We start from the raw sequence: 116,275 nt of genomic DNA on the forward strand, positions 1-116,275 counted from the left end.
ATGTGAGGCAAAGTTTTAAACAAACAGAAATTTTGTCCTACTCATGATTAATATTTTGGCATTGTGTAAAATTTTATCTGATGGTGTAAGATTTTATGGGGCTTGGTCAATATTTGCAATTTCCCAGTGCCAGTGGTGCTTCTTTTGAAAGATCTGTCTAGCTGACGATTGTAACAAGGTTCTAGGAGGCACAACAGACAGCGGAAAACTGGAGCAACACACAAAACACTGGAGGAACTCGGCAGGTCAGACCGTATCTGTGGATGAAAATGGACATTTGATGTTTCAGTGCAAGATGTCTCAACCTGAAACATCAACTGTCTATTTTCCTCTACAGATGCCACATGACCCACTGAGTTTCACCAGCATTTCACGTAAGAACTCTAGGAAGCTGACTGAAGGTTTCTACTTCCTTTGCAATGTCTACATTTTGTGAACAAACACTGTTTCAGCCAGAATACAAACTTCCAAAAAATAACAAACAGCTATATTTCATTGTTTTCACCCTAATGATAATTGTGGTCTAGACAGATATTAATAATGAGTGATAAAGATTGACATTAATTTAGTACTGAAGAATAAATTTGCGAAGTAACTTCAATAAATATGCAGAACAAATTTATTGTAGTGAAAGACAGGAATGTTGCCGTGTGAAGCATTTAAGCAGCTATCAGCAAACGACCACTGATAAATAGGCTTAAGAGAATGTGCAGAAAAGCTTTACCAGGATACTGTCTGGTTTAGAGGGGATGTGCTATCATGAGAGGTTGGATAAACTTGGGTTATTTTCTCTGGAGTGACAGAGGCTGAGGAGAGATCTGATGGAGGTTTATAAGATTATGAGAGGCACAGATAGAGTAGACGAGGCTTATCTGCTTCCCAGTGTTGAAATGTCTAATACCAGAGGGCATGCATTGGAGGTGCTGGGGGTTTGTTCAAGGGGGATGTGAGGGCTAAGTTTTCTTACTCAGGGAGTGCTGGATGCCTGGATTGAGCTGCCGGGAATGGTGGTAGAGGCAAATATATTAGAGGCCTTTAAGAGATGTTTGGGTAGGTACATGGATGTAAGGGAGATGGAGGGATATGGACATTGTGTAGGCAGGAGGGATCAGTGTTTGGGTGTTTCTGATTTGCTTTTTAGCTGGTTCAGCACAACACTGTGGGCCAAATAGCCTGTTTCTGTGCTGTATTGTTCTATGTTCTAAATAAGTGTGGCGTAAGCATGAAATGCTAAGTGACCATTAAGTCCAGAGACTTGGACATATTACTCAGCGTGCACTATTAAGGAAGTGCTACACTACTGGCAAAAAAGTCTTTGGAAGAGCTATTAAATTAAGACCTTCTTTGCCAGATAATTAAAAAAATGGAGATCAACAGTGAGTTATCTTTGTTAATATATTCTTGCATTTCTGTTATATCCCAAAATCTTGAACATATATTTGTACTCAGCGTGCTTCTATGGAAAAGAAGAAACAGTCATGTTTCTGGCTCAGACCCTTCATCGGAACCGAAGAAAAAAGATGAGGAGTCAGAGGAAGAACTTGGGGGGAGGGGAGGAAGAAATACAAGGTGATAGGTGAAACTGGGAGGGGGAAGGGTGAAGCAAAGAGCTGCGAAGTCAATTGGTGAAGGAGATAAAGAGCTGGAGAAGGGGGAAATCTGACAGGAAAGGACAGAGGGCCATGGAAGAAAGGGAGCACCAGAGGGAGGTGATGGACAGTTAGGGAGATAATGTCAGAAAGAGAAATGGGACTGTGGAATAGTGGGGGGGGGGGAGGGGGGAGGGAGCATTAGCGGAGCTTTGAGAAATTGATCTTCATGCCAACAGGTTGGAGGCTACCTAGATGGAATATAAGGTGTTGCTCCTCCAATCTGAGTGTGGCCTCATCGCAACAGTAGTGGAGGCCACGGACTGGCGTGTTGGAATGGGAAGTGGAATTAAAATGGGTGGCTACTGGGAGATCCTGCTTTTTCTGGCAGACAGAGCTTAGGTGCTAGGCAAAGTGGTCTCCCAATCTACCAACACACATAAAAGTTGCTGGTGAACGCAGCAGGCCAGGCAGCATCTCTAGGAAGCGGTGCAGTCGACGTTTCAGGCCGAGACCCTTCGTCAGGACTCAATCCCAATCTACGTTGTGTCTCACCGATATACAGGAGGCCACACAGGGAACAGCGGATACAGTAGATGATCCCAACAGACTCACAGGTGAAGTGTCGCCTCATCTGGAAGAACTGTTTGGGGCCCTGAATGGTAGTGAGACAGGAGGTCAGGAGCAGGTGTAGCACTTATCCATATCCCTCCATCTCCCTTACATCCATGTACCTATCCAAACGTCTCTTAAAGGCCTCTAATATATTTGCCTCTACCACAATTCCTGGCAGCTCAATCCAGGCATTCAGCACTCCCTGAGTAAGAAAACTTAGCTCTCACATCCCCCTTGAACAAATCCCCATCACCTCCAATGCATGCCCTCTTGTATTAGACATTTCAACACTGGAAAACAGATATTCCTTGTCTACTCTATCTATGCCTCTCATAATCTTATAAACCTCTATCAGATCTCTCCTCAGCCTCTGCCAGTCCAGAGGAAACAACCCAAGTTTATCCAACCTCTCATGATAGCACATCCACTCTAAACCATGCAGTATCCTGGTAAAACTTTTCTGCACCTTCTCCTAAGCCTGTTTATCAGTGGTTGTTTGCTGACAGCTGCTTATATACTTCACATGGTAACATTCCTGTCTTTCACTACAATAAATATGTTTTGCATTGTTTATTGAAGTTATTGATTATTGCATGCCATTTACATTAAGAACAGAAGAATGGCTCCTGTTTACAACAAGAAGCTAAACAAAGAATATTAGTAGGAAGCTTAATTCATTTAGAAACAGCACTTTGATCTTAAAAGTGTCAGCTGCTGTGTTTAGAAAGCTGAGCTTGGCAAAATAGAAAAGATCCCTGGCCGGGGCAGTGAATATCCATCACAACTTCAAATGCTGTAGACTTAGCTGGCTCCATAATGGATACAACCTTCCCCAGCATCTAGGACATCTTCAGAAGGCACTAAGACACTAAGACAGTGGCATCCATCATTAAAGACTATCTGGGACATGCCCTCTTATCATTACTACCATCATGGCGGAAGTACAGGAGCTGAAAACACACATTCAATGATATAGGAACAGGTTCTTCCCTTCTGCCATTAGACTTCTGAGGGGCCCATGAACCCATGAACATTATTACTGTATGATTTATTATTGCACTATGATTTATATTTTGTATTTATTCTTGCACTGTAGAGCTGCCACAAAACAACAAATTTCATGACTTATGTCAATGATAATAAACTGGATTCTGATTATGATGAACAAAAGGAGCATCAGGTAGAAAGAGATCTTGAGGTTGAGGATTTGTTGTAATGGAAGAACCATATCCTTAACACAAGTGCTTTAAGAACATTGAAGCTAATCCTATAGTCATTATGTGGTTGAGAACCATATAAAGTAGGGAGCAGCGAAGAAATATGGCCCTTGCCTTACACAACTGATTTAATGGATTACAGGCTTGTTAAGGTGTTTGATTTCTATGGATGCATCAACATATGCCTCAGCACTGTGGTGATTGGGGAATGGAACTGCATTTACTTTGTAATAGCACTGTTTGTGTACTCCTTATCTAAAATGCTTGGGGCCAGAAATGTTCTGGATTTTGGATTTTGGAATATATTATGCTTGGGATTGCCATTATTTCAGAGTTGGACTTCAACCAATCACTGAGTGGGATTACGAGAAGACAGCTACCTTTTCAGTCAGGTGCACACTCCGGATTAAAAAGGCAGAACTTTGTGGCACTTCTTCGGAGTTGGACTGCGACAAATCACTGAGCGTTTGGAGTGGCTTTGGCCCATCGGGCTTGGGTGAGGTAGGTATCTGGTAAGTTCCTCTTTTCTTCTTCGTTATTTGTCATTCTTATCTGCAGGGCATATTAGTGCATTGAGAATGGCTCCAGAGGCAGTGTTTTGTTCTGTGTGTGAGATGTGGAAACGCTGGGAGGCTTGGAACCTCTCAGATAATCACATCTTCACCAGGTGCACTGACCTGCAGCTCTTCAGAAAATGTGTTAAGGAAATGGAACTGAAGCTCGATGACTTTCAGTTCATATGGGAGACTGAGGAAATGAAAGATGGCAGCTACAGTGAGGTTGTCACCCCTATGCTGCAGGAGGCAGGTAACTGGGTACTGTCAGGAGAAAGAAGGGAAATGGGCAGTCAGTGTACAGTACCCCTGTGGCCATTCCCTTCAATAATAAGTATAACTGTTCTGGATACTGTTGAGGGGAACAACCTATTGGGGGAGCCACAGTGACTGGTTCTTCAGCACTGAGTCTGGTGCTATGGCTCAGAAGAAAAGAGAAGAGGATGGTTGTTGTAGTGTGGATGAAATCACCAGAGAGACAGAGTCACTGGTAGATACAAAGCAGCTTCTTTATTCGACACAACAAGGTACAGTAGGCATCATACGGATGGAGATGCTATCCGCAGAAAGGTCTGCTAGCTCAGTGTGGGTTCGATTTATATGCTAAACACAAAGGCAATCGCTACTTGAAAAGTTATAGACAATGCATAGATAATGCTTCCTTTTGAAGCTACATACAAAATATCACACCATCCTTTCCTTCTGACGCCAACATGTCTGGGTTGGTATCCACAGCCTTTAGGATTTACTTGGCATTTTACGTGATAACATAGAAGACAATTAATATTTATAATGTATAGATAATACTGTTTTCGAAACTACAGCATTAGGTCAAACTACGGTGCCAGAGTATCTGGTATTCACATCTTTTTAGGAAGCCCATTGTGGTGGACTCAATCCACAGTACTTTGTCAAATAGAAGTCTGGTGGCCAAAGTCATTTAAGTGCAAACAAATCATCTACCCAAAAAAACTCACTCTGACAATGGTATTGGTGATAGGAGATTCCATAGTCAGAGGAACAGAGACTAGATTCTGTTGGTGCGATAGAGACTCCTGGATGGTATGTTGCCTCCTAGGTGCTTCCTGGACTTCCTGGACTGGGTTCACGGCATTCTCAAAGGGGAGGGTGAGCAGCCAGAAGTCTTCGTACATATTGGCACCAATGACATAGATTGGAAAGGTGAGAAGGCCCTTAAGAGAAATTTTAGGGAGCCCGGCAGAAAACTGAAAAACAGGACCTCCAGGGTAGTAATTTTTGGATTGCTGCCCATGCCATGTGCAAGTGAAGGTAAGAATAGGATGATGTGGGCAGATGAATATGTGACTGAGGACCTGGTGCAGGGGGCAGGGGTTCAGATTCCTGGATCATTGGAATCTCTTCTGGGGTAGGTATGGCCTGTACAAAAGGGATGAGTTGCCCGTGAACCCAAGGAGGACCAAAGTCCTTGTGGGCAAGTTTCCTAGAGCAGTTCAGGTGGGTTTAAACTAATTTTGGCAGAGGGATGGAAACCAGAGTGATAGTGTTAGGGATGAGGTAGTTGGTTTACAAACAGAGGCAATGTGTAGTGAGTCTGCTAACAAGAGAGGCTGATGATAGGGCAAGATTGCTGTCAACAGGATGACTTACAATGTAAAAGATGGACAAAATCAAAAAAGGCAAATACAGGCCCAAAGGTGTTATATTTGAATATGTGCGGTATACAGAATAAGTTAGGTGAACTTGTAACACAGTTACAAATTGGCATGTATGATGTGGGCATCATTGAATCATAGCTGAAAGAAGATTATAGCTGGGAAGTTTATACTTTGTCAAAGCATACACATTGTATTGAAAGCACAGGCAGGAATGCAGAGGGGATGGCATGGATCTGTTGGTAAAAATGAAATCAAATCATTTAGAAAGAGGTGACCTAGGGTCGGAAGGTATTGAATCATTGTGGGTAGAGCTAAGGAACTGCAAGAGAAAAAATACCCTGATGGGAATTACATGCAGACTCCCCAAATATTAGTAAAATATGGTTTTACAAATTACAATGGGAGATGCAAAATGCATGTCAAAGGGCAATGTTATGATAGTCATGCAGGATTTCAATATGCAGGTACACTGGAAGACCTAGATTGGTGCTGGATCCCAAGAGAGGAAATTTCTAGAGTGTCTATGAGATGGCTTAACAGAGCAGCTCATGGTTGAGCCCACTAGGGGATCAGCTATTCTGGATTGGGTGTTGTGCAATGAAAGGTTTCAATAGACCGTAAGATAAAGGAGCAGAATTAGGCCATGGGGCCCATCGAGTCTGCTCCGCCATTCAATCATGGCTGATCCTTTTTTCTATCTCCTCCTCAACCCCAGTTCTCAGCCTTCTCCCTGTAACCTTTGATGCCATGTCCAATCAAGAACCTATCAGTCTCTGCCTTGAAAACACCCAATAACCTGGCCTCCACAGCTGCATGAGGCAACAAATTCCACATATTCACCACCCTTTGGCTAAAGAAATTTCTCTGCCTCTCTGTTTTGAAAGGGCGCCCCTCTATCCTGAGGCTGTGCCCCCTTGTCCTAGACTATCCCACCACGGGAAACATCCTTCCCACATCTACTCTGTCTAGGCCTCTCAACATTCAAAAGATTTCAGTGAGATCCCCCACCCCCTTCTGAATTCCAGTGAATTCAGACCCAGAGCCATCAAACATTCCTTGTATGATAACCCTTTCATTCCTGGAATCATCCCCGTGAACCTTCTCTATATCCTGTCCAATGCCAGCACATCATTTCGAAGATGAGGGGCCCAAAACTGTTCACAAAACTTAAGGTGACGCCCGATCAGTGCCTTATAAAGTCTCAGCATCACATCCTCGCTCTTGTATTCTAGATCTCTTGAAATGAATGCTAACATGGCTTTTGCCTTCCTCACCACTGACTCAACCTGCAAGCTAACCTTTAGGTTGTACTTCACAAGGACTCCCAAGTTCCTTTGCATCTCAGATTTTTGGATTTTCTCCCTGTTTAGAAAATAGTCTGCACATTTATTTCTGCTACCCAAGTGCATGACCATGCATTTTCTTACATTGCATTTCATTTGCTACTTTCTTGTCCATTCTCCTAATCTATCTAAGTCCTTCTGCATCCTACCTGTTTCCTCAACACTACCTGCCCCTCCACCAATCTTCGTATCATCTGCAAACTTGGCAACAGAGCCATCTATTCCAAATTCTAAATCATTTATATACAGCATAAAAAGAAGTGGTCCCAACACCAACCCCTGCGGAACACCACTAGTCACTGGCAGCCAACCAGAAAAGGATCCTTTCACGCGATGCCTCCTACCAATGCTCTAAACATGTTAATAACTTTCCTGTAATCCTGACTTGGTAAGCAGCCTCATGTGTGGCATCTTGTCAAAGGCCTTCTGAAAGTCAAAATACACTGCATCTCCTTCATCTACCTACTTGTAATCTCTTCAAAGAATTCCAACAGGTTCATGAGGCAGGTCTTTCCCTGAAGGAAACCATGCTGACTTTGTACTATCTTGTGCTGTGTTGCCAAGTACTCCATTACCTCATGCTTAACAACCGACTCTAACATCTTTCCAACCACTGAGGTCAGCCTAACGGGTCTATAATTTCCTTTCTGCTGCCTTCCTCCTTTCTTAAAGAGTGGGGTAAATTTGCAACTTTCCAGTCCTCTGGTACCATGCCGAGTCCAATGATTTTTGAAAGATCATTTCTAATGCCACCACAATCTCTAACGCTACCTCTTTTAGTTCCTCTGGTCCAGGTGACTTACGTACCTTTAGGTCTTTCAGCTTTTTAACAGTAACTGCACCCACTTCTATTCCTTCACACACTACAAACTCAGGCATACTGCTAGTAAAAGTGAAGACTGACAGAAAATACTCATTTAGTTCAGCAGCCATCTCCATGTCCGCTGTTATTATTTCTCCTGCCTTATTTTCTAGCGGTCCTATATCCACCCTCATTTCTCATTTATTTTTAACATACTTGAAAAAACTTTTACTACCCACTTTGATATTATTTGCTAGCTTGCTTTAATATTTCATCTTTTCCCTTCTAATGATATTTTGGTTGCTCTTTGTAGGTTTTTAAAGTCTTCCCAATCCTCTATCTTCCCACTAATTTTTGCTTTACTGTATCCCCTTCCTTTTGCTTTTACAATAGCTTTGACTTCTCTTGTCAGCCATGGTTGTACTATTTTACCATTTGAGCATTACTTCATTTTTTGGAATACATATGTCTTGCAACTTCCTCATTTTTCCCAGAAACTCACACCATTGCTGCCCTGTTGACATCCCTGCCAGCAGCTCCTTCCAATTTACTTTGGCCATCTCCTCTCTCATATCATTGTGATTTTCCTTACTCCACTGAAATACTGCTATGTCAGACTTTACTTTCTCCTGATCAAATTTCAAGTTGAACATAATCATATTGTGATCACTGGTTCCTAAGGGTTCTTTTACTTTAAGCTCCCAAATCACCTCCGGTGCATGACATAATTACAATCCAGTATAGTTGATCCTCTAGTAGGCTCAACGACAAACTGCTCTAAAAAGCTATCTCTTATATATTCAACAAACTCACTCTCTTGAGATCCATTACCAACCTTATTTTCCCAAATGATCAGCATGTTAAAATCTCTCATGACTACCATAACATTGCCCTTTTGACTCCCCTTTTTCTATTTCCTTTTGTAACCTGTGGTCCACCTTCCAGCCTCTGTTGGGAGGCCTGTATATAACTGCCAACAACATCCTTTTACCCTTTCAGTTTCTTAACTCAACCCGTAAGGATTCAACATCTTCTGATCATATGTCACATCTTTCTACTGATTTGATGCCATTCTTTACCAGTAGAACCACACCATCCCCTCTGCCTACCTTCCTATCCCTCCAACATAACGTGTAACCTGGGACATTCAGCTCCCAACTACGTTTGTACAACCATCCTTCAGCCACGATTCAGTGATGGCCACAACATCATACTTGGCAATCTGTAATATTGTAACAAGATCATCCATCTTATTTCTTATACTACGCACATTTAGATACAACACCTTCAGTACTGTATTTGCTATCCTTTCTAATTCTGCATCCCTAATGATTTGATACTCAACCTGTTGGCTGCAACTAAGTCCCATTACCTGCCTGCCCTCCTGACAATCTGACTGCATGCTATCTTAACTTTTTTACTATCTGTCCTATCCTGAGCCTTCACTCCGGTTTGCACCCTGCTGCCAAGTTAGTTTAAGCCCTTCCCAACAGGTCTAACAAACCTGCCTGCTAGAATATTGGTCCCCCTTGGGATCGGGTGCGACCCGTCACTACTGAACCAGTCATACCTCCCCCAGAAAAGATCCCAAGAACTTGAAGCCCTGTCCTTGCACTAGCTTCTCAGCCACGCATTTATCTGCCAAATCATCCTGTTTCTACCCTCACTGGCACTGGCTATGGGTAACAATCCAGAAACTACTATCCAGGAGCTCCTGCTTCTCAGCTTTCTACCTAGCTCTCTAAATTCTCTTTTCAGGACATCATTGCTTTTCCTTCCTATGTCATTGTTACCAATATGTACCAAGACATCTGGCTGCTCCCCCCTCCCTCTCCAAAATGTTGTAGATGCGATCTGAGACATGCCTGACCCTGGCATCTGGGAGGCAACATACCTTCAGGGTGTCCCGTTCACATCCACAGAATCTCCTGTCTGTTCCCCTCACTATCAAGTCCCCTTATCACTACCTTTCCTTTCTTCTCTCTCTTTCCCTTCTGCACCATAGACCCATGCTCAGTGCCTGTAATCCCGTTGTCGTGGCATTCTCCCAGAAGGCCATCCCCCACAAAAGTATCCAATGCGATACTTGTTTTTGAGGGGAATGACCACAGGGGTGCTCTAACTGCCTACTTCCATTTCTCCTGACGGCCACCCAGCTACTTGCCTCCTGCAGCTTTGGGGTGACTACCTCCCTGTAACTTTGATCAATTATATCCTCACTCTCCCGTACAAGTGGAAGGTGTGACGAGAATACACATAAAATTAAGATGTTTGCTGGCCTGGGCTAGCATCAGTGGCATCAGCAGTTGGTCTGCCACCTGCCCTCAGGGGAAGGAGAGATAAGGAACAATGGAGCAGCGTCTGGAGATGTGTAATGAAGGGACGTGGGAGAGAGAGAGCTGTCTGGAGCGGCTCCCCCTTTGAACCCTGAACTGTTTGAAGTGATGGACAGGCGATACTCCAGCAGGGGGATAAAAAGGGACAGGTTCGCTAAGACAGACACACACGCCACCCGAGGTAACGAGACCCTGGAAGCGGTGCGCCTCTCACGAGTGGGTGAGAAGTATCAGACAACGACCAGGGTGGAAAGGTACGATCAGCAGGAACCCGGTGTGTGTCCGCCCTTGCCTGGGTGCCGGGTTCACTGCAGAGGATCGACCGCACCTGGAGGAGGGGTCACAGTCGGTGACCTCAGGTGATATCACCAAGGACCCGGCCAAAAGCTGCTTGTGAGCCATCTCGCCGGTCTGTGAGTGAAGCCGTTCTGAATGATCAGTTGTTCCCGTTCTATCTCTCTCTTCCCCCCCCACATTGTCCATCGCCAGGGCAACGATTACTGCGAACTGAACTACTAAACTGGACTGAACTTTGAGTCACTTTTAAATTTGGTCATTTACCCCTAGACAACAATAGAGCTTGATTGATGCTGTTATCTTAATTCTGTGCACATGTGTGTTTATCATCGCTGAACTGTTGCATTTATTATCCTTTCGATTACTGTGTTGCTTGTTTCTTTAATAAAACTTTCTTAGTTCTAGTACTCCAGACTCCAACTGAGTGATCCATTTCTGCTGGTTTGGCAACCCAGTTACGGGGTACGTAACATAAGTGGGGGCTCGTCCGGGATTTTGAACGCTAAATTTGGGACGGAGTAAATTGATTGGGTTAAAATTCCCGAAAGAAAGAAAAGACAAACAGCAGAAATTGAGGCTGAGGAATTTATAAAGGCGCCAACCTTGGAGGCATTAGAGGATGCCAGGAAATCGGAATTGATAGCTGTGGCCAAACGGTTGAATCTTGCTAAGGTGAAGTCGACAATGAGGAGAGAGGAGATACACAGAGCTATTGTAGAGCACTATGTATCTAAAGGTGTGTTTCCCCAAGGTGAGCTGGGGGTGGTGTCTATTGAAAAACCTGCTGGAGACGCGGTACAGGTACAGCTTGAAAAACTGAGACTCGAGCACGAGTTCCGGGTACGGCAGCTAGAACACGAAGAGAGAGAGTTAGAAAGGCAAGAGAGAGAAAGACAGTTGGAGAGAGAAGAGAAAGAGAGGGACAGACAGTTGGAGAGAGAGGAGAAACAGAGGGAAAGGGAATTTGAGCTGGAGAAGTTAAAGATAAGGGCCGAGCAGGGGCTCGTGCCGAACCAAGGTGGAGGGTTCCGGGCGACCCAGGAGGTTAGGCTGGTTCCCCCATTTGACGATACCGACGTGGATCGGTACTTCCTCCACTTCGAAAAAGTGGCTATAAGTCAGGACTGGCCGAGGGATAAGTGGGTTGTTTTACTTCAGAGTGTACTGAAAGGGAAGGCCCAAGAAGCTTACTCAGCTTTGTCCGCGGAAGATGCCCAGAGGTATGAGGTGGTGAAAGAGGCCATCCTCAGGATTTATGAGTTGGTCCCGGAGGCATACCGGCAGAGGTTCTGGAATGCGAGGAAGCAGTGGGACCGCACGTATTTGGAGTCTGCCGTGAGATGCAGACATATTGTGAGCGTTGGTGCGCCTCGAAGGGGGTAGAGGGGGATTATGACAGACTGCTGCAACTGATCCTGATTGAGCAGTTTAAAGGTTGTGTCCCTGAGGGTATGAGACCCTACCTCGATGAGAAAGAGGCAGCCACGTTAGCCGCAACTGCTGAGTTAGCGGATGAGTATGCGTTGACGCATAAAATGAAGTTTGCCCCGAGTAAAGGCTACCAGAAGGGTAGTCAGGACGGCGGGGAGAGTCCGCCGGAAAAGTCAGAAAGTAAGCCGGGGACTAGTGAAAAGGATAAGGTAGACCGGGAGCAGTCTGGTAGGAAGTCTCCTGGGGTCGTCTGTTATAATTGTGGGAAAGTCGGACACTTTGCGTCCAGGTGCTTTGCCCCAAGGAAGGAGACGGGGAAAGGAAAAGCGGAAATTTGGAATGGCTGTATCGAGCTGTTAAGCGAACCGCTAGGGAAGGACAGGTCTGAAAAAGTCCAGGAAGGGCGCGAGAGGTTTATCTCGGCCGGACTGGTGTCAGTGAAGGAGGGGTTAAAACCAGTTCCAGTGCGGATCTGGAGAGACACGGGAGCGTGTCAGTCACTAATACTGAAGAGTGTATTAGAGTTTAGCTCAGAGACCCAGACTGGGGAGGTAGAGGTCAAAGATGTTGGGGAAGGGACAGAGTCAGTCCCTGTGCACCAGATACACTTACAGAGCAACCTGGTCTCTGGACTAGTCACGATCGGGGTGAGGTCCGAATTACCGATGAAAGACGTGGAAGTCTTGCTCGGTAATGACATCGCCGGAGGAATTGTGTTCCCATTCGTGAGATTGACGGGTCAGCCTGCCAGCATTGAGGCCCGGCCCATGGACTCACAAGTTCATCGCGGGCCCCCGATGGTGAATTTGGCTGAAACATTTCTGCCAACCTTGTATGAGACAGGGTGTAGTGAGATAAGAGGTAGTGAGGGAGCTGGGACAGACGTAGCAGTAGCCAGGAAAGAATTTGTGCAGACGCAGGAGCGAGACGAGGGGCTGATGGTTTTGGCAGAGACCGCTCTCTCTGACACAGCCTTGACAAGCTATTGTGCGGAGGAGGAAGTGCTAAGGAAGAAAGGGAAATCAAGTACAGTACCCGCAGATGAGGAGTGGGGGGGTGGTGCAAAAGAGTTATGGGGATGAGGTTTTTAACATGGCCCACGAGGTACCCCCCGGTGGACATTTTGCGGTGCTGGAGGAAACAGTTGGTGGAATCATGAAAGAGATTTACCGGCTGCCCAGGGGGAAAAATGTTATTGATCATGACCGACGCGAACTGAGACGGTCACCGGCTTTTGATATGCTAACAAACCTAGTCGGTGTTAGCGTGGAAATCAATGAAGCTAGGGGCCCCCTGATAAGAGGAAAAAAGCCATTTTGAAAAGATTAGGATGGGATCGGTCAGATGGGAGAAGGCTATTGTTTTGGCCAGGTCTACTGATAAGGTCTCTCCCTTAATCCCCGAACAAAGCGAATCTTTAGCAGAAGTAATTAAACGACTCGCGCCCGTGGGTTTGATTGTCCCGAGGAAATGCAAAGAACTGGGACGTTGGGTGATGTCTGTTACAATAGGGCGGCCTAGTAAACAACACCCATATTTTTTGAGTAATTCAGTGACTAAAGGGTTGATGAACACAGAGGTGTGTATTGGCAATTTAATACGGCTGTCTGAAGCCAGTTTGATAGTGAACCTTGAAAAAAATGAATTCGGCCACACGAGGGTCACTTACCTGGGAATTGTGGTGACACAGGGGCAGCTGGCAGCGATGCAAGCTACAGTGCAGGCTATCGCTGACCTCCCAACCCCGACAGACAAGAGGGCCCTCAGAAGGCTCTTGGAGATGGTAGGGTACTGCAGGAAGTTTTGCAATAACTCTGCGGTCAATACCCCGTCCCCCTCCTACTAAGCCCTTGCGAGAGAAAATTGAGTCGGAATGGGACGACCCTTGTTATTGTGGTCCGGGACAAAACCAAATGAGAGGTTACATTGGTCGCAATTCATCAGTGTTTTTGGCCATTATGAAGTTTGCTGAGTTGGAGCCTGGTCTAAGGGATTATTAATAACACGTGTAAAAGGAACAGAAAATGTGATGACTGTCTGTCAAGGTGTTGACAGCTTCAAACTCGCTGTGTTAGCCAAATAGCTGATAAAGATGTATATTTGTGTATGTATCAAATAATGTATTCATGTTTGTAATTTTTACCTCCCGGTAAAAATCCTAAAAAGGGGGGAAGTGTGACGAGAATACACATAAAATTAAGATGTTTGCTGGCCTGGGCTAGCATCAGTGGCATCAGCAGTTGGTCTGCCACCTGCCCTCAGGGGAAGGAGAGATAAGGAACAATGGAGCAGCGTCTGGAGATGTGTAATGAAGGGACGTGGGAGAGAGAGAGCTGTCTGGAGCGGCTCCCCCTTTGAACCCTGAACTGTTTGAAGTGATGGACAGGCGATACCCCAGCAGGGGGATAAAAAGGGACAGGTTCGCTAAGACAGACACACACGCCACGCGAGGTAACGAGACCCTGGAAGCGGTGCGCCTCTCACGAGTGGGTGAGAAGTATCAGACAACGACCAGGGTGGAAAGGTACGATCAGCGGGAACCTGGTGTGTGTCCGCCCTTGCCTGGGTGCCGGGTTCACTGCAGAGGATCGACTGCATCTGGAGGAGGGGTCACAGTCGGTGACCTCAGGTGATATCACCAAGGACCCGCCCAAAAGCTGCTTGTGAGCCATCTCGCCGGTCTGTGAGTGAAGCCGTTCTGAATGATCAGTTGTTCCCGTTCTATCTCTCTCTTCCCCCCCCCCCCAACGTTGTCCATCGCCAGGGCAACGATTACTGCGAACTGAACTACTAACTGGACTGAACTTTGAGTCACTTTAAATTTGGTCATTTACCCCTAGACAACGATAGAGCTTGATTGATGGTGTTATCTTAATTCTGTGCACATGTGTGTTTATCATTGCTGAACTGTTGCATTTATTATCCTTTCGACTACTGTGTTGCTTGTTTCTTTAATAAAACTTTCTTAGTTCTAGTAATCCAGACTCCAACTGAGTGATCCATTTCTGCTGGTTTGGCAACCCAGTTACGGGGTACGTAACAAAGGTCATCCAGTTATTGCTCCAGATCCCTAACACGGTCTTCAAGGAGCTGCAGCCGGATGCACTTCACGCAGATGTAGTTCCCCGGGAGACTCTGGGTCTCCCAGTTCTCTAACATCAGGCACGAAGAACACACCACAGCATTTAATTGGTACAGTAAGAAATGGGAACAAAAACAAAAAGAAAACCTTAACAGAAGCTTTACACAGAACCAACGCTTCTTCCGAGCCAAAGCCTGTTGATTCTACTCTTGCCACTGGCCTACTCCCAATAATGGCCTCTCTGCTTATCCCTTCTGTACTTTTATTTATTTGGTAGAGCTCTGTTGATGCAGCTGATAGGCCACGTACAATGGACAAATGCTCTCGAAGCTCCCTTTTTAAATAACCAAAAGGTACATTTAATGTCAGAGAAATGTATAGAATATACATTATGAAATTCTTTTTCACAAAATACTCTGCAGATGCTGGGGTCAAAGTGACACTCACAACATGCTGGAGGAACTCAGCAGGTCGGGCAGCATCCGTGGAAACGATCAGTCAATGTTTCGGGACGGAACCCTTCGTCAGGACACTTCAACAAAAAATTCTTTTTCTTTGCAAACTTCCACGAAAACAGACGAGTGCCCCAAAGGATAAATGACAGTTAAATTTTAGAACCCCAAAGCCCCCCCAGCTCCTCCCTCCCACGCACAAGCAGCAGCAAAGCACTGACCCCCTCCCCCAACTCTACCAGCAAAAAAGCATCAGCGTCCTCCACCAAACACTTAAGCATCCAGCAAAACGTCAATGAAGACACAGACTTGCATAACCCAAAAACTACACGTTCACCCGGTAATTTGATTTACCACAGGCTCTCCATCTCCCTAATAAGGTAAAAAAGGTGTCCCCGGTTCACAGTGAGAAGGGAAACATAACAAACAACTTGCTGATTTGTGATGTTAAAAGTCTATTGTGTCGCTTTTTCCAAGCTCTGTGCCCAGAGAGTCGGCCCCAGAAAGGTGCAGCTCTCTGGACACACAACCCCTGGAAACTAATCCACTGCTCCCAGCATTCTGTGTTCTTCTACGATGCCTCAGTCAGGGGCATTGCCCTAGAATCAGCGTGTCTCCAGAGCCACGAAAATCCAGGTCCTTGAATGAATGTTGGCCCTGAGAGTGAGTCGTATTCCCGCAAAGAACCAAAGTCAGAGCGTAGCTCCAGGTCAGGGTCTTCAAAAGAACATTGAAAGGGGAAAAAAGAGATATCAAAGATAGAAATAGAGTTGCTTCCAAAGATGCAAGCAAAAGAGTCATCGTTTAGCGCCATCTTGACTTTCCCCCACCCCTCCAAATTGAATAACGAGCTTAAGAGCTAACTTTCTCTTAGGGAAAAGTGAATGTAATATTATAGAATTCACCTTGAAATTTGAGAAGGAGAAGCTAAAGTCAGAAGTATCAGTATTATATTGGAGTAAAGGGAATTACAGAGACATGAGAGAGGAGTTGGCCAGAATTGATTGTAAAAGAACAGAGCAGCAATGGCTGGAATTTCTGGGAGCAATTCGGAAGACACAGGATATATTCATCCCAAAAAGGAAAATGTATTCCAAGAGGGAAGAAGCTGATGAAATAACCAGCATGTAAAAGAGCAAAACTTAGTGGGATGTTAGAAAAATGGCAAGTTTTTAAAAACCAATAGAAGGCAGCAAGCAGCATGGCAGCATAATGGTTAGCTCAGCATTTTACAGTACAGTCAACGTAGTTTCAATTCCTGAGCTACCTGTAAGGAATTCGTATGTTCTCCACAGGACTGCATAAGTTTCCACCCACAGTCCAAAAACATACTTGTAGGTAGGTTAATTAGTCATTGTAAATCGTCCCATGATCAGGCTAGGATTAAATTAGGGGATTGCTAGGCTCGAACGGTCAACAAGGCTTATTAAACTCTGTACCTCAATAAAATCAAGAATAAAATGCACTAAAAAAGCCATAAGGAGCAAAAAGATTGAAGATGAAGGTAAGCTAGCCATTAATATTAAAGAAGATACTAAAAGTTTCTTCAGATATATGAAGTGTAAAAGAGATGCAAGAGTAGATATCAGACTCCTGGAAAATTATGCTGGAGAGGTAGTAATGGCGGGCAAGGAAATGGTGGATGAACTGAATAATTATTTTGCATCAGTCTTCACTGTGGAAGAATACTAGCAGTGCCGGATGTGTGAGAGTGTCAGGGGCAGATGTGTGTGAAGTTGCCTTTACCAGGGAGAAGTTCATGGGAAACTGTAAGGTCTGAAGGTAGATAAGTCACCTGGATCAGATGGTGTACGCTGCAGGGTTCTGAAAGATGAAGGTGAAGAGTTTGTGGTGGGATTAGTAATGAGCTTTCAAGAATCTATTGATCCTGGCATGGATCTGGAAGAATGTAAAATTGAAAATGTCACTCCAATCTTCAAGAAGGAAGAGAGGTAGAAGAAAGGAAATTATAAGCCAGTTAGTCTGATCTTAGTGTTTGGGAAATGTTAGAGTCAATTGGTAAGGATGTGGTTTTGGGGTACTTAGGGGCACATGATAAAATAGGTTGTAGTCAGCATGGTTTCCTCAAGGGAAAATCTTGCCTGACAAATCTGTCGGAATGCATTGAGGAAATAACAAGCAGGATAGATAAAGGAGAATCAGTGGATGTTGTGTATTTGGATTTTCAGAAGGCCTTTGACAAGGTGCCACACAAGTTACGGGCCCATGCTAGTTTGGAAAATATACTAGTATGGATAATGCTTTGGCTGAATGGGAGGGGGCAAAGAGTGGGTATAAAGGGAGTTGGCTGCTGGTGACTAGTGCTGTTCCACAGGGATTTGTGTTGAGACTGCTTCTTTTTACGTTATGTCAATGACTTTTGGATGATGGAGTAGATGGCTTTGTGGCCAAGTTTGTGAACGATGCAAAGATATGTGGAGGGGCAGGTAGTTTTGAGGAGGTAGAGAGTCTACAGAAGGAGTTAGACAGATTAGGAGAATGGTCAAAGAATTGGCCAGAGGAATACAGTTTCAGTAAGTGTATTTTCAGTAAATGCATTTTGATAGAAGTAAAAGGGTAGACTAAATTCTAAATAGTGAGAAAATTCAAAAATCTGAGGTACAAATACACTTAGAAGTCCTTGTGCAGTATTCCTTAAAGGTTTATTTGCAGGTTATGTCTGTGGTGAAGAAGGCAAATGCAAATACAAAAGCAATGATGTAATGTTGATGCTTTATAAAGCACTGGTGAGGCCTCACTTGGAATACTGTAAGCTGTTTTGGGCTCTCTTATCTAAGGAGGGATGTGCAGACAATGGAGAGGATTCAATGGAAAGGATTCCAGGATTGAATGGCTTGTGATATGAAGAGCATCTGATGGCACTGGGACTGTATTCAATATAATTCAGAAGAATGAGGGGTGACCTAATTGAAACCTATTAAATGTTGAAATGCCTCGATAGAATTGATGTGGGGCGGGGGGTGTATCCTATGGTGGGGAGTCTAAAACCAGAGGACCCAGCCTCAAAAGGGCATTCATCTAGAATGGAGATCAGGTAGAATTTGTTTAGCCAGACAGAGGTGAATCTGTGGAATTCATTGCCATGGGCAGCTGTGGAGGCCAAGTCACTAAGGCAGAGATTAATATATTCTTAATTAGTCTGGGCATGAAAGAATATGGGGAGAAGGCAAGAGTTTGGGGTTGAGAGGGAAAAAGGATCAGCCATGACAAAATAGCGGTGCAGACTTGATGGGCCAAATGGCCTAATTCTGCTCCTATATCATATGGTCTTACTAGTCTTATTTCCAACTCTGAATTTATGATCTACCAGTTAGGAGTCTTTGTCTTAGCACTGTTTATCACACATATATGTACTTAACATTAAAATTATTACAAACCATTAATATAATGAAAATATAATGTGTACAAAGCCAGCAGAGCAGCATCTGATTAATAACTGAATCGACTGTTGGACAACAACAAACAACAGCAGGCTTTCATTCTCCAACAACAATGCTGTGTTTTTACTAAAAGGTTACAGTACAGTACACTACATTTGTATTTTACTTTTTTTAAGGTTTTGTGTAAGGTAGAAAAGCAATCAGTATTGTAGACTTCCTGTGTTACGTTTTCATCAGTAATGATCTTTGCAAACTTACTAATGAATTTCCCTGCTTCTTTCTGATCAGCAGATGCTTAATCTTTAAAATTTTTAAACCTTTAAAAATTTAATGCCGACTTTTCTTAAATTTTTGCAACTAGCCTGCTGAATGTCCATAATTTTGTTCAATTTTCAGTTCCTAATTGATAAATCTTTACTTGTTTCATGATCAGCATACTGTTAAGTGGCATATGTTCACTCCACTGTTGACGAATGCATTCTTTCAATGCACAATCTAGATCTTCAGTTTTTTGCATTATACAGTGTTTTATTATTTTTCATTGACATCTGTTCATTACGTATGTGGGGGCACTTCTCAGAATGCTCAGTGATGCCTAGAGAACCTTTCTGGCATCTTGTGGAACTTTTTTTCATCTGTAACCGTCACATCAGCGTAAAAAAAAATTCAACTTTTGGAGGTTTTTGGGTTTTGGAATTTTGGATAAGAGGGTTTGAGGTTTGTTGACCGTGAAGTTCTAATCTCAACTGAAAATCTTAAGTCCTAAATAACCATAAGTACTCTCACTAAAGGGAGATTATACATAAACTAAAGGCAGTATATATTAGACTAAATGTATGACTTTGTCGAGCACTCCACTCCGTCCGCCAAACCAGACAGGGTTTCCCAGCAGCCACCCACTTCAACTCTGCTTCCCACTCCCATTCAGATATGTCCATACATGGCCTCCTCTACTGCCATGATGAGGCTAAACTCAGGTTGAAGGAGCAACACTTCATATACCGTCTAGGTAGTCTCCAGCCCCTTGGTATGAACATAGAATTCTCCAACTTCCGGTAATTCCCTCCCCCTCCCTTCCCCTATCTCTATGTCACTCTGCCCCCTCCCCCAGCTGCCTATCACCTCCCTCTTGGTTCTGCCTCCTTCTACTACCCAATGTGTTTTCCCCTATTCTTTCTTCACCTTTCCTGCCTATCACCTCCCTGCCTCCCTTCCCCCACCTCTTTATCTTTCCCCTTACTGGTTCTTTACCAGGAACCTACCAGCCTTCTCCTTCCCACCCTCCCCCCATCTTCTTTATAGGGCCTCTGCCCCTTCCCCCTACAGTCCTGACGAAGGGTTCTGGCCCAAAACGTCGACCGATCTTTTCCACAGATGCTGCCCGACCTGCTGAGTTCCTCCAGCGTGTTGTGAGTGTTGCTTTGACCCCAGCATCTGCAGAGTATTTTGTGTTTATGACTTCTAAAACTTTGACAATCTTATACAGATGGATGGTGGAGAGTATATTGACTGGCTGCATCATGGCCTGGTATGAAAACACCAGTGTCCTAGAATGGAAAATCGTACAGAAGTTCTCGGATACTTCCCCATGCATCACAGATAAAACCCTCCCCACCATTGAGCACATCGACACGAATGTGTTGTCACAGGAAAACAGCATCCATAATCAGGGATTCCCAGCACCCTGGTCACCCTTCTCATTGCTGCCATCAGGAAAAGGTTACAGGAACCTCAGGACACACCACAAGGTTCATGATCCTCAACCTATTAGGCTCTTGAACCAAAGGGGATAACCTCACTCAACTTCACTTGCCCCATCACTGAAACCTCACTCAACTTCACTTGCCCCATCACTGAAACCTCACTCAACTTCACTTGCCCCATCATGAAATGTTCCCACAACCTATGGACTCACTTACAAGGACTCTTCATCTCATGGTCTCGCTATTTATTGCTTATTTACTTATTATTTTTATTATTTCTTTTTTTTAATTTGCAGTTTGTTCTCTCTCGCACATTGGTTGAATGCCCAAATTGGTCTTTCACTGATTCTACTTTGATTATTATTCTATAATGGATTTATTGAGTACTCCCACAAGAATATGAATGTCAGGGTTGTATATGGTGACATATATGTATTTGATAATAGATTTATTTGAACATAGAATGTTATACTGTAACTACCCTATTTTCAAAGACTACTATGATTCTCTGTATATTCTCCATGGCGAGGTTAGCTGGCAAAATCCACTGTTCGAGCAGGGCCCCCTCTCCCTATCAAGGAGAAGGTATTTCCAGCTAAAAAAGTAGTTTAAAACATGGTTCATTTATTTTCAGTGAAACACTTTTAAATCTAAACCACTGTCTTAAAAACATTTAAAACTAACAGTAGATTAACTTACACAGTTCCAAATTACAAACCAGTTCCAAAACAAAAAGCATTTCTAAAACACAAAGCATTTCTAAAAAAAAAGGACACAGGATTTCCAAAACACCGGTTGAATTCCTATAAACCAAGGCATAACAGTGATGTGGACAAACAAACCATGCATCACAGCAATGGAAGACAGGGGAATAGTCTCTAGTTCACCTTGTGTTTCTTCCATGTTTCTTGACGTTCCTAACCCCATTCCTAATAAACCTGAATTGTCTCTACATTTATACCCTTTCTCTCCATTTAAGTGGCTTCACACATATGATATTTCCTCAGATACCCTGTTTGCAAAATCTAAAAGCATTTTGGAACATATTTCTCAGCTATCCATAATAAATGCAATGAAGCTAATTTCCTTAAGTTCACAACAATAATAGATCAGTTATTTAATATGCTAAATAGTATTATCCATCTGGTCTGCAAGTTTTCTTGAACTAAGCAACTTAGTCAGCTTGCATATTTTGAAGCAAGCTGAAGTAAATAACCCATTGTCTTATAATGCATCTCTTGAGCCTTGTGGTATGAGCAAGTAAGTCTGAGCTATAAATGGAGCTTGTTTTGCAAAGCTGTTTAAAAACTTCATACTGATTACTGCTTGCCATTTACATTTTACAAACTGAAGATTAACTCCCATTTACGACCAGAGTGAAATAGGGCATCGTGGTAGCGAAACAGTCAGTGCAATGCTATTACAGCACAGGTCATCAGAGCTTGGAGTTCAAGTTTGGTGTCCTCTCTAAGAAAGTTGTACGTTCTTCCAGTGTGTCCGGGTTGCCTTTCATTGAGTGTGTTGGTTTCCTCTCAAAGTCCAAAGATGTAGGTTAATTGGTCATTGTAAGTTGTCCTGTGATTAGATTAGGAGTTACATTGGAGAGTTGCTAGCTGGCATGGGTTGCTGGACCAGGAGGTCTTGTTCTGTGTTGTGTCTCTAAATAAAAATAAAAATAAAATAAAAGCAACATTAGTTGGAAGTTCACTTACAAATGTTTGATCTTACAAGTGGCAGCTGCTATATTTAGAAAGCGAGCTTAGCAAACATGAGCACAAAGCCCACTGTACAAGGATGTGAGCATCCATTACACAATATTTTAACAATTGGAAGAAATGGGTTTAAATTTTACTTAAGATTGGAAGAAATTCTTTATCATTTTCTAAGTGCACAATACAGTAGACTAAAAAAAATATGAGCTAAGTATTTTCATGGAACATATCACTGCACAACTTTGAAATTCCTTACAGATGTTTTTTTTGGAAAGAACATTAAATATACATCTAGAATAATATACTTGTATCAATTTCATCCTTGGAATATGAAGATTTAATCCTTTGAAAATTTATTATATGAATGAGTTCAGATACGATGTATTTGGCACTGAAAGATTGGAGGATGGCTAAAGATACCAGAAGACAGGAGGATGGCTAATCCTATCCCTTTATTTAAGAAGGACAGGAGGTATAAGACAGGTGATGAACAGCCAGAAGTCTTGGTTCATATTGGCACCAATGAAAGGGGAGGAGATCCTGAAGGGAGAATCTAGGGAGCTAGGTAGAAAGTTGAAGAGCACAGCTTCCAGGGTAGTAATCTTTGGATTGCTCCCTTGCCACGTGAGAGAGGGCAAGAATAGGTTGATTTGGCAGATGAATGTGTGGCTGATGTGTGTGCAGGGGGCAAGGTTTCAGAGTTCTGGATTATTGCGAGCTCTTCTGGGAAAGGAACAACCAGTAGAAAAGGGCTAGGTTAGATCTGAACCTGAAGGGGGCCAATATCCTTGTGGGAAGGTTTGCTAGAATTGTTTGGCAGGGGAATAGGAAACTGAATGATAGGGTTGAGGATGGGACAGTTGGTATACAAACAGAGGCAGTATGTAGTGAGACTAGCAGGAAGGGCATGCAGATGATAAGGCAAAATTGCAATCAGCGGAATGAGTGGTAGGTAAGCAGAGTGATGGCATAGCTCTGTTGGGAAAAAGTGAAATTAAATCCTCAGAAAGAGGCGACATAAGATTGGAAGATGTAGAATTGTTGTGGGTAGAGTTAAGGAACTGCAAGGGTAAAAAGACCTGAAGGGAGTTATACACAGACCTCTGTACACCACCCAGGATGTAGGCTACAAATTACAATGGGAGCTAGAAAATGCATGTCATAAGAGCAATGTTACAATAGTCATGGGGAATTTCAATATGCTGGTAGATTGGGAAAATCAGGTTCGTGCTGATTTTGGATTCCAAGAGAGAGAATTTGGAGAATGCCTATGAGACAGTTTTTATAGGTTGAGGTTGAGCCTACCAGGGGATCAGCTATTCTGGATTGGGTGTTGTGTAATGAACTAGATTTGACCAGTGAGCTTAAGGTAAAGAACCCTTACGAGTTACTGAAGTAATTCACCCTGTAATTTGAGAGGGAGAAGCTAAAATCAGATGTATCAGTATTACAGTGGAGCAAAAGGAATTATGGATACATGAGAGAGGAGCTAGCCAAAATTGATTGGAAGGGCACACTGGGAGGGATGATGGCAGAGCAACAATGGCTGGAGTTTCTCTGAGCAATTCATAAGGCACAGGATAGATACATCCCAAAGAAGAAGTACTCTAAATGCAGGATGATACAACTGGGTCTCACAAAGGAATTCAAAGCCAACAAAAAGCAAAAGAAAGGTTATACAACAGGGCAAAAATTAATGGGAGATTAGGGAACTGGGAAGCTTTTAAAAACCAACAGAAGGCAACAAGTGGTATGGAAGTGTAGTGGTTAGCAGAACGCTTTATTGTATAGGCAACCTGGGTTCAATTCCTGCCATTGCCAGCAAGGAGTTTAGACGTTCTCCCCATGACCATGCGAGTTTCCTCCAGGTGCTCCAGTTTCCTTCCACAGTCCAAAAACAAACCAGTTGGTAGGTTAATTGGTCATTGTAAAATATCTGTTGATTAAGCTATGATTAAATCAGGGGATTTCTGGGTGGCATGTCTTGAAGTGCCAGCAGGAGCTATTCTGTGCTGTATCTCAATAAAGTAAAAAATAAATAAAATAAAAAAGCCATAGGGTACAAAAAGGTGATATATGAAGGTAAGCCAGCCAATCATATCAAAGAGGATATCAAATGTTTCTTCAGATATATAAAGAGTGAAAGAGAGGTGCGAGTAGATATCAGACCATTGGAAGATGACACTGGAGAGATAGTAATGGGCATCAAGGAAATGGCAGATTCACCTGAATAAGTATTTTACATCAGCAAGACAACAGCAGTTTTCCTGAAGTTTGGAAGTGTCAGGTTAACGAAATGGATATAGTTGCTATTACTGTAGAGAAGGTCCTTGGGAAACTGAAAAGTCTAAAGTTAGATTCGTCATCTGGACTAGAAGGACTACAACCCAGGGTCCTAAAAGAGGTAGGTGAAGAGATTGTAGAGGCATTAGTAATGATCGTTCAAGAATCACTAGATTCTGGCATGGTTTCAGAGGACTGGAAAACTGCAAATTTCTCTCCACTCTTCAAAATTGGTTTGGTGATAAAAGGCAGAAGAGAAAGGATGATTTTCTGATTGGAAGTCTGGAACCAATAGTGTACCACTGAAATCTGCACTGGGACCTTTGTTATTTTTGATACATAGTATATTAATGACTTGAATGCAAATTCAGGAATTATCATTAGTAAGTTTGCAAATAACGTGACAATTAGTAGAAACCTGGAGAATACGAAAGGTTGTCTAAGGATACAAAGGATGTTGATCAGATAGAACGTGGAGCAGAACACTGCAGTTGGAATTTAATCCTGAATGGCAATAAGTGATGTATTTTGGGAAATAAAATAGGGGTAGGATATATAGAGTAAATGGTAGGGCACTAAGGAATCTTATGAACATTTGGAGAGACATAATCTGAGTAGGGATAGTCAGCATGGCTTTGTCTAGGGCACGTCATGCCTTATGAGCCTGATTGAATTCTTTGAGGATGTAACAAAACACAGTGATGAAGGTAGTGTATATAGATTTCAGTAAGGCATTTGATAAGGTTCTCCGTGCAAGGCTTATTCAGAAAGTAAGGAGACACGGGATCCAAGGATACGGCATCCAAAACTGGCTTGCCCACAAAAGGTGGTTGTAGATGGTTAGAATTCTGCCTAGAGCTTGGTGGCCAGTGGTGTTCTGCTGGGATCCTTTCTCTTTGTGATTTTTATAAATGACCTGGATGAAGAAATAGAAGGGTGGCTTAGTAAGTTTGCTGATGACACAAAAGATGGGGGTATTGTGGATAGTCTGGAGGGCTGTCAGAGATTACTGTGGGACATTGATAGGATGCAGAACTGGGCTGAGAAGTGGCATACTGAGTTCAACTCAGCTAAGTGTGAAGTTGTTCATTTTGGAAGGTCCAAATTTGAAGGCAGAATATAATATTCATGGTAAGACTCTTGGAAGTGTGGAGGATCAGAGAGGTCTTGGGGTCCATGTTGATAGGATACTCAAATCTGCTGAACAGATTGATAGTGCTATTAAGAAGGCATATGGTGTGTAAGCATTCATCAACCATGGGGTTGGCTTCAAGAGCTGTGAGGTAATGTTTCAGTTATATAAGACGTTGGTTAGACTCACTTGAAGTACTCTGTTCAGTTCTGGTCACCTCACTGTAGGAAGGATGTTGATACTATAGAAAGAGTGCAGAGGAAATTTATAAGGATGTTGCCTGGATTGGAGAGTCTGCCTTATAAAAATAGGCTGGGTGAACTTGGCCCTTTCTCCTTGGAGCGACAGAGGATGAGAGATATAGATATAGAATAGTACAGCACAGTACAGGCCCTTCGGCCCACAATGTTGTGTCGACCCTCAAACCCTGCCTCCCATATAAGCCCCCACCTTAAATTCCTCCATATACCTGAATAGAAGTCTCTTACTTCACTAGTGTATTTGCCTCCACCACTGACTCAGGCAGAGCATTCAAGGCACCAACTACTCTCTGAGTAAAAAACCTTCCTCTAATATCCCCCTTGAACTTCCCACCCCTTACCTTAAAGCCATGTCCTCTTGTATTGAGCAGTGGTGCCCTGGGGAAGAGGCGCTGGCTATCCACTCTATCTATTCCTCTTATTACCTTGTACACCTCTATCATATCTCCTCTCATCCTCCTTCTCTCCGAAGAGTAAAGTCCTAGCTCCCTTAATCTCTGATCATAATGCATACTCTCTAAACCAGGCAGCATCCTGGTAAATCTCCTCTGTACCCTTTCCAGTGCTTCCACATCCTTCCTATAGTGAGGCGACCAGAACTGGACACAGTACTCTAAGTGTGGCCTAACCAGAGTTTTATAGAGCTGCATCATTACATCACGACTCTTAATCTCTATCCCTCAACTTATGAAAGATAACACCCCATAAACTTTCTTAACTAGCCTATCCACCTGTGAGGCAACTTTCAGGGATCTGTGTTCATGTACCCCCAGATCCGTCTGCTCCTCCACACTACCAAGTATCCTGTCATTTACTTCGTACTCTGCCTTGGAGTTTGTCCTTCCAAAGTGTACCACCTCACACTATCAAGTCAAGACGTGACTTGATGCAGGTGTATAAGATGATGAGAGGCATTGATCGTGTGAATAGTCAGAGGCTTTTTCCCAGGGCTGAAATGGCTAACACAGGGGGCATAGTTTTAAGGTGCTTGGAAGTAGTTACAAAGGAGATGTCAGGGGTAATTTTTTCACACAGAGAGTGGTGGGTGCGTGGAATGCACTGCCGGCAACGGTGGTTAAGGCGGATACAATAGGGTCTTTTAAGAAACTTTTAGATAGGTACATATAGCTTAGAAAAATAGAGGGTAGGGAAACTCTAGGCAGTTTCCAGAGTAGGTTACATGGTCGGCACAATATTGTGGGCCGAAGGACCTGTTATGTGCTGTAGGTTTCTATGTTCTAAGTGCTATGTAAATTAGAGAACAATGTTATACTAAAATGAAAATTAAATATTTGGCGTTTCCGTGTCATTTGGCAGTTTACATCCTGGTGTCAGCTCCAAACCAATATGCTGCGAAGGAATCAGCATTGAAGTGATATTTCGATCATATTTTTCTGCAAAATAGCTGAAAACATTTTTACTGAGATAAGCTGTACTAAACATACTGAGTGGACCCCGGATGCACCGACGCTTTAATGCCCCCTTTAGATAGCTCTTTGGAAACAAGAAATCCCCAATAAAACACAGAAATACAGATTAGAAATCACTGGAAAGATATTTTGAGTCATTTTCAGTCCACTTTCATCATTAAGGTCCATTATTTTGAGTACGCGCAGAGCGGAAAATCGTTTGATCCATACACGTGAAGTATTGCTAAATTTTGGAAATTAGTTCACACAGAGGAAAACAACTTACTTTACATTTTCTTTGGATTTCCAGCATTCCTTAACGATCAGATAGTAATACGTATATATTACGTATATATATATATACGTATATACGGACATTCCAACATCCCAACTTGAGGGGTGTTGTCTTATTCGATTTGTTTTCTTTCTTGTCTGGTGCAGTAGTTACAGTCAGCTCTTCGTGGAATAATCCATTACTCCCGTGCACCCAATGAGGAAGACTGACTGTGGTGGACAGCACCTTATTGGCTGGGGGCTGCCCAGCTTGAGGTGGGCGGTAGCTGTCCGGTGAGACACAATGGTCTCTCCCACCGTCAGAAGCAACCCCTGGTTGATTGTCGATTGTCTACCAGTCATGGATGAACTCAACTCTGAACCAACCACTGAGGACCTCAGCAAGGCAATTGACAGTCTGGCCCCAAGGAAAGCTCCTGGCAATGATGGGATTCCTCCTGACCTGATCAAACACCGCAAGAGTTCACTCCTCCAACCTTTACACGAGGTCCTCCATCAGTGCTGGAAGGAAGGAGCTGTACCACAGGATATGTGCGAATCCAAAATCGTCACTTTGTACAAGAACAAGGGTGATAGCAGCGACTGCAACAACTACAGGGGGATCTCCTGAATATTGTCGGCAAAGTCTTTGCTCATGTAACTCCGGCACATCTACAAACTCTAGCAGAACGGGTCTACCCTGAGTCCCAATGTGGTTTTCGCGCAAGGAGGTCAACTGTCAACATGATTTTCTCACTTTGTCAACTCCAGGAGAAGTGCAGGGAACAACAGAAACCCCTCTATGTCGCTTTCATCGACTTGCCCAAGGCATTCGACCTTGTCAGCAGGAATGGGCTCTTTCAGATTCTCCTCAAGATCGGCTGTCCCCCGAAACTCCAAAGTATCATCAAGTCATTCCATGATATGAGGGCTACTGTTCAGTACGATGGCACCTCATCAGAACCCTTCACTATTTGTAGTGGAGTCACACAAGGATGCGTGTTGGCCCCAACATTATTCGGCATCTTCTTCTGGCTGCTATTGAAACACGCGTTTGGGACGAGGACAGAAGGCATCTACGTGCACACCAGGTCTGATGGGTGGCTGTTCAACCCTGAGCACCTGAGACCAAGAAAAATGTTGCAAAAGATGTCAATACATGACATGCTCTTTGCTGAAGACGCTGCTGTAACCTCACACACCAAACAGCAACTACAAACTCTCATGGACCGCTTCACTAAGGCATGCAAGGACTTCAGGCTTACCATCAGCCTAAAGAAAACAAATGCCCTTGCCCAGAACGTAGTGGAGACACCAGTCATTACCATCGAAAATTACGATCTGGAAGTGGTCCACGAGTTCACATACTTTGGGTCAACCGTTAGCGACACTCTCTCCCTCGACGCTGAAATCAATAGGCGTATCAGCAAAGCAGCACTGATCCTCACTCGACTATCCTCGCGGGTCTGGGAGAATCTGAAACTCGCTAAAAAGACCAAGACTGCTGTGTATAATGCATGCGTTATCAGCACCCTCCTGTATGGTAGCGAGACTTGGACCATCTACTCCAAGCAGGAGAAGAAACTCAATAGTTTTCACCTGCACGGCCTTCGCCGCATCCTCGGCATCACCTGGAGAGACAAAGTCCCAAACTCTGAGGTACTCTCCTGCACTGGTGTCATGGTCCGGTCCGTAAAGTCTGCATTCCAGTTCACGGTTTGGTCCATCAATCCTTGTTCCTGGTTTTCCTGTTTTCTCCCTTGTTCTGTTGGGTGCTTTAAAGGCACCTGATTCTCATTTTGAGCTGGCACATAAATATCTCTGCAAACCAGGGATTGCTGGACTGTTCCCTTCCCTTCCTTCTGAAAACTCGTCAAGTTCAACCGCCGGAGTGAGACCGGAGCCTTGCCACACCAAGATAAGGAACAATCTATCATTGAGTTTGGCACTATCCCTTTGTGTCCCCGTGTTTATTGTCCGTGTCAAAGAAGAGTCCCGGCCCTAGGTCCTGTTCCCAAGGAGGGGTCCCTGCTCTGTGTTCTGTGTTCCTGTGTTCCTAGTTCCAGGCACCGTGTTCCAGTCTTGTCCAAGTCAAGGCTTCATGTTCTCGTCCAGTCCGGGAGTCCCTCGGCAGTTTACCTCGGCAGTCATCCTGGCCCTGCGTCCTAGTAAGGGTCCCAGCCCTGCGTCCTAGAAGGGGTCCCGGTCCAGCCTAACCAAGCTGAGTCCAAGAGCCAAGCCAAATCTAGTTCAAGAGCCACGTCCTGTGCTGGAGGTTCCTCATCCAGCCCAGGAGCACCTCGCCCAGCCCAGTGCTGGAGTTCCCACATCCTGTCCAAGCCATGTCCAAGAACCTCGTCCTGTCCAAGCCATGGCTTTGTGTTCTCGTCCTTTCCATGTGCCTCGTCCAGTGCAGGAGTTCCACATCTCAGTCCTGTAGCCACGTCCAGTCCTTGCCAAGATCCAAGTTCCGAGTCCTGGCCTAGACCCGGGTTCCGGTTCCAAGTCAAGACCTGGGTTCTGAGGCCCAACCAAGACCGAGGTTCCGGGTCCTTGTCCAGGCTCCTTGTTCCTTGTTCCCCGTCTGGGTCCTATGTTTCTAGTCCAAGTCCTAGCCCAGGCCCTGCAACCTAGTCTCGTCCTGGGCCTGGGGCAATGTCCAGCATCGTTTCTTCCTGACTCCCCTTGCTTTCTTGATAAACCTTGTCCTGTTCCTAGTACTTCAATGTCTGTGCCTCGCATTTGGTTCCGCTCCCCTCCATCAACACCCACTTATGACAGCTGGACTTCCCACAATGTTCATGCTTTTAAGACAATGCAGACTGCACTGGCTGGGCCACGACCGTCGTATGAAGGATGGAAGACTGCCAAAGGACATCCTCTACAGAGAACTAGCAGCAGGCAAGAGGAACGTTGGTAGACCCCAGCTTCGCTTCATGGACCTCTGCAAGTGCAACATGAAACCCTTAAAAATCACAGAGTGCTGGGAGGATACAGCAGATGACCACAACAAATGGCGAGGTACTCCTCAGCAACACCTAGAGCAAGGGGAAAGAGTGATCCTGAGTCAGTTTGAGGAGCGGAGAGCTAAACGGAGAGCACAGCGGACAACAATTCCACCACGCCCTACACATGCAGCAACTGTGGCAGAGCCTGCCATCCCAGGATCGGCCTCAATAGCCACAGTCGATGCTGCTCGACAAACCAGTGACTCCCAGAGGCGCAGTACCCATGGTCGACCATGACCGACGGAGGCCACACATAACATATAAAGCTAATTCAATTTTTTTTTGTAGAACTGGCTTTGTCATAAGGGGGGTGCTGGAAGCCAACCCAAATGCAAGGCACAGACACTGAAGTACTAGGAACAGGGCAGGGTTTATCAAGAAATCAAGGGGAGTCAGGAAGAAACAATGCTGGACATGGACACAGGCCCTGAATGAGACAAAGACACCGGGCCTGGGCTAGGACTAAAACAAGGAAAGTGGGACCAGGAAAAGGAACTTGGAACTAGGAGCCTGGGCTAGGACTCCGAGCCAGAGACTGGACAGGGACCCGGAACCTGGGCCTTGACTTGGGCTCGGACCCTGGATCTAGGCGAGGACAAGACGTGGCTACAGGACTGGACGTGGCTAGGCTATGACTACAGGACTGGATGTGGAACTCCTACACAGGACGAGGCAGATGGACAGGACGAGAACACAAAGCCTTGACTTGGACAGGATGACGTTCTTGGACATGGCTTGGACTAGACGAGGGAACTCCAGCACCAGGCTGGGCAAGGGAACTCCAGGGCAGGACATGGCTCTTGAACAAGATTTGGCTGAGCTAGGCTCTAGGGTACAGAGCCGGGACTCCTACTTGGGCTTAGAGCCACTGGGACCCTTCTAGGATGCAGGACCGGGACCCTTTTTAGGACGCAGGGCCGGGATGACTGCCAAGGATACTGAACAAGGTCATTACCGAGGATTCTGATGAAGTGGTAGGCGCGGTGGCAGGTGAGGTTGCAGGCGGGGTAACCATCGGGGATTCAGAAGGGAGGGGAAGGGAACAGTCCAGCCGGGAATCCTCGGTTTGCAGAAGTATTTATGTGCCAGCCCAAAAACGAGAATCAGGTGCCTCAATTAAGTCACCCAATGGAACAAGGCAAAACAGGAAAACCCGGAATAAGGATCGATGAACTGGACCATGAACCGGAATGCGGATTTCACGGACCGGACCATGACAGGCTTATGTAGTCCAGCGGGGAATTATTTATGGATATAGTGTATAGATGGCAATAAAGACATGCAAGTTGCAAGGATCCAATATCATGCACCCATCACTCACTGTGTAATGAAAAGCCTGCTCTGCACTTCTGCTTTGAACTTCTTTCCAGTATTAGACAATGGGAATAAAAATACTCCTTTAATTCCCCATTACAGTTTCTTCTGTTTTTGTTTTGACTCGCCTTTATTTATTGAATTCTCTTTTTACAAAGCAGTAGAAGATATTTCAATCCATTTTATATTTCTAGAGTGTTTTCTCTCATTTCATCATTTTTGATCATCTGTTATTATTTTCTAAAGCTGTCAAATTTCATACATCGTTTCCATAAATGTTGTGATTCTTTTATCCTAATAATTAACCTTAATCTCCTTATTTCACTGCAAATATGCCACATTTCCTGTAGACTTTTTATTTTCTAGTGTTTAGAACTATAAATTGAAATGTACAATTTATCTTGACCAAGTTGCTGCTCTTATCTGCATAACTTACTTTAATTAATTTACGGGGTGTACTTCTAACTAAACTGCACCCCTCTCAAGCTGAGAATTCTTTTCTGTGCTTTGTTTAGAGAAGACATCCCTTGCTATTAATCAAACCACAGAATATGCCGTACTACTAGTATACTCATCTTAATGTAGTAGATTGTGAGGTTTGTACCTCCAACTCCATTGCTGTATAAATATGACAATCTCTGGGCCAAAAGACAGTGACAGAATAGCCCAGATAGGATGCGATGATTACTAACAATGATTCTGGAATCCTTGAGCAACACACATAAATGCTAGAGGATCTCAGCAAGTCAGAAAGCTTCTACAGAGGGGGAAAAAGACAATCAATGTTCTGGACTGAGATCCTTCGTCAGGACTGGAAAGGAAGGGGACAGAAACCAGAATGAGAAGTTGGGTGGAGGGGCGGCCGAGTTGGAAGGAGTACAAGATGGTTGATTATAGATATGACCAGATGAGGAGGAAAGGTGGTTGGGTGGCAAGGAAAGATGAAATAGGAAGCTAGTAGGGGACAGGTGAAAGAGGTAAAAGACTGAAGAAGAAGGAATCTGATGGGAAACCACTGAGGACCAAGGGAGGAAGGCAAGGAAGAAGGAAACCAAAGGGAGATGATGGGCAGGTGAGTCAAGAGAAGGGGTAACAAGGTAGCTAGATTGGGAAATGGAACAAAGATGCAGGAAGTTGGAGAAATTGAAACCTGGGTTCAAGCCTGATCTAGGATACTCTCTGAGTGGAGTCTCCTCTTTCTCCCTGTGACCTTGAGGGTTTACCCAGATGTGCTCTAGTTTACTGGCAGGTACCAAAGACATGCTGGTACAATGTTCATCATCTCCTAGTGGAGATGTTTGGTAATAAGAATTAAAAGGTGTGTGTGTGTGTGTGCGTGTGTGGGTGCGCGCGCACGCACGCTCTTGCTCTGTTAGGACTGGTATATGCCATTCCTTACTGATTTTATTTTAATGTGCCTAGCAACGAAACAGAAATTGGCATCTTATGAATATAAAAGTCTCCTACCTACCTCCCATAAAACATTATAAAAAATCACTCCCCTGCTGTGAACCATACTGAGTATGGCAAAAAGAGTTAGTGTGAGATAAAGTCAGAGAGGAAATCACTAAAACTACTTAACACACATCAAAGTTGCTGGTGAATGCAGCAGGCCAGGCAGCATCTCCAGGAAGAGGTACAGTCGACGTTTCAGGCCGAGACCCTTCGTCAGGACTAACTGAGAGAAGAGTTAGTAAGAGATTTGAAAGTGGGAGGGGGAGGGGGAGGGGGAGATCCAAAATGATAGGAGAAGACAGGAGGGGGAGGGATGGAGCCAAGAGCTGGACAGGTGATTGGCAAAAGGGATATGAGAGGATCATGGGACAGGAGGCCCAGGGAGAAGGAAAAGGGGAAGGGGGGAACCCAGAGGATGAGCAAGGAGTATAGTCAGAGGGACAGAGGGAGAAAAAGGAGAGTGAGAAAAAGAATGTGTGTATATAAATAACGGATGGGGTACGAGCGGGAGGTGGGGCATTAGCGGAAGTTAGAGAAGTCAATGTTCATGCCATCAGGTTGGAGGCTACCCAGACGGAATATAAGGTGTTGTTCCTCCAACCTGAGTGTGGCTTCATCTTTACAGTAGAGGAGGCCATGGATAGAAATATCAGAATGGGAATGGGATGTGGAATTAAAATGTGTGGCCACTGGGAGATCCTGCTTTCTCTGGCGGAGCGAGCGTAGGTGTTCAGCAAAGCGGTCTCCCAGTCTGCGTCGGGTCTCACCAATATAAAGAAGGCCACATCGGGAGCACTGGATGCAGTATATCACTCCAGCCGACTTACAGGTGAAGTGTCGCCTCACCTGGAGGGACTGTCTGGGGCCCTGAATGGTGGTAAGGGAGGAAGTGTAAGGGCATGCGTAGCACTTGTTCCGCTCACAAGGATTAGTGCCAGGAGGGAGATCAGTGGGGAGGGATGGGGGGAACGAATAGACAAGGGAGTCACGTAGGGAGCGATCCCTGCGGAAAGCAGAGAGAGGGGGGAGGAAAAGATGTGCTTGGTGGTGGGATCCTGTTGGAGGTGGCAGAAGTTATGGAGAATAATATGTTGGACTCGGAGGCTGATGGGGTGGTAGGTGAGGACTAGGGGAACCCTATTCCTAGTGGGGTGGCGGGAGGATGGAGTGAGAGCAGACGTGCGTGAAATGGGGGAGATGCGTTTGAGAGCAGAGTTGATGGTGGAGGAAGGGAAGCCCCTTTCTTTAAAAAACGAGGACATCTCCTTCGTCCTGGAATGAAAAGCCTCATCCTGAGAGCAGATGTGGCGGAGACGGAGGAATTGCGAGAAGGGGATGGCATTTTTGCAAGAGACAGGGTGAGAAGAGGAATAGCCCAGATAGCTGTGAGAGTCAGTAGGCTTATAGTAGACATCAGTGGATAAGCTGTCTCCAGAGATAGAGACAGAAAGATCTAGAAAGGGGAGGGAGGTGTCAGAGATGGACCAACTTGAGGGCAGGGTGAAAGTTGGAGGCAAAGTTAATAAAGTCAACGAGCTCAGCATGCGTGCAGGAAGCAGGGCCAATGCAGTCGTCGATGTAGCGAAGGAAAAGTGGGGGACAGATACCAGAATGGACACGGAACATAAGATTGTTCCACAAAGCCAACAAAAAGGCAGGCATAGCTAGGACCCATACGAGTGCCCATAGCTACACCTTTAGTTTGGAGGAAGTGGGAGGAGCCAAAGGAGAAATTATTAAGAGTAAGGACTAATTCCGCTAGACGGAGCAGAGTGGTGGTAGAGGGGAACTGATTAGGTCTGGAATCCAAAAAGAAGGGGAGAACTTTGAGACCTTCCTGATGGGGGATGGAAGTATATAGGGACTGGACATCCATGGTGAAAATAAAGCGGTGGGGGCTAGGGAACTTAAAATCATCGAAAAGTTTAAGAGCGTGAGAAGTGTCACGAACATAGGTAGGAAGGGATTGAACAAGGGGGGATAAAACCGTGTCGAGGTATGCAGAAACGAGTTCGGTGGGCAGGAGCAAGCTGAGACAATAGGGCTGTCAGGACAGGCAGGTTTGTGGATCTTGGGTAGGAGGTAGAAATGGGAAGTGCAGGGTGTGGGAACTAAAAGGTTGGTAGCAGTGGATGGGAGATCCCCTGAGCGGATAAAGTCGGTGATGGTGTCGGAGACAATGGCCTGGTGCTCCTTAGTGGGGTCACGATCGAGGGGTAAATAAGAGGAGGTATCTGCGAGTTGTCGCTGTGCCTCGGCAAGGTAGAGGTCAGTACGCCAGACTACAACAGCACCCCCCTTATCAGCAGGTTTAATAATAAGGTTAGGATTAGTGCGGAGGGAGTGGAGGGCATTGCGTTCCGAAGGAGTGAGGTTGGAATGGGGACAAGGTGCGGTGAAGTCGAGACGGTTGATGTCCCATCGGCCACGTGATTGCAGCCTCGGGAAATCGAGACCCCGCCCGCGTTGCTGCTTTACATACAACTGGTTGTGGAAGGAAAAGTAAAGAACAACGTTTAATCCATTACTAAGACGGGTTCCGTTTGTCCAGCTGTTCACCGAACAACTTGTGTAGTATGAACCACACAACGGATCTTGAATTCCTGAAAATTATACAGATCCCAGAATTCATTTTGTGACTGGTCGTCAATTCAGCTGCCCTTGGGATGATCTGCTTCAGATTGAAGAAATGGACAGAGTCCGTGATCTACATCATAAATTTGGTGTTTTCTGACATTCTTTTGCTTTTCTCTCTGCCGTTCAACTTGCACTCTTCCCTGAACGGAGGAGCCTGGCATCTCGGTTCACACTTCTATCAGTTTCTGGAGTCCCTCTTCTTTGTTAACACCTGCGGGACTATGCTGTTAATCATGCTGATATCTCTGGATCGTTACATTGCTATCAATCACCCCTTTAAGGCGAGAGCCCTCAGATCGCCAAAGAAAGCAACAATTGCCTGCACTGTTCTGTGGCTCGGTGTCTGGTCGTGCAAGTATTCCGAATTATTTGCAAAAAGAAAATAGTAGCCACTGCTTTACAAGTTTTGCTAATTCTCGGTGCCCTGATATAATTCCTCTCTGTATGCTTGCTATATTTTTTATTGCTGCATCTGTTGTGATTTTCTGCAGCGTTCAAATTATAAGAACATTGCAAAGAGCAGATGAAGTGAGCGACAACGTTGACACCAAGACGTCAAAGAAAATAATCTCTTTCAATCTGGTCATTTTCCTTGTCTGCTTCATTCCGTATCATGTCGCCCTGTTACTGAATTTGTTGGTTAAAAATGGTCACATGCAAAGTACCTGGTACCAATGCAGTTTTTTTTCCCAGATCAGTCAATGTTTGACGGAATGTCCGCACAATGATGACTGGACTTGACCAAAACGTCAAGGATATTGAAGATGCACGATAAACAGTGGTCATTAAGAATGAGCTACCAAGGCTCAAGGTAGATATAGCTACCCTACAAGATTCAGGTACACTGAAGGAAAGAGACTACACATTTTTCTGGCAGGGAAAGAACCAAGATGAGCCCCGTAAGCATGGAGTGGGTTTTGCTGTTAGGAACTCAATAGACAATAGGTGCAGAAGTAGGCCATTCTGCCCTTCGAGCCAGCACCGCCATTCACTGTGATCATGGCTGATCATCGACAATCAGTATCCAGTTCCTGCCTTATCCCTATAACCTTTGATTCCGCTATCTTTAAGAGCTCTATCCATCTCTTTCTTGAAAACATCCAGAGACTTGGCCTCCAGAGCCTTCTGGGGCAGAGCATTCCATATATCCACCACTCTCTGGGTGAAAAAGTTTTTCCTCAACTCTGTTCTAAATGGCCTACCCCTTATTCTTAAACTGTGGCCTCTGATTCTGGACTCACCCATCAGCAGGAACATGCTTCCTGCCTCCAGCGTGTCCAATCCCTTAATAATCTTACATGTTTCAATAAAATCCCCTCTCAGCCTTCTAAATTCCAGAGTATACAAGCCCAGTCGCTCCAATCTTTCGACATATGACAGTCCCGCCATCCCAGGAATTAACCTTGTGAACTTATGCTGCACTCCCTCAATAGCAAGAATGTCCTTCCTCAAATTTGGAGACCAAAACTGCACACAGTACTCCAGGTGTGGTCTCACCAGGGCCCTGTACAGCTGCAGAAGGACCTCTTTGCTCTTATACTCAATTCCCCTTGTTATGAAGGCCAGCATGCCATTAGCTTTCTTCAATGCCTGCTGTATTTGCATGCTTGTTTTCAATGACTGATGTACAAGAACACCTAGATCTCACTGTGCTTCCCCTTTTCCTAACTTGACTCCATTTAGATAATAATCTGACTTCCCGTTCTTACCACCAAAATGGATAACCTCACATTTATCCACATTAAACTGCATCTGCCCACTCACCCAGCCTGTCCAAGTCACCCTGCATTCTCATAACATCCTCCTCACATTTCACACTGCCACCCAGCTTTGTGTCATCGGCAAATTTGCTGATGTTACTTTTAATTCCCTCATCTAAATCATTGATATATATTGTAAACAGCTGTGGTCCCAGCACTGAACCCTGCGGTAGCCCACTGGTCACCGCCTGCCATTCCGAAAGGGACCCGTTAATCGCTACTCTTTGTTTTCTGTCAGCCAGCCAATTTTCAATCCATGTCAGTACTCTGCTCCCAATACCATGTGCCCTAATTTTGCCCACTAATCTCCTATGTGGGACTTTATCAAAGGCTTTCTGAAAGTCCAGGTACACTACATCCACTGGCTCTCCCTTGTCCATTTTCATAGTTACATCCTCAAAAAATTCCAGAAGATTAGTCAAGCATGATTTCCCCTTCGTAAATCCATGCTGACTCGGACCAATCCTGTTACTGCTATCCAGATGTGTCGTAATTTCATCTTTTATAATTAACTCCAGCATCTTTCCCACCACCGACGTCAGGCTAACCGGTCTATAATTCCCTGTTTTCTCTCTTCCTCCCTTCTTGAAGAGAGGGACAACATTAGCCACCCTCCAATCCACAGGAACTGATCCTGAATCTATAGAACATTGGAAAATGATTACCAATGCATCCACGATTTCTAAAGCCATCTCCTTAAGTACCCTGGGATGCAGACCATCGGGTCCCGGGGACTTATCAGCCTTCAGACCCAACAGCCTATCCAACACCATTTCCTGCCTAACATAAATTTCCTTCAGTTCATCCATTACCCTAGGTCCTTTGGCCCTATTACATCTGGTAGATTGTTTGTGTCTTCCCTAGTGAAGACAGATCCGAAGTACCTGTCCAACTCGTCTGCCATTTCCTTGTTCCCCATAATAAATTCACCCGCTTCTGTCTTCAAGGGCCTAATTTTGGTCTTAACTATTTTTTTCCTTTTCACATACTTAAAGAAGCTTTTACTATCCTCCTTTATATTCTTGGCTAGTTTACCTTTGTACCTCATTTTTCCTCCTTGTTGCAAATGGTGGAGCCACCAGAAAATGGATCAGAATGACTTGTGACTCTCCGCCTACACACCAGTCATGGCCCAGTATCTCTCGTCAGTGGTTCTGCCCCTACCTTGAACTCCACCTCTGAGGGAGAAGACATATTCTACGACAAATTAGAAGCTGTTGTCAGGAATATTCCCAGTGATGAGCACCTCGTTCTCCTTGGTGACTTCAACGCCAGAGTGGGAGCTGATAACGATTCCTGGCTGTCTTGTCTTGGCCACTTTGGGATTGGCAAAATAAATGACAATGGCCAACGTCTCCTGGAGTTCTGCTCCTATCATGGCCTGTGTGTAACTAACTCTTACTTTGAGATGAAGTCGCAGTACAAGGTCTCATGATGACATCTATGGCCTAAACACTGGCACCAACTAGACATGATCATCACCAGGCGCTTTTTCATCAACTCTGTACTAATCACCCGCTCATACCACAGTGTAGATACGGATCATGCTTTAGTATGCTGCAAGATCAAATTACGTCCGAAGAAAATCCGCCACTCCAAACAAACTGGAAAACCTCGCATCAACACAACAGAGGTGAAACAGTCAGAAAAGGCTGACCAGTTTGCCAAGTCAGTATAGGGTGCTATGATTACCTCCTCACAAGGAGATACTGCAACAGAGCAATGGTCATACCATCGCAACACCATCCACGAATCAGCACTCTCTATCTTTGGAAAAAAGACCACAAAGAGCAGTGACTGGTTTGAAGCAAAGTCCAACATCATGACTCCTGTCATCAAAGCCAAGCGTGCAGCTCTCACAGAGTACAAGTGCTCACCATCCCACCAAACACTCCAACCACTTCGAGCTACTAGAAGCAAAGTGCCACAGACTGCAATGCAGTGCGCAAATGAGTACTGGCTCCAGCTCAGTGAGGACATTCAGACAGTAGCTGTGACAGGCAACATCAGATCGGTGTATGATGGTATCAAGAAGGCCCTTGGCCCATCGCAGAGCAAGACAGCACCCCTGAAATCATCAAGCGGTGAAATAATCACCGATAAAAGCAAGCAGGTAGAACACTGGGTAGCACACTACTCTGAGCTCTACTCGAAGGAAAATGTTGTTGTTAGCTCAGCCATTGATGCCATTGATTGTCTACCAGTCATGGATGAGCTCGATTATATGATATGACTTGCTCTTAATATTCATAATATCCATATTAGTTCATTCAAAGCACCTTTAATTTCTCATGTGCCTATTACTCTTGCCTAAATCAGGAATTCAAATACGTCACCTCCTACAGATGACCAGATAACAGTTCTTTAATTTTTATGGCATTTCTCACTCAATTGATCACTTACTTCATGCATTCACACTTTTCGAACAGACAAAAATCCCTGATGACAATTCACCTTCTAAGATAGTTAATCTCTATATTCTTCAGTTCTTGCTATCATCTTTTATTTCCATTGTTGTGAAGATTATACTCCCAGATTTAGTGGAAATTTCTTTTAGCTAAATGATTTCTCTCACTTTTGTTGATTATGGTCCATAGATGTATACTGTATTCCATTCCTACATACAGTTAAATTGTTCTTTGAACACCTTCTGTAATTCAACTAAATTTTATGAGGTAATAAATTTGACTAGGTTGCTGTTGTCAGTTTCTGTTTTGTTGAAGTTACATCACTAATACCTGGAATCTTAGCAACTGTAATGTATCTCTTTTCTTCAAGGCTAAAATTGAGCTCAATCAGTTGAAGATCGAAGGCAGGCGAGGCAGTTTCAGGTAAGGGAGGTGCAGAGGGTGGGTTGGTGTGGGCATGGTCTGTCTGGGCAGTCTGGGGGCTGGGGGCTTGGTGGCAAGGTCGATGGTTGTCTTATTGTAGGGAGGGAAATACCAGTTCCTGAAGCACCCACCCCATCGGGGATCCAGGGAAGAGACGTTGTGTAGTGGGGAGGAGAGGGGTGGGGGACTGCCAGCAGGGCCCCCCCCCAAACAGATATACCAAAACCAGCAGGAGCAAACGGTGTAAACAGTTGATCTCGATGTCATCCAGCGGGGTCAGCATGAGTGGCAGCGCGTCATCGGCGTGTGCTGGGGTTCGCGTGCAGATCCAGCAGTCCGATCAGATAGCGTTGCTGGCAAACTTGTAAGCGACCCTGAGGAAGGTGTTGGCAGCTGCCATGACGCCGATCAACGCAGCGACCAGGAGGGATGACTGAAGTAGCACCATTGTCCTGCAGAGGGTATAGGAGGAAACTCATTCCCGTCCGGTTAAATGCCGGGTATAAATACAGGACAGATCAGAGTTACCCAGAATGCCGAGCCAGCAGGTGTCCCCCGGACCGCGCCCGACTATTTCTCTCTTCTTGGGGGGACCCTTTGGCTGGCTTATCCATTACCCGAGTCCTCGGTTTCGGGAGGTTCGGTGGTTTCCCAGTCGGGAGATGGGGAGTGGGCCAGATGGCGGGACAGTGGGGACCCCCCCCTTGGCCAGTGGGCCGTGTGTTTAATTGGTCAGCGGCCTGTTGAAGGACACTTACTACCTTCTCGCTACTTGGTAGTGTGGAGGAATGGAGGGATCTCGGGGTACATGTCCACAGATCCCTGAAAGTTGCCTCACAGGTGGATAGGGTAGTTAAGAAAGCTTATGGGGTGTTAGCTTTCATAAGTCGAGGGATAGAGTTTAAGAGTCGCGATGTAATGATGCAGCTCTATAAAACTCTGGTTAGGCCACACTTGGAGTATTGTGTCCAGTTCTGGTCGCCTCACTATAGGAAGGATGTGGAGGCATTGGAAAGGGTACAGAGGAGATTTACCAGGATGCTGCCTGGTTTAGAAAGAATGAATTATGATCAGAGATTAAGGGAGCTAGGGCTTTACTCTTTGGAGAGAAGGAGGATGAGAGGAGACATGATAGAGGTGTACAAGATAATAAGAGGAATAGATAGAGTGGATAGCCAGCACCTCTTCCCCAGGGCACCACTGCTCAATAAAGAGGACATGGCTTTAAGGTAAGGGGTGGGAAGTTCAAGGGGGATATTAGAGGAAGGTTTTTTACTCAGAGAGTGGTTGGTGCGTGGAATGCACTGCCTGAGTCAGTGGTGGAGGCAGATACACTAGTGAAGTTTAAGAGACTACTAGTCAGATATATGGAGGAATTTAAGGTGGGGGCTTATATGGAAGGCAGGGTTTGAGGGTCGGCACAACGTTGTGGGCCAAAGGGCCTGTACTGTGCTGTACTATTCTATGTTCTATGATGGTGGAATGTGTGCAGTGATTGGTAAGGAATGCTGTACCTTTATCCCCGATGAGTCTAGCAACATCACCCACTTGGCTGCTCACATTCAGGACTCAGTGGCTAAAATTAAAAAATCGAGGGACCAGCTCCTCCAGCACAACACCTCATGGGGCAATTGGTGGCCGTTTGGGTCCCTGGGGGGGTGGTGGACAACTGTCATTCACTGGTCCATTGCACTCATTCTTGTCATCATCGCTATTTTTATACTATGTTGTGCATGCCAAATTAATAAAAGTGTATCTGCCTTTATTTAGCTGCTTAGAAATGGTTACTTCCAGTATATGTCGATATTGTTTTCACTCTCCCTTGTGTGTCCTGGCTGTGTGGTGCTTCTTCCGAGGGGTGGAGTGTATCCAGAGAGCCGTGCCTGTCATGGCTCAGCACTGCCCTCTACCTGCTCGGAAGGCACACCACATGCCAGTCAACAGTTCACCCCTCCCAACTAATCAATGCACACCTAAACTGGCCACCTTAATTGGATTAACCCATCTAGCACCAAGCCGTTGGACCCCCAGTGAATCACCTGGGCTGGACCCTCCAGCCACCTGACCTATAAAGGGTGCTACATGTGCTTGGCTCGCTCCCTTTTTTACTGTCTCTGAGGGACCACCCTGCTGTTGGTGAGTTGTACATTGAGTGGGGTTTTGGGAGCGTTTATTGTTGTCCCTGTAGCAGAGAGCCATGCCTGGTGGCAGGTATCGTAGTTACTTTCCCCTTGCTTGTATATGTACCTGTACTCTGTCCTCACACCGTTTTCCCGTGTATTGTACTGCCGACCCGACTTTTCCCACACTCGTCTACTCCAAGTGCATTTGTGTGAATATTGTAGCCGCTTGTGTTGGCCCCAATCTCTTCTCCCCTTGTAAATAAGCTCCTTATTGTTAAAACTGTGTGTCCAGAATCCTTGCCTTGAGACCCAAAAAATCTGTCTTATTTCCATCACAACAACCTCTACTCCCTTTCTTGAATACTGAAACAACATCTGCAGCCCTCCAATCCTCCGGAACCTCTCCCGTCCTCATCGATGATGCAACGATCATTGCCAGAGGCTCAGCAGCTCCTTCCTCGCCTCCCACAGTAGGCTGGAGTACATCTCATCTGATCCCGGTGACTTATCCAACTTGATGCTTTCCAAAAGCTCCAGCACATCCTCTTTCTTAATATCCACATGCTCAAGCTTTTCAGTCCGCTGTAAGTCATCCTTACAATCACCAAGATCCTTTTCTGTAGTGAATACTGAAGCAAAGTATTCATTAAGTACCTCTGCTATCTCATCTAGTTCCATACACACTTTTCCACTGTCACATTTGATTGGTCCTATACTCTCACGTCTTATCCTCTTGTTCTTCACCTACTTGTAGAATGCCTTGGGGTTTTCCTTCATCCTGTCTGTCAAGGCCTTCCCTTCACCCCTTCTGGCTCTCGTAATTTCTTTCTTAAGCTCCTTCCTGCTGGCCTTATAATCTTCTAGATCTCTATCATTAGGTGACATATATGAACTTTGATCATAAATTTCAAAGGTTCATTTATTATCAAAGTATGTAGCAATATACAACTCTGAGATTCTTCTTCTCCAGGTAGCCATGAAACAAAGAAAAACTATGGAAGTCTATTCTGGGAGAAACAGCAACGCCCCCCCCCACCCAAAAAAAAAGAATGGCAACATGATCATCAATCCCTAACCCCTCTCCCCCCACACAGAACACAAGAACATTTGCTCCAAAGCCCCTCTCCCCACACAAAAAAAACTAACTAAAAAGCAACAAGAACATTGTCCACCAAATCCCCCTCCCCGCATGAAACACAACAAAACCATTGGCCTCCAAATCCCCTTCTCTTGCACAAAAAAACTAACAAAGGGCAAAACAATGAGAGAAAATGGTGAAAGCACAGAATATAAAAAGCATAAGTCTAACAAAAAGGCTGAAAATTTAGCTTGGCTTTTAAAAACTAGAAAACCTGGAAGAGAAAGAGTGATGTTGTACTTGATTGAAGGTAATATTTCATTGGGGAAATTGATAGTAGTTAGCAGCAACCTAATGATAAAAATGGAGATTTAAGGAAAACTGTAAGGTAGTCTGAACAAGCCATCTGATAGGAGAAATGAAGTGAATCTATGAATTACTTTAGGTATGGAAGAACATAGTAGCAAAATAAGTTGTTTTAATAAAACTCTTTAATTGTTTAATTTAATAAACAATTTAATAATTATCTAGCAGTGATCAAGGCAGAACTCAGAGAGTTCCTGAGACGGGAAGTGTCCCACCACCACCACCAAGGTGCCTCACCACAGGGCTGGCAGACCTTTTACCCCCTCCCACAGGATGAAGACCAGGGGCCCCGGCACATTTGCTCTCTCGCCTCTCCCGCCCGGGGGACCTGAGGCCACATATACCTGTCGTAGTATGTTGGGGAAAGGGAAACAGCAGAAGTGGATGGCACTTGTCAATACAGGTGCTCAGCACACCATCGTCCCAGGCAATCCCGCTGCATGGAGAGGCACTGATATGCAAATAGAGGGGTTGGGCGGGGGGCTCCTTTTTGCCCGCCAGGGAGGTCACACCTCGTCTAGCTATAGGCAACGATCCCCCCCCCATCCCCATGACCTCTACGAGTCCTTATTGCCCCCTCCGTGGAATGTATCCTCAGTATCAATGTTTTAAAGGGGCAGTCCCTTCAAACAAACAGGGGCAAGTTCACCATCGGCATCATGCGAGCCACTATTGTCATTGGGGCAGCTAAGTGGGAGCCCATTGTTGTCTACCCTCCCTCCAAGGTCATCTGTAACCGTCAGTACAGAGTACCGGGGGGACACCAAGAAATCACGGACTCCATTCAAGCCCTACTACGGGAGGGAGTTATTAGACCCACAGCATCCCCTTTCAACAGCCCCGTTTGGCCCGTCCGCAAAAAGAATGGCTCCTGGCGGATGACCGTTGATTACAGGCACTTAAACAAGGCTGTACCCTCCCTCGGCACCGCTGTACCCGACATTGTCAACCTCATTGAGGACATCTCAGGACATCCACATAAACTCTGGTGTGCGGTCGTTGACCTTGTTAATGCAGTTTTCTCTCATCCACCTGCATCAAGATAGCCAGGATCAATTTGCATTTACTTGGGATGGCAGGCAATACCCCTTTTGTTGCCTACCCCAAGGCTATGTCCACAACCCCACTATCTGCCATGGCCTTATCTCCCATGATTTACACCACATCCAACTACCCCCCTCCCCCCCGAGGTGTCAATCACCCATTACATTGACGATATCCTCCTCCAAGGTCCATCTGAGACCATTGTCTCAGAAGCTCTTCACATGCTAATTGAATCCCTCAGGGGATGTGGCTGGGCAATTAGATTAGATTATGAGGACACTCAGTCCTCATTTATTGTCATTTAGAAATGCATGCATGCATTAAGAAATGATACAATGTTCCTCCAGAGTGATATCACAAAAAAACAGGACAAACCAAAGGCTAACACTGACAAGACCACATAATTATAACATATAGTTACAGCAGTGCAAAGCAATACCATAATTTGATAAAGAGCAGACCATGGGAATGATAAAAAAAAGTCTCAAAGTTCCGATCGACTCCCGATAGTCCCCGATAGCAGGCGGCAGAAGGGAGAAACTCTCTCTGCCATAAACCTCCAGGCACCGACATCTGTCGATGCATTGGAAGCACCCAACCACAGTCGACTCTGAGTCCGTCCGAAAACTTCGAGCCTCCGACCAGCCCAACGACACCGAGCACCGAGCACCATCCCTGCCAAGTGCTTTCGACCCCGCCCCGGCCGCTGAGCAACAAGCAAAGCCGAGGACTCGGGGCCTTCCCCTCCGGAGATTCTGGATCACACAGTAGCAGCGGCAGCAAAAAAGGCATTTCAGAAGTTTCTCCAGATGTTCCTCCATTCTCTCACATCTGCCTCCATCAAATCAGGATTGTGCTCGGCACCCTACTTAACAGATTACAGATATCATTCACCGGAGTGGCTGCTGCACGCTGCGTTGCACTGCCATCTTCTCCTCCTCCTGGAAAAGGTGCCATACAGGGCCCCAGCCAAAATGTGCTCTTTCTGGGAATACAATGGAACTACTGGACTATTGACGACAGCATATACCCCACTTGACCGTGCTTCTTCAGCCACTCTATAGGATCTCCAGGAAAAAAATCCACGTTTCTATGGAGACCAGAGCAAGAAGCTGCTTTTGGTACAGATAAGCAAGCTGTGGACCAAGCACTGCCGCTTTCTCCCCGCCAGGCAGGTCTGCCTTTTCAGTTACAGGTTTCAGCGAGCGAGACTGTTGCCGTGTGGAGCCCCTGGCAGAAGACCCACGGATGCAGATTCCCCCTCGGCTTCTGGACCAAGTCCCTACCTGAAGCGGCAGTGTGCTACAGCCCCTTCGAGCGCCAGCTACTAGCCTGATACCTGGCACTCCTCGCCACATAACACCAAACAGGCACCGATCCTGTCGTCCTTCTTCCCCATCTCCCCATAATGCGATGGGTCAAGTCTCCTGCTTCCACCCACAAAGAACGCAATGCCTAGAGGTCCTCCATTGTCAAGTGGAAGTGGTACATTGCAGACCGGGCTGAACCCGGTCCTGAAGGGGTCAGCCGCCTCCATGAACAAGTCATAGCTTTCCCCCGGTGCCAGGACCCTGGCCCGGACATCCCCAAGCTACAACCCTCCCCTGCATGTTGGGGTCAACCCTTCGATTCCCTCGACCCTGACAACAAACTGCATGTCTGGTTGACAGACAGCTCCAGCTGCTGGAAAGGGGGAAAACCATTTTGGAAAGCAGCAGCACCTCATCCCGCCACAGACAAAAATTTGACCACAGAGGGGGAGGGGTGGGGGTTCCAGTCAACTTGCTGAGCTGGCAGCAGTAGCCCTCACCCTCCGAAACACTACCAAACCAATCCACATCCATATTGGCTCCCGGGCAGTAGCACTGCGATGTGGATGGCCCGGTGGCAAGATATGGGGTGGGAAATACACGGGCGTCCCCTCTGGGGACAGCACCACTGGCGTTTCATTTGGGACCAGGCTGCTCACTGAAAAATTTCTGTCCACTATGTGGATGCCCATACATGAAAAGATAATGAAGAGGCAACATTTAACGGCGCTGTGGACCAGGCTGCCTGAATATCATCTGCTACCACTGCCACCCCTGACACAGACCCCAGGGCACTAGCTGCGTGGGCACACCGCAATGGTACGCGGCGCTGGGCTGAATAATTCGGTGTCGCCTTGACACTTGACCAATGCAAAACCTCTGTCGCTAACTGCCCCATCTGCCAGCAAGTCAAGCCATGGATTTATTTACAAGGGGAGAAGAGCTTGGGGACAACACAAGCGGCTACAATATTCGCACAAATGCGCTTAGAATAGACGAGTGTGGGAAAAGTCGGGTTGGCAGTACAATACACGGGAAAGCGGTGTGAGGACAGAGTACAGGTACATATACAAGCAAGGGAAAAGTAACTACGATACCTGCCACCAGGCACGGCTCTCTGCTACAGGGACAACAATAAACGCTCCCAAAACCCCATTCAATGCACAACTCACCAACAGCAGGGTGGTCCCTCGGAGATAGCAAAAAAGAGAGCGAGCCAAGCACATGTAGCACCCTTCACACAAACACAAGGGATTCTGCAGATGCTGGAAATTCAAGCAACACACATCAAGGTTGCTGGTGAACGCAGCAGGCCAGGCAGCATCTCTAGGAAGAGGTACAGTCAACGTTTCAGGCCGAGACCCTTAGTCCTGATGAAGGTCAGGGGGCTGGAGGGTCCAGCCTAGTTGACTCACCGGGGGGCCAATGGCTTGGTGCTAGATGGGTTAATCCAATTAAGGTGGCCAATAGTTAAGTGTGCATTGATTAGTTGGGAGGGGTGAAATGTTGACTGACATGTGGTGTACCTTCCGAGCAGGCAGAGGGCAGTGCTGAGCCGTGACAGGCACGACCCTCTGGATACAGAGATAGCTCGGGAAATTATAGAGCAGTGAGTCATACTTGAGTGGTTGCTAAGTTGATGGAAAAGATCCTGAAAGGCAGGATTTATGAACATTTGGAGAGGCATAACATGATTAGGAAGAGTCAGCGTGGCCTTGTCAAAGGAAGAGCATGCCCTATGAGCCTGATTGAATTTTTGAGGATGTGACTAAACACATTGATGAAGGTACAGCAGTAGAATTAGTGTACATGGATTTCAGCAAGGCATTTGATAAGGTACCCCATGCAAAAGTAGTGGGTAATCTTGGTTCTATCGTGCCTCCAGGCTCAGACACACATCAAAATTGAAGAGGGAGTAGAGTTCCACTCTAGAATACTGCATTTGGCTTTCACAATGTAGGTTCCTCTTCAATGGGGAAAACAAGTGTAGATTGGGTGATGCTTTGCCCTTGGCTTCAGCCCACGGGCCTCACCCAAACACTCAGCTGCCTGCCAACTGTTTTCACCTGCTTCCGCTTTGACTTATCTGTAGCCTCCCACACTGTTAAATTGAACCCAGAATAAACTTGAGAAACAACACCTCATCTTCAGTCTTGGACTTACTATAGCCTTCTGCACTCATTATCAAGATCAAACTTTTCAAACTAACTTCCTTTGTATCACAATTTTTGAGTTAGTATACTGAGGACAATCTGTCTGTAATATTAGCTGTTTTTTGTCTCTCCACTAGCATGATCCACTAGTCAATCCCCTCAGCTCTGCAATTATTCCCTTTATTTTTGTTTTCTCTCTCTAACTGCCCCCATTAACCTACAACCAGATAACATCTTCAACGACTGTTTGGTAACCTTGCCCTCAATCTATCAGGGACATTCCTTTGGTCCTCTGCCACCTTCTTTTTCCTCTGACATTTTATGGTAATTAGCAGTCCAAATTAAAGGTGCATTACTGCTACCAACTGAACTGGAGTGTGGTGTCAAGAACTGGGGGAAAAACCCTGCCTACTTCTCTTTCAGATGAAAGCTAAGTTATCCCAATAAGACCTATAGATTGTTAGTAAAGAAAGATAAGATAGTGAATTAAATTAAAGTCACTCCCATAACTTAATGAAGCTTTTAAATGAAAACTATCAATGCCCAAAGATTGTAATGAAGTCTGCATTTGATTTCTTTCCACCTGAAATGCTTCACACTGTTATAGTGTATGTTCAACTGTTTCACAATGATAACAAAACCTATACAACCCAGAATGATGTTTTCCAACAGGATATAAGGAATAATTAGATACAGTACACTCAATTCTAAGTCGAGTCAAAGTAATTCCTTCCCGTCTTGTTTTACTCCGTTCTCCCATAAACCCAACAGCTTTATGTATGCTGTGAAGATGTATCCTGTTATGACTATCTCTGCCATCTTCTCTGCAACTTCTTTCATTCTTTCCCAGCTCTGAGTTGTTTTCTTTCATCCTATTTTTTGCTCCATAGATGTTATCTAACTTGCTGAGTAGCTCCAGCAATTCAAATCTCCATCTTATGCAATTTTTGATTTTTATTCACTGGCTGATTCAGAACTCTAGTGCTACAAGCAAGAATGGTTTTCTTTAAGGTGTAGCAAGGAGGTGATGCTGAGGCTTTAAAAAGCATTGGTAAGGCTGCACTGAGGATTATGAGCAATTTTGGGCCCCTTTTCTAAGAATGCTGACATTGGAGAGGGCTCAGAGAACGTTCACAAGAATGTAAGGGTTAACATATGAGGAGCGTTTGATGGCTCTGGGCCTGTACTTACTGGAGCTCTCCTCTAGGGCCATGGGAGTCATTCTCCTTGGGGCAGCCTCATCCTTGGGTGAGGGAATGGACTGAGAAGGGAGGTGGTGGATGGGTGCTGGAAACCGCCTGTCAACAGTCTGCCCACAGATCACAGGGGATAGCGGATCAGGGCTGGGGCATGCACTTCAGCCATGAGGTTCATGAGAATGATCCCAGTGATTCTGCAGCTTTATAAGGCATTGGTCAAACGGCACTTGGAGTACTCCGAGCAGTTTTGGGCCCCTTATCTATGAAAAGATATGCTGGCATTGGAGAAGGTCCAGAGGAGGTTCAGAAGAATGATTCAGAGAATGAAAGGGTTCACGTATGAAGAGTGTTTGATGGCTCTCTAGTGTTTAGAAGAATGAGAGGGGGATCTCATTGAAACCTATTGAATATTGAAAGGCCTAGATTGAGTGGATGTGCAGAGGATGTTTCCTATAGTGGGGGCTGTCTAAGACCAGAGGGAACAGCCTCAGAATAGATGGATGTTCTAAAGAGATGAGAAGGAAGTTCTTTAGCCAGAAGCTGGCGAATCTGGGATGCATTGCCATAGATAGCTGTGGAAGTTCTTTCATTGGGTATATTTAAAAGGGAGGTTGATATGTTTTGATTAGTAAGGTCATCAACGGATATGTGAGGAAGACAAACAAATGGGGTTGAAAGGAATAATAAATCAGTCATGACTAGACTTGATGGGCCAAATGGCCTACTTCTGCTTTTATGTCTTAAGGTCTTATGGTTTTAATTTGCAAACTAATCTTACAGTGTTTTGTTTACTGTTAGTATCATTAGTTTTCAGCTTGTGTCAAGATAATGAAAGATCTGCAAATTTCACTTTTGCAGATAAGGGAGTGCACATCCTTGATGACACTATCGTTTAGATGAAATATCAAACCCAGGCCCCATCTCATTGGAGGAGAATATAAATGATACAGTCACACAGCAATACTCAGATGAGAGTAGAGGAATTGAGGCTAGTTTTACTGATCCTGTAGATTATGTTTAAACCCATGATTATCAGTGTTAACATTACCAGGCATCATTTGAGGTTAACTTGAGGTAAAAGTGGGAGGAACTATCATGGACATGCTACACTGGTGTTGGAAGCATGGCAACACTTACAGGCTGCTCCCAGTTCATCCTTACTGGGTTTCTTGTTGACACAAATGATGCACTTCCCTGTATGTTTTTATGTTTTGATGTATGTATGACAAATAAAGTTAGTCCTTAATCTTAAATCTTACATTGACCAGAGTTCAATTGTGATCTCTGGTACTGTTTATCTGGAGTTTGCCTGTACTTGGTGACTGTGTGGGTTTCACAAAGACGTGCAGGTTCTTTGAGTGATGAATACAAGACCAAGGGTGTAATATTTGAATGGATGCAGTATAAGGAATAATGTGGATGAACTTTTAGCACAGTTACAGAATGGCATGTATGATGTTGTGGGCATCACTGAATCGTGGCTGAAAGAAGATTATAGCAGGAAGCTTAACATCCAAAGATACACATTCTATCAAAAGGACAGGCAGGTGGACAGAGGGGGTGGGTGGCTCTGTTGGTAAATAATGAAAACGAATCCTTAGAAAGAGGTGACACAGGCTCAGAACGTGTAGTATTGTTGTGAGTGGAGCTAAGAAACTGCAAGTGTAAAAAGACCCTGATGGGAGTTATATACAGACCTCTGAAAGATGTGGGCTACAAATTACAATGGGAAGTAGAAAATGCATGCCTAAAGGGTGTTCTTACAATACTGATGGGGGATTTTTATATGCAGGTCGATTGGGAAAATTAGTTTGGTGCTAGATCTCAAGAGGGGTAATTGTAGAATGCCTACAAGATGGCTTTATAGAGCAGTTCATGGTTGAGCCCACTAGGGGATCAGCTATTCTGGATAGGGTGTTGTGCAATGAACCAAAATTGGTTAGGGAGCTTAAGATAAAGGAACCCTTGGAGAAGGTGATCATTATATGATAGAATTCAACCACAAATTTGAGAAAGAGAAGCTAAGGTCAGATGCAACAGTATTTCAGTGGAGTAAAGAGAATTGCAGAGGCATAAGAGTGGTGGTAGAAACATAGAAAGCACACAGCACAATACAGGCCCTTTGGCCCACAAAGCTGTGCTGAAAAAGTCCCTACCTTAGAACTACCTAGACTTTACCCATAGCCCTCTATTCTTCTAAGCTTCCTGTAGCCATCCAGGAATCTCTTAAAAGATCCTATCGTTTCTGCCTCCACCACTGCCGCCGAAGTGGGGTCTGACCAGGGTCCTATATAGCTGCAACATTACCTCTCGGCTCTTAAACACAATCCCACATCTGATGAAGGCTAATGTACCGTATGCCTTCTTAACCACAGAGTCAACCTGCACAGCAGCTTTGAGTGTCCTATGGACTCAGACCCCAAGATCCTCCTGATCCTCCACACTGCTATGAGTCTTACCATTAATGCTATATTCTGCCATCATATTTGACATACCAAAAAGAACCACCTCACACTTATCTGGGTTGAACTTCATTTGCCACTTCTCAGCCCAGTTTTGCATCCTATCAATGTCCCATTGTAACTTCTGACAGCCCTCCACACTATCCACAACACCCCCAACCTTTGTGTCATCAGCAAACTTACTAACCCATTTCTCTACTTCCTCATCCAGGTCATTTACAAAAATCACAAATAGTAGGGGTCCTAGAACAGATCCCTGAGGCACACCACTGGTCTCCGGCCTCCATGCAGAATATGACCCATCTACAGCTACTCTTTGCTTTCTGTGGGCAAGCCAGTTCTTGATCCACAAAGCAAGGTCCCCTTGGATCCCATGCCTCCTTACTTTCTCAATAAGCCTTGCATGGGGTACCTTGTTAAATGCATTGCTAAAATCCATATACACTATATCTATGGCTCTACCTTCATTAACGTGTTTAGTGTTACATACCTCAAGGAGATCTTGTGACTTTCTTGTGAGAATGATGCAATGGTCTTTTGGAGGTCACCTGATGTAATTTTCCCACCGATGTGAGGTCACGTGATGACATGTTCACCACGGGTATAAAAGTGAAGACCCCTGGTGACGCAGTTAGTTTTCCAGCTAGAATGTTAGTCAGTGTCTCCGTTCCGTTGCGTATTTGTTTTATGACACAGTTTCATTTTTAAAACGGAGTGTTACATTCTATTGTAAGGTACTATACTGCTGGATTGGCAGTTTACCCATTTGTGCCAGATTTGTTGATGTACCTTTTCAGTAGTACTGGAGAGTGAAGACTTCATCGAAGTACAGGATATGAAGGATTAAGATAAGTCGGTAATGTTCGGCAGTTTAATAAAAGATTGACCTTATTGAGTCTTTGTTGAAGAAGTAGAAACCTGCATCGAAGATAACTCCTGCCAAAAGATCAAGGTAGTTCATGCAGGATTTGCTTGCCAGAAGAAAGGTCAGTTGTTTTAAGCCGTTTATTTCCTTTATCATGAATCCTTTTGGACAGAACCAACAGGAAAGTTGCATCTATGAAGAAATCCTTCTCCACAGAAGTCTCTCCCGATTGAATGTATAAATCTCTTGGACTTTCGAATTTACCATTTTAAGAACTGTATTTGACTTTACCGCTTTAAGAACTGCTTTCGCATTTATCGCTTTAAGAACCAGTACTGAATGGCGATTTGTTGAATGGCCACATAGCGGTTAATTTCCAGTTAATGCTTTCGTTTGTTTTTTTTATTGTTTATCCGTGTTTAATAAACATTTGGTTGTTTTTATATAACCTGACTTGATTGATATTCATTGTTGCCGGTTACGTAACAGAAATTGTAGAGGCTCGTCCAGATTTTGTTCCAAATTTTTGAGCTTAAGTGCTTGTTTAATTGCCATTCTGATTTGGAAAAGGGAAATACCCGATTTTATTTTCAGTTTGATTGGTGTGTGAGTGGTTTTCGGCAGCAATGGATATTGACGACTTTACGGATTCACCTGACCCGGAGGTTTTAGCGAATGCGAGAAAATCTGTTGTAGCGGAGATTGCTAAGAGGTTGGATATTAAGGGGATTATGAAGGGTACCACAAAGGCCTTAATTGAAAGAAAAATTTTGTAAGAATTTTGCGAGTATTGCTCTTCCATTAACTAATCTCTTGAAGAGCATTATATTAGTTTGAAAAAATTTGATGATGAGGTGTTAGATAGGTTTCCAATGAGTAATCTGGAAATGCAGTTACTTCTTGAATAAATAAAGTTAAAGCAATTAGAAGCTGATTTGGAAAGAAGTCAGTTAGAAGCTGAAAATAAACAGAGGGAATTCGAGGCTAGAGAGGCCCATAAGATAGGGGAATTTAAAGAAAGAGAAGCTGAAAATCAGAGGAAATTTGAACTAGAGATGGAGAAATTAAAATCCGGAAATCAGTCTTCTGGTTCTAAGAAACAGTTTATTGCTAGTCATGAGGTTATTTTGGCTCCTCCATTTAATGAAGCTGAAGTGGACAAATATTTCCAGCATTTCGAAATTGTTGCTCTGAGTTTAGGGTAGCCAAAAGAGCAATGGCCAGTGATGTTACAAAGTGTAATTAGAGGAAAGGCACAACAAATTTATACAGCTTTAAATGCTGAGCAAGCACTGGATTATGATATTGTTGAACAGCATATATTGAAGGCATATAAGTTGGTTTTGGAAGCGTATAGAGGAAGATTCAGAAATTTGAGGAAATTGATGGAAAAAACTTATGTGGAATTTGCCTACAAGAAATCTGTGTGTTTTGAGAGATGGGTTTCCTCTAAAAATGTGAATGGGGAGTATAATAAATTAAAAGAGTTGATTTTACTGGAGGAATTTAGAAGGAGCATTCCTGTTGAAGTGAGGACATACTTAAATGAAAGAGACACTGCTACATTGCAGGAGACTGCTTTTCCATTGTCATACTTGATGGGTCCTATACTCTCATGGCTTATCCTCTTGCCCTTCACATACTTGTAGAATGCCTTGGGGTTTTTCTTAATCCTGTCTGCCAATGCCTTCTCATGGCCCTTTCTGGCTCTCCTAATTTCATTCTTAAGCTCCTTCCTGCTAGCCTTATAACCTTCTTGATTCCTATCATTACCTAGTTATTTGAACCTTTCCAAAGCTCTTCTTTTCTTCTTTTCTAGACCTACAACTGCCTTTGTACACCACAGTTCCTGTACCCTATCATCCTTTCCATGTCTCATTGGAACGTATGTACTCAGAACCCCACGCAAATATCCCTGGAACATGTGCCACATTTCTTCTGTATGTTTCCCTAAGAACATCTGTTTCCAATTTGTGCTTCCAAGTTCCTGATAGCCTCATATTTTCCCTTACTCCAATTAAATGTTTTCCTAACTTGTCTACTCCTATCCCTCTCCAATGCTATGGTAAAAGAGATAAAACTGTGATCACTATCTCCAAAATGCTCTCCCACTGAGAGACCTGACACCTGACCAGGTTCATTTCCCAATACCAGATCAAGTACAGCCTCTCCTCTTGTAGGCTTATCTATATATTGTGTCAAGAAGCCTTCCTGAATACACCTTATAAACTCCACCCCATCTAAACCCCTCACTCTAGGGAGATGCCAATCAATATTTGGGAAATTAAAATTTCCCACCACAAAAACCCTGTTATTATTACTCCTTTCCAGAATCTGTCTCCCTATCTGCTCCTCGATGTCCCTGTTGCTATTGGGTGGTCTATTAAAAACACCCAGTAGAGTTATTGGCTCCTTTCTATTCCTAACTTCCACCCACAGAGACTCCATAGACAACCTCTCCATGACTTCCTCTTTTTCTGCAGCCGTGACACTATCTCTGATCAACTGTGCCACGCACCCATCTCTTTTGCCTCCCTCCCTATCCTTTCTGAAACATCTAATGCCTGGCACCTGAAGTAGCCATTCCGGCCCCTGCACCAACCAAGTCTCTGTGATGGCCACAACATCATAGCTCCAATTGCTGATCCACGCTCTAAGCTCATCCGCTTTATTCATGATACTCCTTGCATTAAAATAAACAGATCTCAATTTCTCCAAGCTTTCTCTATTTGTGAACCAACATCCCTTTCCTCTGTCACTTCTGTTTGGTTCCTACCCCCCAGGAATTCTAATTTAAACTCTCCCCAATAGCCTTAGCAAACCTTCCTGCCAGGATATTGGTCCCCTTTGGATTCAAGTACCAAGATTGATTGGAAGGAGGCATTAGCAGGGATGATAGCAAAGCAGCAATGACTGAAGTTTCTGGTGTCATGTGCCCCGTGACGGGAATAAAGAACCAGCAGAAATAGAAAACACTTTGGAGTCCAGTATTGCTATACACTAATAATATTTATTAGTAACTACGCAATACAGTAATATAAATGTAGATAAATCAAACAGGTTAGCAATGATTATATATATAAGTAAGTATAACAGTAAGTGTGGAAATATATGTCTGAAAAACCAAGCTTCTTTAAGTCTAGGGGTAAAAAGATACTGTCTTACGATGATGAGTAAAGTTCAGTTCAGTTCAGTTCGTGGTATTGAGTTGAGTAGTGATGGAGAGAGAGAGAGGGAGAGATTTGAGTCTTCAGGTCAGCTGACGCTGTCGATCTTCTCGTTGTCCTTCGAAATCCTTTAAAAGTCACCGACTGTGACTTTAACAAAGGGGACCAGTTTTCTGTGGTGGAGCTATCCCCCAGGTGAGGGTGGACACATGGACAACTCCCCACCAGTCAATCCTTTTTCTCTTTTCACTGCAAGAGCGACTGATTGATCTGCCTGATCGATTCTCCAAAACCCACTTTTGCTGCGGGCCCAACAACGCTCATTCAGTGTCCAAAAACATGTCTGAGGTCTGTATCATCTGACCTCCTATTTATCGCACTATACTGAGTATCAACTATCAGTCAAATAACTCCTCCTTCCTCTCTCTGTGTAAGAAATACAAGCACGCAAAAATCCTTGAAGGAAGTATCAACATGCTGCCGAGAAATCATAACATCAATTGTCCATTAAATAATGCCCTTGGTCACCATAGCAACTTACGAGCTGCTCGGTGCTGTCTCCAACTCAGCAGAAATCCAGAAGTTACTTCCAGTGCCTAAAAGTGATAGTCCAACAGTAAGTCTTCGTCTCTCTCTCTCTCTCTTTCAAAACAAGATATCCATGTTAAATAACTCTCTCTCTCTCTTTCAAGAGCACAGTTAATAGGGGTAATTCAGGACCCCGTCACACTGGGAGCAATTCAGAAGACACAGGATAGATACATCTCAAAGAAGAAGAAATATTCTAAAGGCAGGATGCGCAACCGTGGGTGATAAGGGAAGTCCAAGCCAAAATAAAAGCCAAGCAGGGGGCTTATAATAGAACAAACATTACTGGGACATTCAGAGAATTGTGAAGCTTTTAAAATCTAACAGAAGGTAACTACAAAAGTCATAAAGAAGGAAAAGTTGGAATACGAAGGTAAGCTATCCAATAATATTCAGGAGGATACAAAAGTTTCTTCAGATATACAAAGCATAAAAGAGAGCTGAGAGTAGATATCAGGCCGCTGGAAAATGATCTCGGAGAGGTAGTAATGGGAGACAAGGAAATAGCAGACAAACTGACTAAGGATTTTGCATTAGTCATCACTGTGGAAGACACTAACAGTATGCCGGAAGTTCGAGAGTGTCAGGAGACAGAAGTCAGTGAAGTTACCATAATTAGAGGGAAGGTTCTTGGGAAACTGAAAGGTCTGCAGGAGTGTAAGTCACCAGAACCAAATGGTTTACACCTCAGGGTTCTGAAGGAGATGGCTGAAGAGATTGTGGAGACATTAGTTATGATCTTTTAAGAATCAATAGATTCTGGAATGGTTCTGGAGGAAAGGAAAATTGTAAATGTCACTTCATGAAAGGAGAGAGAAAGGTAATTATAGGCCAATTAGTCTGACCTCAGTATTTCGGAAGATTTTGAAGTTGATTGTTAAGGATGTGGGTTTGGGATACTTAGAGCCATATGATAAAAAGTCAGCATAGTTTCCTTTAGGGAAAACGTTGCTTGACAAATCTGTTGGAATTCTTTGAAGACATAACATGCAGGATAGACAAAGGAGAATCAGTGAATGTTGTGAAATTGGATTTTCAGAAGGGGTTTGACAACTTGCCACCCATGAGGCTGCTTAACAAGTTAAGAGCCCATGGTATTACAGGAAAGATACTAGCATGAATAGAACATTGGCTGATTGGCAGGAGGAAATGGTTGGGAATAATGGACTGCCGGTGACCAGTTGTATTGCACAAAGATTTGAGTTGGGACCACTTATTTTTATGTTATATGTCAATGATTTTGATGACAGATTTGATTGCTTTGTGGCCAAGTTTTCAGATGGTACAAGAATAGGTGGAGGAGCAGGTAGTGTTGAGGAAACAGTGAGGCTATAGAAGGACTTAGACAGAATAGGAGAATAGGCCAAGAAGTGGCAGAAGGAATATACTGTCAGGAAGTCTATTGTCATACATTTTAGTAGAAGAAGTAAAAGGGTAGACTATTTTCTAAAAGGAGAGAAAATTCAAAACTCTGGGGTGCAAAGGGGCTTGGGACTCTTTGTGCAGGGTTCCCTAAAGATTAATTTGCAGGTTGAGTTGGTGGTGAGGAAGGCCAATGTGATGTTAGCATTCGTTTCATGGTCTAAAATATAAAAGCAAGAAGGTAATATTGAGCTTTCATAAGACAATGCTGCGATTTCACATGGCGTATTTTGTGCAGTTTTCAAGATTAAAGATTCAAGATTCAAAAAACTTTATTGTCATTCTAACTGTACATCAGCTCTGCAGGGCAGAATGAGACAGTGTTTCCCAGGAGCAGTGCAATCATAACAGAACAAACGCAACACTAAATAATAAACATAACAATAAATAGTAAAACACAACAGCCACATGTCAGTTAAAATCAAGTTATAAGTGTCCAGTGTGAGTTAAAAGTGTCCAAAGCAGAGTCAAGTAGAGCAGCTATTTAGCAGTCTGACAGCCTGTGGGAGGAAGCTGTTTAGTAGCCTTGTGGTTTTAGTTTTGATGCTCCTGTAACGTTTGCCTGATAGCAGAAGAACAAACAGTTCATGGAGAGGGTGTGAGGGATCTTTAATGATGTACCTTGTCTTCTGGAGGCATCGACTCTGAAAGAGGTCTTGGACAGAAGGTAGGGAGACCCCAATAACCTTCTCTGCTCCCCTAACCACCTTCTGCAAGGCTTTTCGTCGACAGCACTGCAGCTGGAATACCAGGTTGTGATACAAAAGGTCAGCACACTCTCAACCACGCCTCTGGAGAATGTAGTTAAGATGTTAGTGGGGAGTGATGTTTGTTTAAGCTTCCTCAGAAAATGCAATCTCTGCTGGGCCTGTTTCACAATCCCAGTGGTGTTCCTGGACCAGGTGAGATTGTCCGAGATCTGCACCCCAAGGAACTTGATGTTTTCCACTTTCTCCACTGTGGAGCCGCTGATGCTGAGGGGTATGTGCTCAGGCTGAGACCGTCTGAAATCGATGATCATCTCCTTGGTTTTGGTGACATTAAGCATCAAGTTGTTATCACTGCACCAGCTCTTTAGGTGTTTGACCTCCTCCCTGTATATTGTTTCATCATTTTTGCTGATGAGCCCCACCACTGTGGTATCATCAACAAATTTAATGATCAGGTTCTCCTTGAATCTGGCTGCACAGTCATGTGTTAGCAGTGTAAACAGCAATGGGCTAAGCACACAGCCTTGTGGGGATCCAGTGCTCAGTGTGATGGAGTCAGAGATGTTCCTGCCAACACAGACTGACTGTGGTCTCTCTGTCAAGAAATCCAGAATCCAGCGACACATGGCAGTGTTAAGGCCAAGCAGAGAGAGTTTCTCCACTAGTCTCTGCGGGATGATGGTATTGAATGCTGAACTGAAATCAATGTACATGATTCTGGCATAAGTGTCTTTGTTGTCCAAGTGAGAGAGAACTGTGTGCAGTGTGGTGGATTTTGCGTCCTTTTGCCCCTTATCTAAGAAAGGATGTGCTGACATTCGAGAAGGTGCAATGGAGGTTCGCAAAAATGATTCTGGGTGAAAAGGCATATTGTGTGAAGAGCGTTTGATGGCTCTGGGCTTGTCCTCACTGGAATTTAGAACAATTTGTAGGAATCTCATTGAAACCTATCACATTGAAAGGCCTCACTAGAGTGGATGTGGAGACGATGTTTCCTGTGGTGGGGGACTGTAGGACAGAGTACGCAGCCTCAGAATAGAGGGACGTCCATTTAGAATGGAGAGGATGAGGAATTTCTTTAGTCAGAGAGTGATGGATCTGTGGAATTCATTGCCAGAGGTGGCTGTGGAGGCCAAGTCATCGGGTATATTTAAGGCACAGGTTGAGATGTTCTTTATTAGTCTGGGCATGAATAGTTATGGGGAGAAGGCTGGGGATTGAGGCTGAGAGGGAAACGGATCTTCCATGATGGTGGAGCAAACTTGATGGGCCAAATGGCCTAAATCTACTCCTATACCTTAAGGTCTTATAGTCTTAACTGGCAATTGTAAATTGCTCCTAGTCCATTGGTGCTAGATTTAGGGGAAATTGACAGGAATGTGAATAGAATGAAGTTGAATCTGAGTAGGTTGACTGAAAATGGGTGCTTGAAGGCCTGCAAGGACTTGGTGGAATGAAGGACCTATTTCTGTGCTATATGACTCTAACTGAGGTGCAATGGAACATTACAATCAAACCTTGTAAATGTTTGAAATTTTCTGTAACAACAAAGTGACTTATTCCCTACCACATACAATTTTTGTAATTATGCTCAGGTAATTTGCTGGTTATATATTAAAGATCATAAAATTATACTGACCCAACTTCAGTGACCCAAAAGACATGGTTCAATGCACTTAAACTGCTTATGTTAAATGAGTAGCAACGACAGATTAGGCATAGATGCACAGCAAAGCGTGAATAGATCATGCTTTAAGCACGAATAGATCACAATTCATTGTCAGTTTAAGTACATATTGCCTTTAATCTTATTTTATTTTCAGAATCTTCCTGTACTTAACTATTAGTAACCTGATGCCTTTCCATAAAGTGCTAAGACTTAAGATTTCATGTCTGCATTCCCCTTTACAGTATGTTAAATGTTACTGACTACCAACTTGCATTGCATGTAAATTAGAAATTCCTAAACATCTAAAAATTTAAAATTCTAAATGTGTTTCTTCTTTTTCTCTACCTCTTTGAATTCAACCTTTCTTTCATTATGTCTATCTCTCTTTCAGAAATCATCCATTCTATTTCCCTGTTCCTTTTAGCTCTGCTTTCTGATTTCTGATCCTTATGGAGAAAAGGGCAGATACTGAAAATCTGAAACAAAAGCAGAAAATGTCAGAAATAAACAGCAAGTCAGGAAGCATTTCAGCTAACCTTTCAGTATAGTGCCCATTCATGATGATACTGCCTGTGACCTGTTGGTTGGGCAATATGATTATTGGTTGGAAAATCCTGTGGCAAATCTAAAGAAAGTTGCAGAGGAGTTTGCAGATACTGGATCAAAAACAGCTGGACGAACTCAATGGGTTGAGAGAATTTTTGACTTGTTGTTATGAGGCAGGGCCTTGACCTGACATGTCAACATTTCATCCTCCTCCACAGTTACTGCTTGACCTCTGCGTCCTTCCAGCTGTTTGCTTTTGCTTCTAATGTTGATCATACTACGGTTATTTGAAGCTCCTTGATCATTTGGACTTAACTAAAAACTGTAGGATTAAGGAAAACCCCGAGGCATTCTACGCGTATTTAAAGAACAGGAGGATGACTAGAGTGAGGGTAGGACTGATCAGGGATAGTAGAGGAAACATGTGCCTGAAGTCAGAGAAGGATGAATGTCCACAGATCACTTAGGATGCTGCACAAGTTGAAAGGGTTGTTAAGAAGGCGTATGATGCATTGGTCTTTGTTACTCTGGGGACTGAGTTTACCACAAGGTAACGTTGCAGCCCTATAAAACCCTGCAGCTCTATTAGACCACACTTGGAAATTTTTGCTCAGTTCTGGTCCTGTCATTATAAGAAGTATGTGGAAGCTATTTTCTATTTTCTATTTATGATTTATAATTTAAATTTTTAATATTTACTAATTTTAACTATTTTTAATATTTTTAATATTTAATATTTGTAATCCAGGGAATGTGAAGCACAGAATCAAATATCGCTGTGATGATTGTACGTTCTAGTACCAATTGCTTGGCGACAATAAAGTATAAAGTATAGAAGTATAAAAAAGCTTTACAGAGGATGCAGATGAGATTTACCAAGATGCAGCCTGGAATAGAGTGCATGTCTTATGAGGATAGGTTGAGCAAAGGAGGATGAGAGTTGATGGTGTACAAAATGATAAGAGGTATAAATCAAATGGATATTCAGAGACTTTTTTTCCAGGGCAGAAATGCCTAATATAAGGGGGCATCATTTTAAGGTAATTGGAGGGAAGTATGGATGGGATGTCAAAGATAAGTTGTTTTTTTTTAAACGCAGTGTGGGTGCATGAAACACACTGCCAGGGGTGGTGGTAGAGGCAGATAAATTAAGGGCATTGAAGAAATACTTGGATGGACACATAGATGATAGAAATTATAAACATGAGAAATTTTGCAGATGCTGGACATCCAAAGCAACACTCAAAAATGCTGGAGGAACTCAGTGGGTCAGGCAAATGGACAAACAGTTGTCATTTTGGGCTGAAACCCTTCTTCAGGACTGGAAAGGAAGGGGGAGGATGCCAGAATAAAAAAAGTCGGTGGAGGTGAAGGAGGACAAACTAGAAGGTGATAGGTGAAGCCATGTGGGTAGGAAAGGTAAAAGGCTGGAGGGAAAAGAATCTGTTAGGAGGGTTGAGTGACCATAGGAGAAAGGGAAGGAGGATGGGCACCAGAGGGAGATGGTAGGCAGGTGAAACGAGATAAAAGCCCAGAGTGAGAAATAGAAGAAGTGGGGAAGAGGTATTTTTTCACTGGAAGGAGTAATCGATATTCATGCCATCAGTTTGGAGGCTACCCAGCAACATCAACAACATCTCAAATAGGATTTGATTTAATGGTTCCAGATCAATAGTCCAGACTTTTAGACCAACAATCTACTACTTCCACAATGCATCTTGCCTGTTACCAGTTCAAAAGCCGTTATTCAGCCAACTCACTTCACTACATTTGATATCAAATGATTGATTTTACTGAACATGACAAAGGCCATAAAAACATCTCTGTTATAGAGACAGAGATTTTGTACATCTTGCTAAAATGCATACAATACTTCCAACATCGGCATCTACTTCGCAAAGTAAAATATTCCCTAGAATCAGAAAATTTAATATAATGCATATCCAGACTTGTAAATCATTCACTTACCGAGTACAAGGCTTTCTTTGTTAGCATGAGGTCCTGTTTTTATCAAATCCATTGGATTGACGGTCACCTTTACCTTCTTCATTGCATCGATTTTGAAAGCCATGCTAGTAAGATGGTAAACAATGGGATCCACACAGCTGCTGATGCTGGCCAAGCACATGGTAATGACATGAACCAGATATATTCCATTCACTGAGATATCATTTACTTTGTACAGTCCATACACTACCAAAGTAACATTAAAAGGTAAAAAGCACACAGTGAAGACCCCGATGTTTAGTAGAAACAATGGTACAATTTTGTATCTTTTAAATGTCTGATTTTCTTTTCTGATTCGGAACATAACTCTGGCAACAGCAAAAAAGCAAGTGACAGTGATTACAAAAGGCACTGCAAATCCAAGCATTGTTATCAGTAATATGAGATTAAAAGCAGATTTCCAAGTTTCAGCTGAATATCCTTCATAACATACCGTACTGTTCATATGATCCTTTTGTTGATATTGAAAAGCAATTGGAAAACTCATCAAAATGATAATAAACCAAACAACAGCACTGACAATGCTGGCCACTTTCGGACTTCTAAGAAAATTTGACTGTAAAGGATGAACTATAGCTAGATAGCGATCAATGCTTATTAATGTAATAAATAAAGTACTTGTATAAAAATTCACTGAAAATATTGTTTCAGATAGAGTGCAAATAAGATTTCCAAAAAGCCATCGAGTAGTTATAAAGTAATGTACTCTGAAAGGTAATGACAGAATGAAGAGCAGATCTGATATTGCCAGATTAGTCAAATAAATGACAGGAGCAGTTTGTAGTTTCATTCTTATGCAGAACACCCATAGCGAAATGCTGTTCAGGGGTAATCCAACTACCACTGTCAACCCAAAAGCAGATGCAAACAGAGTATTCACATCGAAGATTGTACTGTTTGACTCCATGGAACCATTTTCCATTGCTTTGCTTGCTGTTGATTAACTAAAGAGCTTTTAAATAGAGCAAGAGCAGTGTAGCCAGTTTCACAAGTGTAGATGCTGCTAAAGATTACATATCACAATGTTAAACCACAGCTCTGTGTATGTGTGCACAAGTGCATGTATGCACAAGGGAAATGATAAACTTATTGGCATCAGATAAGCAGCATTCACAAGAGAAAAATAAACTAAATGCTACCTGAAAATAAACAGAGGGAATTCGAGGCTAGAGAGGCCCATAAGATAGGGGAATTTAAAGAAAGAGAAGCTGAAAATCAGAGGAAATTTGAACTAGAGATGGAGAAATTAAAATCCGGAAATCAGTCTTCTGGTTCTAAGAAACAGTTTATTGCTAGTCATGAGGTTATTTTGGCTCCTCCATTTAATGAAGCTGAAGTGGACAAATATTTCCAGCATTTCGAAATTGTTGCTCTGAGTTTAGGGTAGCCAAAAGAGCAATGGCCAGTGATGTTACAAAGTGTAATTAGAGGAAAGGCACAACAAATTTATACAGCTTTAAATGCTGAGCAAGCACTGGATTATGATATTGTTGAACAGCATATATTGAAGGCATATAAGTTGGTTTTGGAAGCGTATAGAGGAAGATTCAGAAATTTGAGGAAATTGATGGAAAAAACTTATGTGGAATTTGCCTACAAGAAATCTGTGTGTTTTGAGAGATGGGTTTCCTCTAAAAATGTGAATGGGGAGTATAATAAATTAAAAGAGTTGATTTTACTGGAGGAATTTAGAAGGAGCATTCCTGTTGAAGTGAGGACATACTTAAATGAAAGAGACACTGCTACATTGCAGGAGACTGCTTTTCCATTGTCATACTTGATGGGTCCTATACTCTCATGGCTTATCCTCTTGCCCTTCACATACTTGTAGAATGCCTTGGGGTTTTTCTTAATCCTGTCTGCCAATGCCTTCTCATGGCCCTTTCTGGCTCTCCTAATTTCATTCTTAAGCTCCTTCCTGCTAGCCTTATAACCTTCTTGATTCCTATCATTACCTAGTTATTTGAACCTTTCCAAAGCTCTTCTTTTCTTCTTTTCTAGACCTACAACTGCCTTTGTACACCACAGTTCCTGTACCCTATCATCCTTTCCATGTCTCATTGGAACGTATGTACTCAGAACCCCACGCAAATATCCCTGGAACATGTGCCACATTTCTTCTGTATGTTTCCCTAAGAACATCTGTTTCCAATTTGTGCTTCCAAGTTCCTGATAGCCTCATATTTTCCCTTACTCCAATTAAATGTTTTCCTAACTTGTCTACTCCTATCCCTCTCCAATGCTATGGTAAAAGAGATAAAACTGTGATCACTATCTCCAAAATGCTCTCCCACTGAGAGACCTGACACCTGACCAGGTTCATTTCCCAATACCAGATCAAGTACAGCCTCTCCTCTTGTAGGCTTATCTATATATTGTGTCAAGAAGCCTTCCTGAATACACCTTATAAACTCCACCCCATCTAAACCCCTCACTCTAGGGAGATGCCAATCAATATTTGGGAAATTAAAATTTCCCACCACAAAAACCCTGTTATTATTACTCCTTTCCAGAATCTGTCTCCCTATCTGCTCCTCGATGTCCCTGTTGCTATTGGGTGGTCTATTAAAAACACCCAGTAGAGTTATTGGCTCCTTTCTATTCCTAACTTCCACCCACAGAGACTCCATAGACAACCTCTCCATGACTTCCTCTTTTTCTGCAGCCGTGACACTATCTCTGATCAACTGTGCCACGCACCCATCTCTTTTGCCTCCCTCCCTATCCTTTCTGAAACATCTAATGCCTGGCACCTGAAGTAGCCATTCCGGCCCCTGCACCAACCAAGTCTCTGTGATGGCCACAACATCATAGCTCCAATTGCTGATCCACGCTCTAAGCTCATCCGCTTTATTCATGATACTCCTTGCATTAAAATAAACAGATCTCAATTTCTCCAAGCTTTCTCTATTTGTGAACCAACATCCCTTTCCTCTGTCACTTCTGTTTGGTTCCTACCCCCCAGGAATTCTAATTTAAACTCTCCCCAATAGCCTTAGCAAACCTTCCTGCCAGGATATTGGTCCCCTTTGGATTCAAGTACCAAGATTGATTGGAAGGAGGCATTAGCAGGGATGATAGCAAAGCAGCAATGACTGAAGTTTCTGGTGTCATGTGCCCCGTGACGGGAATAAAGAACCAGCAGAAATAGAAAACACTTTGGAGTCCAGTATTGCTATACACTAATAATATTTATTAGTAACTACGCAATACAGTAATATAAATGTAGATAAATCAAACAGGTTAGCAATGATTATATATATAAGTAAGTATAACAGTAAGTGTGGAAATATATGTCTGAAAAACCAAGCTTCTTTAAGTCTAGGGGTAAAAAGATACTGTCTTACGATGATGAGTAAAGTTCAGTTCAGTTCAGTTCGTGGTATTGAGTTGAGTAGTGATGGAGAGAGAGAGAGGGAGAGATTTGAGTCTTCAGGTCAGCTGACGCTGTCGATCTTCTCGTTGTCCTTCGAAATCCTTTAAAAGTCACCGACTGTGACTTTAACAAAGGGGACCAGTTTTCTGTGGTGGAGCTATCCCCCAGGTGAGGGTGGACACATGGACAACTCCCCACCAGTCAATCCTTTTTCTCTTTTCACTGCAAGAGCGACTGATTGATCTGCCTGATCGATTCTCCAAAACCCACTTTTGCTGCGGGCCCAACAACGCTCATTCAGTGTCCAAAAACATGTCTGAGGTCTGTATCATCTGACCTCCTATTTATCGCACTATACTGAGTATCAACTATCAGTCAAATAACTCCTCCTTCCTCTCTCTGTGTAAGAAATACAAGCACGCAAAAATCCTTGAAGGAAGTATCAACATGCTGCCGAGAAATCATAACATCAATTGTCCATTAAATAATGCCCTTGGTCACCATAGCAACTTACGAGCTGCTCGGTGCTGTCTCCAACTCAGCAGAAATCCAGAAGTTACTTCCAGTGCCTAAAAGTGATAGTCCAACAGTAAGTCTTCGTCTCTCTCTCTCTCTCTTTCAAAACAAGATATCCATGTTAAATAACTCTCTCTCTCTCTTTCAAGAGCACAGTTAATAGGGGTAATTCAGGACCCCGTCACACTGGGAGCAATTCAGAAGACACAGGATAGATACATCTCAAAGAAGAAGAAATATTCTAAAGGCAGGATGCGCAACCGTGGGTGATAAGGGAAGTCCAAGCCAAAATAAAAGCCAAGCAGGGGGCTTATAATAGAACAAACATTACTGGGACATTCAGAGAATTGTGAAGCTTTTAAAATCTAACAGAAGGTAACTACAAAAGTCATAAAGAAGGAAAAGTTGGAATACGAAGGTAAGCTATCCAATAATATTCAGGAGGATACAAAAGTTTCTTCAGATATACAAAGCATAAAAGAGAGCTGAGAGTAGATATCAGGCCGCTGGAAAATGATCTCGGAGAGGTAGTAATGGGAGACAAGGAAATAGCAGACAAACTGACTAAGGATTTTGCATTAGTCATCACTGTGGAAGACACTAACAGTATGCCGGAAGTTCGAGAGTGTCAGGAGACAGAAGTCAGTGAAGTTACCATAATTAGAGGGAAGGTTCTTGGGAAACTGAAAGGTCTGCAGGAGTGTAAGTCACCAGAACCAAATGGTTTACACCTCAGGGTTCTGAAGGAGATGGCTGAAGAGATTGTGGAGACATTAGTTATGATCTTTTAAGAATCAATAGATTCTGGAATGGTTCTGGAGGAAAGGAAAATTGTAAATGTCACTTCATGAAAGGAGAGAGAAAGGTAATTATAGGCCAATTAGTCTGACCTCAGTATTTCGGAAGATTTTGAAGTTGATTGTTAAGGATGTGGGTTTGGGATACTTAGAGCCATATGATAAAAAGTCAGCATAGTTTCCTTTAGGGAAAACGTTGCTTGACAAATCTGTTGGAATTCTTTGAAGACATAACATGCAGGATAGACAAAGGAGAATCAGTGAATGTTGTGAAATTGGATTTTCAGAAGGGGTTTGACAACTTGCCACCCATGAGGCTGCTTAACAAGTTAAGAGCCCATGGTATTACAGGAAAGATACTAGCATGAATAGAACATTGGCTGATTGGCAGGAGGAAATGGTTGGGAATAATGGACTGCCGGTGACCAGTTGTATTGCACAAAGATTTGAGTTGGGACCACTTATTTTTATGTTATATGTCAATGATTTTGATGACAGATTTGATTGCTTTGTGGCCAAGTTTTCAGATGGTACAAGAATAGGTGGAGGAGCAGGTAGTGTTGAGGAAACAGTGAGGCTATAGAAGGACTTAGACAGAATAGGAGAATAGGCCAAGAAGTGGCAGAAGGAATATACTGTCAGGAAGTCTATTGTCATACATTTTAGTAGAAGAAGTAAAAGGGTAGACTATTTTCTAAAAGGAGAGAAAATTCAAAACTCTGGGGTGCAAAGGGGCTTGGGACTCTTTGTGCAGGGTTCCCTAAAGATTAATTTGCAGGTTGAGTTGGTGGTGAGGAAGGCCAATGTGATGTTAGCATTCGTTTCATGGTCTAAAATATAAAAGCAAGAAGGTAATATTGAGCTTTCATAAGACAATGCTGCGATTTCACATGGCGTATTTTGTGCAGTTTTCAAGATTAAAGATTCAAGATTCAAAAAACTTTATTGTCATTCTAACTGTACATCAGCTCTGCAGGGCAGAATGAGACAGTGTTTCCCAGGAGCAGTGCAATCATAACAGAACAAACGCAACACTAAATAATAAACATAACAATAAATAGTAAAACACAACAGCCACATGTCAGTTAAAATCAAGTTATAAGTGTCCAGTGTGAGTTAAAAGTGTCCAAAGCAGAGTCAAGTAGAGCAGCTATTTAGCAGTCTGACAGCCTGTGGGAGGAAGCTGTTTAGTAGCCTTGTGGTTTTAGTTTTGATGCTCCTGTAACGTTTGCCTGATAGCAGAAGAACAAACAGTTCATGGAGAGGGTGTGAGGGATCTTTAATGATGTACCTTGTCTTCTGGAGGCATCGACTCTGAAAGAGGTCTTGGACAGAAGGTAGGGAGACCCCAATAACCTTCTCTGCTCCCCTAACCACCTTCTGCAAGGCTTTTCGTCGACAGCACTGCAGCTGGAATACCAGGTTGTGATACAAAAGGTCAGCACACTCTCAACCACGCCTCTGGAGAATGTAGTTAAGATGTTAGTGGGGAGTGATGTTTGTTTAAGCTTCCTCAGAAAATGCAATCTCTGCTGGGCCTGTTTCACAATCCCAGTGGTGTTCCTGGACCAGGTGAGATTGTCCGAGATCTGCACCCCAAGGAACTTGATGTTTTCCACTTTCTCCACTGTGGAGCCGCTGATGCTGAGGGGTATGTGCTCAGGCTGAGACCGTCTGAAATCGATGATCATCTCCTTGGTTTTGGTGACATTAAGCATCAAGTTGTTATCACTGCACCAGCTCTTTAGGTGTTTGACCTCCTCCCTGTATATTGTTTCATCATTTTTGCTGATGAGCCCCACCACTGTGGTATCATCAACAAATTTAATGATCAGGTTCTCCTTGAATCTGGCTGCACAGTCATGTGTTAGCAGTGTAAACAGCAATGGGCTAAGCACACAGCCTTGTGGGGATCCAGTGCTCAGTGTGATGGAGTCAGAGATGTTCCTGCCAACACAGACTGACTGTGGTCTCTCTGTCAAGAAATCCAGAATCCAGCGACACATGGCAGTGTTAAGGCCAAGCAGAGAGAGTTTCTCCACTAGTCTCTGCGGGATGATGGTATTGAATGCTGAACTGAAATCAATGTACATGATTCTGGCATAAGTGTCTTTGTTGTCCAAGTGAGAGAGAACTGTGTGCAGTGTGGTGGATTTTGCGTCCTTTTGCCCCTTATCTAAGAAAGGATGTGCTGACATTCGAGAAGGTGCAATGGAGGTTCGCAAAAATGATTCTGGGTGAAAAGGCATATTGTGTGAAGAGCGTTTGATGGCTCTGGGCTTGTCCTCACTGGAATTTAGAACAATTTGTAGGAATCTCATTGAAACCTATCACATTGAAAGGCCTCACTAGAGTGGATGTGGAGACGATGTTTCCTGTGGTGGGGGACTGTAGGACAGAGTACGCAGCCTCAGAATAGAGGGACGTCCATTTAGAATGGAGAGGATGAGGAATTTCTTTAGTCAGAGAGTGATGGATCTGTGGAATTCATTGCCAGAGGTGGCTGTGGAGGCCAAGTCATCGGGTATATTTAAGGCACAGGTTGAGATGTTCTTTATTAGTCTGGGCATGAATAGTTATGGGGAGAAGGCTGGGGATTGAGGCTGAGAGGGAAACGGATCTTCCATGATGGTGGAGCAAACTTGATGGGCCAAATGGCCTAAATCTACTCCTATACCTTAAGGTCTTATAGTCTTAACTGGCAATTGTAAATTGCTCCTAGTCCATTGGTGCTAGATTTAGGGGAAATTGACAGGAATGTGAATAGAATGAAGTTGAATCTGAGTAGGTTGACTGAAAATGGGTGCTTGAAGGCCTGCAAGGACTTGGTGGAATGAAGGACCTATTTCTGTGCTATATGACTCTAACTGAGGTGCAATGGAACATTACAATCAAACCTTGTAAATGTTTGAAATTTTCTGTAACAACAAAGTGACTTATTCCCTACCACATACAATTTTTGTAATTATGCTCAGGTAATTTGCTGGTTATATATTAAAGATCATAAAATTATACTGACCCAACTTCAGTGACCCAAAAGACATGGTTCAATGCACTTAAACTGCTTATGTTAAATGAGTAGCAACGACAGATTAGGCATAGATGCACAGCAAAGCGTGAATAGATCATGCTTTAAGCACGAATAGATCACAATTCATTGTCAGTTTAAGTACATATTGCCTTTAATCTTATTTTATTTTCAGAATCTTCCTGTACTTAACTATTAGTAACCTGATGCCTTTCCATAAAGTGCTAAGACTTAAGATTTCAAGTCTGCATTCCCCTTTACAGTATGTTAAATGTTACTGACTACCAACTTGCATTGCATGTAAATTAGAAATTCCTAAACATCTAAAAATTTAAAATTCTAAATGTGTTTCTTCTTTTTCTCTACCTCTTTGAATTCAACCTTTCTTTCATTATGTCTATCTCTCTTTCAGAAATCATCCATTCTATTTCCCTGTTCCTTTTAGCTCTGCTTTCTGATTTCTGATCCTTATGGAGAAAAGGGCAGATACTGAAAATCTGAAACAAAAGCAGAAAATGTCAGAAATAAACAGCAAGTCAGGAAGCATTTCAGCTAACCTTTCAGTATAGTGCCCATTCATGATGATACTGCCTGTGACCTGTTGGTTGGGCAATATGATTATTGGTTGGAAAATCCTGTGGCAAATCTAAAGAAAGTTGCAGAGGAGTTTGCAGATACTGGATCAAAAACAGCTGGACGAACTCAATGGGTTGAGAGAATTTTTGACTTGTTGTTATGAGGCAGGGCCTTGACCTGACATGTCAACATTTCATCCTCCTCCACAGTTACTGCTTGACCTCTGCGTCCTTCCAGCTGTTTGCTTTTGCTTCTAATGTTGATCATACTACGGTTATTTGAAGCTCCTTGATCATTTGGACTTAACTAAAAACTGTAGGATTAAGGAAAACCCCGAGGCATTCTACGCGTATTTAAAGAACAGGAGGATGACTAGAGTGAGGGTAGGACTGATCAGGGATAGTAGAGGAAACATGTGCCTGAAGTCAGAGAAGGATGAATGTCCACAGATCACTTAGGATGCTGCACAAGTTGAAAGGGTTGTTAAGAAGGCGTATGATGCATTGGTCTTTGTTACTCTGGGGACTGAGTTTACCACAAGGTAACGTTGCAGCCCTATAAAACCCTGCAGCTCTATTAGACCACACTTGGAAATTTTTGCTCAGTTCTGGTCCTGTCATTATAAGAAGTATGTGGAAGCTATTTTCTATTTTCTATTTATGATTTATAATTTAAATTTTTAATATTTACTAATTTTAACTATTTTTAATATTTTTAATATTTAATATTTGTAATCCAGGGAATGTGAAGCACAGAATCAAATATCGCTGTGATGATTGTACGTTCTAGTACCAATTGCTTGGCGACAATAAAGTATAAAGTATAGAAGTATAAAAAAGCTTTACAGAGGATGCAGATGAGATTTACCAAGATGCAGCCTGGAATAGAGTGCATGTCTTATGAGGATAGGTTGAGCAAAGGAGGATGAGAGTTGATGGTGTACAAAATGATAAGAGGTATAAATCAAATGGATATTCAGAGACTTTTTTTCCAGGGCAGAAATGCCTAATATAAGGGGGCATCATTTTAAGGTAATTGGAGGGAAGTATGGATGGGATGTCAAAGATAAGTTGTTTTTTTTTAAACGCAGTGTGGGTGCATGAAACACACTGCCAGGGGTGGTGGTAGAGGCAGATAAATTAAGGGCATTGAAGAAATACTTGGATGGACACATAGATGATAGAAATTATAAACATGAGAAATTTTGCAGATGCTGGACATCCAAAGCAACACTCAAAAATGCTGGAGGAACTCAGTGGGTCAGGCAAATGGACAAACAGTTGTCATTTTGGGCTGAAACCCTTCTTCAGGACTGGAAAGGAAGGGGGAGGATGCCAGAATAAAAAAAGTCGGTGGAGGTGAAGGAGGACAAACTAGAAGGTGATAGGTGAAGCCATGTGGGTAGGAAAGGTAAAAGGCTGGAGGGAAAAGAATCTGTTAGGAGGGTTGAGTGACCATAGGAGAAAGGGAAGGAGGATGGGCACCAGAGGGAGATGGTAGGCAGGTGAAACGAGATAAAAGCCCAGAGTGAGAAATAGAAGAAGTGGGGAAGAGGTATTTTTTCACTGGAAGGAGTAATCGATATTCATGCCATCAGTTTGGAGGCTACCCAGCAACATCAACAACATCTCAAATAGGATTTGATTTAATGGTTCCAGATCAATAGTCCAGACTTTTAGACCAACAATCTACTACTTCCACAATGCATCTTGCCTGTTACCAGTTCAAAAGCCGTTATTCAGCCAACTCACTTCACTACATTTGATATCAAATGATTGATTTTACTGAACATGACAAAGGCCATAAAAACATCTCTGTTATAGAGACAGAGATTTTGTACATCTTGCTAAAATGCATACAATACTTCCAACATCGGCATCTACTTCGCAAAGTAAAATATTCCCTAGAATCAGAAAATTTAATATAATGCATATCCAGACTTGTAAATCATTCACTTACCGAGTACAAGGCTTTCTTTGTTAGCATGAGGTCCTGTTTTTATCAAATCCATTGGATTGACGGTCACCTTTACCTTCTTCATTGCATCGATTTTGAAAGCCATGCTAGTAAGATGGTAAACAATGGGATCCACACAGCTGCTGATGCTGGCCAAGCACATGGTAATGACATGAACCAGATATATTCCATTCACTGAGATATCATTTACTTTGTACAGTCCATACACTACCAAAGTAACATTAAAAGGTAAAAAGCACACAGTGAAGACCCCGATGTTTAGTAGAAACAATGGTACAATTTTGTATCTTTTAAATGTCTGATTTTCTTTTCTGATTCGGAACATAACTCTGGCAACAGCAAAAAAGCAAGTGACAGTGATTACAAAAGGCACTGCAAATCCAAGCATTGTTATCAGTAATATGAGATTAAAAGCAGATTTCCAAGTTTCAGCTGAATATCCTTCATAACATACCGTACTGTTCATATGATCCTTTTGTTGATATTGAAAAGCAATTGGAAAACTCATCAAAATGATAATAAACCAAACAACAGCACTGACAATGCTGGCCACTTTCGGACTTCTAAGAAAATTTGACTGTAAAGGATGAACTATAGCTAGATAGCGATCAATGCTTATTAATGTAATAAATAAAGTACTTGTATAAAAATTCACTGAAAATATTGTTTCAGATAGAGTGCAAATAAGATTTCCAAAAAGCCATCGAGTAGTTATAAAGTAATGTACTCTGAAAGGTAATGACAGAATGAAGAGCAGATCTGATATTGCCAGATTAGTCAAATAAATGACAGGAGCAGTTTGTAGTTTCATTCTTATGCAGAACACCCATAGCGAAATGCTGTTCAGGGGTAATCCAACTACCACTGTCAACCCAAAAGCAGATGCAAACAGAGTATTCACATCGAAGATTGTACTGTTTGACTCCATGGAACCATTTTCCATTGCTTTGCTTGCTGTTGATTAACTAAAGAGCTTTTAAATAGAGCAAGAGCAGTGTAGCCAGTTTCACAAGTGTAGATGCTGCTAAAGATTACATATCACAATGTTAAACCACAGCTCTGTGTATGTGTGCACAAGTGCATGTATGCACAAGGGAAATGATAAACTTATTGGCATCAGATAAGCAGCATTCACAAGAGAAAAATAAACTAAATGCTACCTTTAGAATGAAGAGCACAAATAAGGGAAAGGAATTTTTTTTTACCAGAATGAGACTGAGATAGGGCCACCAGGTTATCTTCACATATTCAATTGACTGCTTCCCCTGCAGCTTCTCCCTCCAAATCCTACATGCCACTCTTTCTACTGTGCGGAGGTATCTGACTCCTCCTCCCTCTACCCCTTTTTATTCTCCACTTTGGCCTCTTAGCTTTTCTCCCCGCCTATCACTTCCCCCTTGGGCTCCCTCTTCCTTCCCTTTTTCCTATGGTTCAGTCTCCTCTCCAATCAGACTCCTTCTCCAGCGCTTTACCTTCCCTACCCACTTGGCTTCACCTACCACATTCCAGCTATCCTCGTACCCTGGCACCTCAACTTTTATTCTGGCATCTTTCCCCTTCCTTTGCAGTCCTGAAGAAGGGTCTCAGCCTGAAACTTCAACCGCTTCTTCATTTCTGTAGACGCTGTCTGACCAGCTGAGTTCCTCCAGCGTTGTGTGTGGGTTGCTCCAGCAGAATGCCTGCTTGCCGTGACAAATGAAGACCTTTATATTGTGAGCATTAGTGTCTCTCTAGTGACTCAGCCGGAATATGTTTCAGACCTACTTTGGGGCCAGCAACCTCAGCCATCTAAGAGTACCACTCCGTTCAGCTCAACAACCGTGGGATTATGAAGCACATAAGAACACAGTATAGAGATGAACTTGCAGATATGAAAGTGTGATGTGTGTGTGCATGTGTGGGAGGGAACGGCTATCATTGTTGGTAGGTTGATGAGACAGGGCCACCAGCTGCAAAAAGTGGTTACTGTTTATTCAGGTTGCCAGAGGGGTGTGTGCACACTCATTTGATATATTGTATAGCCAGACATTTGTTTGTGAGTTCAGCTGTGAGTGTAAAGAATAAGTCTGAAACTGTGTGGTACAGAGTTGGATAGGGAGGGGACTACAAGAGTCACCATGAATTCAGTGGCAAGAAAAAGTGGGAGATCACAGAGTAAATATTCTTGAGTTGTAAACTTTCCCTTGTCTTTTGCTTAGTGTGGAGCTAATATGGAAATATTTGAGGGACATGTTATACCCAGACATATCTGTTGGGATGGCAGACAACAGCATATCACCTCTCTGCTTCCCCTCCCCCACCCCTTTGTCTTTCAAATTACTGTTTTTTTCAACTACCAGCATTCTTCAAACCCTCCCCAAAGTTCTTCCTTCAGTCCTGATGAAGGGTTTCGGCCCGAAACGTCGACTAATCTTTTCAACTGATGCTGACTGACCTGCTGAGTCCCTCCAGCGCATTGTGAGTGTTCCTTTGACAACAGTGTCTGCAGATTATTTTGCGTTTAGCATATCGAGAACCCTGATGACCGCAGCCAGCCCTTGACAATGATTAGTATAGTCTGTAAACCTGGGGAAGAAGCAGAGCATTTTGCTTCAGCAGCCCTCACTTAACGTTGCTTGTAGGAATGCAAAATTTTGGCACAAAATTGACTGAAGTTCACCAGATGCACCCCAAAGATATACACATGTCGGATAAAGCTAAGTGCCCGAGGAATATGTGGATCAGTACGCCACAGGGGATGAGGGCGGTACATGGATAATTAATGGTAGTGCCAGTAATGAGGAGAAATTGCTACTCCCGCTATAAATGCCAGCATACCATTCGCCTTTTTCACCGCCTGCTGTACCTGCATGCCCACTTTCAATGACTGATGTATAATGACACCCAGGTCTCGTTGCACCTCCCCTTTTCCTAATCGGCCACCATTCAGATAATAATCTGTTTTCCTATTTTTGCCACCAAAGTGGATAACTTCACATTTATCCACATTAAATTGCATCTGCCATGAATTTGCCCACTCACCTAACCTATCCAAGTCACCCTGCATCCTCTTAGCATCCTCCTCACAGCTAACACTGCCGCCCAGCTTCGTGTCATCCGCAAACTTGGAGATGCTGCATTTAATTCCCTCATCTAAGTCATTTATATATATTGTAAACAACTGGGGTCCCAGCACTGAGCCTTGCGGTACCCCACTAGTCACTGCCTGCCATTCTGAAAAGGTCCCATTTATTCCCACTCTCTGCTTCCTGTCTGCCAACCAATTCTCTATCCACATCAATATCATTCCCCCAATACCGTGTGCTTTAAGTTTGCACACTAATCTCCTGTGTGGGACCTTGTCAAAAGCCTTTTGAAAATTCAAATATACCACATCCACTGGTTCTCCCCTATCCACTCTACTAGTTACATCCTCAAAAAATTCTATGAGATTCGTCAGACATGATTTTCCTCAACCCCCCTCTCACAAACAAAAACTAACAGATCTCCTACACAGACAAACCAAGAAGAACATAAGACCCCAAATCCCCAACACCTCCCTCTCACAAAAACTAACAGATTGCCTACCTGGGACCCCAACCTACCAACAGGCAGCAAGACAGAAAACAGAAAACTGAAGGACAGCAATATAAAGTACAGTCCAATCATCACATAAATCTTAGAATTTCGTAGCCATCCTCCTTTGCTTGCATCTTCGGAAACAGCTCTATTTCCATCTTTAATATCTCTATTTTTCCTCTTCAGGGTTGCTCTGAAGACCTTGACCTGGAGTTACGTGCTGCCTACGGTTCTTTGCAGGAATAGGACCAGCTCTCAGGGATTCATATCTGCCCGTTGTTGTTCAGCATGCCAAGGGCTTGGCCTAAGAGTCCAGCTCGGATTGGAAGTTTAGGATCTCGGGGCTCTGGAGACGGGTGAATCGGAATATCCGTGGTTGTGTGCCCAGATTTTTGGGCACAGAGCTCGAGAAAAGCTACGTGGCGGACTTCTAACATTATAAGCCAGTGAGTTGTTTGTTATGTCTCCCTGGTCACTGTGAAAATGGAGACACTTCTTTCTCCCTTTTTAGGGAGAAAGAGAAAACCTGTGGTATGTTGAATACCGGGTGAAACGCAAAGTCTTTGGGATAACTGCAAGTCTGTGTCTTCGCTGTTGCTTTGCTCATGCTTGAGTGCTCGGTGGTGGGTACCGATGCTTTTTTTTTTGCTGGTGGGGGGAGGGGGAATTGTTGCTTGCTGCCACTAACGTGCGGGAGGGAGGAGCTTGTGGGGGGTACTTTGGGGTTCTAACATTTGACTGTCGTTCATTCTTTGGAGGCACTCCTCTGTTTTCATGAATGGTTACGAGGAAAAAGCATTTCAGGATGTATATTGTATACATTTCGCTGACATTAAACATACTTTTGAAATCTTTGAAGCTCAGTCCTTCCATGAAGAGTGACCACTGTACTGCTGACCTGCGGTCTTCCAAATGACGCTGACACGTGGCCTTTCAAACACTGTTGACCTGGCTACCTACTCATCGACCCATGGCCTCTGTGAGAGTGACCGCTAACCTCCTCCATAATCACCTCGATGCTTCAATCTTCCTCAACGCTTTGAAATGGTGTCAATCATGGCCCTGTGCCCTGTCTTTGGACTTCTGCACGAGGCAGCTTTTGGTCCTCTCTAAGGACAGTAGAGAGCTAGGTCATTCGATTGAACTCTAAACTGCACATCACAGACTCCCGTAGTTTCTGAAATGCAATCAAGACCAAAAGAACAAGCAGAAGGTGCAAGAAAAGTGAAATAATTGAAGAAATTGGACGATGTCACCTGAGAAATGGTTACATCTGTTTAATAGGTGCACGTAACAAAGTATGTAAATAACAGTATTCAATGGAATCTACTGTAAAAACTGAAGAAAGATAGCAAAGAAAAATCAAGGGACAAGGAAGTTATGGATGCCTTATACTAATGATTAGTTCAAGCTAGACAGATAAAGGAAAGTCCCGGGAAAAACAGTTTATGAGACAGTTCAATTCATGGTGTGACAAAGTCTGCAAAGAAACTACAAAAAAATACCGAACCAGCCATACGACAAATGACTAAAAATCCACTGAACATTTACAAAGAGGTGATTATACTAACATATGTATAAGCAAGCATAAAGAAAATAAATCTATAAGAAAAATGACAATTTAGACCCTAATCCAGCACTACAATAGATCAGGAAATGAATCAGGATCAGCAAACACATTTGATCCAGACATACGTGTGTCATAGTCTGGTCCGTGAAGTCCGTGTTCCTGTTCATGGTCCAGTTCATAGCTCCTTGTTCCGGGATTTCTGGTTTTCCCCAGTTTCTGTTGTGGGCACATGTTTCTCGTTTTGGAGCTGAGACATAAATGCCTCTGCAAACCAGGGATTCCTGGCTGGACTGTCCTGTTGCCCTCCCTGTCTTTTCCCTGCTTGCCTGACTCTCAGCCTGCTCACCTAGCCTGGATACCCCGCCTGTATCGCTGAAGTCTTACCACTGGAGCAATACCGGAGCCTTGTTAGGTCAAGATAAGGAACTGTCTTTCGTTGTGTGGAATTGTCTATCTGTGTCCATGGCTTTGCTAGGTAGGTCTGGCTGTTTGCTGCCACCTAGTGTTGGGATCTGTCTCTGTGTCCACGCCTTTGCTAGGTGGGTCTGGCCGTTTGCGGCCACTTTGTGTTGGGATCTCTCTCTTCATGTTCAGTGTTCTGTGTATGAGTCCTGTTCCCAAGGAGGGGTCCCGGCTCTGTGTTATGTGTGTGAGTCCTGGCCCTATGTCCTGTTTCCAAGGAGGGGTCCCGCCTCTGTGTTCTGTGCTCCTGTCTCTTCTAATCCAAGGTTCCGTGCTCCTGAAGGCCCTCGTCCAGTCTCTGCCTAGTCCAGTCTTATCCGAGATCGGTCCATGTGCCTTCACCAGTCCTTGTGTCTTGCCCTACCCAGGAGTTCCACACCCAAGCCATGTCCGGTCCTGTAGTCTTGTCTTGTCCTCGCCTAGTACTGGAGTACATATCCAAGCCTCGAAGTACTCAAGACCCCCAAGCCAGCAGGCCTCGAGACCAAGTACCCAGCCAGCAGGCCTGGGGACCAGGACCCCGGCCGGTCTCCAAGGCCTTGGGCCTGGGGACCAAGACCCCTGTCCTGCAGTCATGTCATGTCCATGCCTGGTTCTGGGGCCCGAGCCCAAGGTAAGACGCAGGTTCTGGGTCCTTGTCCATTGTCTGGCTCGGGGTCCAAGCCTTAGTCTGTGTTCTTGTCCCTGCTCCTTGTCTGTATTCTGTCACGTCCCTACTCTAGTCAAGTCCTGTTCCTTGTACTTCAGTGTCTGTGTCTTGCACTTGGGTCCATTTCCAATGCCCCCATTGTGATAACGTGGTCACAGAAACCCTGATAAGCAGGGATAGGAGACAGAAAATTGTGTGTGAATCCTGTCAGAAAGTCTCAAGTCTAGCGGCCCTAACACTGGTAAGAAGTGTAGGAAGTAGTGCAGCTCCCTGCAGAGCTGTGATGGCATTGGGTTCATTGTTCGCAAAGCCCTAATCTCAAAAGGAAATCTTAAACCCTAGCCGATTCAGGTATCTATGGGTACCCACACTATAGGGAGGTTATACTGAATCCACCTACTCTTCAAGGACTGGCTTACTTTACTGTGTGGAAGTGTATGGGATGTCAGGGAGGGGTAGCACCTCTGGTGTGAAGACCTGTCCAAGATAGGTCCTCACTTGGTACTCAGCTCTCACCTGTGGCTCCAAGTAGGGTGTTTGCCTGCAACTGTGGCCACACCCTGGGCAAGGGCTTTGACAGGCCGGCAAGACCAGGTGAGAGTAGCTTTCAGGGATTGTTTGAACCCTCAGTGGCAAGATGCGTAGATCTCATTGGTCATTCACTGCATCTTGACCTATCCCCAGTTGTCTTGACTCTCATCTTGCCACTGGATCCAGATAGTCTAGGACGAGAGAGTGAGGTTGATGACCTGCTCAACTCTCCCTCACTTTAATCAAACTCTCAAAGTCTTGACATCCACAAACACACCCACCATCCTCATCACTCGTGATGGATGCTCACACATTTCACTGTCTGTTGTTGGCAGGGAGGTGATGGGGCCCGTTTCATACCGAGGAGAACATTCTTCCAGCTAATGAAGTAGTTTAAACAGTTCATTTTATTTCTCATGATACCCATTTAAATTTAGACTAATATTCCATAACACATATTTAAAACTCACAATGGAAATTTTATTTATCAAAGATTTCTGAATCATAAAAGATTTATAAACTACAAAGGTTTTCCAAACACTGGTAAAATTCTTACGGACTAAAACAATATACCAACAAGCTGATTTGTCCATTGCAGAAACTGAAGGTAGAGGAATGAATTCTAGTTCTTCTCTCTATCACCCTGTTTTTCTGCCATTCTCCTTGTCATTCTTCACAATTCCCAATGCATTCTAACATTTATACTGTTTTGCTACTCATTGACATTATCTGCACCTGATGTTTTTTAGAAACCTTTGGTGGGACAAAGTAATTCACACAGATGATTTAAATGCTTCTGGGGATGGAGATCCCTGACACTCAAAATTAATGCTGTGAGGCCTAACTCTAAGTACACAAATTTCCCAACCTGTGATCATGTTTGATTTGTTAAGTGACAAAATAAGTCTGCTCTGGAGTCTCCTTTGATCTCTATCACAGTGATGTCTTGTTTAATGTAGGCCAATGAACATAACCCCACTGTTTTACACTTCGATCGTACAGACCAGATTGACTATAGTAAACCATAAACCTTTAGCAGCCAGTAATTGTCATGGTTTCTCATTTCTCACAAACGACAAGGAGACGCAGAAAATTCGTCAAGACGTTTTAAACTTTAATTTGCAAATCAAAGCTGAGACAATCAGAAAGCTAGTAGCTGACTGCCCGTCGAGGCTTGTATACAGCATTTTTTATAGCAATTTTCCTATCTTAGCTACATTATCAGTCGGCCTGTGATTACATACCATCAATATATCCACTCTCGACTTTCCACTATTGTTTTACTCCCCAACTTAATTATGTCCTAGTTTACATTTTAGACCATATGTCCTCTCATCCCTAACCACAGTTATTTCTTAATTAGTCTTGCGTTGACATACTGTCACATATTTCATCACCTTACTCGCCACCGTTATCTTCCTACTTGGTTTCATTCTAGTTCTCTTCATGAATTAATAGTGAACAGGTCAAAAGTTGTGGCTACATAGTGAATACCTTCTATTGAGCTAGCAGTGGATACATAGTAAATATAGAAAATACAATGTGTGCATTTGAGTAAATACTGTAATACATAGAAAATACAATGCATGCATTTGCATTGTCCAATATAATCGCCCTTTGAGACCCACAGGGTCTCATACAGAGAGAGAGAGGACTGAGAGTCTATGCACAAAAGCTCAAATAAAGCCCCACATTTACTCCCAAATTTCGGTTAACCTATAGTTTCCTGCGCTTAAGACTCAAAGTGTTCTCTCCCTAACTCCCTAGGCCGCTGAGCCAAAAACCCGTCCCTTCATATCTGAGACAGGGAAAAAGACTCAGGAGCCTTCACAGTCTAATCCCCACATATTTCATCTCTCTCCTGTTCGTCTTGCGTGTCTCGTAGACTGTACGAATACATCATTGGTGCCTCCTTCTCAATAGGACTCGACCCAACAATTTCCAGGAGCATCGGAAACCGTTTCATTGCAGCACGCACTACAAGCGACTTGAAGCATGGAAGAAAACAGCACAGAATGACCGCACAGCTCAGCAATACAATACCGATGGTTACTGCAACCTTGGTCAGCCATGCTCCCCATCCTCCTAGTTTACTATTTAACCAGTCAAAGAACTGGTGTCCAAACCCTGCATTTTGTTTAACTTCCTTCCTTAGATTTTTCAGTTTATTCATTGCTCTGGTAAACGATCCCTCTGGACTAGTGTTATTTGGTATAAAAGTACAGCACTGTTCCCCAAACATTACACAAACCTCTCCTTTCTCTGCCAATAGCCAGTCTAGTACCTGTCTATTTTGCCACGCCACTCTACTGGTTGCATCTAGCTGCTGTCCCAAAGCCTCTAGTGCATCATCTGTGTAGTTAATGAATCTCTGTTGATTATAATATATATAATTTATCCATTCAACATTTTTGCTAACCCCTGTCACAGGTATAAGTGCTTCCCAGCCCGCAGCAATCTCATTTCTTGCCTTAAACCCGTTAGGTATACCCCTCGGCTGTCCTATACTGTCGATCCGAATCGTCAGCTCGGGCTCATATTTTCTCTTCCTCCGTCTTAGTGTCTGTTGCCTCGAGGTGTTAAACTGTATTTCAGGGGATACTACAACTTCTTGAATCAGCATAACACGCGTACATGTACCTGCCCAATTAAGGGGAAGCGTGGATCTCAGACCCTCCTCCTGTCCACACAGCCGCCAGGTATCTGCTAACGGGATGGTCTGGGAGTTCAGTGCACCCTCGGGCAGAGGGGTACCTGTCTGGTATCTTTGGCCTGGGGTTACATCCCAAGTCTTAACACAATTGCCGCTGAAATGCCCAACCGAGAGGTCACCTGTCTGCGTGAAACATTCATAACTCAAATGTTCCTGCATTTTAAGCTTTCCCAATGTGGGTGCCTGGCTTCTTTTATTTATAGTCCATGGTCTGCTGTAATTACAGTTAGAGGCAAGCTTGTTTTGGTCAAACTGCGAGGAAGCCTGGTATAACATATACCAATAAGGGCACATTGGTGTGTTATCAATACATTTCTGATAACAAGGATCCATCCCGCTACAAATTCCCATACTGCAGGTCTTGCCTACACTTGGACACTGCCGCGCACACTGTCCCCTCCGCTCCTTTCGCCATTGCGTGCAGGTGGAGGAGTTATAAGGCATGGGGGCTACGTGTTGCACCGGACTTGCCCTTGAGCTTAGATAACAATTCTGTCTCTTCATCATCCCTGCTGTATAATTTGCCCACTGGTACCACATGTTCTGGTACCATGGTGCGGAGGTAACCGTTGTGCTCCTCTTACCCTCTTACTCCTTTCTCTCAGGCTTTGTGGGATCCTAACAGTCCCATGCCACATCTGCCAAATTAATGGTCTCCAAGTCTGCACAAGAGTATCTGAGTGTATCATCCCGAGGGGCGAGACTGATTGCCCCCAAGTTGTCCCCATTATTTGAAAGAGTACTACCATCCATAACCCCATCCTTAGGGCCTTCGGGCCTGTCCTCAGGACAAAGAATTTCCCTTATTACTTGGTCAAGTTCCTGCGGTTCAGTATCAGCTTCTTGTTGCTCTTGTCTGTCCCCTACTGTTTGTTCCTCTTCACCACTTACCTCGGTTGGCACACCTGACTGTACCTGCGGGATTGCTCTAGTGCAGTGATTGAGGTGATACCAGGTGGAGCGTCCTTCCACTTGAACTGCGGTGGGTGATGCTTTGGTTATTATAAAGGGCCCTTCCCTTCTGGGTTCGTTCCACTTTCTTCGAAACGCTCGCACGTAGACCTGATCGTCTGGCTTGATTGGTCCTTCCCCTTGATCGATCTCTGGCTCTTTCTGTTTTTCCTGTGCATAAATAGACTTATGTATCATAGTTAACTGCCCCATGTATTGTTTTAATTCCAATTCCAATTGTTCCAAACTAGGCCCTTTATATGGTCCTTTCCACTGGGCCACTGGCATGGGCCTTCCGGTTAGCATTTCATGCAGTGTTAGACACGTCATCCGATTAGTCTGCGTGCGGTAACTCATTAATGCTAACGGTAGTGCATCAACCCAGTTGAGTTTAATATCCGCACAGATTTTGTTTAGTTTGATTTTTAAGGTCCCATTAATTCTTTCCACCATACCCTGCGACTGAGGGTGATACACACATCCGAATCTTTGCTTTATTCTCAGTGCTTGCAGTACTAACTTGACCACTTTCTGGATGAAAGCTGAACCATTGTCTGAGCTAATTTCTGTCGGTATCCCAAACCTTGGGATCACTTCGTTTGTCAGGAATTTCACCACTGTTCCTGCCCCTTGATCTTTCGAGGGTACTACCTCTACCCATCTGCTGAATCTGTCGATTACCACCAACATGTATCTTTTCCCTCTTACTGTTATTATCATGTCTACATAGTCAATCACTAGGTGTTTAAATGGCCGTTCAGGTGCGGGTATATGACCTATTGGTGTTGTAATTCCTTTCCAAACATCATTCTGCGCGCATACCTCGCACTGTGACAATACATGGTCTACTGAAGCCTGTAAATAAGGTGACCAAAATCCATCCTTTTTTATTTTCCTTATTACTTCCCCCCTTGCACAATGATCCATCCCATGTGCTTCTGAGATCAGGATAGTCAGTAAAGGAGTGGGAGCTACCAGTAGGCCATCTTCCGTGGTCCATAGGCCTTCTGGGTTCTGCTTGGCCCCGCTTCGTCTCCACAGTGTTTGCTCTGCCAAAGTTGCCTTTCCCTGTATTTCAGTTAGATCCTCTACCATAGGTTCTGGCTCTAGACTTACCTGAGGTGCAATAACAGTGGATGTACACCCAGACACTTTCCTGGCTGCTTCATCTGCAGCTTGATTTCCCTTTGTTACTGCATCATTTCCTTTTTTATGTGCCTGGCATTTTACTATAGCCAGTGCTTTAGGTTTCATCAGCGCTTTTATTTGATCTAAAATCTGCTGACAGTGCTGTATGGGATCTCCACTGCTCTTTTTAAAACCTCTCTGTTTCCACACTGCCCCAAATAAATGACACACTCCATGAGCATATGCTGAATCTGTATAGATATCTGCTTTCTCTCCTTCCATCATTTCACATGCTGCTGTCAAAGCTCTGATTTCCGCTAGCTGGGCGGAGCACGGTTGGGGGCAAGCCTCTATTCTGATGACCTTGAAGTCTGCCTGATCCTGTTGCACTACTGAGAACCCTGCGTGATTCCCATCGTGATCCCTGTAACAAGAGCCATCTACGAACAGGACCTTTTTATCTTCGTCCTCTAATGGTTCTGATCGTAAATCTGCTCTCAATTTAGCGAATGTCATTGTTTTCCCTACGCAATCATGGGGTTCTCCTTCATACCCTAAAGGGACATAATCAGCTATGTTACTGGTGGTGCATCTCTGTATAGTTATATCTGGAAATGTCAGTAGCATCTGATATGCTGCTATCCTGGCTGGTGTCAACACGAATTTCCCTCTTTCCAGTAATTCTACTACCTTGTGGTGTGTGTACAGAATCACAGGATAGCCCATGGTTACGGATGATGCCTTTTCATATGCACAGTATAGTGCCGCCAATCCCTGGTAACAAGGTGGGTACCCCTGAGCCACCTCATCCAGTTTCACACTGTAGTATGCTATCGGTTGCTTTGCTTTACCTGTGCCAGTCTCCTGCGTTAGAATTGCCATGGCATAACCTTCCTGTTGGTTGGATACGTACAGATGAAAAGCCTTCTCGTAGTCAGGCAAAGCTAATGCTAGGGCTGACTGCAATTCCTGCTTTATAGTATTGAAAGCCACTTCCGCCTCCTCATTCCACTGTAGATTACTCCTCAAGCTTGTATGTCCTGCTCCCTTCATTATTTTCCTCAGTGGCGTTACAATTTCAGCATATTCCCCAATCCAATTTGAACTATATCCTGTCAGTCCCAGAAACGTCATCATCTGTCTCACTGTCTGGGGCTTGGGAGCTTTAGTTATAGCCTCAATTTGATCCGGCACTATCACCCTCGCTCCCTTGGATATCACTCTACCCTAGGTATTCTACCTGTTGCTTGCAAAATTGCAGCTTCTTTCTAGATACCTTATGCCCTCCATGCACCAGTCTCTCTAATAGGGTTATGGTATCCTGTTCAATCTGTCCCTCACTTTCGGAGCAAATCAACAAATCATCCACATACTGTATCAAAGTACTTTCCAACGATATGCCCTCTAGGCCCGCCTTTAACACTTGATCAAATACATGTGGTGAATGTTTAAATCCTTGCGGCATTCTAGTGTAGGTATACTGGTTGTTTCTGTATGTAAATACAAATAGGTACTGACACTGATCTGCCAGGGGAACGCTGAATAAAGCCGAACACAAATCAATCACTGAAAAATAGTCTGCCTGTGGTGGAACATTAGTCAAGAGCGTGCATGGGTTGGGAACTACCGCTGGCGAGTCCTCCACTACCTCATTCACCGCTCGCAAGTCATGCACCAGTCTCCATTTAGATTTATCCGCTTTAAGGACAGGTAACAGTGGGGTATTACATGGGCTGTCTGTCCTTTTTACTCCTGCCTCCAGTAGCCTCTGTATCATTGGCGCTATTCCTTCTTCTGCCTCTGGTTTCAAGGGATATTGTGGTCTCCTGGGTGGAACTGCTCCCTTTTTCAGCATTATTTCTACCGGACTGGCTGTTCTTATTCTCCCTACATCCGTGTCATGTCGTGACCACAGAATAGATGGTAACCTATCCAGCCTGTTATCTCTCAGCTGGCCTTCCTCCTCACCCAATAACATCAGGTGAGGTTGGGGAGTTACCTCGACCTCCTTTGTTGTTCCTACTATATCTATATCTACCTTTATTTTAAAATAGTTGTTGTCTCCCGATACCCACACCTGTGGCATAATTTTCCTCCACACCACTACGGTTCCAGTGTGTTTTACCAAGGGTCCTAAGTCTTTAGACTGATGTCCCTCATTTACCAGCAGCGTTATGTGGGGCTCAGCTTCCGGTATCCTGTACCATTTCTCCAAGAAGGTATTCCATCTGACTTGCAGGGCTGCCCCTTGTCTCCCAATTATTATAGCTTCTCCTCTTAGGTGCTGCTGGTTGCCTGCCTCCTTGTGCCATCTCTCCCCTAACTCTTTGTTCTGAGTTTCGTTAAAAATCACTGTGCAATGTAACTCGGATTTGGGTGCTACAGCCTGGGGCAATATAGCATGCACGCCCTTTTTCCATTTTTGCCAGGTTTCCCAGATCTGATCTTCTATGTCTCCTATCCAAAAGACATTAGCTTTCTTGACTTCCCGCACTAGTAATTGAGCATTTACTCTTTCCCACACTCAACCCACTTCTGGTACATTCTAGTTTTAATAGGGCATCTCTGCCTAGCAAATTCCCCGAGTTCCTTTGGACACTAATATCGGCGAAACTATTCCTTTACTGCCCATCCTTAATCTCACTGGAGCTATACATTGTGTCAACTGTGTTTTCCCCGAGAACCCTACAGTCTTAATAAATTTTCCTGACATGGGAAGGTGAAGGGCATACTGCGGCTGTACGCAAGTGTACGTGGCTCCAGTGTCTATCATCATGGGTGTCAGCTGCCCTTCTAACACAACCTGAACAATGGGTTCCTCCTCTGCCTCCCTTGTTATCACTGGGTAGTGTCCCTTCCCACCTGGGTTCTCTGGGCACCCCTAATGTCTTGCATAGGGGTTCATGGGTACACTCGGCCCTGCGGGGACTGGTCCTTGGCTAGGCCATGGTTCCCATCTCATTGGTTCCCGCTGGTACGTGATGGCCCATGGCTTAAGTGGGCAGTCCCTTCTCATGTGTCCTGGCTGGTTACATCCCCAGCACAATCTCTGTATCTCTCTTTCCCCTTGTTTCCTCACTGGCCCTTCCTGCCCATAACCTCTCTGCCCCACTCCTTGGGATTTCCAGTCCTGTCTGGGCTGCTGTTTAAATTTATCCTGTCTCTGATAGGGCATTTGCGGAAAAGCTCCCCCAAAGATGTTTATTATTGGCATGGGGTTTTCTGGGCTCTGTCTTACAGCACAACCGGTCCCTCCATATAATGGCATTTCATTCAACGGCTGTGCTCAAATCGGTTACTGCTGGCAGCATCTTTTTGTCTTTTTCTTTTTTCCTTCTTTTTAAGTTCTTCAAGCTGCATTTGTATCAGCTTTCTTTGCACTTCTTGCTGCTCAGTCAACTTTCGTTTGTCTTTTCGATATTTCTCGACCGCATGGACTACGTGGTCCCTGAATTCCTGTGAGGTCATTGACATCAGTACAACCACTCCCTCAAGTTTAGACTTAACTTGGGGAGGCATTGCATCCAAAACAGTATTTCAGAACGTCCAGGTCATAAACGGGTTGCCTTCCACCTCTTGTTCAGTTTCCAGTCTCCACCTTTTCAACTGATTTTCTATATAGGCTGCTGGATTTTCAGTGTCTCCCAGTGGATCCCCTTTCATGGCTTTGGGGTCCATTTTGGGTGGATAGAGCTCCCAGACGGCCCCCCATACCCTCTGCCTCACTGTGTCAAATCTGGCCCCGTCAATCAGTGTGCTGTCCGCATTCTGTATGCCAGCCGCTTCCATCAGCTCTTGTAGTTTGGAGGTTCCCATCAGCCTTATCAGCAGCGCCTTCAAATCTCCCATAGCCAAAATTTGTCCCATGGTTTCTTCCTCAAAGGCCCTAATCCACTTCCCTGCACCCTCATGTAGGCTGGGCAGGGTGTTTTTCAGCCCTTCCAGGTCCTGGGATCCCCAAGGAATATACTGTACTTGTCCCAATCCTTTTACTAACAATGGCATCATTCTTCCTTTCCTTTCCCACCTATCGCGACTCTCCTCCTCGCCTGACTCCCCATCTGTTTCTGAGCACGTTTTTACTGGCTGCCACATGATTCTTTCCGGGATTTTCTCTCTCCCTTGGCCTCCTTGTGGAGTTCTTCCTTTCTGCCTTGAGCTAGCATTTGCTTGGGCCCATGTGAAATCCTCAAACTCCCGTTGGAAATTCAGTCTCCACTGTAATTTCCTAATCTCTCTCTCTCTGTTTCTAATATCTGCCTTTTCACTGTCTCTCTTTCCCCTTCAAGGCTTTTATCTCCTATCCTCTGCCTACACACTCCTGCACCCTCTCTTTCGCCACTTAACTCTTGCTCTCCCAACAAGTTACCTTCTGCTCTGGCCTGTTCAGTTCCGTGCCCATATAACAAAGATTTCTCTTCATCCCCTTTCGCTTTTAATTCCTATAACCCTTTGATCTCTTCTGCTATTTCCCTTTTCTCCTGTTCTATCTTAACCTTTCTCCCTCCATCCTAAAGAGTTTTAACACTTCCATCTCTTGTTCCTTTTTTTCTCCCTTAGATTTATCTTTGGGTTTGTGACTTTTAATTAGCGCTTCCATTTCCTCACATAAGCTTACATCAAACGTTCCTTCTCTTGGCCATTTCGTGACTGGATTTTTAGTCCTTTTTTTCCCATTTTTCTGAAATTTCCACGACCTTACCTTGACACACCGGGAATTTTCTGCTCAATATTTCTACTGCTGTTCCTTTCTCTGTCATGTTGTTCTCTTTTTCCTTTTTCTATTATGGTATTCTTAGAATCTCACGACTTGCCTATTTAATAATACTACTTCTCTAACTCTATTTCTATGCCTAGCCTTATGGTTTATCTCACCAGCGTCTGAATTATCTATTAAACTATCTTTATCTCTTATTATGTTCTGCCTGTGCAGATCCCTACTTAGGGCGGTATCCACAGAACTTTTCCTTTTGTACCTCGCCTGTGCAGACCCTTACACTTACGGCAGTATTCACGAGGATTTTTCTTTTCTTTCCCTGCCTGTTTAGCCCTTCGTTTCGTGCAAAGCAGTATCCACTGGGACTTACCAACATCACATGGAATTTTCTTACTTAACTTCTTATTACTTTATTTGTACTCACCCCCACTGCCATGCTCTTGATTAATCCTCTGAGCCTCCTTTTATCCCCAATTCTGCCAGATTCTTTGGATCGGAGGGACCCTTCGGCAGTTGCTTCACACTTCTGAGTCCCCGAGACCCCCCAAAACCAACAGAATTCTTAGTCCTAATTATCGCAAAAAGCGCTCACCTTCTTTTCTTTTTGGGTGCACCCTTAATTCTGTTAGCCCCGTGAGGGTCCCCGAGGGACCGGGAAGCATCCCAATCTGCGGTTCCCTTCCTCACGGGTCTCTATCTGATCCTGTTTGTGACGCCAATTTTGTTGTGGTTTCTCATTTCTTACAAACAACAAGGAGACACAGAAGACTCGTCAAGACGTTTTAAACTTTAATTTGCAAATCAAAGCTGAGACAATCAGAAAGCTAGTAGCTGACTGCCCATCGAGACTTGTATACAGCATTTTTTATAGCAATTTCCTATCTTAGCTACATTATCATATCCAGTCGGCCTGTGATTACATATCATCAATACATCCGCTCTCGACTTTCCACTATTGTTTTATTCCCCAACTTAATTATGTCCTAGTTTACATTTTAGACCATATGTCCTCTCATTCCTAACCACAGTTATTTCTTAATTAGTCTTGCGTTGACATACTGTCACATATTTCATTACCTTACTCGCCACCGTTATCTTTCTACTTGGTTTCATTCTAGTTCTCTTCATGAATTAATAGTGAACAAGTCAAAAGTCATGGCTACATAGTGAATATCTTCTATTGAGCTAGCAATGGTTACATAATAAATATAGAAAATACAATGTGTGCATTTGAGTAAATACTGTGATACATAGAAAATACAATGCATACATTTGCATTTTCCAATATAATCTGCTGATGGCCAGTGACCTGTGCTCAATAGACAATGCTGTTTGTTTGCAAAACTGTTTCTTAACTTCAGATTAATTATTGCTTGCAATTTCTTTAAGAAGACTGGTTTCGGTTTACAAGAGACTGAGAATGGAACATTGGCTAGCAGTTTTAACTTCATCACAAATAACTCTGATCTTTGAAAATGTCATGCTGTGTGCTAAAACTGAGGTTAGCTATGAGCGCATTGGATTCTGGAAAGTGAATGCCCATCACAGAAGTAGCAGCAGTTAAAGTAGAGACGCAGCAGAAACAGGAAACTAAGGAGCAAAAATGAAAGGAATGGGCAACAGCAGCAGAGGAACATAAGATGACAGAAATTGGAAGTGCAGAGAAGGAAACTACAAAAGTCAATTTAGTGAGATTTACATGCAAATGCAAAAGATTAAGGTGTTAAAGGACCGAGCAAAGCAGCAGCAACATATTGCTGATCGGAGAGAACCAGATGGAGACAAGGTAATCCTTCCACAACCAGCTGATGAAGTCATGGTAAAGGAGCTGCCTGGAAACAGTTCAAGAGTTAAAATTGGCATGTAGCAAAGGTAATGCTACAGTTGTTATGGGGGATTTAAACATGCAGGTAGACTGGAAGAATCAGGTTGGTACTGGACCCCAAGAAGGAGAGTTTGTGGAGTGCCTCCAAGATGGATTCTTAGAACAACTTGCACTGGAGCCTACCAGAGAGAAGTCAATTCTAGATTGTGTTGTGCAATGAACCGGATTTGATCAGGGACCTCGAGATAAAGGAGCCATTAGGAGGTAGTGACCATAATATGTTAAGTTTTAATCTACAAATTGAAAGGGAGAAGGGAAAATGGGAAGTGTCAGTATTACAGTTGAACAAAGGGAACTATGGAGCTATGAGGGAGGAGCTGGCCAAAGTTCAATGGAACAATACCCTAGCAGGGATGACAGTGGAACAACAATGGCAAGTATTTCTGGGAATAATGCAGGAGGTGCAGGATCAGTTCATTCCAAAGAGGAAGAAAGATCCTAAGGGGAGTAAGGGGAGACCGTGGCTGACAAGGGAAGTAAAGGACGGTATAAAGATAAAAGAGAAGTATAACATAGCAAAGATGAGTGGGAAGCTGGAGGAATTGGAAACTTTTAAAGAGCAACAGAAGATAACTAAAAAGGTAATATGTGGAGAAAAAGAGGTGCGAAGGTAAACTGGCCAAGAATATAAAGCAGGAAAGTAAAAGCTGCTTTAGGTATGTGAAAAGGAAAAAAATAGTTAAGACCAAAATTGGGCCCTTGAAGACAGAAACGGGTGAATTTATTATGGGGAACAAGGAAATGGCTGACGAGTTGAACAGGTGCTTTGGATCTGTCTTCACTAGGGAAGCCACAAACAATCTCCCAGATAGAATAGTGGCCAAAGGACCTAGGGTAATGGATGAACTGAAGGAAATTTATATTAGGAAGGAAATGGTATTGGATAGACTGTTGGGTCTGAAGGCCGATAAGTCCACGGGACCTGATGGTCTGCATTCCACGGTACTTTAGGAGGTAGCTCTAGAAATCGTGGATTCATTGGTAATCATTTTCCAATGTTTTATAGATTCAAGGTCAGTTCCTGCAGATTGGAGGGTAGCTAATGTTGTCCCACTTTTCAAGAAAGGAGGGAGAGAGAAAACAGGGAATTATAGACTGGTTGGCCTGACGAGAGTGGTGGGAAAGATGCTGGAGTTCACAAGGTTAATTCCCGGGATGGTGGGACGGTCTTATGTTGAAAGATTGGAGCGACTGGGCTTGTATACACTGGAATTTAGAAGAATGAGAGGGGATCTGATTGAAACATATAAGATTATTAAGGGATTGGACACACTGGAGGCAGGAAGCATGTTCCCACTGATGGGTGAGTCCAGAACCAGAGGCCACAGTTTAAGAATAAGGGGTAGGCCATTTAGAACAGAGTTGAGGAAAAACTTTTTCACCCAGAGAGTGGTGGATATATGGAATGCTCTGCCCCAGAAGGCTGTAGAGGCCAAGTCTCTGGATATTTTCAAGAAAGAGATGGATAGAGCTCTTAAAGATAGCGGAATCAAGGGTTATGGGGATAAGGCAGGAACTGGATACTGATTGTGGATGATCAGCCATGATCACAGTGAATGGCGGTGCTGGCTCGAAGGGCCGAATGGCCTACTCCTGCACCTATTGTCTATCGTCTATTGAAAAACAGGGATTACTTCCAGGTGGATAGGACCACAGGTGGAGCTATTGACAAATGACAACCACATCAGCGTGCAGACCCAGCCAGGCAGCTAGTGGAAAAACTGGACTCCAGTTCAACAATATGATGCACTTTCTAGCCCTCACAGACAGACCAAGTTCACCGACTAACAATGTTGTTACAGAGAATCCATTTGATGAATAGAGGCCTGCTGCTTCATACTTAATTGTCCCTCATGGACAAAAACCTGCAAATTGAATGGAATGGGAACGTCAAATGCAGAGGGAACACATGTCAGAAAACAGTGATTAGGTGTTAAATTACAACCGTAGTTTAACCTTGTAATGAAGGCTGGTTATGGGAAGTAGATGTTTAGTTATATAGATTGAAACAGAAGGATATGGGGAAAATATGACCATAAGATAGAGCAGAATTAGGCCACTTGGGCCATTGAGTCTGCTCCCCCATTTTGCTATGGCTGATCCAATTTTCATCTCAGCCCCAATCTCCCCACATCCCTTCATGCTCTGACCAATCAAGAGTCTGTCAACCTCTGCCTTAAATATACATAATAACTTGGCCTCCACAGCTGCCTGTGGCATTGAATTTCACAGACTCACCGTCCTCTGGCTAAAGAAATTGTTCCTCATCTCCATTCTAAAATGACGTCCTTCTATTCTAAGATTGTGTTCTCTGGTTCATAGTCTCCCACTATAGGAAAGATCCTCTCCACATCCACTCTATCAAGGCCTTTCACCATTCAATAGGTTTCCATTATGTCACTGCTCATTCATCTGAATTCTAGTGAATACAGGGCTAGAGCAATCAAACACTCTTCATACAACAAGCCATTCAATCCTGGAAATATTTTCGTGAACCTCCTTTCAACCGTCTCCAGTTTCAGCACATCTTTCTAGGAATAAGTACCCAAAACTTCTCACAATACTCCAAGTGAGGCTTCACCAGAGCTTCATAAAGTCTCAACAGTATACCCTTTCTTTTATATTCTAGTCCTCTTGAAATGAATGCATTTGCCGCCTTCATTAAGACTCAACCTTTAGGGAATCCTGCACAAGGACTCCCAAGTCTCTTTCCACCTCAGTTTTAATTTGTATTTCTTCTCCATTTAGAAAATAATCAACCCTTTCACTACTTCTACCGAAGTGCAAGACCATACCTTTCCCAACACTGTCTTTCATCTGCTACTTTGCTCATTCTCCCAATCCTAACACCCAGAAGACCAAAGAGATCGTTGTGGACTTCAGGCATGCTAGGATCCACACTCGTGTCCCCATCTACATCAACGGAGCTGTAGTGGAGCGCGTATTAAGCTTCAAATTCCTTGGTATCCACATTTCCGATCTGGTCCCTGAACTCCTCCATCCTGATCAAAAAAGCGCAACAGTGCCTTTATTTCCTGAGGAGCATCAAGAAAGCTCACCTCTGTCCCAGGATACTGATGGACTTTTACTGCTGTACCATTGAGAGCATACTCACCAACTGCATCTCAGTGTGGTATGGCAATTGTCCTGTATTGGACTGCAAAGCACTCCAGCGGGTAGTGAAAACTGCCCAGCGGATTATCGGCACCCAATTGCCCACCATTGAGAACATCTACCATAAACCCTAGCTGGGCAGGGTGAAAAGCATTATCTTTCTTTTTAAATCTTTTTATTGAGTAAGTATACAAAAAAGGTAAGCCATATAAACATTAATACAATGTTAAAGTATAATAAAATTCCAAAAGATAACAATACCAAAAAGAAAATACTACAAACAATGTAATTTAAGCATAAGAAACCAAAATAACATAATAGTATACTAGATTTTATATATATCAATGGAAAAAAAGAAAAAAAAACCCACCGTGCAACTAACTAAAAGCAAAGCAAAGCAATGGGCTAACTTGAAACCAAACAGAGTTAAACTTAAAATCACGTCCTCAATCCCGACCTCCATTAAAACAGTGAAAAAAAAACAAGAAGGGTAAATATTACATTAAATGAAAATATCGAATAAAAGGTCCCCAAATCTGTTCAAATTTAAATGAAGAATCATAAAGGTTACTTCTAATTTTCTCCAGATTCAAACATAAAATCGTCTGAGAAAACCAAAAAAAGGTAGTTGGAGCATTAAGCTCTTTCCAATGTTGTAAAATACATCTTTTCGCCATTAAAGTAAGAAATGCAATCATTCTACGGGCTGAAGGGGAAAGATTACTAGAAATTTTAGGTAGTCCAAAGATAGCAGTAATAGGGTGAGGAGAAATATCTATATTTAATACCTTAGAAATAATATTGAAAATATCTCTCCAAAAAGTTTCCAAAGTAGGGCAAGACCAAAACATATGAGTTAAAGAGGCTATCTGCCCCGAACATCTATCACAGAAAGGATTAATATGCGAGTAAAAACGCGCTAACTTATCTTTGGACATATGTGCTCTATGCACCACTTTAAATTGAATTAGGGAATGTTTAGCACAAATAGAGGAAGTATTAACTAATTGTAAAATCTGCCCCCAATCATCCACAGAAATGGTAAGCCCCAATTCCTGTTCCCAATCTACCCTAATCTTATCAAATGGAGCTTTCCTGAGTTTCATAATAATATTATAAATCATAGCCGATGCACCTTTCTGACATGGATTAAGGTTAATTATCGAATCTAAAATATATATAGGAGGAAGCATTGGAAAGGAAGGAAGTATAGTACTTAGAAAATTTCTAACTTGTAAATATCTAAAAAAATGTATTCTTGATAGGTTATATTTATTAGATAATTGTTCAAAAGACATAAGGGAACCATCTAAAAATAAATCCAAAAACCGTAAAATACCCTTAGTCTTCCAAGTTTGAAAAGCGCGATCCGTAAAAGAGGGAGGAAAAAATATGTTACCTAAAATAGGAATCGCTAACCCGAATTGATTAAGATCAAAAAATTTTCTGAATTGAAACCAAATACGCAAAGCATATTTAACGATCGGGTTAGAGACCTGCTTAAGGCGTTTCGAATCAAAAGGAAGAGATGAACCTAAAATAGAACCAAGTGTATAACCCTGAACAGATTGTAATTCCAATGCTACCCATTTAGGAATAGATAGTATATCCCGGTCAAGTAACCAAAATTTCATATGTCGAATATTAATAGCCCAATAATAAAATCTAAAGTTAGGTAATGCTAAACCTCCATCTCTCTTAGCTTTCTGTAAATGTATTTTACCCAGTCTCGGATTCTTATTCTGCCAAATAAATGAAGAAATTTTAGAGTCGACTTTATCAAAAAAAGATTTAGGAACGAAAATTGGTAATGCCTGAAACACATATAAAAATTTTGGCAAAAAAAACATCTTAACTGCATTAATACGACCAATCAAAGTTAAATATAAAGGAAACCATTTAGATGAAAGTTGAGTAATATGGTCTATTAATGGTAAAAAGTTAGTCTTAAATAAATCTTTATGTTTACAAGTAATTTTAATCCCAAGATATGAAAGGTAATTATTAATCAATTTAAATGGAAATTTATAATATAAGGGAAGATGTTTATTAATCGGAAAAAGTTCACTCTTACTAAGATTTAATTTATAACCTGAGAAAAGACCAAATTGTGCTAATAACTCTAAAACAGCAGGAATAGATCTCTCAGGATTAGAAATATATAAAAGTAAATCATCAGCATAGAGTGATAATTTATGGGACTTTAATCCCCGAGTTATCCCAGTAATTTTTGAAGATTCTCGAATAGCAATTGCAAGAGGTTCTAATGCAATATCAAATAATAGGGGACTAAGAGGACAGCCTTGTCGAGTACCACGAAAGAGAGGAAAAAAAGGTGAGTTTAAAGAGTTAGTACGAACCGAGGCTACAGGGGAGTGATATAACAGTTTAATCCAGGATATAAATTTCAGGCTAAAATTAAACATTTCAAGCACCTTAAATAAATAAGGCCATTCTACTCTATCAAAAGCTTTCTCGGCATGTAAAGAAATAACACACTCAGGAACATTTTGTGAGGGAGTATAAACGATATTTAACAATGTACGAATATTATAAAAAGAGTAACGACCTTTAATAAAACCCGTTTGGTCTTCCGAAATAATAGAAGGAAGTACTTTTTCTAGTCTATTTGCTAATAACTTAGAAAAAACTTTAGAATCAACATTTAATAAAGATATTGGTCTATAAGATGCACATTGAGCAGGGTCTTTATCCTTCTTTAGTATTAAAGAAATTGATGCTCTATTAAAAGATTCCGGAAGTTTACCAAGTTTCAAAGAAGCCTCAAAAACCTTATAGAGCCAAGGAATCAATAAAGAAGCAAAACATTTATAAAATTCAACGGTAAACCCATCAGGGCCAGGAGCTTTCCCCAGATTCATAGAAAAAATAACATTCTTAATCTCATCCATTGTAATGGAAGTATCTAATAAAGAAGACATATCCTGTGAAATCTGAGGAAAGTCTAACTTATCTAAAAAATCATTCATATATTTAGAATCTCGAGGAGACTCTGATTGATATAAAGAAGAATAAAAATCACAAAAGGTTTGATTAATCCCCACATGATCCAATATCAATCGATCATTTTGGTTATAAATCTGATTGATTTGAGATTTAACATAATTAGATTTCAATTGATTAGCCAGCAGCTTGCCAATTTTATCACTGTGAACATAAAAATCACTTCTTGTTTTCTTTAATTGGTTTACAATCGAGGACGAGAGTAGTAAACTGTGTTCCATTTGAAGTTCAGTTCTTTGTTTGTATAGCTCCTCAGAAGGAGCCATAACATATTTCTTATCAATTTCTTTAATCTTGTCCACAATTGCCATCTCCTCCTGCTTGTGTTTCTTCCTCAAAGCAACGGAATACGAAATAATCTGACCCCGAATATAGGCTTTAAAAGTGTCCCAAAGAGTGTTAACCGAAATATCTTCTGTATGGTTAATTATAAAAAAAAGCTCAATCTGTTCATTCATAAAATTAACAAAGTCCGAGTCCTGAAGCAACAGCGAATTAAAACGCCATTGTCTATTGTTTGGTATATTGGCCATAATTTTAATAGAAAGCTTAAGTGGAGCATGATCCGAAATGGTTATAGAATCATAATCACATTTAATCACTGAAGGAATGAGACGAGAATCAATAAAAAAATAATCAATTCTTGAATAGGAATGATGAACATGTGAAAAAAAGGAAAAATCTTTTTCCTGAGGATGCAGAAAACGCCAAATATCCGTCGACCCAGAATCAGAAAGGAAAAAATTAATCAAATTTGCAGATTTATTAGGTAAAGTCCGTAAAGGAGCCGAACGGTCCAAAGCTGGAGATAAACAGGTATTAAGATCTCCGCCCCAAATCAATGAAAACTCGTTCAAATTCGGAAACTGATCAAACAATGATTTATAAAATTCCGGACAATCCATATTAGGAGCATAAACATTAACCAAAACTACTTTTTTATTAAATAGTAAACCACTAACCAATAAAAATCTACCATTCGGATCAGAGATAATATCCTGTTGTATAAAAGTAACTGAGGAATCTATAAAAATAGAGACGCCTCGAATCTTAGCATTGGAGTTCGAATGAAATTGTTGTCCCTTCCAGAATTTGAAAAAACGTAGTCTGTCCCCCCTCCGTACATGGGTCTCTTGTAAAAATAAAATTTGTGCTTTAAGTCTCCGGAACACTTTAAAAACTTTTTTTCTTTTAATAGGATGATTAAGACCATTAGTATTCCAGGAGACAAAATTAATAATAGACTCCATAAATCCTAAAGTCAACCCACAACAAGGAGGATTGACAATAGGCGCGACCCACAAACCCGGAGAGGAAACAGAACATACAAAAGATACCGGGGAAAAGGACGCAACCAGTACTTCAATAATGTATATAGCCCAAAGAAAAACAAACTAAAACGTGAAGCCCCTCCCACCACCCCCCAGCCCAAGACCCCAAGGCAAAATCTAAAGCAGACCCGCCAAAAAGAAGCAAGCGCTAAAACTACCCCCATGACTTCCGGTATAAGCTCCCTAAAAAAAAGGTATAAATATGAAAAGGATCAGCTAATTGTAAAACAGTAAAAAAATAAGTAAAAAAAAGTTAGCTCAATTAGAATACACACAGAACAGAACAAAAGCCGGAAAATATATATTAAAAAAAAACCACAATAAACCTCAAACTCATGAATAGACACAGCTACAAAAGAAATAGGATTATTAACATAAAGTGATTATAAAAAGCAAAACAGAATAAAATTTAAACAAAAACTACAAAATTTAAGGCCGCACAGGAAATACGTAAGATGACAAAAGGGAAGTAACCACCCAGAATCCCCTGGGAAAAGAAAGAAATGACGCAGTTAAAAAGAAAGTTTAGTAGCCATATTAAGAAATCGAAAGTAAACTTTTCTGCCCAAATAGGGCACAGAAAAGTTAAAACCAACCAATTCACAGCCTCCGATCGACGGAGAAAATTAAAAAGAAAGCAATTAAGATGTTGGAGATGAAAGTTGATCCAGATAACTCTGGGCATCCGATGGAGAATCAAAAAAACGAAGGGCTCCATCTGACATGCGAATCCTTAGACGTGCAGGGTACAGCAGCGCTGGTCTTAAATCCCTCTTATAGAATTCCGACATCACGGATCTGTAACGGACCCGTTGGTCCCAGATTGGTTTACTGAAATCTTCCACGAATCGGAACTTAAGATCCGAAAAATCAATGAAACCTTTAGATCGAGCGAATCGAAACAGTCTCTCCTTGTCTTGAAAGTAATGAAAACGTAAGATAACATGCCTAGGTCTATCTGACCTAGACGAGTATGATGGGATTCTGTGAACACGATCCAGTAGCGGTGGTTGGTCAGGAAATACAGTAGGGAATGCATCTTTTAAAAGTTGGGAGAAATATTTCATGGGGTTGTTACCTTCAGCGGCTTCCCTCACGCCAATCATTCGTAAATTCTGCCGTCGCATTCTAGATTCCAAGTCAGAGTTTTTAAAAGTCAAAAAGTCCAGTTTCTTCTTCATTACATTAATTGTTTCTTCGATTTTCCCCATCTTAAGCTCACTTTGTTGCGCGAATTTTTGAAGATCAGATATAGCCGACTGATGTTCCGCAATACATGTTTGCATCTTATCAATTAAATCGGCAATTTTCTGGAAATTAGTTGAGATTTCCGTATGAATCAGGTCTTTAACAGGGCCTGCAATTTCCGTACGAATCATCTCCCTAACAGAGGTTGAAATTTCCCTCTGAATTAACTCCGCTATCGCTTTCAAAGTCACCGGTGATTCAGTCGGGGGGAGATCCGTAGCTTTCGGTTTAACCGGAGGTTTACCATCCTTGCCGTCTTTCTCGTTCTTAGACATAGCAGATCTAAGTTCCATCCAGTTGTCGGAGAATTCAGTTTAATTCAAAGTATTGTAAGAGTTGATGCCTTAATGGTTAATTAAAGTATAGCTGACCATAGAGAAAAAAAACTCAGAGGTAATGGAGCGAGTCAAGAACGCGACTTCACTCCATGAGCGCTACCGGAAGTCCCCGAAAAGCATTATCAAGGATGCATCTCACCCTAACCATGGACTTTTTAATCTCCTCCCATCTGGCAGGCGCTACAGGAGCCTCCGCTCCCGCACCAGCAGGCTCAGGAAGAGTTTCTTCCCTGAGGCTGTGACCCTGCTGAATCTCCCATCACAGCGCTAAGCAGTATTGCACCCATATTGTACTGTCTCAGTACTTTTATATTTGTATGCTGTAGCACTTACTTTTTATTCGCAGTTATTTTATAAATAATACTATTCTTTTGCACTTCTGGTTAGATGCTAATTGCATTTCATTGGCTTTGTATCTGTAGTCGGCCCAATGACAATGAAGTTGAATCTAATCTAATCTAATCTAAGTCCTTCTGTAGCCTCTCTACTTCCTCAAAACTAACTTCCCTTCCACCTATCCTCATGTTGTCTGCAAACTTTGCAACAAAGCCATAAATTCCATCATCCAAATTATTGACATAAAACATAAACAGAATCGGTCCCAACTCAGAGGCCTGTGGAATACAACTAGTCACCGGGAGCCAACAAGAAAGGTCTTCTTTTATTCCCACTCTTTGCCTCCTGCCAGTCAGCCACTGTTTTATCCATGCTAGAATCTTTCCTGTAATATCACAGACTTGTAGCTTGTTAAGCAGCCTCATGTGTGGCACCTTGTCCAAAGCCTTCTGAAAATAAAAGCACACAACATAAACCGATTCTGCTTGTTAATTCTTTATAGAATTCCAACAGATTTGTCAAGCGTTATTTTTCCTTGAGGAAACCATGCTGACTACAGCCTATTTTATCATGTACCTCCAAGTGCACTGAAACCATATCCTTAACAATTGACTCCAACACCTTCCTAACCATTGAGGTCAGAGTGACTGGCCTATGTATAATTTTCTTTCCTTTGCCTTGCGCCCTTCTTGAACTGTGGAGTGACTTTTGGAATGGTTCTAGAAGGCTGGAAAATTGCAAAATTTTCTAGTCTTCTAGAACCATTCCAGACTAGTGATTTTTGAATGATCATTACTAATGCCTCCACAATCCTTTCATCCACCTCTTTCAAAACCCTGGGGTGTAGACCAGATGGTCAGATGACATATCTATCTTTAGATCCTTCACTTTCTGAAGAATTTTCTCCCTAGTAATGACTAGTAACTTTCTCCCTAGTAATGAAAGTATGTAAAAGTTTCACACACTTCATGACTTCTGACATCTAGAACTTCCAGCAGATTATGTATTGCATTGAGCTGCTGCTGCTAAGTTAACAAATTTCATGTCACTTGCTGGTGATAATAAACCTGATTCTGATACTGCTCGTGCCTTCCACAGTAAAAACTGATGCAAAATACTTGTTCAGTTCATCCATCATTTCCTTGTCCCCCATTACTACCTCTCCAGAATAATTTTCCAGTGATCTGATATCCACTTTCACCTCTCTTTTACACTTTATATTTAAAGAAACTTTTGGTATTCTCTTTAATATTATTGGCTAGCTTACTTTCATATTCCATTTTTACCTTCTTAATGACATTTTTAGTTGCCTACTGCTGGTTAAAAGCTTCCCAATCTTCTAACTTTCCACTAGGTTTTGCTCCATTATATACCTATAAGACTTCTCTTTGGCTATTACGTTGGTTTGGACTTCTCTTGATAGCTACAGTTGTGACATCCTGCCTTTAGAATACTTCTTTCTTTTTGGGGTGTGTATATCCTGTGCCTTCTGAATTGCTTCTAGACATTCCAGCCATTGCAGCTTTGCCAGTGATCTTTTCTACTCAGTTCTGGTCAAATCCTCCCTCATACTTCTGTAATTCTCTTTACGCCACTGTAATACTGATACATCAGACTTTAGCTTCTCCTTCTCAAATTTCAGAGTGAATTTGATCATATTCTAATCACTTATCCCTAAGGGTTCTTTGACCTTAATTTTTCTCATCAATTCTGGTTCATGGCACAACACCCAGTAGAGAATAGCTGATTCCTAGGGGGCTCAACCATGAGCTGCTCTAAAAAGCCATCTTGTAGGCAATTTAGAAATTTCCCCTCTTCGAATCAAGCACCAACCTGATTTTCCAAATCTACCTGTATGTTGAAATCCCCCTTGACTACTGTAACTTCGCTCTTTTGGCAACCTTCCATTCTAATTTGTAGACCACATTTTACTACTTTTTGGGGGTCTGTATACAATGCCCATCAGAGTCTTATGCAGTTCCTTTGCTATGCAGGTCTACCCACAATGATTCAACACCTTCCAACCCTATATCACCTCTTTCTAATGATTTGATTTCATTTTTTACCAACAGACCAATGCCACCCCCTCTGCCTTCCTGGCTGTCCTTTCAATACAATGTGCAAAGCGTCTGTTAACGTTTCCTTTTTATGTTTTTTTCCTATCCTACTGTACCATTTAAAATGGCTGTGGTGTGTTCTTGGTACCAGATGGCAGAACCTTGGGAGACTCAGAGTCTCCTGGGGAACTAGATCTGCGTGCTCCTTGTATTTGTATTTGGGATCTGGAGCAGCAACTGGATGACTTTTGGCTTGCACTGAAGAGTGACGATATAATTGATCAAAGTTTCAGGGAAGCAGTCATCCCGAAGTTGTAGGAGGCAAGTAGCTGGGTGACTGTCAGGAGAAATGGAAATAGGCAGTTAGAGCAGAGCCATTCCCATCAAAAACAAGTATACCATTTTGGATACTTTTGTGGTGGATGATGATCTCCTGGGAGAATGCCACAGTGACTGGGTTACAGGCACTGAGCATGGGTCTGTGGTGCAGAAGGGAAAGAGAGAAGAAGGGAGTGGTAGTGATAGGGGACTCGATAGTGAGGGAAACAGACGAGATTCTGTGCACATGAACGGGACACCCTGATGGTATGTTGCCTCCCAGGTGCCAGGGTCAGGCATGTCTAAGATTGTGACCATGATATTTTGGAGAGGGATGGGGAACAGCCAGGTGTCTTGGTACATATTGATATCAATGACATAGGAAGGAAAAGCAATGAGGTCCTGAAAAGAGAATTTAGAGACCTAGGTAGAAAGCTGAGAAGCAGGACCTCCCAGGTAGTAATTTCTGGATTGCTGCCTGTGTCGTGCACCAGTGAGGGTAGAAACAGGATGATTTGGTAGATAAATGCGTGGCTGAGAAGCTGCTGCTGGGGGCAGGGCTTCAGGTTCTAAGGTAATTGGGATCTCTTCTGGGGGAGGTATGACCTGTTCAAAAGTGACAGGTCGCACCTGAGCCTGAGGGGGACCAATATACTCGCGGGCAGATTTGTTGGAGTTGTTGGGGAGGGTTTAAACTGAGAACCAGAGTGAAGGGTCTCCGGATAGGACAGATGGTAAAAAAGTAAAGATAAACATGCAGTCTGATGGTCAGGAAGGGCAGGCAGGTGATGGGACTTAGTTGCAGCCAACAGGCTGACTATCAAAACATTAGGGATGCAGAATCAGAAATGATAGCAAATACAGTACTCATTGTCTCTAAATGCATGTAGTATCATAAATAAGGTGCATGATTTCATTGCAAGGTATGATGTGGCCAACACTGAATCGTGCTGAAGGATGGTTGTAGTTGGGAGCTGAATGTCCTAAGTTACACGTACATCAGAGGGATAGGAAGGTAGGCAGAGGGGGTGGTGTGGCTCAGCTGGTAAAGTATGGCATCAAATCAGTAGAAAGATATGACATAGGATTGGAAGACATTGAATCCTTGTGGGTTGAGTTAAGAAACTGCAAAGGTAAAAGGACCCTGATGGCAGTTATATACAGGCCTCCCAACTGTGGCTGGGAGTGGACCACAGGTTACAAAAGGAAACAGAAAAGGTGAGTCAAAAGGGCAATGTTATGGTAGTTATGGGAGATTTTAACATGAAGGTCAATTGGGAAAATCAGGGTCGTAAGAGATCCTCAAGAGATTGACTTTGATGAATGCCTAGGAGATGGCTTTTTAGAGTAGTTTGTCATTGAGCCTACTAGCTATACCGGATTGGTTGATAGGTAATGAACCAGAGGTGGTTAGGGAGCTTAAGGAAAAAAAAACCCTTTGGAAATATGATTGAGGTCAACTTGAAATTTGATAAGGAGGAAGTAAAGTCTGATAACAGTATTTCAGTGGAGTAAGGGAAATTACAGTGGTATGAAAGGAGTTGGTTAAAATAAATTGGAAGGAGCTGCTGGCAGGGATGTCAGCAGAGCAGCAGTGGTGTGTGTTTCCGGGAAAAATTAGGAAGGTGCAGGCCAAGTGTATTCCAAAAATGAAGAAATACTCCAATGGTAAAATAGTACAACCATGGCTGTCAAGTGAAGTTAAAGCTATTGTAAAAGCAAACAAAAGGGCATACAACAAAGCAAAAATTATTGGGAAGACAGAGGATTGGGAAGTTTTTAAAACCCTAAAGAGAGCAACTAGAAAAATCACAAGAAGGGAAAAGATGAAATATGAAAGCAAGCTAGCAAATAATATCAAAGTGGTTAGCAGAAGTTTTTTCAAGTATGTTAAAAATAAAAGAGAAATAAGAGTGGATATGGGACTGCTAGAAAATGAGGCAGGAGAAATAATAATGTTGGACAAGGAGATGGCTGATGAAATAAATGAATATTTTGCATCAGTCTTCACTGTGGAAGACACTAGCAGTGTGCCTGATGCTATAGTGTGTGAAGGAAGAAAAGTGGGTGCAGTTACTGTTACAAGAGAGAAGGTGCCCAAAAAGCTGCATGACCTAAAGGTACATAAGTCACTCGGACCAGAGGAATTGGACCCTAGGGTTCTGAAAGAGGTATCGTTAGAAATTGTGGTGGCATTAGAAATGATCTTTCAAAAATCATTGGACTCTGGCATGGTGCCAGAAGACTGGAAAACTGGAAATGTCACTCCACTCTTTAAGAAAGGAGGAAGGCAGCAGAAAGGAAATGATAGACCAGTTAGCCTAACGTCTGTGGTTGGAAAGATGTTGGAGTCAATTGTTAAGGATGAAGTGATGGAGTGCTTGGTGACACAGGACAAGATAGTACAAAAACAGCATGGTTTCCTTCAGAGAAAATTCTGCCTGACAAACCTGTTGGAATTCTTTGAGTAGATTACAAGTAGGGTAGATGAGGAGGTTGCAGTGGAAGTTGTATATTTGGACTTTCAGAAGGCTTTTGACAAGGTGCTACACATGAGACTGCTTACCAGTTAAGACCCGCGTGGTATTACAGGAAAGTTACTAATATGGTTAGAGCATTGGCTGATTGGTAGGAGGCAGTGAGTGGGAATAAAAGGATCCTTTTCTGGTTGGCTGCCAGTGACTAGTGGTGTTCCACAGGGGTCGTTGTTGGGACTACTTCTTTTTATGCTGTGTATTAATAATTTGGATGATGGAATAGATGGCTTTGTTGCCAAGTTTGCAGATGGTACGAAGATTGGTGGAGGGGCAGGTAGTGTTGAGGAAACAAGTAGGATGTAGAAGGACTTAGACAGGTTTAGAGAATGAGCAAGAAAATGACAAATGAAATGCAATGTAGGAAAATACATGGTCATGTGTACTTTGGTAGTAGAAATAAATGTGCTGACTATTTTCTAAACAGGGAGAAAATCCAAAAATCTGAGGTGCAGAGAGACTTGGGAGTCCTTGTGCAGAACACCCTAAAGTAGTGGTCGCCAACCTTTTTAAGCCCAAGATCCCCTACCTCAGCCTTAGTGAAAGGCAAGATCGACCTACTAAATCGTTTAGTCACACGCATGCGCACCGGGCAGTAAAGACCGGAAGAAAGATCCCACAACTCAGAAACAATGTCTCTTTACAAACAGCTTTCAGTACCTGGAGTATTGCTATATTACGATTATCTTAATTACTGTTACTTATTTTTATAATTCTCACATTACAATACCTCTAGTTCTATGTTTCATTATTTAATTTTATTTCAACACGAAAAATAGATGAATAAAAATTGACAGGACCGCCCCTGTCTGCAAATGGAGTAGCAGTATTTTTGTGCTGCTCTTAGTTTTCTTTCTCTCTTCCTAGTTTAAACTTTGAATTTAAAATATTTACTTGCTGATTCTTGAGGGGGAAGAATATGTCTATGTCTACGAGAAGTGGGAAGAATTTACTTGAACCTAGTGATAAAGGTAATGGGAAAGAAAAGGTGCAAAAGGAAAGATCTGATGAAATGCCATCATGGGCTGAAGATATTGTTCGGACACTGAATTCAATTAAGGATCAGAAGGGATCCATTAAAGACCCAGTGGAAAAGAATAGTAATGAAATGAAGTAATTTCTGGGAAAACTTAAAGACCTGGAAACTCAAGTTATTATACATGAAGTGGAATTGAAGATAACTAAGCAAAAGCTGTCTGAAGCTACAACTTGTTTGGAAAGATATCAAAATAAGATTATAGACCTGGAAACTAGGTCTCGACGAAAGAATATACGAATTGTTGGGTGGCAAGAAGGAGCTAAAGATGGAGATTTAACTGCTTACTTTGCTAAGCTTTTCCACACTTTATTTCCTACCATTCTATCAAAGCCGCCTGCTATAGAAAGGGCGCACAGGGCGTTTATCTCGAAATTGAAGGATTCTAGTAAACCAAGATCTGTTCTGGTTTGCTTTCATCACTTTAAAGTTAAAGATCAAATAATGCGACAGGCAAGAAAATAGTTTTTAGATTTATGGAATCTGAGCTCCGCTTTTATGAAGATTATCCAAGAGAGATAATGGAACAAAGATCAAAATCTGCCCTGGTAATGAAACATGCATATTATAAAAAAAACTCTTTCCCTCTTTGAGGTATCCAACAAGAATTAAAGTTTTTCCTGCTAATTCTCCTCCTCGTACTTTTTTGATCCAAAAGCTGCACTGGACTTTGTTCAGGCTATACCCGCTGCTGTTACTGACGCCGCTGCTGAATGAACTATCTGAAAGGCTGTTTGGCTACCTGTATATTATTCGCATTTTGGAAAGACGATTTATGAAGGTCATTTGTATATTTCGTTGAGAGACTAATTAAAGAAGACGAGGAGAGTTGTTCATTATTGCAATTTGTTGGTTTCCCTTTGGAAAGATTTATGGCTCAAGTATGACTGTTTAAATGATCATTTGAACATTTGACTGAGAGAAGAAGATAAGGGGATTTGTTCCTTTAATTTAATACTTGGTTTGTTTCTTTTTTTAATCAGCTAATTGGTAGTTTTTTCCTACTAATAGGGCTTTTTATATATTTTTTCTGTTTTATTATAACATTTTATAATTGAATTTAAAGCTTTTTTAGGGAATTAATATTAAACTTAAAGATGGCGCTGGTTTTTCTCACTAAGAGATAACATTATTTTGGTTCTTTCTTGTTTATTAGTTGATCGAATGTAAGTACTTTTGCTGAGATTTTATTGTTTTTTTACAAGGTCTCTCTATTTTTTTTACTAATGGGGGGAGGGGAAGAAAACACAGACAGAACAGTCAGTAGTTTTGAACTCTATTGTAGATCGCTTGCCTTTTTCGGGCTTCTGGGTGTGGGTGGGTGGGTTTAGAGTTAGGAGTTTTTTCCCATTAGGTGGTTCCGATGCATGCGTGTTTTTTATGTGGTTGTATTCTTCATCACAGCCGTTTTTGATTATCCCATATTGGTATGTGCCCTGCGCATGTATAAAGTAGAATAAAATTATAGTATGGTATTTAAATGGATTAATATAATAAGTTGGAATGTATGTGTTTGGAATCATCCTATTAAATGAAAAAAGACTTTTAAAATTATTAACCGATTCCAACCTGGTGTAATTTTTGCTCAAGAGACATATCAGGGCGGGAGATTAAATAAATTTTTTGGATGGTGGAATGGTTTGCAATTCCACTCTACTTCTCAGAGTAAAACAAAAGGCGTGTCTATTTTTATTAAACCTAATATATTTATTCAAGAGGATATTGAATCAGATTCTAATGGTAGATATTTAATTGTTAAAGGAACGATCTGTAACAGAAAAGTTGTTTTGGTTAATTTGTATGGTCCTAACTTAGATGATTCTTTTTTAAAAAAGGTATTTGTTTTACTGCCTGATTTAAATGAATATATGCTGATAATGGGCAGGGATTTTAACTGCTGCTTAAATCCTATGATTGATAAGAGCTCAACCAGTCAGCGACTTCCAAATCAATCCACGTCATTTAATAATTCCTTTTTGATTGATTTTGGGTTGATTGATTTGTGGAGGTATCTCTATCCGAATAATAGAGAATATTCTTTTTTCTCACATGTTTATAAAAAAAAATTGAGGATTGATTATATTATAATCGATCCAAGCTTCTAGCCTATGTTAAAACTTGCGAATATGACGCTATTGCTATATCTGATCATGTGCCTCTGAGTTTGTCTTCTGAACTTGATGATGTCATTCTTGTCTGCCCACCTTGGTGCATGTCTCAGACATTATTGCAAAACTCTGACTTTGTCAGTTTCATTGAAACCCAGATAAAAGAATTTTTTCTTTTTAATGATATAGGGGGTATGTCTAAATTAATTATATGGGATACATTTAAAGCATTTTTACGTGGTCAGATTATTTCTTATTCAGCTAAACTTAAAAAGCAGACTAAAGCAGAATTAGATAGGATTTCAAAACAAATTAAAGATTTAGATAATATCTATGCAATTTCCCCCCAAAACTGATTTATTTAAACAAAGGGTGGAACTTCAATCACAATATAACTTGTTATTAACTCATCCCATTGAAGGATATTTGCTTAAGTTAAAGAGCCAGGTTTATATGTTTGGAGATAAAAATAATAAACTGCTTGCACCTCAATTAAAAATGGCTGCAGCCAAAAGGCAAATCATGAAAATTCGTAGGAAAGATGGTACCTTAGCTCAGGAATATGAAGAAATTAATAAGATTTTTCAAGATTTTTATGCTGAACTTTATAAATCTCAATGTCCGTTAGATTCCTCTGAAATGAATGCTTTTTAACGAAAGATTATTTTCCCTAAAATCTCGGCTGAGGATCAAAAAACTCTTGATGCTCAAATCACTGAAGCCGAAATTCATAAAGCGATTTTTTTTTTCAATGCAATCTGGTAAGTCCCTGGGACTTGATGGCTATCCTGTAGAATTTTATTAAAAATTTGGAAAGTTGCTTTCTCCATATATGTTGGAAATGTTTAAGGATTCTTTTGTGAAAGGTGACCTACCCTCTACTTTTTATGAGGCTTCTATTTCTTTAATTCTTAAAAAAGATAAAGATCCCACTGTGCTTCCTATACACCTATTTCATTACTGAATGTTGACGCTAAGATTCTGTCAAAGATAATGGCCAATCGGTTGGAGAATATTTTGGGTAAAATTATTTTTAAAGGGGAAACAGGCTTTATAAAGGGTCGCTATTCTTTTTCAAATGTTCGGAGACGATTTAACATTATATATTTGTCCTCTTTTAAAACTCCACAATGTGTTGTATCTTTGGATGTTGAAAAAGCGTTTGATCGAGTCGAATGGAAATATTTATTCAATGTTCTAGAGAAATTTGGTTTTGGTGCTAATTTTAATAATTGGATTAAAATGATATATAAAGCCCCTATTGCTACTGTTGCCACTAACAACTGTAGGTCTCCTTTTTTTTCAGCTGTCACGGGTGACAAGGCAAGGCTGTCCATTAAGTCCTTTGTTGTTTGATTTAATATTAGAACACCTTGCTATTGCTCTTCGTGAGGTTCAAAATATCCATGGGATTTTTGTGAATGAGACTATGCATAAGATATTTCTATACGCTGATGATTTATATATCTAACCCTAACGAATCTATTCCTGCTTTGCTAAAATTATTTAATGAATTTGGAGATTTTTCAGGATATAAAATAAATTTTAGTAAAAGTGAATTGTTTCCTTTAAATGATTCTGTCTCTATATATGATAATACTCCTTTTAAAGTCACAGACTCTTAGATATTTAGGTATTATAATTACTAAAAAATATAAGGATCTTTATAAAGCCAATCTTGTTCCTTTAGTAGACTCTATGAAGTATTTATTTAGTAGATGAAGTCCACTTACATTTTCACTTGTTGGTCGTATTCATATAGTTAAAATGATGATTTTACCAAAATTTTTATATTTATTTCAGAATATTCCTGATTTTTTGACTAGGAAGTTTTTTGATTGGATTGATTCTATTAGCTTATCTTTTATTTGGAATAATAAAAGACTAAGAATTAGTAAATGTCACTTACAAAAATTGAAAAAGGATGGAGGTCTTGCTTTGCCTAATCTAAGAATGCATTATTGGGCTGTTAATGTGCGATACATGTCTTTTCGTTTATACTGGGTTGATAAGAGTGATCGGCCAATTTGGGTAGACCTGGAACTGAAAGTTGTAAAACAGTTTTATTTAACCTCATTATTGGGAGCTGCTTTACTTATGCAATTAGTTAAAGTTGTTAATTTAAACCTATATCCTGTGATTAAGTATTCTTTACAAATTTGGCTCCAGTTCTGCAATTTTTTTAATCTTAAAAAATTTAAACTTTGTAGTTTAATCTATCGAAATTACTTTTTTAAGCCTTCTTTGAGTGATCCGATTTTTTTACTTTGGAAAAATAAAGGTACTAATTCTTTTTTGGATTTATTTAAAGAAGGTAGACTGATGTCTTTTGAACAATTAGTTGATAAATATTCTCTTTCACACTCACTTTCTGCAATACCTTCAAGTTAGATATTTTTTACAAAAATATTTTAGTAATTTTCCTTACATATTGGAGGCTAACCTGTTAGATACTATTATGAGTATGAATCCTTTGATCAAGGGTTCTATTGGAAGAATTTATAATTTATTATTACAATGGGATAAGCATCCTTTATCTAAGATTAAACAGAATTGGGAAAAGGACCTTAATTTGACTTTTATGATGGAGGATTGGATGCGGATTTTGAAGTTAGTTAACTCTTCTTCAATTTGTGCTAGCCACTCATTAATTCAATTTAAAATTGTACATCGTTATCATTTGACGAAGGAGAGACTTTCTAAAATTTTTTCTAATGTTGATAGTCATTGTGATAGATGTAAAACTGAGATAGCTACACTGACACATATGTTTTGGTCATGTTCTATATTGGAACGGTTCTGGAAATTGGTTTTTTCAACAATTTCTAAAGCACTTAAAATTAATCTACACCTTAATAAATTAACTGTGCTTTTTGGAATAATTCCTCAAAATATTCATGGTATTTCTGTGTCTGATCAACATGTTATTGCATTTGTTACACTGATAGCTAGGAGGGCCATTTTGTTGAAGTGGAAGGATACATCTACTCCCACTTTGTCACAATGGTTCTCTCAAGTGATGCTATGTCTTAGCTTGGAGAAAATTAGAAGTCGAACCTTTGAACTTTTATTTGATTTTGAGAAAAGATGGGGATCATTTGCTGGTTATTATATTTGAGCTAATTGATATAATTTTCCCACTATCTAATTGTAAATTTTTTAGTATACTTTCTTTTCTTGCTGGCAGTTTGTTTAGTTTTAGAACCTTTTTTATGATGCATGACTCTGGGGTACACCTAATGGGTTCTTTTTTTTCTCACTTTTCTGCTTAGTAGGTTTTTTGTTATCACATTTTTTTTCAATCTTTAAGATAATGTCCTTTTTGAGACATTTTAAGTGTTGTTACTTCAATGTACTCGTCATTTTTTCTGTATAATATAACAATAAAAAGATTTGAAAAGAAAGCAAAATTGACTGTTGCACTCAGTGTGATGACTGGGGCTGAATACTTTCTGCCAGTTCCCTGAAATTTGGCTCATAACTACAGACAGCCAGTTTGAGACCGTCTGTGAAGTGTCTGTCAGTAAGACAGCTCCTGTACTTAGATTTCATAATTGTCATCTGTTGCAGCACAGCGCCCTCGCAAACCTCCTGACAGACTGAATGTTTGAATGGACAGTTTCCTTTGTTGGACTGAATGTTGAATCTACCACGTTTTTCAGGTGTTTTGTACTGGTAAACTGTTACTGAGACACTAATGTAAGTTTCAGAGGTATGCAAAATAACGACACAACTGTTTTTTGTTTCCCAGTTATTTACATTTGGGGAATGTTGGAATTTAAAGGGGGAAAAGTGTTGTAATGTGAACATTATAAAGATAAGTTAATACAAATTAGGATAATGGTAATATAGCAACACTCCTGCTATGCGGCTATGGAAAGCTGTTGGTAAAGAGAGGTTGCTTCCGGATTGCAGGGTTTTACTTCCGGTCTTTTCTACCGTGGTGCATGGCGGGGGAGCTATACACACATGCGTACTGGGCAGAAAGAACGGATCTAAAACCCAGCAACCCGGAAACAATCTCTCTTTACAAACAGCTTTCAGTAGCTGGAGTATTGCTATATTACCATTATCCTAATTAGTATTACTTATTTTTTAATGCTCACATTACAACAGTATTTGGGAACTTATTTACTTTTCATTTTTTTCGGAATCAACTGGGAAAGTCTCAAAGATCGACCGGTTAGCGACCACTACCCTAAAGGTTAACTTGCAGGTTGAGTCGGTGGTGAGGAAGGTAAATGCCATGTTAGCATTCATTTCAAGAGGTCTAGAATACAAGAGCAAGAATGTGATGCTGAGGCTTTATAAGGCACTGATGAGACCTCACCTTGAGTATTGTGAACAGTTTTGGGCCCTTCATCTTATAAAAGATGTGCTGGCATTGAAGAGGGTACAGAGGAGGTTCACAAGGATGATTCCAGGAATGAAAAGGTTATCATATGAGAAACGTTTGATGGCTCTGGGTCTGTACTTGCTAGAATTCAAAAGAACGAAGGGAGATCTCATTGAAACATTTTGAATGTTGAATGGCCTAGACAGAATGTGGACAGGATATTTCCCATGGTGGGAGTCTAGGACAAGAGGGCATAGCCTCAGGATTGAGAGGTGCCCTTTCAAAACAGAGATGTGGCAAAATTTCTTTAGCCAAAGGGTGGGGAATCTGGGGAATTTGTGGAATTTGTTGGCACATGCAGCTGTGGAGGCCAGGTTGTTGGGCATATTTAAGGCAGAGATTGATAGGTTCCTGATTGGACATGACATTAAAAGTTACGGGGAGAAGGCCGGGAACTGAGGTTGAAGAGGAAAAAAAAGGATCAGCCATGATAGAATGGCAGAGCAGACTCGATGGGCCAAATGGCTTAATTCTGCTCTTATGTCTAATGGTCTTATGGAATCCTTGGACAAGTTCCCAACTATAATCTTCTTTTATTAATGATTTTGTTACGCCTGCAGTATCATACATGCCAATCTTTGATGGGAAGGGGCTGAGTTATGGTAGAGACATCAAGTTCCACAACCTCAAGAGCAAGGCAGACGCAAGCTGAAAGAGAGAAGAAATTGCACCGAGCTTCTGAAGGCAGCCTGTTCACCCTCAGTGGAGTGAACAGATGTGATATGAACTCTTTCAGGGGTTTGGCCAGTGAGTGAAAGGACTCTCCAGGATAGGGTACCATTGAGTTGAGGTCCTTTGGTTCTTTCAGCCATTTAAATAGAGACCATTCCAAACCCTGCTGCCAGAGGGACAAGACTTGGAGTTATTCAAACAATATTCTGTTATGGTTTAGAACATGAGCTATTGCTTGTAAACCGGAAATAAAAGTTGCCAAGTAGGAGTTCCATGACTACACAATAACTACTGACAACCATATCTGATATCAGAAATTGAATGCACAAAGATGGGGATGTGATGTCTATTGCAATGGGCCAGCAGGAAAAAGGCAACAAGTAAAAAGTCATAAACAGAGGTGCATTTTAAACGCAATGTGATCAAGTCTGCTGACCAAGAAAGTTACAAGTGGATCAGGTACAATCTTCAGAAAGCCATCTTATGTGCAAAGTGGAAATCTTTGAATCAATAAAGGCTGCTCAACAGCAGGGGCAGGGTTTGAATGCTGTCACCTCTTCCAAAGTGAAATCAAACGATCTAGGGCATCGCTTCAGTATGAGCTCAAAGTCTTCCATGCTCACTTTGACCATCAAAGCACGGAGGAACCATCATGAACTCCTACAGCCCCCGATGATAATGTGATTTCAGTCTCGGAGGCTGGTGTGTGAGCATCCTTCAGGAGAGCGAAGCCACGGAAAGCATCTGGCCGAGTACTAAAGGCCAGAGCTGATCAACTGGCTGGAGTGTTCACTGAGATCTTTAACCTCGCACTGTAGAGTCTGAGATACCAACCTGCTGTAAGCAGCTTTCATTTACACCGGTGCCAAAGAAGTACACGGTAACCTGCCTCAGTGACTATTGTCCAGTAGCACCTACATCCACAGTGATGAAGTGTTTTGAGAGGCTGGTGATGAAACATTTCAACTCCTGCCAGAGAAGTGATTTGGTCCACTCCAATTTGCCTACCAGTACAACAGATCAGCAGCAAATACCATTTTATTGGCTCTTCGCTCAGCCCTGGAACACCTGGACCACAAATTTGCCTATATCATGATGCTCTTTATTGACTGGAGCTCGACATTCAATACTATCATTCCCTCTAGACGACTCAACAAGCTTCAAGTCCTTGGCCTCAATGCCTCCTTGTGCAATTGGATTCTGAACTTCCTCACTTGTAGACCCAAGTCAATTTGGATCGAAAATAACATCTCCTCCATAATCTCCATCAGCACAAGAGCACCACAAAGCTGTGTGCTTTGTCCCTCGCTCTACTCACTTTACACTTACGACTGTATGGCTAAGTGTAGCTCCAATGCCATATTCAAGGTTGCTAATGACACCACTGTCATAGACCAAATGAAAGGTGGTAATGAATCAGCATATAGGAGAGAGTTTGAGAATATAGCTGAGTGGTGCCACAACAACAACCTCTTACTCAATGTCAGCAAGACCAAGGAGCTGATATTGACTTCAGGAGGTGGAAACCAGAGGTCCATGAGCCAGTCCTCATCAGGGGGTCAGAGGTGGAGAGAATCAGCAGCATTAAAGTCCTCAATGCTATCATTTCAGAGGACCTGTCCTAGCTCAGCAAGTAAGAGCAATTACGAAGAAAACATGACGTGACTCTGCTTTTTTAGGAGTTTGTGAAGACTCAGCATGACATCCAAAACTTTGACAAACTTCTATAGATGTTTGGTGGAGGGTATACTGACTGGCTGCATCACAGCCTGGTATGGAAACACCAATGTCCTTGAATGAAAAATCCTACAAAAAGTAATAGATACAGTATAGTCCATAGTGTGTAAAGCTCTTCCCACCATTGAGTACATCTACATGGAGCGTTGTCACAAAAAAAGCAGCATCCATCATCAGGGACTCCACCCCCCAGGATATGCTCTATTCTTGCAGCTGCAATCAGAGAGAAAGTGCAGGACCCTCTGGACTCATAGCAGCAGGTTCAGGAACAGTTATTACTCCACAGCCAGGTTATTACCCCACAACCACAGCGGATAACTGGAGGGTTATCTCCTGTGGCTCTTGAACCC

At 42.6% G+C, this 116,275-nt stretch overlaps 1 protein-coding gene across 2 annotated transcripts; it reads right to left on the bottom strand.

Moving 5' to 3' along the window:
• Positions 1–20,083: 20,083 nt before the first annotated feature.
• On the bottom strand, positions 20,084–74,684 carry LOC134344818 (lysophosphatidic acid receptor 6-like). 2 transcript variants are annotated; one of them, XR_010017530.1, is made up of 3 exons: positions 73,495–74,684; positions 63,204–63,349; positions 20,084–22,118 (listed from the first exon to the last, which is right to left on the bottom strand). XR_010017530.1 is itself a non-coding variant. In XM_063044925.1 (2 exons), exons 1-2 carry the CDS (start codon positions 64,162–64,164, stop codon positions 22,069–22,071), a joined length of 1,011 nt encoding a protein of 336 aa, XP_062900995.1. In that variant the 5' UTR covers positions 64,165–64,169; the 3' UTR covers positions 20,084–22,068. The 2 variants fall into 2 exon arrangements, 1 of the variants encoding a protein (XP_062900995.1); XM_063044925.1 differs by lacking the exon at positions 73,495–74,684 and having other exon boundaries at positions 63,204–64,169.
• Positions 74,685–116,275: the final 41,591 nt, after the last annotated feature.

Source organism: Mobula hypostoma, chromosome 4 (genome assembly GCF_963921235.1).
Source record: "Mobula hypostoma chromosome 4, sMobHyp1.1, whole genome shotgun sequence".
In the NCBI taxonomy this organism is placed as follows: Eukaryota; Metazoa; Chordata; class Chondrichthyes; order Myliobatiformes; family Myliobatidae; genus Mobula; species Mobula hypostoma.

What these genes read in the sequence shown, in the direction of transcription:
- LOC134344818 (XM_063044925.1), bottom strand. Translation starts at nt 64,164, where the DNA reads ATGGAAAATGGTTCCATGGAGTCAAACAGTACAATCTTCGATGTGAAT. An exon ending in CAAAGAAAGCCTTGTACTCG is followed by an intron (nt 22,119 to 63,203) that starts GTAAGTGAATGA and finishes ATTTTTATTTAG; the next exon opens with AGACACAACACAGAACAAGA.